The sequence below is a fragment of the Canis lupus genome, chromosome 22 (genome assembly GCF_011100685.1).
Source record: "Canis lupus familiaris isolate Mischka breed German Shepherd chromosome 22, alternate assembly UU_Cfam_GSD_1.0, whole genome shotgun sequence".
NCBI lineage: Eukaryota > Metazoa > Chordata > Mammalia > Carnivora > Canidae > Canis > Canis lupus.
The window spans coordinates 3285990-3393146 of NC_049243.1; the positions used below are offsets into that span (position 1 = coordinate 3285990).

At 42.5% G+C, this 107157-nt stretch overlaps 2 protein-coding genes, 4 long non-coding RNA genes and 1 other non-coding gene across 11 annotated transcripts; 3 read left to right on the plus strand and 4 right to left on the minus strand.

Annotated features, from left to right (window-relative positions):
• Positions 1–2192: 2192 nt before the first annotated feature.
• Positions 2193–14638, plus strand: LOC111091763. The gene is made up of 3 exons (XR_005375972.1): positions 2193–2356; positions 9583–9713; positions 13838–14638. It is a non-coding gene; the product is annotated as an uncharacterized LOC111091763 (long non-coding RNA).
• Positions 5396–5497, minus strand: LOC119865277. The gene has a single exon (XR_005376656.1). It is a non-coding gene; the product is annotated as a U6 spliceosomal RNA (small nuclear RNA).
• Positions 14639–26415: 11777 nt separating the features above from the next.
• On the minus strand, positions 26416–30407 carry LOC111091745. The gene is made up of 3 exons (XR_005375973.1): positions 30297–30407; positions 29684–29878; positions 26416–28620 (listed from the first exon to the last, which is right to left on the minus strand). It is a non-coding gene; the product is annotated as an uncharacterized LOC111091745 (long non-coding RNA).
• A 5159-nt stretch (positions 30408–35566) lies between these two features.
• On the plus strand, positions 35567–91765 carry MED4 (mediator complex subunit 4). 5 transcript variants are annotated; one of them, XM_038569520.1, is made up of 10 exons: positions 35567–35719; positions 35948–36060; positions 44991–45111; positions 45563–45632; positions 79919–79985; positions 83889–84059; positions 86170–86227; positions 87873–87959; positions 89209–89340; positions 90874–91765. In XM_038569520.1, exons 5-10 carry the CDS (start codon positions 79932–79934, stop codon positions 91044–91046), a joined length of 675 nt encoding a protein of 224 aa, XP_038425448.1. In that variant the 5' UTR covers positions 35567–35719; positions 35948–36060; positions 44991–45111; positions 45563–45632; positions 79919–79931; the 3' UTR covers positions 91047–91765. The 5 variants fall into 5 exon arrangements, with proteins under 5 accessions (XP_038425448.1, XP_038425449.1, XP_038425447.1 ...); XM_038569521.1 differs by lacking the exon at positions 35948–36060 and having other exon boundaries at positions 35578–35719; XM_038569519.1 differs by lacking the exons at positions 35567–35719; positions 35948–36060 and adding an exon at positions 43374–43446.
• LOC119865174 lies at positions 89532–96942 on the minus strand. Its single transcript, XR_005376201.1, has 2 exons — positions 93537–96942; positions 89532–93101 (listed from the first exon to the last, which is right to left on the minus strand). It is a non-coding gene; the product is annotated as an uncharacterized LOC119865174 (long non-coding RNA).
• On the plus strand, positions 92013–100851 carry LOC119865175. The gene is made up of 3 exons (XR_005376202.1): positions 92013–92360; positions 92486–92595; positions 98871–100851. It is a non-coding gene; the product is annotated as an uncharacterized LOC119865175 (long non-coding RNA).
• NUDT15 (nudix hydrolase 15) lies at positions 97432–105352 on the minus strand. The gene is made up of 3 exons (XM_038569523.1): positions 105000–105352; positions 102036–102232; positions 97432–97823 (listed from the first exon to the last, which is right to left on the minus strand). The coding sequence occupies exons 1-3, from the start codon at positions 105155–105157 to the stop codon at positions 97681–97683; spliced, it is 498 nt and encodes a 165-aa protein (XP_038425451.1). The 5' UTR covers positions 105158–105352; the 3' UTR covers positions 97432–97680.
• Between the last annotated feature and the right edge of the window lie 1805 nt (positions 105353–107157).

A 107157-nucleotide genomic window follows, 5' to 3' on the forward strand; every position in this document is an offset into this window, starting at 1 on the left:
CATCCCATCAAGTGCCCTTCTCAGTGCCTGTCACCCAGTTAACCCCAACCCCCCACACACCCCTTCCACAACCCTTTATTTGCTCCTCAGAGTTAGGAGTCTCTCATGGTTTGTCTCCTTAATTGTTCCCACTCAGTTCCCCTCCTTTCCCTTATAATCCCTTTCATTATTTCTTATATTCCCCCTATGAGTGATTCTGCAATTTTAACCAAATCCTGTAAACTTTCAGAGTCTCATTTTCCCCTCTGTAAAATGGGAATAATGAAATCAGTTGGGCTTTAGAATACAGTTGTCACAGACGGAGTGCTCTGCCGCTGGTTTAGGCTAGCTGTCTTAGTGGAGTCACCATGGGTGAAGAAATGATTATTGAGTTGCTCTGGTTCAGAAACCCAACCTTATTAACCCACCCAGAGTTGATGGGTTGTAAGACTCTGAATCCTGAGATTATAGCTCACAAGAGACTGGTGGTTCTTTTGGCTCCTTTTCTGCATTTGCTCCCTGCGTCACTTCTCTAATCCCAAACACTGTTTTTACACACCGGTGACAGTCAAATGTTCGGGGCCCAGTCTGGATCTCTACTAAGCTTCATGGCTGTGAATCTAAAGGGCCCCTTGACATTTCCCCTGGGAGAGCTCACATGCTTCTCAAATGTCACGTGTTCAAGATGAACTCTTGTCCACTCCATAAAGTCGACATTCCCACCCAGGGCCACATCTAGTCTATGCCTCGTCCCTCCTTGCTCATTGGTGAATGGATGGCACCTCCTCAACCCAATTGCTCTTCCCCTACACACAGTCTATCAACAAGGTCTAGTAACCCTATTCCTGGGCATATGGCAACGCTGTCCCCTTCTGCCTACTGCCACCATTCTTGTCCACATCACCATTATCCCTTGACTGGATTATTGCAAAATTCTCCAACCTGGTCTCTCCATTTCTACTTCAATCCTCCCTCTCACCCATTCTTTCTATAGCAAATGGAAGGATCTTTTAGGAGCACAAACGTCATCATATCTCGTCCTAACTTTATATTTTGCATTCCAAATAATTCCAAATCATCTCTGAGTGGCCTCTGTGGCCCTTTGTGGTCTGGTCTGCCTCCCTCTCCAGGTCATTCCTTGTGGTCCTTCTCTTCCCTGACCCCATCCGATCTGTATTGGCCCTTCCGATCCTCAAACACGACAAACTCTTCGCTGTCTTCTGACAGTTTTCTCTTTGGTTCCATCAGCTGGTTGACTCCCGGCTCCACGTAAAGTATCAGAAGAGCCTCTCTTACTCCTTTAGCCTGATACACACTTAGTGCAAGGTGCAGTTGTGGTTTTATTCGTGTGGTTACTTGTTTGCCCCTCTCTCCTCTGGACCGTAACACCAGGGCAGGAGCTACTTACCACTGTATGGTGCCAGCCGGATGGTAGGGGCTCCCTAAGTGTTTGCTGAATGGATACTCACTTGTTCGCTTTATAGGGATTGCTTTCCAAGTGGTTCCCTTTCCCAGTGTCTGCAAAGCTGGTCAAAAGAAAAGTACTTGTGTGATAAACATGGACAATGTGAACCAAAATATTTGCATGGTGTCAGGAGAAACTTTGGTCCGTGAACTTGACCAGTCTGGTCTCATACGGGCATCCCTCTTGATGAGATTGTGCTGGATAAACATCCTTCCCAGCTCTTCGGCTTCTCTGCCCTACTAATACGTTTTCGTGATCACAAGCAATTGCATTGTTTCAGGCAGTCAGATCACAATACCATTGATTAGGTAATAGAATTACTCTACTACTAATAATAGGAATCACAACCATAAACGTTCATATCATACTTTATGATTTTCTAAGTGCTCTTAATGGGCATTATGTCTTTAATCTTGGAGTCTGGGCCTGGAGACACATCTGCTACCTCGGTTGATTTGGATGGATCCCAAGCTCTGTCTGGAGGAAAGACTACTTCAGCTGAGTGCTGATGTGAGGCTTTTTTTATATTGACTTTGGGTGGTTCCATCTCCAGATGGTGACCTTTTGGTCACCACATCCTCAAATTCTAGAGGCTTTTACTGGATATAGTCCCCACTTTACCAATTATCATTCCTCCTGAGGTTGTTAAGGCAGATAAATGGGGTAATACTAATAATAACAAATGCTCAAGTGCTCAGTGTGCAGGGCAGTGTCCTAAGTGCTTTACACACACTCCAGTTCACTCAGTCCTGGTAGCTGCCCCAACTCACAGGACGGCCCTGGACTCATCTGCCCACTGGTGCAGGGAGGACTAAGACCCAGGAAGATGAGGTGACTAGTCCTCTTGCCAATAACTGGGGGAGCTGGGACCTGAAGCCAGCAGACGGACTCAGGACTACATGCTCACGGCAGGTAGATCTGTGAGGGCTTGTTCACTCTTCCCTGACCGAGTTCTCCAGGCACCATCATCCAGCCTCAGGAGCGCTTGCCGGGCCTCAAGGCAGCTCAAGGCAGCCACCTCGGTGGTAGGGAAGGCAGGCTCACACAGGCCTGGCCAGGGTGGGTGGGCGTGGGCCCCCTGGTCCAGGGTGGGCTGGGGTGAGCCATGTGGGTCGGGGTGGGCTGTGGTGGGTCAGGGTGAGCCACAGTGGGTCGGGGTGGGCCACGGTGGGCCAGGGATGGGGGACAGGGTGGGCCGGGGTGTGCCACCGGGGGTCGGGGTGGGTGGCGATTGGCCACACCCGGGTGGCCCAGGATGGGGGGAGCTGGGGTGGGCAGTGGTGGGGCCGGGGTGGGTCACAGTGGGTTGTGGGGCCGGGGTGGGTCCCGGTGGGCCGCGGTGGCTGGGGTGGGCCAGGATGTGCCAGGGTGTGCTGCAGTGGGCTGCGGTGGCCCGGGCTGGGCCACGTGGGTTGAGGTGGGCCGGGCTGGGTCGCAGTGGGTCGCAGTGGCTCAGGGTGGGCTGGGGTGGGCCAGCAGTGAGCCGGGCTGGGCCATGGTGGGTTGGGGTGGGTCCCGGTGGGCCATGGTAGCTCAGGGTGGGCTGCGGTGGGTCGGGGTGGGCCGCGGTGGGTCGGGGTAGGTCCCAGTGGGCCGCGGTGGGCGGGGTGGGCCGGGGTGGGCCAGGGTGCCCTGTGCTGCGGGAATGAAGGCCCGCTGTGCCGGCCCACGCAGAGCAGGGGACCGCGGCTCCTCCTGCAGTGCGGTCAGGGAGGGCTTCCGAGAGGAGGCGACGGGCCGCTGAAGCCTGGGGGGCAGGCCCAGGCGGCCCAGACCCAGGGCAGGAGCGGGGTGTCCCGCAGGGCAGAACCTGCCGCGACTCCCGACGAGCCCGGGGCAGTCCGTGTGGCGCTCCCGGAGCGGGGAGCGGGGAGCGGGGAGCGGGGAGCGGGCCCGGGGACGCTGGAGAGGCAGGGCCCAGGCCCTGGCAAGGCTCCGGGGCTTCGCCCCAAGGGCCTCGGGCCACCTGGGAAGGGGGGGCACTGCGGAGGGCAGGGAGGGGCAGGCAGAGGTCTGGGGGCTGCAGTGCTGGGGGGCGGGGGAGGGCCGGGCAGGGGGGCAGCGGGGCTGCACCGGGTCCAGGAGGGAAAAGGAGCAGGACCGTGGGCGACGCAATGCGCAGGCCGGGGTGGGGGTGCGGGGAGGGCAGGGGGCCAAGGTCTCCATTTGCGCAAGGTCTTCATGATGGAAACCGGAGTGGAGCACGGAAACTGGAGCAGGTGTGCGGCCCCGGGGGCTCCGTGGAGGAGCAGCTGCCTTGGGCCCAGGCCTGACGCCGGGCCCCGGGATCGAGTCCCGCATCGGGCTCCCCGCAGGTGCTTCTCCCTCCGCCTGGGTCTCGGCCTCTGTCTGGGTCTCTCAGAAATAAATAAATAAAATCTAAAAAAGGGGGGGAGGGAAGAAAAGATAAGAAAAGAAAAAAAGAAAGGAAAGAAAGGAAAGGAAGGAAGAAAGGAAGAAAGAAAGAAAGAAAGAAAGATAGATTTGGGTGCGGAAATTGTCGGAGTGATGGATCGAATTTCAGGGGTGTTGACACAGAAGGGGATGTGCTGTCCACGAGGCACCTGGCTTGCACGGGTCACGGAGGAGGAATTGGGCTACAGAGTTTCTCTGACTCTGAGATGGTCGTTTTTCATATTTACTACTTCCAAAATTAGAATGTGGCTTAAAAAAAACCTGTTTGTTTGTTTTTTTAAATAGTGTTTTAACAGTGAACTATAATCGATGGTGTCTTAAAATAGACAATAGTCTGTAAAATAAGATTATTTCATAAAAACGTAACTAATATGTATTTAATGGCATTTTGAGAAATCAGAGAAGGGAAGCCTTTAAAAACACCCTTTATCTTTAAAAAAGAGAGAGAGAGAGAGAGATCATCTTTAGTGAAAGTACAATTCAGCAGCAGCACCAAATTTTGACACCATTGCCAAACTGGTAAAGTTTGAGTAATGAGGCTTTAACCACAAATCTTAGGGGCTTGAGGTGTCTGTTCTAAGTCCAGACCATTTCTTGCTCCTGTTTCTACCTGAGACAGAATTGTGCCTAGTGTTAACTTGATGAGCCACCTGTCTCCACGTTACAAAGGTTTGCTTGTCAGCCTTCCACAGAACAATGTGCTTTTGAAATTCAGTCCGTCATCCGTTTTCCCTGAGCATAAAATGCTGAACCTTTTCCTGTAACTATGGCAGCAGAATGTCCCTACTCACCCCACCTACCGCCCCACTCACCCACATAGGTGGGGCAAGAGCTAAAGAAAGAGTAATGTTAGTTTAGGAGAAGAAAAAGACTTAGCAACATCCCTTTCTCAAATCCTACATCATTTAGTCTCTGAGTTGTTTTTTGGCCAAAATACTATCTTGCATTGTTAATTTAATATTCATAACTGTGTATAAAACCTTCCCAGGATCCCTGGGTGGCGCAGTGGTTTGGTGCCTGCCTTTGGCCCAGGGCACGATCCTGGAGACCCGGGATCGAATCCCACGTCAGGCTCCTGGTGCATGGAGCCTGCTTCTCCCTCTGCCTATGTCTCTGTCTCTCTCTCTCTGTGTGTGTGAGAGAAGGGGCCCAGGCCCCTTCATAAATAAATAAAATAAAATAAAAATTTTATAAATTTTTATCATAAATAAATAAAAATTAAAAAAAAAAAAACCTTCCCGATTAGATTTTTGCTTAGCAGGGGAGCAAACAACTATAGCTACTCCCTACAATCCTTGGTTCCAGAATCTTTACCTGCCTTTCTGCTTCGCTTTCACCAGATCATTCTGGAGCCTTCGATTAAGGCCTAGGTCTCACCCAGACCACCACTTAGCACGGCCAAAGCTCAAGGGAACTTTTCATTGCAGCAAAATATACATAGCATAAAATTTATCATCTTAAGCATTTTAAGTATGCAATTCAGTGGTATTAAATAGATTCCTCACACTACGCAACTATCACCCCCACCCATCTCTCAAGGAAACTTTTACAAATTTTGCAAGTCATCCTTGTGCAGAGGCCATGCTAATCTTCTCTGTTTTGTTCCAATCTTAGCACGTGTGCTGCTGAAGCAAGCACTCACCAGAAAACTTTTAAAAACAAAACTTTACTTTCAACTTGTCTATGAGGCCGGCATTACCCTAATACCAAAACCAGATAAAAATACTACAAGAAGAAAATTACAGATCAATAGCTCTCATGAACATAGGTGCAGAAATCATCAACAAAATATTTAGCAAATTGAATCCAATAATGTCTAAAAGAATTATAGACCACGACCGTGTTGGATTTATTCCAGAAGTTCAAGGCTGGTTCTACATTTGAAAATCAACCCATGTAATCCACTATATCATAAAGAAAAATAATCATATGATCATATCGATCGATGCAGAAAAAGCATTCGACAAAATCTTACACTTCTCTATTACAAGAACTCTGCACAAACTAGGAATAGAGAACTTTCGCAACATGATAAAAAAAAGAAATCATCTATAAAATCCCACATCAAACATACTACTTTATTGTGAGAAACTGTATGCCTTTTTTTTAAGGTCAGGAAAAAGTCGAGATATCCTCTCTCACCGCTCCTAATTAACAACATACTAAAACCCCTAGGTCGTGCAGTAGGACAATAGAAGGAAACAAAATGTAAACAGACCAAGAAAAAGAACCAAAACAGATCTTTACTCAGAAACAAAGGTCGGCACCTCAAGTCCCTTTTAGAATTTGTAGACTTTCTTTATTGCATATCTGTCTTCTGTTTTGAAGATTTCTACACTTATTTGTATTATTGCCTTCCTTCTATTTTCTTGAGTTTCAGTTGCTGTTCCTTTTCTAGCTTCATAAGATGGAAGCTAAACTCATGTGGACTTTCAATTTTTGTTCTTCTCAAATATATACACGTAAAGCTATGAATTTCCCTTTCAGCCCTGCTTTATCTATATCCCAAATGTTTTGGTATGTCACATTTTCATTATTATTCAGTTTAAATTAATTGATTAATTAATTTATTTAAAAGATTTACCCATTTATTCATGAGAGACCCAGAGAAAGAGGCAGAGACACAGACCGAGGGAGAAGCAGGCTCCCTGTGGGGATGAGTCCAGGACCCAGGGATCATGCACTGAGCCAAAGGCAGGTGCTCAACCTCTGAGCCACCTAGGGGCCCTTAAAATAGTTTATAATTTCACTGCAATTTTTTTTCTTAGACCTACAAGCTATTTAGAAATGTGCTGCTTAATTTTCAAACACATGGGGGGTGTCTAGTTATCTTCCTGTTACTGATTTCTAGTTTGATTCCACTGGGGTCAGAGAACACATTTTTTTATGAGTTCACTCTTTAGGAATTGTTTGAGACTTGCTTTATGGCCTACCAGGTGGTCCATGTTGATAAGGGTTCATATGCTCTCACAAACAGCATGTATGTGGCAATTGTTAAGTATGAAGTTCTGTAATATGTCAATTATGTCAATTTGATTATTTGTGTTGCTCAAGTTTTCTATATTTTTGCTGATTCTTTGTTTCTTTTATCAGCTATTTAAAGAGGTGCTAAAATCTCCTGTAATGATTATTGGTTTATCTATGTCTTCTTTTGGTTCTGTCAACTTTGCTTAACATATATTGAAACTATGCTACATTTTCCACAAATTAGTTATACATTATAAATTATTAGGTGCACACAAATTTGGGGCTGTTTTATCTTATGTAGACTGACGTTTTTATCATTATGAAATTTCCCTTTTTAATCTCTAGAAATAGTTCTTCCCCCAAAGTCTTTGTTGACTGATATTAATATAGCTCTACCAGCTTTCTCTTGGTTAGTGTTTATATGGCATATTATTTTCATTCTTTTTTCTTTAAATCTTTTTATTTTTATATTTAAATTGAGTCTCTAGTAAATAGCACATGGATTTTGCTTTTTTATCCAAAAGCAATTTTGGTCTTTTAATTGGAGTAATGATCTATTAAGATTTAATGTAATTCTTGAAATGTTTATATTTACTATCTTGTTATATGTTTCTATTTCTGTTCTTTACTGCTTTATTTCTCCTTTTTTGGTAGAAGAATCAAGTTTGTTTTTTTTTTTAAATTTTATTTTTTCCTCCTATTTTAGCTTACTGGTTATTAGCTTTTAGAGGTTCTGGGTTATTTCATCTTTTTTTCTAAAAGGAGGGCAGATGGTACAGGCCAATCACCTTAATCCTGTCAAGGGTTGTTCTAAGCTTTCTTAGGGTTGGTCCTTTTGGGTTTACCTTCATTACCAAGCTATGGTCTTCCTGGAGTCTCAGTCAGAGATTTGGGTATTGCTATCCCAAGTTGGTGAACCTTGTACTCCACCCTCAATCTGTTCAATTCCATGCTGCTGCAGAATCTTTGTACAAAGCGTTCCGTTAGCTTTCCTATAGTCATGGCTATGCTGGCTTAGTTTGGGAGTTAGCAAACACCTCAATAGGAGATTGCTCCTAGCCTCCCGGGTTCACTTGTCGGCAATTCCCCCCTATGTGAGGTTTTACCACCTAAGTCCCAGCCACTTTGGCAACTTTGAACTCCAATCTGTCTCCGCAGCCCAATCGAAGAATAGAGTAGCTACCACTTACCCTATTCCTTGCCCTGTGAATTGGGCTGGGGTGAATACAGAGCTCACCTACTCTTAGGGATTGTCTGCATTGGTTGCTCATCAGTGCCTTCAAATGCTTGTGATATGTATTCCTTTTTTTTTTTTTTTTTTTTTTGAAGATTTTATTTGTCAGAGAGAGAGAGCACAAGTGGGGGGAGCGGCAGGTAGAGGGAGAAGCAAGCTCCCTGCTGAGTCTGATGTGGGACTGGATCCCAGGATCCTGGGATCATGACTTGAGCTGAAGGGAGCCACCGACTGAGGCATCCCAGCTTGTGTTATATATTCTGTGCAGCTGATAATAGCTGTTTTCAACAGGGTAGTTGGTTCAGTACAAGCTACTCTATTATGGCTGGAATCAAAAGTGTTCCCCTATTACAATTGGATACACTCTATGTTATAAATAAAAAATCTAAAACAACTCAAGAGTTTTAAGATCTAAAAATCTAAGAGAACTATACCACCATCCTCAAGTATTTCCAACTTGGCATTCTGTTTAGATCCAATGCCCTTCCTTTCTCATCTTCAGCTTGGTTCTTTGGCCAGAGCTTTGCATTTGGACTGAGAAAATGAAGGTTTGGTTCCTAGACTTCTATATAACAATTATGTGATCCTGGACAAATCTCTTCTTTTTACCACTTCAGTTTTGTCATTGGTCAAGGAGGATAGCCATTACTGCCTGCCTACCTTAAGTCTTTTCAGGAACAAGCAGGACAAATACTTGCCCTGTCTTCCTGACAGAGATGGTATGAGATCAGCTTAATGTTGAAAGCAAGGTTCACAGGCTGCCATCCCCATACACACGTGGGAGCTTTCACAATTTTCAGCTCGTGGACAATTTCTTCTCGTGCTCTACTTTTCTTTTTCTCATCTTAATTAGAGCTGTGAATTAGACACAAATGTGATTGCTGTTTCTTCTGCCATCTGGGTCAGACTGTCCTGCCTAACCCCTACAATAAAAAAGAATGCAGGTGTTTGAGTGGGATGTTGGTTTTGGGAGAGCTGGCTGGCCAGGTGACTCTGACCAGAGACTACTTCCTAGAGACAGGCCGTGGAGGAACCCAAACTATCAGAAGGGTTTTGCTCAGTGTGGAAACAGCACATAAAACGCCATGAAACACTGAATGGCATTAAGCTTGGACAGCCAGATGGGGATGTTGTTAGAAGTGCAATTACCTTTTAGCTGGAATTTTGGGGCCTAATGAGACAAGGCTTCAGTGGCACAGCTCCATTTTGTCTCTGACTCTACTTTTTCTAGTTTTTATCCCTGACTAATCCTTTCTGGTGGGTATAGCCTCTTTTAGGTATTTTACTAAAGTCAGCCTGGTTGGTGTCTTGTTGTCCTTTCAGGGTCACCCCACATCTCTGCTCAGATGCCTTATGTGCTCTGTTTACAGGTTGGCTCTTAGAGCGTTGCTGCTTTTTGTTCCAAAATTTGGGGAAAGGACCTTATTATAACCTCTGTGTCTAGACCTATTATAACTCCAATAGGCTCTTTATATATTTGATCTTTACACCAGTCTGGAAGGTTATCACTTTCCTTTTACAGATTTGGAAACTAAGGATCATAGAAGCTAAGACATCTGTCCAAGGTCACAAAGTGGAACGTTACACAGAATTTTCAAATTCAGGTCCGACCTCGAATTCAGAGTTCTGTCTGCCTTTTGGGGCTGCTGCAACGTAAGTACTATGTGGGTGAATCATTCCAAATTCTTGTGTCACCTATAGAAGAAAAGAGACCTAAAAAAAAAATGTGATTGAGTCAAACAAAGAACCCTCTGGTCTAGCATATCTTTATGTCTTTCTACCTTAATCCATGTTTCTCCTTCTAGAATTCTGTTCATATCTACCGAGCACTTACGATGTGCTAAGAACACATAATAATACAAAGACACAAAGCCTACATTCAAGTAAGAGTTTGAATAGATATAACCTTTAGAGAAGGTAATTTAACAACATTTTTCATCTTTCAAATGTGCAGAACTTCTGACCTACTTTAGGAATTACTTATGTGCTCCTAAAGCCTACAGTGTAACTAAGAATAATGACAAATGTATAAATAAATGCAAAATATACAGTATCAAATTGATATAAGTATGTAAAGGGAAAAAAAGGACTGCTATCACTCTGGTTTCTACTAGAACCAGTAGTGTGTGTGTGTGTGTGTGTGTGTGCATGTGTGTATTTATTATTTATTTATTTATTTTTTATTTATTTATGATTATGAGAGAGATATTTATTACAAGGAGTTGGCTTATGCAGCTGTGGAGCTGGTTAGGCAAGTCTGAAATCTGTAGGGCAGGTCAGCAGGAAGGGAAGGCTGGAAATTTTTGATCAGGGGCTGATGCTGCAATTCCACAGCCCGAGTTTCTTTTCCCTCAGAGAAACTTTGGTTTTGCTTCTAGGGCCTTTCAACTGATTGGATGGGGCCCACTTAGATTATCAAAAAAGTATTCCCCTCCACTTAAAATCAATTTAAGTAGGTTTTAATCACATATACAAAATACCTTCACCTACATTAGTGTTTGACTGAATGACAGAGGACTATAGCCTAACTCTAGCATAAAGTGAACCAGCACAAGAGGGTAAAATATCAATAGAAATATTAAATATAGATGATCAACAAGCTATAGTCATATGCAAAAGCATTTAAAAAGACGGTTAAAGTATGTTACTAAAGCATATATTCAATGAAAAGAAACAAAAAATCTAAGTCAAAGTGTCTTGAACAATAAATTTATTAGTTTACAACATAGGAAAACCAGAAATAGGGTGGAGTGCTTTGGCTCTGGCCATCTTTTTGGCCCTCCATCCTTTGCTGACTCGGTTCTCAGGCTGCTTGATAGGGTGGCTGCAGCAGTCCCAGGCCTCGTCTGCATGAGGAAGAGAGAAATCATATCTTCCTATTACTCTTTGAAGAGTGGGAAACTTTTGAAATGCCTCCAGCAAAACTCCTCTCAAGTCTCATTGGCCTTAATTGGGTCATGGGTCCGTATTAGGGCTAGTCTAGTGATTAGTGAATACCATGCACTAATAGACTTAGCTTGAGTCGGTCAGTAGTAAGGAGAAGGGAAGGTTATAATTGCCCTAGACCAGGGCCTCCCAACCTTTTTGACAAGTAATGATGCATGTATGGCTGGCAGACTGGAATGGCTCAAAGCGAGCGCCTTGGGTCTCCAGACCTCCCCAGGGTCCACCTGGTTGTCTCAAGAGATAAATATCTCTATACACCAATGGGAAACAACTTGCATGTTGGGTTAGACCAGTTAGGAATCACCCCCTAGGGAAAGGATCCATCCCCAAACTGTGAGACTTCTACGCAGTGGGGGAAGTGTGGACTGGTTAAGTAAGGACACAATGGGTCATAAGGAGAAGAGACAGGAAGGGTCTAGGAATCAAGTGATGGGAATATTTATGTCACAGAAACTGACAAATGCTACAAATCATTGTTTTCCTCTAGAAATCAGTTTTTAAACCTTTACCAGCACCTGAAGGGCCCCAAGACAGATACACTGGAGGAGGAACAGGCTTGGCTTTTATCTCCCTATTGGGAATCCTGCTCTTTTTTTTTTTTAATTGAGGTGAAATTCATAGAACATAAAATTCACCATCCTACTCATCCCTTTTGAAGTTTATTCAAGCTCATGGTTGTCGCCTCTTTATTCATTATCATATTTAATTTTTGAGAAGGTAACACGTTTACATTCAGAAGGTACAAAGAAATATCCGATGAAAAGCGTCCCTCTGTTTCTGTTCTCCAGTCATCCAGTTTTCTTTCCTTAGAGAAAACCCAGGGTAATGGATCTTTTGGTATTCTTTCTGAAAATTCTTAAATACATCAATCCTTAGACTATTTTTAAACACACACACACACACACACACAGCTCTAACCTTGTTTTTCTTCATCTAACAAAACGTATCAGGGATGGTTCTATTCCAGTACATATAGAACCTCCTTATTTTCACATTCACATACAAGCAGCTACTCTGAATGACTTTGAACATACCCCTTTTTGCATTCATGTGGATGTATCGTAGGACCAGTTATGAGTAAGGTTGCCCATCTTTTTATATGGTCATGGGCCATTTCTGTATCTTTTTTGTTTTTGTTTTTTTTTTTTTTGTAAACTATCTCCTTCGATCTTTTTCCATTTATTCTATTAGATTTTGGGGTACTTTTATTTTTTATTTTTTTAATTTTTTATATTTTTATTTATTTATGATAGTCACACACACAGAAAGAGAGAGGCAGAGACACAGGCAGAGGGAGAAGCAGGCTCCATGCACCGGGAGCCCGACGTGGGACTCGATCCCGGGTCTCCAGGATTGTGCCCTGGGCCAAAGGCAGGCGTCAAACTGCTGCGCCAACCAGGGTTCCCTTTGAGGTACTTTTAAAATTAAAATTTAGTAGTTCTTGTATCTGAAGGAAATTGTCCTCAAATACCTTTTTTTGTTTTTTTCTTCCTGTTTTGTCATTTATCTTTTGGCTTTGTTTCTGGTGGTTTTTTTTCCCATGAGGGTCTTTTTGTTTGTTTTTAAAATTTTTTAATATAATTGAATCAACCAGTTTTGTGTAGTTGAATTTTTTATGGCCTCTTGGTTTTATGTGATACTTCCTCACTCCAAAAATCATCAAAAAACTATTAAAAATGCAACCCAATTTTCTCTAGTACTTTTACATTTTCATTTTTTATATTTAAATCTCTGCTTCATATGGATTTTGTTCTACTTTCAATGTTTTTTTCTATGTGGCCATACAGTTTCTTCAATACCATGTGTTGAGCAATCCACCTTTTCCTCTGCTGTTTTGAAATGTCACCTTTAGATATTCATTTATAGAAGAGAGAATTGGAAGGGTTGGTACCTGCCATGTAGACAAAAGAGAGCCAGCCTTTGCTGTCTTTGGGAAGTGACAGTACAGGCATACAGCCACCTGCTTGACCCGATAGATTTCTGTTTGCTTTAATTTCCTATTTAGAATTTTGTGTAGTTGCACCTGAGTGGCTCAGTGGTTGAGCATCTACCTTCGGTCCAGGGTGTGATCCCGGGGTCTTAGATCGAGTCCTGCATCAGGCTCCTTGTGTGGAGCCTGCTTCTCCCTCTGCCTGTGTCTCTGCCTCTCTCTCTGTGTCTCTCATGAATAAATAAATAAATAAATAAATAAATAAATATCTTAAAAAAAAACATCTTTGTGTGTGGAGGGGATGGGGCAGGTAACACACAAGTTCTTAGGACAATTGGGAAACAGATATATATATATTTATATTTATATATATATTTATATTCTTGTCTTCTGAGGAGGAGGGGGTCATACAAATGAGAGCAGAAACTGCAGAACTAAGCCATTTTTTGCTTTCAACTACTTGGTTACTTCCTCCCTTTATCAAGAAGTTCTGTGTCTACTTCTTGGGTAACATCGATTTTGCTATTATTATAACTGCAGAGAACAAAAACAGGAATGGTGAATAACATATTAAATAATCTCTTTCAGAGAAAGTAAATTTCCTACACATAAAGAAAACATTTTGACCATGGTTTTGGAGGCTGGAAGGGTTCCTCCTAGCCAAAGCTAATCTTGGCTGGGGATCTATAGACGGTGACACTGTCAACGGTCATTGTTTATGAGGTCAGGAAAAGAAAAAAAAAGGAGGAACTGCAGATAGCTGACGGAGTGGCCAGAGATTGTGACTCGGTCACATGCTGGTCTCCAGAAGTGGTCTCAGACCAGCGTACAAGGCCCTGTTGGTCTGTGGGGGTGAACGGCCCGGGCAGTTTGCTTATTCTTTGTTGCATCTTCTCCACAGAATGGGGTCCTGAGCTGCTGAGCAGAACTTGGAGGGGACAGGCGGCCTATTGGCATCCCCACATTGGGGGGAAGAAGGCTTGGCCAGCCAGGGCTTGAAAATACAAGTAACTCGAACACCCAAAGCACTCCTCTGTACCTGGAGAACCTGGGGTGGCCTTCCCCCTTCTGTCCACATACTCTGCTGATGTGGCACCTGAGTCAGTTCTTAATCCCTTGTGGGGTCCTTGGTGTTAAAATTTCAGTTTGATTTCACTTACTCCTGTTTGGGTGGGATAAGGGAGGCCAGCCAATAGGAGAGGCTCACTGTGTTGTCCCAAACCCACAGAGTGACTCTGGGCTCCGTTTTACATCGTCTCCCACAGGGGAAATCTCAGGGCGAGTAAAAATAGAGAGCAACCTATGGCATCTTTGGTTGCTGTGTCCCCATGGTAGGTTATTGATCAGGACTGATTTTAGCCTAATAGAAACTTATCGTTGGAGGAGGTAGAGAAATCTTGTCCTTGGTCTTGTTTTCTCCAAACCCCAACTCACCTCTTACTGCCTTCTCACACTTAATCATTACTTGTCAAAAGGTCTTGTGGTCCTTAGCACTTGACGCACAATTCCATCACTCTTAGGGTCATGAGACGGGGGTCAAGACCTTTTCTCCTGTCATAGCTACTAGTCCATCAAGTAAAAATGGCAAACATGCTGGCTTTAAGTAAAATATTAAATCTAGTTATGTAAGGAAAAGATAGGGGCACCTGGGTGGCTCAGTCAGTTAAGTGTCTGCCTTCAGCTCAGGTCATGATGGGGGGGTGGTTGGCAGGCAGGGGGTATTCTGGAATTGAGTCCTGTGTCGGGCCCCCTGCTCAGTGGGGAGTCTGCTCCTCCCTCTCCCTCTGCTCCTCCTCCTCCTCCCTGCTCATGCTCTCTCTCTCTCTCTCTCACTTACTGTCTCTCAAATAAATTTTAAAAATCTTTTAAAAAAGAGACAAACCATTAAGCATAGTATAAACACAAATAGCATTCTTAAATGCTGGCTTCTTGAAGAGGAGAAGAAGGGGAATGTATTAGCAGAGGAAGGGGGGAGAAAAGAAAGACGGGATATAAGAGGAGGCCACGGATTCAGTGGACAAAAGCAACAGTGTTGGCTCTTGTATATGCTCTCCTTTGAAGTGTCAAAATATTAAAACAACTATTTCCAGTTTTCCATTGCTTTCATTCTTAACTGTTGGTTTCGACTGTGGGAACCAAATCAACCTCCTCAATGAAATCATTTTCTAACCACAAAGGCAAGAAGAACTAAAGTTAACTACCGAAAAGTCGTGTCAGAAGCCAGGTGTTAAGGGCTGATGCCCCAAATTCATACACTATAGCCCTGATCCCCAGTGCGATGGTGTTGGGAGGTAGGGCCTTTGGGAGATAAATGCGTTAGATGCGGTAATGAGGCCGGAAGCTTTATGATGGGATAAGTATCTTTATAGGAAGAGGAACACAGGCAGCTTACTCTCTCCCTGTGTACACCTCAAAAAAGAAAAAAAGGCCCTATGAAGTCACAGTGAGAAAGTGGTCATCTACAAGGTAGGAAGGGTTCTTAGCAGAAACCGAGCCTGTTGGCATCTGCATCTTGGACTTTCACCCTTCAGAACTGCGAGAAATAAATGTCTATTGGTTAAGTCACCCAGTCTATGGTATTTTGTCATAGCCACCTGAGGTGACTAAGATACCAGAGAATTGGACAACCACCTATTGGCTAAAGGTCATGGTCATAGTAGGGTTGGGGGGATGGACTATGTGTGTTTGCTCGGATTCTTCATGTGAAAGTCCTCTCAAGGATTCTGACTGTATCCGCATTTTGACATAGGCCTCTTAAATGCCAGGTTGCCTGTAATACGCAAAGGAATGAGTCACTAATGATGGAAGGTCAGGTTCCATACCACGTAAGAAATCTGTTTCTCTGCGGGGAAGGAAGAAATTTTCCATTTCTTTTTTGTCTGTTTGTTTCGACTCTGCCACAGGCCAGAGATTCTCTTCCTATGAGAGATCCTTTGTGGACATATTTGCATCAAAATATCTCTCCCTCCATTTCTCACCTCCTTTCTGACCTTGTACACATGGTTAAGTGCTGCTTATCAAGCAGCTGTTGCTGGGAAAAGGGAGAGGTTGTGTTGGGGGGGCCCTCCCTCTCCTCAGCTATCATGAGCTTCTCTGGCTCTGCTTCTGCAGGATGACAGGGAGTGTCCCACCCACTGTGACTAACACTTCTGTTGAAGCACTTAATTGCTGTCCTTCTGACAAGTCTTCAGAGCATAAGCACAAGTACACTACACCCCACTGCAACAGATAGCTGATAAGCTGCTGCTGGGGCTTGGGTGAACAATTCACTTTCTACTTCTTTTTTAGAACCTTCCACAGCAGAATGCCTTTAAAGAGCTGGCTATTGCAACCTCTCATAGTCAATGGAGCCAATGACAATCTCATCCCCAAGAACATTGTTGGTTTGGGGGCAATGCTTTGCATTTAATGAAGACAATAACTTTCCACAACTTCTAGAAAACACAGTTTGGCTCTATGGTGGTGGCAAGTGCTTATTTTCCTTCATATCAGCCCAAAGAAGTTTTCAAAGTTCAGAGATTTTCCTCACTAACAGCTGGTTAATAACTACAGATGGAAATTTCTTTGGCAGCAGGCTGAGGAGCCCGGAGAGGGTAACCAGCGCTCAGAGGACTCTTGCCACCTTGCCACCAAGCAAGAGGAACTGGTTTTCTGCAACTGGTTTTATGACACCAGTGGGGAAACTGATTACCCTCCAGTGGAAGTGCTGCAGCTGGTTTGTTCCATATCATCATTTGCCTCCTTCTCAGTCCCTGCCTTGTGTCAACTATAGTTCCACCTTCCTCAGTTTCAATTTCAGAAATGCAATTTCCCTGAAATGGCTTTTCTCTGACAACCTGGGCTGGTGGCTGCCTCTGGCCACACCTTACCTCCAAGGCAAACAAGCACCTTTAATTTGGGCTCCCAAGTGGAAATAACAGATAGTCATCAAGAACAGAGGGCTCTTGCCTGGGCTTGCTCAGAAAATCCCCTTTGCAGAGGGGGTGCAGCTGTCTCCCCAGCTCCCTAGTTACGTGTCCCTCATCAAATTGTCAGGACATTGAATTCTGTCAAATATTAACCCTTGTCCTTGGTTGCTTTAGTGAAGAGAGATGAGGGTGGAAGGTAAAAGAGAAAGGGCATGTAGAAATCAGAGTGAGAGACACTAAGGGAGGACCGGAAGGAGGAAGGGAAAGAATGAGAGTGGGGGACCCAGCAGGTCCTCTGGGCACAGGGAGCCGCCAGCCTCACTACCTACTTTGCCCATTCGCATTGGGGGTCAGGGCTCTCACCACAGTTCATTGCTCCAGTTGGAGCTTTTGTTCTTATTGTTATGAAAAAATATGTAATTACCAAGTGGGGAATAAAACAGTGAGGCTAAAAGCTGCATGTGCAGTAAGATTCCCCCTTTGAAGTATTTGTTGGCATAAAGGTTTGGAAGGCCATAGATAGAAATTTTAAGTGTTATCTTGGAAAGGTAGGATTATAGATGAGGCTTTCTGTTCTTTTTGCTAATCTCTACTTTCTACAATGGGTGACTATTGTTTACAATAGAAAAGTTAAAGTCATACTAAAAAGGGAAGGAAGAGGCAGACATAGAGGAAGAAACAGTGGAGTCGAGGGAAGAAGATAAAGTTTTGTGAGGCATGTGATAATGCGGGCATTTAATCAAGCTATGCATTTCCCGGTTTTAATTGCCTGTTCTTTACACTCAGGGTACGCATTTGACTACTATTTACAGTTTTTTAAGAGCTCTAATTTTTAAATCTGTAGAGCTGTATTTCTTAAGCAGAGGCGCACATGGGAATCAGCAGGGAAATTCTTTCAACATGTCCTTGCCCGGGTCCCACACTCAGAAGTTCTAATTCAGAATACCCATACGGCCTGGGTAGGAGGTTTTTGAAAAACATTCCCAGGTGTTCTGATCCTCATCCTTGTTGAGATCCACAGTGTGCAAGACAATTCACTGAAAGGAAATATTACAACTTCTAATTTCATTGATTTTCTATGGCATCCTTTAAAGATTTCTACTTGTATGTGTATTAATGCTATATATAATAATATTGATATCATAAGACATGCATAATTTGCAAATAAATGTACATATTTGAGGGTGGGTTAAAGACATTTTTCTTATAAGGATGCACAATAAAAAAAAAAATGGAGACAACTGCTTCAGAGAAGTAAATATAAGTGGGATAACTCAAGTGTCCAACCAAATTAGAAATTTTTCTCCAGCCCGAGATAGAGAAATGTCTCACTGCAGATGCTGACTCATTTTGACCTACTTTGTTTCCTTCTTAGAGATGCATTACTATTTACTGGTCCTGGGTCATCATTTGTGGCGTATGATCTTCCCCAGGTAGGCTGCAGCTGTGTCCTTGGTAAATGCACATGCATATACATGCCCCAAGTACAGACGTCAGCATTTGGACGCTCTCAAATCCTTCAAAAAGCTGATCATTATTTCGTGGTTCCTACTTGCTAAACTCTTACAGCTGCTTTGAAAAAAAGCAACTAGATTGTCTTAGCATAAAAAGAAAAGCCATTAATAATAATTAACAAATAAATATTGATTTAAAGATAAAACTATAGGAAAAAGAGTGGGAAGTAAATCTTCTGGATAAAGATAGGGAATTGAATATGCACATGTCTCCTTCTGCTTTTTTGTGTAACCTCAGTAAAATGATGGTAAATTAATTTTTCAAAGGGAAGAAATAATAGCAATTTAAAACATTTTTAACTCCTCATAGTAACAAAAATTTTGAAATTGAAAAGTAAGAAATGTGGCCAATGACACAGCAGACAGGAAAACTGAATCCTAAGTTAGCAGTGGGGAAACTCAAGAAACTAACCAGAATGTCCTAAAGACTCAGGAATTGGCAGCACTAATTGGCAGTGATGTGGGGGTCATATAAAACCACAAGGAGTGGTTCAAACTCCCTTTAGAAAACAATGAGTCTCCCAGATCCACACCCCTCTCTGCAGAATCAGGCCTGTACTCCTTTCCCCACTGCAGAGAGACTGGATCAGGGGTCTGTAGACTGGAGGAAATCAGGCAGAGATGAGGACAAGTGCTTTAGGGAAAGCAGAGGGATGAAGTGGATAGACAGAGACATGGCTCCTTCCCTGCTCTGCTCCCTTGGTGCTGGAAGTTGGAATGATGTCTCTGGGGATAAGCCCTCAAGAGTTCTCTCTGGGCATTTTGGTCCCCAAGAGGCAAAAAAAGGCACTGATTTTGGGGTCCTCCAAGCAAACAGCCCAGCCTCTGATCAATAACCCCTAAGATTCAGAACTTCCACTTAGCTGTTCAACCCCCATTCTTAAGTAGTAGCAAACAGTCAAGATTTCCCAGACATTTAGGAGAGCTTCTTACATGAAATACAGAGACCAAAATGAATAGAAGAAAGCAACCTAGAGGAAAGAGAGACCATGCAAGTTGAAGAAAACATCTAATACCTTTTGACTAATATCCTCAGAGCTAAGATATGTAACCATCAAATAAGTATATGACATTAGAAAAAGGAACATGTGGGGAAAAAATAAGACCTGTTGGAAATTAGAAATAGGATGATAAAAATTAAAATTCAATAAAAAGGTTAGTAACTTAGGAAGAGTAAATCTCTGAAATTAGAGCAAAAAAGAAAGAAATGAAAGATAAGAACAAAGAGGAATCCATAACTGAAGATCTAATACATGAAAATACAATTTCTGAAAAGAGAGAACAGAGAAACCAGAGAAGAGGCAATCATTAAGGACATAATTCAAAAATATTTCCCACCACAGAGGAGCATGTGTTTCTGGAACAAAAGGGCTACCAAATGCCTACACAAAGATTGAAAATAGACCCATACCAAGACACACCAGTGTGAAATCTCAGTACAAGGAGGACAATGAAAAGATACCACAAGCTTCCAAAAAGGAGGAGAAAATAGCTCCTATGTAGACAATGATGAATCAGAATGGTTTCAGGCTTCTTTATAGCAACCCTAGAGGCCAGATGGCAACAGCCTTCAAAATTCTCCAAGAAAATGATTTCCAGTTTAGAATTCTATACCCAGCCCAAACTATCTATCAAGTGTCAGGGTAGATTAAAAATGTTTCAGGCATGTAAATTCTCAAGAATTTATCTTCCACGCCCCTACCTCAGGAAGTCCCCAGCACATGTGTCAAAACATGAAGCAAATAAGAAAAGAGGACACCAGAGCTAACCCAGGAGGAAAGCACCCTGGGGTGACTGTAAAGGGAGATCCCAGGATGAGAGCTCTGCCTCAGATCCAGGTTGCAGTGCATTAGAGGGATTTGGGAGAGAAATTGTTAGAGTACCTAATATCCTAAAGATTCTGGATGTCTTGAGAGCAGACATTGGCAGGTAGCAAATATAAAGGTGTAGAAAATGAAACAAACAAAAAATAAGAGATTTATTGGCCCCAAGGACAACAACAAGGTGTCCGGGAAAGGAAGTCAGCATGATTTACAGCAGTTCAGCTGTGAATAGTGTTTTACAGTCACCCTAACACAAACACTGACCGATGAAAGCATCATGGAACTGAGAGAATGGAGAAGGGGGACAGATGAACGTATATGGTGGGAGCAGCAGGAGGAAAGACATCAAATCCTTATCTTCTATCCTGGAGACAAATCAGAAAATGGCTAACATTGAAAGGGCAAAACACATTTCAAGCTTGTTAATTTGGAGACCTGGAGATAAATATCAAAAGAAAAAGGTTTAAGTGTGGGAAATGGTAAAGAGGGATGGGGACTGCTGTTTCTCATGACAAGCCTTGTAGAACTAACACTATAGATTATGGGTATGTACAACTGACTCTTGGGGATGAAGAACAAAACAAAACAAAACAAAACCTATTAATATTTTCTTCAAGAAAACCAGAGTCCATCTCCTCTCCTTTCTGGATTCTAATTCCCACAGCTCTGCTTGCTAGAGACCTTCCCTGTTCCCTGTGAGCTTCTCCAAAAATATTCTACAGCTGTACACTTATGCTTGCCTCATACCCTGTAGTCCTGATCCAATCTTGTGATCCACCATGATCTTGATAAGAGACATTCAGTTTTTGAGGCTCCCAATATATTAGAAAAGGGGAAGTTGCAAAAATGGGATTTAAAACTGTGGGTGAGCTTTACATGTTTACATTAATAAAGAAATTCCTTTATCGGATACCAAAGTGCTGCCAGAATTCTAAATTTCAGGGCCAATGAGAATGTGAGGCCCAGGCCAAGCTGCCTCCTGCCCCGCACCTCCCCTCACCCCAGCATTGCTCCCCACCCCGCCCCTAATTTCGGGCTCAGCCTTATCCAGGGATCCATTTCTAATTTTACCATCTTCCCTTGCCCCGCCTGTCATTGTGCTATTTCCTTCCCTTCCACAGAATGTATATTATTCTGTATTTGTCTTCACTGAGCTTCATTGAGTTCTGAGCAATTCCTCTGGCACTTCCTCACCCTGCTGTCACCTGTCCTTTGAATCAATATGCTCTCCATCCTAACAACCCTCATTAATTAATTAAAATGCCCTCCTCTGCCTGTTTTCCATTTTGGTACCACATTCACATTTAATGAGCATGCTCACCATTCCATTATTCAGGTCACTGATGAAATGTTACATCACCAGCCCCGATCTCTGTGGACACCACATTTGTTATGTCCTCCCAGGTTAATAATAATCCACTGTACTCATTCTCTAGGCATGCAGCCACTCGTAATTATGTGGTTTAGAATTTAAATTTTAGACCAGTGGTTTGAAAACCTGGCTGCATGCTAGAGACACCGAAGGAGATTTTAAAAATATGGATCCTGGATCCTACAAAAACCCTGTCACACTGTGTTAAAAACTTGGCCCAACAAGTGAGCCTGGTCACCTTAGATACAGAATCTTCTTTGCCTCTTTGAAGAGAAGTTACATATTAGAGATGGTTTGCAGGACCTTGTAATAATAAAAGCGGTGGCAGGCCATCAGATTTTAAGTTCTAGTTTTCCTTTTCTTGACTCTGAAGGGAAAAAAATATTGTTAAATTTGGTCATGGCTGCTGCCTTAATTTCCTATTTCTGTTGCAAACAACTGTAGTGGCTTAAAATAATACAAACTGATTATCATACAATTCTGGAAGCCAGAAGTCTGACGTGAGTCTCACTGGGCTAAAATCAAGGTGTCAGCAGGGCCGTGTTCCATTCTGGCTCTACTCCTTACTTTTTCCAGCTTCTAGAGGCCACCCACATTCCTTGGCTCGTGGCCCCATTTTTCTAGCAATGTGAAGTCCTACTCATGCTGTTAGCTCTCTGGCTCTCTTTCTCTCTTACCTCCCTCTTTCTGCTTTTAAGGAAATTTATGATTCTGTTGGCCCTGCCCAGATAATCCAAGGTAATCTCTGTATCTCAAGGTCAGCTGATTAGAAATCATTTGTTTTTGGAGAGCCTGAGTAGCTCAGTCAGTGGGGGGTCCCAACTCTTGATCTCAGTTTAGATCTCAATCTCATGATTGTGAGGTCAAGCCCCTCGTTGGGCTCCATACTGGGTGTGGAGCCCTGTTTTTGCCAAGTAGCCTAACATGATCACAATTTGGGGGAGTAGGACATGGACGTTATTATGGGTGGGGATATTATTCTACTTACCACAGGAGCGTATTTAGTTTTCTCCTAATAATTTTTAGATAAGATATAAGTGGATATAAAGCTCCTCAGCTAGAATTCTATATGAAGCTCATAGCCCCCTGGACACAATGGCACATCCTGCCTCCTCCCTAAAGGCCGATTCCCAGAGCCCAGGGACCAGCTGTGACCAGGGCCTTCCATATCAGACTGCAGAGCAATTGCCCACCCTTTGGCTCTGGAGACCACCTCATTAGGCCAGTAGCCCCCAGGAGGGGATCACTGTGTTCAGTATAAGCTGGAGATCTCTTTCCCACAGACACTGGGGGAGGGTGGGCCTGGAGCAGAAGCAATACAGTCATCCCTAGGGTAACCTCAATCCGTTCTCAATCTCTATGGCTGCACAAAGGATTCTAAGCCATCAATTTCCATTGGGAAGTCCCTGGCACCTTCCTATGTTCCCCATTGAGTCAGAAGCTCAAGAGGTGGGGCCCAGGAATCCGTTCTTTAAGACTTCTGGTTTAATTCTGTGTACAGTCAGGTTTACTGGTTTTGACCATACTTTTTAGTTTAATGAATATATTGTAAGGATTAAAACTGAAACCTTGCTAAAATTAAAACGTATTAGCATTAGCATCTATTACTTTTTTAGAAATGTCAGATTCTTATATATTAACATATATACATGTACTTATGTATAACATATATAATATGTTAATATATGCTAATATATAATAACATTAATAACATATAAGTGTTATTCTTATATATTACTCTCTGATAGAAAAAAAATCAGATTAAATGGATGTTCTACTTAAGAAAATCCAATGGGTTGAAACCAGATTTACAAATAATAATAATTAGGGGTAATATTTTATATTGCAAAGTAATTCATTGTATTATTTCCTTTCAACAACAAATCCCACTAGGTCTCTTAAAATATCAGACAATGCACAAAAATTCAGTTTTTATATTGCTTTCCAGGAGAATTTCTAGTGCATCAAGCCCATGCACCTGAACCCTGATGAAGCTGGGCTTTCAGTTTGAGGAATCTCAGTGGAAGGATAAACAAAGAAGTTGACTGACTGGTCTATAGACTCTGTTGTCCAGGTCTTCCTCTCGGAGGTGGGTTAGCACCAGTTGTGCTATTGGCCGCACCCTTGTCTGTGGTCCTGCCTACCTGGCCCCACCTTGAGGCTCAGCCCTGCACTCATCCCTGGGAGGAATCCTGAGGTCACAGGAGTTTTAGCTCAGCACTGAGAACAAGCATCAGATAACCCTGATCTTAGTCCTCACTTTTGATAATTGGGATCTTGGCTTTCCTCACCAAGTATTGGCCTATAGCTCGAGCTTCTGCTTGAGGTGTCTGCTTTCTTTGGAGGCTTTTTTTTTTGTTTTTTGAGTGGTGGAGGTGCCAAGGGAGAGGGAGAAAGAGAATCTTAAGCAGGTTCCACGCCCAGTGCAGAGCTTGGCTCTGGGCTTGATCTCATGATCCTAAGATATGATCTGAGCTGAAATCAAAAGTCAGATGCTTAATTGACTGAGTCACCCAGGTGCCCTCTTCCTCAAAGCTTTTTTCTGCTTCTCTGAATGGCAGGCTTTCGGACTTTTAAGCTGAAACCTTAGCCATGTGCAGAACCGGAGCTGGTACCTGAAGAGATAGGTTCAGATCCACCAACCAGTGGCTTGACAATGATTTGTTCTCCTGAGCTAGGATTCTCTGATGGCCTGGCCACCTCACCCCCTTTGCTATGGACTCTCTCAAATACCCATGACATTGTAGCACATAGCTGTGTACCTGGGCTTTCTTCTTTTGGGCTCTGACTCCTGGGTCTGTTTGTAGCCTTAAACTGGGCCCTGGCCTGCTTTTATGAAGTCTTAATTCTGTTCTAATATATGCATTTCTTCTGATTAAGGGTTACATCCCATTCTCTATATCTCCAGCTGCTCGTTGAATCCTGCTCCAAACCAAACAGATCCTCTGGATCCACTTTAATGGAACAAGATCTCCCCCAAGATGAAAGTCCCTTAGATCTCAACACCTGCCCAGAATAGCCTCAGCAACTCTGAGCATAGTTGTTTGTTCTGTTGTCCATCCTTTGTAAGACCTGCCATGAGATAGGTCAGCCTTCCATCTGGCCCTCTGGTATCATGTAGTTATTTGAGTCTCAATTCTGAGATCCTGAAGTTTGATTCACTTATTTGATCCTTAAAGATTTTATAGATTTCTTCCCATCTAAATGAGCTAATCTACTCCATATGGTAGTTGTGGAATAAGGCATGTAGAGTGCCTTGTGCTTGGCCTATGGTAGGGCGATCTCACTATTTCTTCTTTCTTACTTGTCCCCTAGTGATTACTGCTCTGTGTGGCTAAAAGCTTCACATATTTCATGGCCAAACAGGTCCAGAAACTCTTATCTGGATGACCTATCTCATCTCTACTTCCTTAGAAGTCAAGAAAAGCCTGAGTCACTTGCAATTTTTGAATCTCTTTGTATATAAATAAATCTTAAAAGAATGAAAAACCAAGACACAGACCAAAGAAAATATTTGCAAAACACACATCTGATCAAGGACTTAAGTCGAAGATAAAGTAAAAAAATAAAAACAAAAACTTAAACCCTCTTAAAACAAGGAAACAAACAACCCAATTTAAAGGTGGGCTAAAGATCCAAACAGATACCTCACCAAAGAAGATATATAGTTGGCAAACACTCATATGAAAAGATCCTTAGCATAATTATGTCATTAGGAAATTACAAATTAAAATGAGATGTCCTACTACATGCCTATGAGAATGGCTAAAATCCAGAACATTGGCAACACCAAATGCTGGTAAGGGCTTGGAGCAAAAGCAACTCCTTCATTGCTGATGAAATGCAAAATGGTACAGCTACTTCAGAAAACGATTTGGTGGTTTCTTCAAAACTGCACATACGCTTACCATATGATCCAGAATTTTCACTCCTTGACTTTACCCAAAGGAGTTGGAAATGTATGTTTACACAAAAACTTGGACATGGTTGTTGTTAGCAGGGTTGTTCATAATTGCTAAAACTTGGAAGCCACCAAGCGACCCATCGCTAGATGAAGGGATACATAAATTGTGGTACCTCTGGACAATGAAACATTATTCTGTGTTAGAAAAAAATGAAACATGAACCAGAAAAAGACATAGAGGAGCCTTAAGTGTGTGTTGCCAAGTGAGAGAATTCAGTCTGAAAAGGGTACATACTGTGTGATTCCACCTCCATGACCTTCTGGAAAAGATCAGTGGTTACCAAGGGCCCAAGGCTTGAGGAATGAGAAAGGGACAGGAAAACACGGGATTTTTAAAGCAACAAAGCTAGTCTGTAGGATACTGTGATGGTGCACATACGACCTTGCAGATTTCCTAAAACCTGAGATCTGTACAATGCGAAGAGTGAACCACAATGTACATTGTGGACTTCAGTTAAAAATCACGTGTCAACATTGATTCAATAACTGTGGCAAATGTACTACCAATATACTCTAACACAAAATATTAATAATAGGAAAAACTGCATGTGCGGGTGGGGGAGGGGAGGATATGGGCGCTCTCTACTATCTGCTCCGCTTTTCCATAAATCTAGAACTGTTCCAGGGAGGCCTGGGTGGCTCAATGGGTTAAACATCTGCTTTTGGTTGAGGTCATGATCTCAGGGTCCTGGGATTGAGCCCCACATCGTCCATCGGGCTCCCTGCTCAGTGGGGAGTCTACATCTCCCTCTCCATTTGCCTCTTCTCTCGTTCATGCTCTCTTTCACTCACTCTCTCTCTCAAATAAAGAAACAAAATCTTTAAAAAAAAATCCAAACTGTTCTAAGAAGTAAAGTCTATTCATTACAAAAATAAAGAAATACTAAAACAGGGTTCATTTTAAATGTGGTTTATTTTAAATATCTCCATTTAAAAACCCAGTGCTTTTTAAACAAACACTAATATAATGCGATATAATTGTGCTGCTCATAAGGTAATTGTGGGATTATAAATATCTTTTTTTTAATTCCAGTATAATTAGGGATTATAAATATCGTAATGCATAATGCATGACAGATGAATGGTCTGGTAATGGGGGCATGTTCCAAGCTGCATGATGAGAGCTCTCTTCCTTCAGTCCTCGGAGTGCATCTCTGTTAATGTACATGAAACTTCACTTGGCAATAACCAGCATGGGGCTCCCTTACTGGGAAGCCTCTGAGAGATGGAGCAGCGGGATGGGCCCTACTGGGACTTAGCTTGGTCTTCCTGAACCCACCTCTGACCCTACCAGTTCCACTTTTGAACTGGAGCTGGCCAGCTGCTTGCAGGTTGGCATGTCTAGTGCTAACTGCATATCTACCTAGACTTCCAAGGCTCTCCTGCTTGTGATGTCCCATGCCTACCTCCTGAGCCTGGCCCCATATAGAACAATATAGAACCGTATAGAACAGTGACTGTACCATTGCGTGTTGCCTACCAGAATGCTTGTGGTTAGTAGATCTCAACAAAGAGGGGACTCGAGATTTAAAAAGAAGGAGGAATATTTCATCACGCGTAAGGCCCTCCTGCAGGGTCACTTCTGGGTCTAACTGCCTTGGCTGCACTTCCTCTATCCCTGGGGGCAAGCTTAGTCCCAGACAGATAGAAATGAACAGACTTGTTGATTTTACTTTTCTTTCATGTTTTTCAGGTTTTTTCTAATTATGACAGGAGTGAGTACTCCTAGAAAATTTGCAAGTCACAGAAATGCATAAAGAAGCACAGAAAGAAAAAAAAAATCAGCCCAAATTACCCAGAGGCAACCATTTATATATGTGTTTAATTTTATGTGTGTGTGTGTTTAGCTCCACAGTCCTTCCTGAACCTCACACAATCAGATTTCGCTCCTCCATTTTCCTGGAACTGTTCTCCCGTGGGTCGATGTCTGTCAACCTCCCTGGTGTGGTCTGGATTCCATCTCGTCTTCCTTCTCCAGGACTTGACTTCCACAATTCTTCACCTTCGCCCACATTATCCATTCTTCCCTTTAGTGGATCGCTCCTATCAGTCTGCAGACCTGCCTTACATCGCACATCTTACACTTTTCCTTGAACCCATTGCCTCCTCCCCAACCCTCTTTATAGCAAAACATCTTAAAAGAGACATCTAGATTTGCCTCCTCTACCTTCTCCCCTCCCGTACTCTTCAATTTGCTTCAGTAGGGCTGTCCTCGCTCTACTGAAAGGACTCTCACCAAGATCATCGGTGGCTCCTAGTTTGCTACATCTAATGGTCGATTCTCTGTCCTTATCTTCACTTCTCAGTAGTGTTTGATATAGCTCAGTCTCCTTCCTTCCAGAAATAATTTAGACTCTTGGCCTTTATTGACATCACACTCTCCTGGTTTTCCACTTATTTCACTCTTCCTTGTAGCTCTTTTTTTGGTCCCGCCTTCTATGTCTGACTTGGAAATGTTGACTGATTTCAGGCCTTCTCTCTACAACCTCTACTTGGTAATCTCACCAATCCCACTGTTTTAAATACCATTTCTATGATATGGACTCTCAAATCAATGTCTCTAGTTTTGGCCCTTAGGATTAGTTTCACATGAGGTTGCATGTTATCAGGAAAAGCCCAAATAATAGTGCTTAAACAAAATAAAAGTTTGTAATTTTTTTCAATGCTTATGAAAATTCATTATACAAGAATACTTATTCAATATATAAGGAAATATATTTGATGTATAAGCTTGAAGGAAAGCAAACTAGGACTTGCATGGTGGCTTAATCACCATCAGAGACCCAGGGAACTTCCCTTTATCTGTTTTATTATCCCAGATCTTGGCTTCCATCCTCAGGGCATGTCATTATTTCAAGTTGGCTACTGGACATCCAGCCATTTCATACACATTCCAGACTGCGATAGGAGAAAAGTGGAAGACAAAAGTGTTCACTTTCCAGTGGACTCAATTCCCTTTAAGGAGGCTTTCTCGTTTCTTCACAAAATGTCCACTTACATCTTGTTATCCAAAACAGAGTCATATGGCCAGGCCTGGCTGCCAGGAAGGCTGGGAAATAGTCTTTATTTCAGATAGCAGTAGAGCCAGCTAAATACCAGGGTTCTGTTACAGAGGAAGAAGAGGAGAGTGAGTCTAGAACATCTCCATTTGGATGCCTATTGGGCTTTTCATACCAAACTTGGACAAACCTCTTGATTCTCTTCACCCTCAAACCTGCTCCTCCCAACCTTTTCCATTTCAGACTAAAAACCTAAAGTGGTTAAAAAACAAAACAAGGGCAGCCCCGGTGGCTCAGCAGTTTAGTCTGCCTTCGGCCCAGGGCATGATACTGGAGACCCGGGATCAAGTCCCACATGGGGCTCCCTGTGTTGAGCCTGCTTCTCCCTGTACCTGTGCCTTTCTCTCTCTCTCTTTCTCTGTGTGTGTGTGTGTGTGTGTGTCTCTCTCATGAATAAATGAATAAAATCTTTTTTTTTTTAAATCTTTTGTTAGGAAAACTCAAACATCCTGAAAAGTAGAGCAAATAGTCTAATAAATACCAATAGGTCCAGCATCTACCATGCTTATTTCACCTATTTTTTTGAACTGAAGTATTTTTAAAGTATAGTCATTGTGACATTGAACTCAAATTCTTCAGTTTGCGACTCTAAAACCTAAAGGCATTTTTGTGCATATCTGTGATACTATCACCACTCTTATCAAAATGAACAAACCTTGATTCCTCTCTTCTGCATCTTTTGCAGCAGGTCGATCCCCAAGTGATGTCAGCTCTCAGCCACTCCTTACTCTCTGCAATGCCACCTCATTCCATCACCCATCACCCCTAGACTTCTGCTCTAGATTCTTCCTTCTCTTTTTTTTGCACACAGTACCAAGATGGCCTTTTAAAAACTCAAACTGCATTGTAATCTTCCCTTGATTAAAACCCTCCAGGGATTTTACCCTTGTGATTAGAATAAAACCCAGGCTTCCTTGAGACCTACTTGATCTGACCCCTGCCTGCCCTTCTAAGTGCTCCTCCTCCTCCCCCCTCACTCCTGCCTTGTCTTGTATCTTCAAATACCGGAGCAATTCCTGCCTGGCTCCAGTATTTGGTGTACCTTTTGCCTGGAAGATTTTCCCCAGGTCTTTGGATGGCTGGTTCCTTTTCATCCTCAAGTCTTACCTCAAATGTCACCTCCTCACAGAAGCTCCTCTGCTCATCCTCTCTGGAACAATGCCCCCGTTCCATCTTCAATCAAGGCATAGGCTGTTCTCCTCTTCTAGTTCATGTGGCCTTTATTCCTCTTTTAAATTTTATTATTTGTTTACCTATTGATGGCCTGTCTTCCACTTGTGAATGTAAGCTCCATGAAAGTATCTAGAACAATGCAAGATGCAAAATATATGAACAACAAATGATGTTGGAGAATAAATCCATAAACTGATTCCTGGATTCAAAGATGTTGCTTTGAATTTCAGCTCCACGACTTACCAGATGTAGTGGGAAAGTTGCTTAGTTTGGCATTGGAATACCAATGTCACAGAACAATCATAAAAGTTAAGGGGGATAATTATGTAAAGCACTTAGTATATACAGCATTTGATGCATAGTAAGCCCTCAAATATGATAGCTGCTATTATTATTACTGCTATTAATCATTACCTATGTGTGCCGCATATGATCCCTGTGAACATTGCCTCCTTAAGACTCTCCTTTTTTGCCCTTTTGATGCCATATACTACTGTTTTGCTACCCCTGGAATGCCTCCGGGTACCTTCTGTGACACAACCCCCACCTGATGACTGCATAATAATTCTTTCCATGCCAGGTGCCATGTGTTGCTTGCTCACAACTGCCTGGACACGAGACGAGCACCCGATTGATCTCAAGGCAGCATCTGTTGGTTGGCCTTGGTGCTACTCTGGCTCAAGAGCTCCAACCAAGTGTTCTCTATGGAGGGTGATAACCAACTAAATAAATGAGCTCATTTCTTATGAGGAATGTGGACAGAGAGTGAGAGGGAGCATGAGAGAGAGATATTGTATCAAGGGCAGGAGAAGCAGGGGCAGAGAGAACTTGACTACAAGGACGCCTGAGCTGGGCAGATGAACACGTAACCTAGTCACAACAACTTCACTGTATCCTGATGACCTTTCAGGCCCCATGAGTCTTGCTGCTATTTGAGAATGTCTTCTGGGGGTGCCTGGGTGGCTTAGCTGGTGAGCATCTGACTCTCGGTTTTGGCTCAGGTCAGGGTTTCATGGGTTGTGAGACTGAGCCCTGCATAGGGCTCTGTGCTTAGCAGGCAGGGAGTCTGCTGCAGATTTCCTGCCTCCCCACCCCTGCCTTCCCTGCCACTCACTCACGCATGCATTTGTATTCTCTCTCTCTCTCTTTCTAAAATAATTCTTAAAAAAAAAAAAAAAAAAAAAAAAAAAAGCAAAGAATGTCTTCTGGCTTTCTGTGCAACTTCACAATACCTCTATATCCGAGGTCACTTATCTGTTCCTCACATGACGAAGATCCTAACCAACACCCTCCCTGAGCCGTTTCACTGGGTTGATTTAACAACCATTTATTAGCATTTGCCATTGCTCACTGCTCATCCATTCTCATAACTTGAGGACTCCTCTTTCTGTTGGTAATTCACCAATTGCATCTCCAATCTGACTGCTATTATTATTACCTATTTGTGCTGCAGAGGTTCCAACTCAAACTTCTGGGGCCCCACAGGCACTTAAAAGAACTACCTTCCAAACAAACTTAAAATTTGTCCCCTTTCTCTCTTCTCATGCCCTCGGTGGCGCAAATATGTCCTTCCTCTTCTGTTCCCTGTCTTGGCTGATGACACTGCGCCTACTCCCAGTCACTTGGGCTAAAGATCTTGGAATGATCTTTGCAAAATCTGTTTTTATTACCTTCCACAGCTAATCAGCATCTGCTGATGCATCTGTCCCCTTTCTTCTTTTACGATGCCCTTCAAGACTGTAGCTGATGTGGCCCTTCCCCATTACCTCTCTTCCTTCACGACTCTCCCTTTTGGTCACCTGCTCCCAGGCCACTGACCTCCTTGCTTGTCCCTGAACAGGACAGAGACAATCCTGCTCCAGGGCTTTTACATCTGCTGTTCCCTTTGCCCGGAACCCTTTTCCTGAGCTCTACTCTATGTGTTCTTCATATTTCTGCTCAGATCCTTGTGTCACCTTTCCTAATCTCTTTGTTTATGCTCTAAAAACCCGCCAACTGACTCTCTTTAATCCCTTTCACTGTTTTATTTTCTCCATAGCTCTTGAACATGCTACATAATTTACTTCTTCTTTTCATTTGTTGTATTCCCCTCTCCTACTTTGTAACCCTACCTGGTTGAATATGTGCACCCTGGGAGCAGGAATTAATATCCGCAAGGCTCACTACAGTGCCTGGCAAATAGTAAACCCTCAATAACTTAGTGCTTAATCCATTAATTCATTACTCAATCTCTCCCTGCCACCATTGTTTGTTTGTTTTCTTTTTGAACAAACATTTTTCAAGATCCGTTATTATTAAAATGGGTCACGATTCTAACCTTTTGGCCCATTCGGCCACTATACATGCTTGCTCAGCAGCTGAAGGGCATACTTTAGTAGCATGTGTGAAAAGTGAATAAAATTCAAATGAAACAAATATTCAAATAGTTTTCATAGGCTGCGTTCTTGTAGTCTTGCTACAATGCCAATGCTACATCCTGGGCATATGTTTCTGACCCACATGGAAAAATTATAAATCTGGCCAGTTGGAACTGCCATCTGGAATAGCACTAGATTTTTCTAATAAGCTCGGTGTCTTGGCCATTCTCAGCCATTAAGGGCTTAGAACTGTCAGAGTGGTGGTGTTCCCAGCTACCCCAACTGTGCTTTGTCCTTGCTACAAAACGCAGTATCCTGTACCTTCTGGAAAAACAGAGACCCATCTGGTTCCCCCAGGAATATAGTGGAGACTGAATCCTGCAAGAATCTATGATGTTTTTCTTTTAGTTTTCTACTTGCACTGAAGTCTTGGTCCTTCCCTCTTTTTCAATAAGTAAGTATTTTTAGAATATTTAGAATAGACTGATTAATTTTGTCTAAAAGCCGTGTTATATTCTGCTTCTATTTTTTAAAGTTGTTTCTCATTATAAAAACAACATATGCACATTTCATTAAAAAATGTAAATATGGGGAAAATCATCCAAAGGTTTTTGGTATAATCACTATTCATAGTTTGCCATGTTTCTTTCTATGAATATTCTTCTAATGAATATATACTTCTTGCTTTTTTTCCAATTAAGATTACATATAACAATATGCCAATGTTAATACAAAACTCTTTATATGCATAATTCTGAATAAATAAGTAACTTAATTTAGGTAACTTCCTTTTTTTTTTCTTTTAAAAATCATTCTCCTACATTTGGACACATATTTCCAATTTCTTACATTAAACTGAAGTTGAGATTAACTTCTTTGTACATATGGCTTTCCTGACTTTGGGATGATTATCTTGGACTGAGGTTCCAGAGAGCAGTTACTCATTCATGGAGCCTGAATGATTATAAAGTGCTTGATATACAACCTAACTTCTTTTCAGAGCTGTTTTCCTTAAGCTCCTTTGGATGCAAAGAGTCACTCAGGTCACTTCAGTCACTGAGAAGTTTATAGGAATGACAATTGGAGAAATATTCAGGACAGGAATGCAGGCCATAAAGCCAAGCCTCATGTAATGTCACAGAATGAAAAAGAATTAGCTGAGCCGTGCAGGCTGTAACTGAAGGTCATTCAGGATGCAGGGAGCTCTGAGGACTGGTTGTCACCTTGTCACCCTCCAACAGTCACAGCTCAGGATGCTCTGCCCTAGAGATCCACCATTAACAACTGGTCTGTTTTATCTTCTGTTCCTATCACCAACTCCTCAACTCTTATTTTTTTAGATTTTATTTATTTATTCATGAGAGACACCAAGAGAGAGGCAGAGACATAGGCAGAGGGAGAAGAAGGTCCCCCCCCCAAAAAAAAATAAATAATAAATAAATAAAATAAAAAAAGAAAGAAAGAGAGAAGAAGGCTCCCTGTAGGAAGCCCAATGTGAGACTTGATCCCAGATCCCAGGATCATGCCCTGAGCCAAAGGCAGACGCTCAACCGCTGAGCCACCCAGGTGTCCCTCCTCAACTCTTCCTTATTTTCAGCTCATTTTCACCACAGAAGTAATCTGATTGGCTCAGCCAATAGTCATTATGCTTATTTAGACTGAATTTTTACTTCAGGCCCTGTAATTGGTCACTTGGACAGATTATCTTTGGCTATTCTTGGCCAAGAACCCATTTCTGTCTCAATTTTTTATGGGGCTCAGGGAAACAGAACATGACTTTCTTACATTAATCTTGTGGTAATTTGCTTGTCATTATTTTTTTTTTAAATAATTCTCCTTATTTATTTATTTATTTATTAATGATAGTCACAGAGAGAGAGAGAGAGAGGCAGAGACACAGGCAGAGGGAGAAGCAGGCTCTATGCACCAGGAGCCCGATGTGGGATTCGATCCCGGGTCTCCAGGATCGCGCCCTGGGCCAAAGGCAGGCACCAAACCACTGCGCCACCCAGGGATCCCTGCTTGTCATTATTAAAAATATTTTGCCACCAGTGACTGAGGCACTGATGAGTCAGTCCCAGCCAAAGCACCATGATGGAGTATCCCTGTCAGTTACCATCTCTAGATAAGGAACCAGCAGGCTTGGTACCAGTTTACATGTCCATCAGAAAGGTAAGAAATCATAGCAGCACTACTCACAATTGCCAAAAAGTGGAAACAACCCGTGTCCATCAATAAATGAATGCATAAATCAAAATGTGGCATATCCATATAGTGGAGTAGTATTCATCCATAAAAAAGAAATGAAATATTGATACAAGCTACAATGTGTATAAGCCTTGAAAACGTCATTCTAAGCGAAAGAAGCTAGACACAAAGGACCACATGTTGTACGATTCCATTCACTTGAAATACCTAGAATAGGTAAATCCATAGAGACAGAAAGGAGATTGTTGGTTTGTCAGGGGCCGGGGGAATGAGGAGCAGCTGCTTAATGAGTAATGGGATTTCTTTTTGGAAGGTTGAAAATGGATTTGGAACTAGATAGAGGTGGTGCTTGTGCAACACTGTAAATGTACTAAACACCACTGAATTGTTCACTTTACGATGGTTAATTTGATGGTATATGAATTTCACCACCACCACCACTCCCCCCCCCAAAAAAAAAAAAAAAACCCAGCAATCCTTCTCTGGGTATATATATGCAAAAGAATTGAAACCACGATCTCAAAGAGATACTTGCACGCTCATGTCCATAGCAACATTATTCACAATACCAAGAAATAGAAGCAACCCAAATATCCACTGATGGAGGAGTGGAGAAATGAAAGGTAGCATATACATGTAATGGAAAATTATACAGCCTTAAAAAGGAAGGAGATCCTGTTGTATGCTCCAACACGCATGCAACCCGAGGACGTTATACTAAATGAAATAAGTCAGTCACAAAAAGACAAATCCTGTAGGATTCCACTTATATGAGGTATCTAAAGCAGTCAATTTCATAGAAGCAGAAAGTAGAATGGTTGTTACCAGGGGCTAGAGAATGAGGGAAATGAAGAGTGATTGTTTAATGGGTACATAGTTTCAGTGTTGCACGATGAAAAACTTTGAGATCTATTGCACAACAGTGCGAATATACTTAACACTACTGAACTATACATTTCAAAATGGTTAAGATTGTAAATTTTACATTGTGTTTTTACCACTTTTTTTTAAAGGTAGAAGGGTGCTGAATATCTGTAATGAGAAGTAGACACTGGCTTTCCTTTTTAATTTCTACCAATTTTATAGGTTAAATCAGTATGTAGTTCTGAGGTCCCTATCTTCTTTTATTATCAGTAATGTTCATTCATTTGTTCAACAAATGTGTAAATGTTGTCCCAGCCATCAGACAGCATGCTTGGTGCTGCGGTAATGAGGTCACAAAGGACAGTTGCTGCCCTGGTAGAGTCATTGGTAGGGGCAGTCCCTACCGACTCGCACTTCTGACACAGTGAATTAGAATTAAACCTGTGTTAAGCACCAGGAAGCTGCCGCATGGGTGTTTCTCAGATTTGTATCAGGATCCTGGCCTAGTCTGGGAGTTCTCCTTGAGAAAATGAGCTTTCAGGTAAGATCTGAAGGGTGAGCAAACATTGACTAACTCACGGGAATGGATGGGTGGGATACGGTGGGGGGAAGGGTACATCACTGTTTAAAGCCCTTGAAATGAGAAGGATCCTTAAGGGATCTTGATCTTCACCTTTTTTAAGCAATGGAAGGTCAGGAAAGGGTCTTAATGGTGTGTGGAGTTGAGATATAATTAGATTAGTCTTTTAAAAATGATATCTCTGTGCAGAGAATGCAATGAAGAAGAGCTACAGAGAGTGCAAGGAGGCCACTTAAGGGGTGCTGCACTAGTCTTAACCTTAATTAGGGTGATGAGAGGATGATGGTGAAGACACTTAGCAGGTAAGATTGACACTATTTTGCAATATATTAGATATGGAGTTGCAGGAGAGGGTGAAACTAATGATGGCTTCCTACTTTAATCTTTTTATGTTTTTTTTTCTCCTTTTCTGACTGAAATATTCCTGTCCATTGTTCATACTTAATTTTGAGAGCTTCCTTTTGCTTTATATGAATGGGATATTAAGGACAATAAAACCCATTTTTTGCCTTTGTTTCTTTTCAAGTAAGCTAATTTAAAATTTTTCTTATAATTAAATATTTTCATTGGTATTATGCAATTTTTTGAATGTTTATAGTAACTTCAGTCAGGTTGTTGTCACAATTCCTTTGGTTGTAGGCTGACTATGTATAAATAATGCTAAAATGAATAGGTATGAATTTAAAGCTGAAGGCTAATGAGCAACTAAATTAGTATTTCAAAGAGGTGTCAAAAGATGACCCTTGCCCATTCCCCACCCCCATAAGTGTGGCCAAAGTGAAAGTCAGTATCTTAAAGTTTATCTTCAGAAAGTTATTAACATCTCTCATATAGAGGTAAACGGTGAGCAAATCTCACTCCCTCTTCTGTGTCCATTCCACTCAATGCTCCCTCCTTGCAATCACTTTTATTAATTTTCAGAACCTACTTCCTCAAAGGTAAATATATGATTCCATTCTTCCTGCTTATTTTTAAAATAAAAAGTAGCATACTACACACATCGTCCTGACCCATGGTTTATTCATTGAACAGTACGTCACATAGCCCTTTTCATATCAGAATATAGAGTGTGTCTTCATTTTTCAGAGTTGTATTACATTTTGTGCCTGTACGCCATAATCTGTTCAAACTATTGAGTTCAACCCTTTTTTTATTACAAACAATTTGGCTCTGAATAATCATACACACATCATTTCACACATGTGAAGAACAACTGTAAGATAAATTCCCACACTTAAGATTTTCTGGGGTTTGGGTAAACTACAAAGATGGATTCAGGTTGTATGGAGCCTGAAGATAATTTTGTGGGCCTTCACTAAGAAAAAGGATACAAAATTATCTAATTCAAAGTAGGTACAAAATGAATATTTTTTGAATATGAAAGCAAATAAATATTTATATAGAATATGAAAGAAAATCACAATAGATTTTTAAATTTTAAAAAGCTGAAAAATGCCATGAATATCACAGAATCTTGAAAAATAACATAAAATCTGTACTAAAGAACTGCCTGGCATATCCCTATAATGCCTTTCTCACTCCCACCCCCCCTTTTTTGGCTGCATACACAAATTACCTCTTCTATGGCCACAGTTTTGTGATATCATTTCAGAGCAGAAAGCAGAAAGATAACTCAGTCTTCTCTTTAGCATGGTTGGCTGAAAATTTTTTTTAAAAATTTTTGACAGTTGGGATTCATAAGGCATTCAATTTCACACAAACATGCTTGCGATGTGTGGTGCTGCTACAAATTTGTGTCCTACAACTCAGGAATGCTGATCAATTCTATTTCATGTGATTCCCATTTTTAAAAAGATTATAAATATCTGGTGCATTTATAATCTCTACATAATCAAGTATATCCTGGCAGGCAAAAATATCCATTTTGACCAGATATCTGTAAAAAGTAAGCATCCTGCTTATAATTTTACATACCTAATGATTAAAATAATTTCCCACAGATCGGTTTCTGGCTCCATTTATATCAAGCTTCGTTTCTTTTCCACTACCTACATGATTCTAATACCAGGCACCAGAAGACATATTCATATTTCTGTAGCAGCTGGTAGTCAGCCTAGCAGGTGGTTGGCAAAGGGAGTAGTAGAAGTATCTGTGGAAACCGGTCCAATCCCAGGATGCCTAGCAGTAACCTGGCTCTCAGGGAAGTGACTGCACAGCACATAAATATTTCCTACTAAATCTAAGCTGAATGTCCCTCCAAGTCGGCTTCCTTTACCTGATTTGAGGAGCTCCTGATGCCATTCCAATGCTATCCTTCACAAAGGAAAGCAGATGGAGAGGAAGTCTGAGTGGAAAGAGAACAATGGCTTTAACCAATTGTGATTAAAATACCTTATTTTGCAAAGTTCTCAAAAACACCATAACACTTTAAAAAATTGTTGGGACTCTTCCCAGGGCCTCAAAGGGGGCCTGTGCAAGTGAGGAGTCCTGACGTTTATACTTCATTCGTTCCATAGCAAATCTCCCAAATTGCCCTTCGTGGAGGTTATACCAAATTACTGTTCTACCCATAATGCAAAGGCTTCCTTTCCCAAGGTCTTGAATGTGGAGCGTGTTATCAAATTTGGAGATTTTTGCCAATCTGATGGGGAGGGCAAAAACAACTTAAAACAGTTGCATTTTCACAAATTAGGAGTTAAATTGAGCGTTTTTTTCTTAGGCTTAAGAGCTATATGTGTTGCTTTTTCTGTGAACTCTTAGTTCATTTTCCCCCCTCTTGTTTCTGTTGGATCATTGGTCGTTTTCTTATCAATTGCTGGGAACTTCTTATACATTAGTAGATGCATTTTGATCTTGATATGAATTACAAGTCTTTTTTATCTGTTTGTTCTTATTTATTATTATCTCTTAGCCTCCTTATTATTATTCTTTGAGGTATAATTGACCTCTAACATTATATTAGTTTCAAGTATACAACATAATGATTTGATATTTGTAAACATTTGCAAAGTGATCACTACAACTAGTCTAGTTAATACCTGTTGCCCTACATTGTGACAAAAATTGTTTTTCCCTTGTGATGAGGACTTTCGAGATCTACTCTCTTAGCAACTTTCAAATATACAATACAGTATTACTAACTAGAGTCACGATGCTGTACATGACATCCCTGAGGCTTCTTTATTTTATAACTGCAAGTTTATAAACTTTGAGACCTTTCATCCATTTTTTTTCCTTATTTTGTATGTTTTTGTTGCTCTTGTTGCCACACTGAAATTTTTAATTATTATAGTGTTAACTCTATCATGATTTCATTTTTTTCTATTTGAATCTTTGATCTACATGGTATAGAAAGTGTTTTTTTTTAAAAGTTGATGGTTTATATGAAGAATCTAGCATCTGTAGAAGATGGAGACATTCTTTTTTTTTTTTTTTTTTTGAAGATGGAGACATTCATCAAGGAAAGAGTACTGTTCCCAAGTCTCACTTAAAAAAAAAAAAAAAAACTATACTTCTAATCAAAGCTTAAATAATAATATGCTTCCTTCAACAAGTTAATATTTATTGAACACCCATTTCGTGCTAAATCTTTACATTTCTCTCGTTGAAAAATGCAACTCCGGGCATGAGAAAGAGTTCCAAATAAAGAAAGTGAGGACTCATTACTCTCAGAAATAGGAATAAGAAATAAGTACAGTGCTCTGTGGCCAGAAATAAACATTGTTCATGCTTCCCAGACATCTCAACATTTATAGTATTATAGACGGTTCTGTCCTTTCTTCATGGTTGGTGCCACTTGCTTCCTGTGTCCCTCTGTGGGGACGAGCAAGCTTCCTTTGTAGTGCAGGTAGTTATTTTCCAAGAAAAGATCAAATGCTCCTCTCAGCTGGAAACACCCACTCTCCGTGTTGTTTCAAAGGGTTTCTCACTCCTGCATTCCAGACATGTCCAAACTAAACCCTGGTCAGAAAAAGACCTGGCCCTGAGTTTCAAGGCAACTTGTCTTTTACTCTGGAATTAGATCAGAAAAATGTGCGTATCCTTCACTTACGATGATAATGGATTAATTACATAATAACTTTACACGAGTACTTATTCAATATTCATCATTAACAAAAGTAGTCTTTATTCTTCTCTTGTGTTCAAAGGTGAATCACAACCTGGATTCATTTAACATTCAGTTCTGCGGTTCTCCCCTCACTGCTTAACAGAGTTCTTTGAGCAAATTTAGGGAATCAGAACCTACTTATTTTTGAAGGAAAGGGCCATTCTACGGCAAAATCAGGAACTAAAAGACGCGCATTAGAACTGAGAGGTGCCTCTGAAATCTCTTGGTTCAATCCCTTCGTTTTAAAGACAGGGAAGTAAAGACCCAGAAAACGCTGAGTTTAATGACATGTTTCTTGTATTTATCCCAAGTCAGCACGCCCATAAACAATGCCTTCTTTATTTTTATTTGATTAATTCATGTGGTTAGTATGTGAGTTCGATTCCTTTTAAAATGCATGAAGTAAATGTTGGAGAGGATGTGGAGAAAGGGGAACCCTCTTGCACTGTTGCTGGAAATGTGACCTGGTACAGCCACTCTGGAAAACTGTGTGGAGGTTCCTCAAAGAGTTAAAAATAAATCTGCCCTACGACCCAGCAATTGCACTGCTGGGGATTTACCCCAAAGATACAGATGTAATGAAATACCAGGACACCTGCACCCCAATGTTTAAAGCAGCAATGTCCACAATAGCCCAACTGTGGAAGGAGCCTCGGTGTCCATCGAAAGATGAATGGATAAAGAAGATGTGGTTTATGTGTACAGTGGAATATTCCTCAGCCATAAGAAATGACAAATACCCACCATTTGCTTCTATGTGGATGGACCTGGAGGGTATGAGGCTGAGTGAAATAAGTCAATCGGAGAAGGACAAACATTATATGGTCTCATTCATTTGGGGAATATAAAAAATAGTGAAAGGGAATAAAGGGGAAAGGAGAAAAAATGAGTGGGAAATATCAGAAAGGGAGACAGCACATGAGAGACTACTAACTCTGGGAAACGAACTAGGGGTGGTGGAAGGGGAGGTGGGCGGGGGGTGGGGGTGACTGGGTGACGGGCACTGAGGGGGGCACTTGATGGGATGAGCACTGGGTGTTATTCTATATGTTGACAAATTGAACACCAATAAAAAAATAAATTAAAATAAAAAAATAAAATGCATGAAGTATAAAAAGTTGGGAGAAAAAAATAAATCATCCCAAATCTCTCTACTGAGGGACAGTGACTGTTGACAGGCAGCATGACTGTCACTAAGGGAACAGGCTTTGGACCCAGACAGAACTTCATCATTTAACCTTTCTGGGTTTCCGTGTCTTTATGGCTACACGGGAGATGACAACAGTCACCTCTCGATGAAGATGAGAGTGTCTTGCATGGGTAAAGCACTGAGGCCAGCAAGCGAGACGATCGTATTCAATTCCTATTAGCAACTACTACCAGTACAGTTGAGAGAACGCTCCATACATTTTTGTACCATGCTTTTCCTCACTTACTCTATCACCTGCATTTTCCAGGTCATCAAAGAACCTTTATGAATATAGATCTTTCACGTCATGACCCCCCTTTGTGGAGAAAAAAAAAAAGAAAAGGAGTTATTTTCCATTCCAAAGCCAAGGTTGCATATACCTTCTCCTCGAAAGAAGTAACGCTGAATCAGCAACTGCCAACAAAGGGGAAAGGAAACAAGGGTTAATTAAGAGGAACTATTTTGGAATAAACAGCTGGATTCACAAGGGTGTGCATGAGAATGCTTTGATGCGTGCATTTAGAGAGTGAAGGATATGGAATAATTGATGGCTCTATTGGCAGATCAAAGTGTCTCAAGGGCATCACAGGCTGCGGAGTTAAACCGTTTGCACTTTTCCTGCATTTAGTGTGTGTATTTTGTGAGCATAATAATAATTTGTACGCACACAGAAGCTTTCATCTGGGGAGGAGCTCAAAGCACTTTGAAGATGTTAATAAGAAAAAGACCTGCTAATTAAGATTGCTTAAAAATAAAAACTCTCCCTTCAGCATGTTTACGTGGTTGCCGGGAGGATTCTGACTTAAAGAGATTTGTTATCACAAGTGAGTTAGTCCACGTTTTCTTTTTAAAACACATTGTTGGATTTAGTGTACTGATAAAAGGTCTTTTTCTGGACAGTCACGCCACACGTAACGAGAATAATTCAGCAGATTATGACGTGCCTGATTTGGAGAACATACTTTCACCCAGAAAATTTTGAGGTAGGGCAAAAAAGCAGTACCGTGTGGCTTATTTGGAGTGAGTTTCCAGTTTCAGACTAAACCCAGCAAAATAAGCTTAGAAGGAGGACAAAGCACTCCCAGGCCTTTCTGAAAATTATATTTGCTGAAGGAAATTCAGACAGCAAAAATCGTATGTCAGTGCATGGTGAAAAGGATGACTTTGTTAAGAATTCTACAAGCTTCTACCTCAACTTCCCTGCATCGAATACACTGAAGCAAATCTCCACACAGATGAAGTCCACTCATGAAACCTCTCCTAATCCAGCTATTAGAACTGGATGCTTCCCTTCCCTGCTCCCTGGGCAGGGAATGTTATTGGTTTAAAATATTATTTGCATAATGACTTAGTATTTGAGTCTTTTTTTTTTTCATACGTCAGGTATTTATAGTTTTCCCCACTAGAGAGTAAACTCCAAGTAGGCAACAATATATTTTATTTGTCTTGCTATCTGATAGAGGGCTTAGCACAATGTATGATCCTTAACACAACATACCCATTCATAATAATTTCTTTTAATTAAGAATTTATTAGAGCAGTTTTGTAATAGAAAAAGAAATTGGGGGAAAAAAAGAAATTGAGGGGCAGCCCAGGTGGCTCAACGGTTTAGCACCGCCTTCAGCCCAGGGCCTGATCCTGGAGACCTGGGATCAAGTCCCACGGCAGGCTCCCTGCCTTGAGCCTGCTTCTCCCTCTGCCTGTGTCTCTGCCTCTCTCTCTCTGTGTCTCTCATGAATAAATATATGAAATCTTAAAAAAAAAGAAGAAGAAAGAAAGAAAGAAAGAAAGAAAGAAAGAAAGAAAGAAAGAAAGAAAGAAAGAAAGAAGAAAGAAATTGGAACCAGCATAAATGTCCATCAATAGCTCAAGGATGAAATAAAATCATGGGACATCTGTACAATGGGACACTGTGTTGCTATTGAAAAGAATGAGATAGATGGAAAAACTCAGTGATCTGTGGAGTGAACAACTCAAGAAGAAGAATATATATGTTAGTGCCTCCTTTTTTGCAAAAATAAGATGGAATCAGATGGGCGGTTGAGAGATGCGTGGGATGGATAGATGGAGAGATAGATAAACTGATCAATCTTTTTTTATTATTATTCGTAGAAACTGGAGGCCCTGAGAACTATGAGCAAATCACCAACAGTGAATACTCCTGGCAAGTGGGACTGGGGGGAGTGGGCCGGCTGTGAGAGGGAAGTCCCTCACTTGTTACTAGGTCCTCTGTATTGTCTGAAGTTTTCACGATGAACAAGTATTAGGAAAATGGAAATTATCTATCGACCTGAAGTGTGGATTTGTTGGATTTGCCTTCGGCGGGGCGGATGACCTAATATCCCATATTTCTGTACTTGCAGCCGGTCTCCCGGACAGAGCCTCTGGCACTGAGCGGGCTGCAGGGGACAAAGCCTTCCTTTTTCCAGAGTAAGCATTTAGCCGGATTCAATCTGACTCCCTTGGGCATCTTGCTGGGGCACCTTTCCAGGGCCCAGCTTTCTAAATTCAGCAGACTAATGGGCTGGGACAGATTCCCTGGCTGACTTTGGAAGTTGTCAGAATCTCTGGTAACTTTCCTAGGCTTTTGGTTCTCTAACGAGAGGCCAGTGGACCTTTTTCAGTTGTAAATCAGCTTCCATCAAAATTCAAGCAGGAGACCAGGCTGGCCCTGAAATCCCTCCTGCTCAGTCCCCCAGCCGCTGAGCTCCCCTGAAACTCCTGCCTCGAAAGATGATCAGAAATACCCACTGGGCTCATTTCCTAAGTGGCCATCCTCTTGTTTTGACCCAGCAAGAGGGGTGTGATCTGTTTTCCACATACAGTTTGTGTGGGTTGGCTTGCTGCCAAGCGTGAGTCTCTCAACATAGAGAAAACTGAACTCTCTCTAAAGCGGGAGGACAAGAGGGAATTTATGGGAATATTACAGATTAATCCACTTTGCTGTGATCTGGCCTGGCCCATTTTTTTAGTGGGGGCTGGTGGAGGGTTAGTCTCTGGTTACATAAACAGGCCAACCATCCGGAAGAGGAAACAATACCCTCTGGAGGTAAGATTACATCCTGCACCACGTACCCTAAATTTCAGCTCTAGGCCAAGCTGCCTTCCCTACTCGTGTGCCACAGGACGCGGGAACATTTTTAGTCACAGAAATCTAGACTTTCTTTCTTTTTTTTTTTTTAAGTTTTATTATTATTATTATTTTTTTTACTAATCTCTACACCCTACGTGAGGTTCGAACTCACAACCCTGAGATCAAGAGTTGCATGAGCTACAGACCGAGCCAGCCAGGCGCCCCCAGAAATCTATACTTAAATAAGTCAACTCCACCTTTATCTTGAGTGTTAGTGTAGAGATACAAAGAGTAGAATTCCCATTTCCCAATTTTGTTCTTATTGTTCCGAGTTGCTGCATTAAACATGACGCAGATGAAAATGATGATGTTTGCTTTTCATTCTACTATGGAAGAAAATTCCCAGCATTCTGCAAACCACAGAGCTGACGTTGATTTTTGAATATACACCATTGTTTACGGTGCAGTTATTGTTATGCTCATTGGAGGTCCCTTTTGGCTTTCCCAACGTGTCTATTGTGCGATAAGGAGCTTTGTGGCTCCGCATATATTACTACTCTCTGCTCCGTGTGACAACATTCAGATGTGCTCATAATCATAGGTTCCGGGTTTTCTTGTTAATGTATCCACTCGAATTGTCACAGTTGGGTTGATTGCAAGGGAACATTATCACACCAGCTGCTCTGGCTCTGCAATTAGCAGGCCTGGTATGGAATGTTCTGTGTAAGCTGGAGTTCCTGTGGACTCTGGACATTTGCCTTCCTGAGTCTCTCTGCCTTTGACTTTCCCTTTGGGAATCATGCCATAAAGGTCACAGTTTCCTGTTCCAAATATTCCTTTTAGTTTCTGTTTTGTGAGAACTTTGTGTAAAGCTTTTTCCCTTGACCATTTGTCCTCCCAGGCCTCAGACTGCTTCTGAAGTGGAGAGCATTGAATAAACCCAGGATTCCTTCCTGGGAACTGGGTACTTGTCTTCGAAGAGTAGAGCATCTTTGCAGAAGCCCATGGAACTAGGATTTGAGGTGAGAGAAGAGAAAGGGGACTCAGCCCATTGTTTAAAACTTTGCTTCTTGTCAAAATGCTCCTTGGCCAGCTGGTAGGTGACTGACTGTGCTGGTTTGTCTGGGATTGAGGGGTTGTCCGGGACGTGGGACTTCCAGTGGTAGAACTGGACCAGTTGGTCATACCAGTGTGGGTTTAGGACTGTATGGATCCTTTCTTTGTTCCTGTCACTCTCTCTAGGTACTTGTTCTTCCTTTGACAGCACATCGGCTGAGTGTTGTTTCTTATGCACCCTAATAAAACCCATGCTGTCTGAAAATGACTACATGTTAAGGATTTAGGATATTTCAAATATCTTAACCTTGGAAAACCTTTCATTGGAGTTTTAAAATTACATAAAAATCACATGGACATGAACTTGAGACGGGCATGCTTACACCTGTCTAAATAACAACTTATCATCACTTCTAGGCACAGAGTGAAGGTTGGCTGCTAGGTGCCAAGCCTGATGCTGGCAATGGGGAGCTGAATGGATAAACAGGTAAATGCCACAGAATTACCAGCGCTAGGCGAGTGGTGTGGGAGGCTGAAAAACAAAGTGATCACTGTGGGCTGGGATACTGGGAGCGGCTTAAAACAGGAAGTGGGATGTGGAGACAGCTGCAGAAGCATCCAGAAGAAAAGGTAGACTCTAGATGAGGGGAAGGCTTTTCTAGGCAGCGGAAACGGCTGCCTAGAGATTCAGAAATCCCTACGTGGGGCCTGCATAGGCGAGCCGCCCTGAAGCTGGGTTTTCAAACGGGTGATGGGTTTGAAGACGGTGTGTGGGACAATTCTTGTATTTCTGTACCGCTGCGTTGGCAATTACTCTAGACCCAGTGAGCCCGTCTTTACCAAACAGAGGGAGCCCTTTCTCCTCCTGTCCCTCTGCCAGCTTTTGTAGGTTAGGCCCGGCATCTCTAAAGAATGACCCAACTGTCTCAGTAAATATTTGGGGTGCAAAGAACTGGAGCATTGTCAAAATTCTGTGTGCCTACTCCACCCTCCTCCTATCGAGTCCAGGACAGAGTAGGGCGGCTTGCGGACCGTGGCCAAGGAAGCTATCCTTCACCTCCTTGTAAACAAGCTTTGGCTTGGAGACTTGGAGCATCGGCCCCTGCGCCCCAGTTGTCAGCAAAAGCAGTGAACCTTTGTATGTGCAATGGCTACTGGCCCCCCTTACTCTGCCCTGCTCTTTAGTGGGTTTTCAATGACCTTATCATCGATTGGACATAGCAAACCACCATGGCACCATTTTACCGAAATGACCTTTTCCTTACACAAATCCCATTGTGGTTTTTTTGTTTGTTTGTTTTTTATGTTTTTTTTTGTTTTGTTTTGTTTTGTTTTGTTTTGTTGGAAGGAAACTCTTTCAATATGGGCAAAGACAACGGGAAGATGAGTCTGTGAACCAGATAACAACCATCGTCATAAATGGGACCACGGAAGACAGAGGCAAAACCAGAAACGTGCCTTCAGTGAGATGTGGGAGAAGGGGCGGGCGGAAGGTTCTCGTGCCTCTTCCACAAGCTTTCCATCTAAAACTTCCTTCTCGTGGAAAGATGAGCTTTAGCTTGTAAATTCTCCTGGGAAGTTGATACCTGTCTTTACTCTCACACTAACGAATCCACATCAGTATTTTCCCTTTTGTGAGGCATGAGGAGAGCCTTGAGTGCCTCAAGAGTAAGTGTCTGCAGATATGAGAAAATGCTGCCAAAATAGAAAGCATAGCATCTTAAAATCAAATTTATTGCACCTAAATTTTTTTGGAAATTTGTTATAGATTTTATCTGAGATGGCTTGAATCACAACAGCAATCTGTAGAACTGTCTTTTATTTTCCTTCTTTTGGATTTGTAGTTTCTCAATACCGTATGGTCTTGACCGTCCACCACCTTCCTTTCGTTGTTCGGTGTCCTTCCTTTGCTCTCAGACTCTTTTGAAAACTATTTTAAGCTGCCCCATTTCTGCTCCTGAATGTCCCCCCCTTGATTCCCGCTGGTCGTGTTTATTTATTAGCTCACAATGATTGCTTCCTTTCTCAGGTCTGGAGGGGCATGACTGTGCTCAGGTATGACTCTGCCCCTTAAAAAACATGAACACAAGGCATGAATATCATTGAGTTGATGACTGTATCTATTAAAAATATCGTGAATCACTGTTCCGCTATCATTTATTTGAAAACATAGGTTGACAACTAATACGTCTATGCTGTAAAAAATGGGAGGGAAATTCCATTAGACAGTATTAATCAGGCACATTTTTTCTTTTTAAAAAACCCTACCTTTATATTTCTTTTTGTGCCTGTTGGTCCTAATCATAGCTATACCCGAGACTCCTTCTTTCCCCATTCTTCTAGTCTCTGGTATCTCCTTACCCACATCTCTTTGTAAATCGTTATTATTATTTATTATTTCTTTAGTTTGCAACTGGTTCTGCCCTTGGTGGTGTCAGTTAGATTACTCTCCTTTGAATTAAGTGCTAAGGTATGGTGTTTGCAATTAGGTTAAATGTTTCCTTGGAGTGGGTCCAGTTCTTTTTATCTTTTTTGATAAGCAGTGGCTTTCAAGGTCCAGGCTGGAAGATTGTTATTTTGAATTAGGAATCCTTATCTCTACATAATTTGAATGATCCCAGACTACAGGGGCATTGTCCAGGTCCACCAGACGGCTCTCTGTTAGCGCCGTTCAGCGTGAAAGTCTAGAGAAGAACTAAGGCTGCCAGGGTGGACCGGCCGGCTTGCCCGAGAACAGCCAAAGAAGCTACTCGGAGAATATTCTATCATTTATGCCAACTTAAATACCACTGCCAAGTCATACTGTTCTCTAAAAATTCAGTTAGTCCTGGTTTATGGCTCAAAGCACTTTGCATGTATCAGCCCATTAGGCCTCTGCATTCCTCTGAGTCAGAGAGCTGGCAAGTGGAAATAACCCAGTTTCCGAATGTGGACTCAGAGGCACAGATGCTGCAATAACCGCACCAGGATCACTAATTCAGGCCGCTGAACAGTGTACACGTGGGACCGAGAGGGTGTCACCGTGTTCCATAGGACTAAGCCTAGTAACCTCTGCTGGTCTTCCTGTAAGTGGCGGATCTACAACCTCTGGACACCTTGTCCCTGACCCTTGGGAGGGCATAAGCTGACCTCAGGGAACATCAGTCACATAGGAGAGTTCTGTTTTCTGGGCCATCTTCTCTCTGAGTCAGTTTTCTTTCAGCCATGGCCAAGTGTCTGGACACTAGGACTAGAAATGCTGGAATTCAAACCTCGGCCCTACCAGTATGACCCTAGGCAACTTCCCTAACCTCTCCGTGACTCAGTGTCCTCATCTGTAAATCGATGATTAGTCATAGTGTGTCCCTCAGACAGGGTGATGTGGGGACTGAACACGTTAATTCACGCAAAGCGCTTAGAACAAGAACCTGACACATAAGGATGCCATAACCATGAGTTGCTTCTCTTGTTCTTCCTCTTCTTTGGGAAGCCTTTTCAAGCTTGGGCCTCCTTCCCAAGGAGAAGTTCTCGTAGTTCCTCTTCCTATCAAAATAGCAAAGGACCCAGTAGCAGCTATTAACATTTTAGTGAGAAAGAGATTTATGTTACCTCTGCCAGCTGGTCTGCTTCTCAAGCATCATCTCCAATTGTGGAATGAAAAACTTGATTCCCTGCTTAAGGAAGTTGGGGCACCGTACACGTTTTGAGGGCGTAGGGGGAGGTGGGAGATGAGAACAAGAAAACTCTCAATTGGCCTTAAAAATATCTGAAGGAACCTCCGAAGTATTTACAAGGATCATCTTTTGCTTAAGAACAAGCCCACCTACTTGACAAGAGCCCCTTCCTTCTTTTTTAGTTTTTTATTTTATTTTATTATTTTTTTTTAGCCCCTTCCTTCTTTGAAAAGCCCTCTCCATCCATCCCTATCCTGCTCCTTCCCATCTCAACGTGAACAATGATTCCTTTACTCACCCTTAGGAATTTTTTTTGTTTTAAGATTTTATTTATTCATGAGAGATACACAGAGAGAGGCAGAGACACAGGCAGAGGGAGAAGCAGGCTCCATGCAGGGAGTCTGATGTGGGACTCGATCCCGGGTCTCCAGGGTCAGGCCCTGAGCCTAAGGCAGGTGCTCAATCGCTGAGCCCCCCAGGCATCTCTCACCCTTAGGATTTTATCCTTCTTTCCTCTCCTTCTAGAGCAAGCCCTTTCACTGCCAGGAATGTGGGGCCTGTTTTCATGTGTCTTCTGCTCCATCAGCCAATTCTGGCCTTGGTTCTCTTTGCCCCAACCCTGCTTTGCCTTGATGACACTGCTGTGTAGACCAAAAGTGAGAAGATTTAAACCATGAAAGTATAATTTGCATGTGCCACTTATGCCTGGTTGTCTATCAGCATAATAATATAGAATTTATGTTATTAAATACATAAAACATTGCCTTTATTAGTCTGTATTCGGAAATAACGAAAGTGTTCTCATATGCTTGGCGTTCTTAATTAGTCGCTGTCTGTAGCCTTATCATTTGATCACAGCCTTGTCCACGGTGTTTTTCCTGCCAGGCATGTGTAATTAAATACATGAAACTCAACTCCTAACCCTTTGCGACGTGGGGGAGACAAAGGTAAGGAACGGAGAGGGGAAAGGACCCGCAGGGGAGGGTAGATGTGAGACAAAGAACTCCCAGAGGCCAGAGATTACTTTCCCCTTGGGCCTTTCCCTCAACGTCACCACCAAGGCCGTAAAAATTAATGATTCTCAGATTTAAGCTTGAGTTAACTTTGAATGACAATCGATCTTTCAAAGCCCCCCCCCCCCACCTTTAAACAGAAACAGAAATTACAGTTCGTGTAGTTGTTTTAAATGACCTAAATAACTTAACAAAAACCCTGGCCAGTTCTTCTAACTGCCCTGGGCAAATCGGAGGTGGTTGCTAATTTCTTAGTCAATGTTTTCTAACTTGCCCATTATCTTTTTGTGCCCTTTGTTTAAAACATTATTATTTGTATTAGTATATGAAATTCACAGGCACTTAAATTTTTATTCACCATCTCACCGAAGTCCTATTATACGTGTTTTAGTGGCCTCTGTGTGTATTCACACACTGTAACCCCAAATAACAGATTTTTAGTTCCTCTAAACTGATCTGTTAAATGTTTTCCCTGGCATTGTCAACCATAAACTCTTTAAATAAAAATCAAGATCACACCTGTTGGCACAGGCACCAAATGTTGAAAGGAATGTCTTTAGAGGGCCCAACTTTAAAAGTTGCCTCTGGTTATGCTAACACGAGTGGGCCGTATACCTGACCTCACTGTAATCGGTTTAGGATATATATATATTGTGTGTGGGTGTGTGTTTAAGATTCTATTTTTTAAGATATCTCTACACCCAATGTGGGCCTCGAGACCACAACCCCAAGATCAAGAGTCACATGCTCCACCAACTGAGCCACCCAGGTGCCCCTAGGATATATAGCTTTTAATTTTGGTCCAATATGGTTTCCAAACTATGTTCCATAAATACTTGAGATCCACAGCAGACTTTCAAAAAGATTTTATTTATTTATTTTGAGAGAGGGAGACTGAGGGGCGGGGAGACAGAGGGAGAAGGAGAAGCAGACTCCCCACTGAGCAGGGAGCCCAATGCAGCTCAATGCCAGGACCCTTGGGGCTCATGACCTGAGCCAAAGGTAGACACCTCACCGACTGAGCCACCCAGTCGCCCTTCAACAAGGGATTTTTGAGTGTCTTAGAAAAAAAGAGCATACACGGAATATGCTTTTGATTCATGTCCGGGTTCATTCTCTCTCGTCACCATTCCATAACCAACTACTGTTCTACGGGCAATTACGTAGGAATTTTGCCTGTGTTTGGACACATAAGATATGATTCACATTCACAAACCAGGTCATGCTTTGACGTACGTTAATATTTGCCAAGTCCTTATTATGTGCCAGCATTGACTCGGATTATTTACACTAGTCTTCCTTTTTTTTTTTTTTTAATTTTTTAATTTATTTATGATAGTCACAGAGAGAGAGAGAGAGGCAGAGACACAGGCAGAGGGAGAAGCAGGCTCCATGCACCGGGAGCCTGACGTGGGATTCGATCCCGGGTCTCCAGGATCGCGCCCTGGGCCAAAGGCAGGCGCCAAACCGCTGCGCCACCCAGGGATCCCTACACTAGTCTTCCTAACCCACTCTGAGATGCAGGTGTGCTTATTAACCTGATGAAGTAGTAGACCTAGGAGATGAGGAAATCCACTCAAAGTCTCAGAGTAAAAGAAATCAAGAGAAGATTGAAGCCCTAGTATTTGGCTCCCAAGTCCATGCCCTTAAACACCCAGGTCAACTATCTCTCTAACAGCAGCAATTGCTGCAGAACAGTCTTCCAGGAATCAAGTTTTCCCTTCGTACAGTATGTTTGGCCCCCACTTCCAACATACCCACCTTGATGAATGCGTTGTCTGATGACCATGCTTGGGCTACCACCTCTTCCCAAAGGTCAGCAAAGCTCGGGGAGGCCAACTGCAGACCCCTGCATCCCCCCAGCTCCTTCAGTTCCTAGGCGTGCTGTCTACAACTGGCTGCTTCTATGTCTGCAAGGGCCTTCAATAGGGGGCCATTCCTTCAGTTTTTGGAAGGGGTCAATAGATCCTGAGCTCTTATTATTCCATCTTGTCAGTCTTAGCTGAGTTGCCCTGGGGCAGGGGAGATGGATTTTGCTGTGGGTGCCCTGTGGTGCTGACTGACCACATCCCTCAACCCCAAATATGGTTCACCACTGCCACTCTGAAGTCTGCAAGCAAGACCACACTGACTCCATTCCTCAAGCTCCTCTGCCCCTCACTTCCCCACGGTCTATCTGTCATGAGGACTGCTCAGTCGTCCCAGAAACCCACACCCCAGTCTCCTTCAGGTAGATGGTGCCCTTGCCTCTCAGGATTGCTCCTCCATGGACACAAATGAGATAGACAGGCTTTCTGCCCTTCTCAGAAAGTCCTGACACCCTTACTCGTTCTTGGGCCTCACAAGGTATCCTATCTATCCAATAGCAGCTTGGTCTACTGGAGGGACAGAGCAGACTTTTGGGGCAATGAGTTAGGAGAAACTATGGGGAAAATTAACCCAAGTTGTCTTCTTCCCAATAACTCTAGGATTAGATCCCTCATCAGTGATTCTTACCAGTCTAAGTCAATCAGCCTATCTTGTCCTCCTTTTGCTTCAACAGCATTTCCTGTCTTTTAGGTCACTTTTCTTTGGGACCAGACACCTCTCCCTCCCTCCCTCCCACCCTCCTTCCCTCCTTTCCTCCATTCTTTGATCCACTCACTGTAAAGCATTTACTGAGCCTCTCCTCTAAGGGTCTTTTCAAGCACTTGGGATTACAATGATTAATAATACATAGTGTCTGCCCTTAAGGGGCTTTTAATCTACTGAGAAAGGTTCAAAGATAAATAGGCGGTTACAGTTATCACATATCGAAATGAGTAATGTAGCCTTGCTGAGCACTGAAGGGGGTACATGTAAATGGCCTTAATCTTCCCCCTTTTCTCTTTGGGAATCAGGCATATTCCATCTCACTGTGACTTCTGACCAACCTCATTAGGCTTTTCAAGGTCTGGACTAAAGTTCAATTTATAAAAGGGAAGTGGAAAATGCTGGACTCTTTGATAATGAAACCAGCTCACTTCAGAAGCAAAAGTAACACTGAGAGAAAACATGTTTTCCAGCCTGTGTCAGCTTTTCTTCCTTTCTTTTTTCAAATGACTTATTTGGAGCACTGGAAAGAGCTAATATCTGAGTTATCAAGGCCCTTCCCCTGTCAATTCAGAATATTTATCCTGAGTTGCAAATTCACTTTTCAGGCTTCAGTGGTGGGTGCATTGCAGTGTTTACAGAGAAGGATGTCTCCGAAGTACAATTATTTTGTCATGCACCTTAACTCTGAATATGTTGATGAAGCAAACTACCTTGTAGTTCTTTCTAAATGTTCTAGACCCAGTAGGGCATTCATATTTCCAATGGATCTTCACTTGGAGCACCCCTGCTGCTTCATTGTACCCTCCACAGGTTTCCCAGAATACCCTTGACTCAGACATGCTTCACTCTCCCAAAAGCAGCATTTTGTCTTTCGTCCTACTGCTTCGAAAATGTACTAAGTTAAAAGTCTTTTGGGATGCCTGGGTGGTTCAGTGGTTGAGCATCTGCCTCAGCTCAGCATATGACCCCAGGGTCCTGGGATCGAGTCCCACATCGGGCTCCCTGCAGGGAGCCTGCCTCTCCCTCTGCCTGTGTCTCTGCCTTTCTGTGTGTGTCTCTCATGAATAAATACTTTTATTTTATTTTATTTTATTTTATTTTATTTTATTTTATTTTATTTTATTTTATTTTATTTTCTAATTGAATTTATTTTTTTGTTTTTTTAAATTTTATTTTAATTTATTTTTTATTGGTGTTCAATTTGCCAACATATAGAATAACACCCAGTGCTCATCCTCACCCCATCAAGTGCCCCCCTCAGTGCCCGTCACCCAGTCAACCCCACCCCCTGCCCACCTCCCTTTCTACCACCCCTTGTTCGTTTCCCAGAGTTAGGAGTCTCTCATGTGCTGTCTCCTTTTCTGACATTTCCCACTCATTTTTTTCTCCTTTCCCCTTTTAAATAAATTTAAAAAACAAAAAGAAATAAAAGTCTTTTCATTCTTGGACCCCCAATTGAGTCCGCTTGCTCGCTCTGTGAAACACCCTGATGTTTATAACAGACACCCTGAGTGTCTTGGCTCATTGTTGGCCTGACCCAGTAATGGTTCAAATACCCCCCCAATACTCTTGGATAGAAGAATGAATACAATTAGCACCTGAGAGATTCTAGACATTATGCTATTTTCACTTATGTCATTTCATTTAATTCTCAAAATAATATTAGAAGGCAGGTTGAACAGTGCCTGATGCACAGTGGACGCTCATAGAACGCTTGTTGAATGAATGAAGAAATGACAGCTCCTATCTTACAGTCTAGAAGCCCACAGATGAAAGAGGTCATGTCATTTCAAGACCCCTTGGGGGCCAAGCAGGTCGGTGCGCCTCTTCCTTGTCCATGCTCGCTGTAGCGCGTGCCTTTGGACCAGTAACTCATGAAATATCCTCTCTGAGGAGGCTTATGTTGCGTCACCATCTGACGCCCTAAGGATTTTCTAAATCATGGTAATCAACACTTCCTAAGCCCCCTCAAGTAATCGAAATCTTTTAATCCTCAAATGTGAAAGCTTTAGCTTTGTGTCTGTGTTAGATAAAAGTCTCTCCCGAACCTCATTGGTCTTGGATATCAATTATCCAAAGAAGTGTAGAGAAATTCTCGGGAAAATTCAAGGGCCAAAATTAATTTTAATGGCTTTGATTCACGTCAGGGCTATGAAGGAACTCTAGCTTCCTGACACAATCTTTGCCACATCGCCCTTTGTCTGCCTTATTGAACTCCAACAACTTTTTGGGCTTCATGTTCTTTCTCTCCCGCCCCCCGGCTCCCTAGCATGTCCCTCTGCTTCCTGAGCCTTCCACCGCTTCCTGTCAGCTTATTCTTATTTGTGGGCCATCCTTTATGATCCATCCTGCACCTGCAAGACTTCTATGTCTCCCCATGACCTGTGTGTGTGTGTGTGTGTGTGTGTGTGTGTCTCCATGACTTATTAAAAAGCAAGGCCTTCTCCCATTTCACTTACAGTCCTGCCTCCTTTTCTAAGAGCGGACATTTGCTTTAGTGGACATTTGTGGCACTGGGTGGATAGTCTTTACTTAGTCTTGTCTTCCCAACTGGATTGGACATTTTCCCCCCATCTAAAGATACTCCTAAACATGCCTTAAGTGTTCCTGGGTGTAAGAGGTAGGTGGTGTTAAGTCCTATTAGATACTATTGATAAGCCACTCTCATCCTCTACTAGGCATCAAATAAAAGAGGAACCCGGATACTTCCCCATCTTTCATGGCCTTAGTTCTGAATTTCTTCTACAAAATAGGATAATCTTTCTGGTAGTATCAACCCACAGTTTTCTTTGTCTCCTTAAACTGGATTATCTGCTGTGTTCCTCAAATCCAACAGCCCAAAGATGAGCTCCCCGTTTCTCTAGACCTGTTCCTTTTTTTTTTTTTAAAGATTTTATTTATTTATTCATGAGTGACACACACAGAGAGGCAGAGACAGGCAGAGGGAGAAGCAGGTTCCATGTAGGGAGCCGGATGTGGGACTCGATCCCAGGACCCCAGGATCATGCCCTGGGCCAAAGGCAGATGCTCAACCGTTGAGCCACCCAGGCCTCCCTAGACCTGTTCCTTCTTGTGTCTTTGTCATCTAAATTAATGACACTACCTCTACTATGTCACCACCTAATTTAATAATTTAATTCTTCTCCATCTCCCCACCCCCATTTCTCTTTCTCCTAAATGCAATCAGTCAGGCACTCCTTGTTATTTATCTACTGAGTATATTTTAAACTGTCTACGCTTTCCATTTCCCACTACTTGTATTTTGATTCAGACCCACATTATTTCTTGCTGGGACTGTTGCAATATTTCTTTATCTCTTTTCCCTCCTCCCGTCTCTCCTAACTGCCCTCCAACCCATTTGCTAAATGGTTGTGTCACTCTCTTGCTTAAAATTCTTTCACTGACTTCTTATAAAACCAAACCCAATTTTATTATGATTTCTAGCTTAATTGAATCTAATCAGAAAAAGATCGATAAAGATCTCTATGGAAGATACCTTGCTAAGATTTTCTTTGTAGTTAAATACATGAGCAATATTAGTAGATGCTTCATCTACTCTAGTTCACAGAAACGTCTATATTCCCTATTTGTAGTGTCCATATCCTGTTTCTACTAAATTGAGTTTGATTATATTTTTCAATAGAATGTGATCTTGTGTTTATTTGATATTTGGAGTTCAAAAATTGATTTACCGGGCAGCCCAGGTGGCTCAGCGGTTTAGCACTGTCTTCAGCCCAGGGTGTGATCCTGGAGACCCAGGATCGAGTCCCACGTCGGGCTCCCTGCGGAGCCTGCTTCTCCCTCTGCCTGTGTCTCTGCCTCTCTCTCTCTCTCTCTCTCTCTCTCTCTCTCTCTCTCTGTCTCTCATGAATAAATAAATTAAAAATCTTAAAAAAAAAACAAAAAAAACCTATTTACCAATGGCTATGTTATAATGATGTTTTGTCAGTTTCCTTATACTTCTGGTTTGTTGATTTGCTTTTGTTTCTTAGTTGGAATATATATTTCAAGCATTCATTTCTGCAACTGGGGAAACTTCTTTGTTGAAAAAATTTTTACCGTTATTTATTTTTTTAAACAGTCTTGGAAATAAAAATGTCTTCTATGATATGACTTCCCTTTAACTCTCCAGGCTTTTCTTCTGCTATTCCCTACTTTTCTCTTTACGTACCACTCCAATAGCCTGCTTCTTGTGCTTCAGCTCCTTCCAAATATACTTACAATTATGCTCTTCCTGACATTCCTACATAACTATGACTTGATTTTCATATTGAGCTCAACTGTTACATCTTGAACTTCTTTGTAAACGCTTAGCATCTGTACTTACCTGTCTTCTCACTTCCTACCTTATGTTATCTGTGTACATGTCTATGTTTTTCACTAGCATTAAGTCCTTTAAGAACATGGGCCAGATTTTTTTTTTTCTCCCACACAAGGCCTAAAACATGGTAGGTTGCTTAGTTTTCTTGTACTGTACCCAACTAAACTGAACTCCCAATGGTCATTGCGCTTGGAGCCTTGTCCCATTCTAACTCATCCTTCTCAAGTCCAACATGATTGATCATCTTGGGTTTCCATCATAGCCTTCACTTGGATGTTTGACCTGACTTCTCCAGTATAAACTGGAGTGCTTCTTAACCAAGATGTAGCTTCTTTTCCAGGTTCTTTTGTCTCATCTTCCTTGAGTAACCACCTGAGAGTTTGTGATCTCTTGCCTCAGAAGTGGTTTCTTGTAATTCAGTATCACCCCTTAGAGACTGAGTGGCAGAGAGACGAGTCCTTCAGACATCGTGGTCATTCAATACTTTTTGTTATGAATCTTTGCTCTTCAAGCCACTTTTTGATTGTCGTTGGACTTAGTATATTTAAAAGTAGTTGATCCACACACATGAGCATCTATCTATGATCACTCAGAAGTTATATTTTTCATTATAACTTCATTCATCTGTATTCCATGTTAATTAAAACTTCTTGAATAATTAGGTGTTTAAAAATTTTTTTTTCTTAATTTATGAGAGAGAGACAGAGTGTAATAGGGGGAGGAGCAGAGGGAGAGGGATAAGCAGACTCTGCACAGAGTGTGGAGCCTGATTCAGGGCCAGATCCCAGGACTCCAAGATCATTACTTGAGCTGAAACCAAGAGTCTGATGCTCTGCTGACTGAGTCATCCAGGCACCCCCTGAAGAATTAGTTTATATAACCATTAATGTTTTATTCAGATTCCTTAAGTTGCAAGAACTGAAACTCAGTCAAATTAGCTTGTGTGTGGATCAGGGGGACAATCATTTAGGTGCAACAGTAAGGGAGACAGAGATCGTGAGGATTCATGAACGGAGCTTATTATAAAGCTGAACCTTTTGGGAACTGAATCAGGAAAGCTGTCAGGAACTGGGGTGGCCCTCTCTCCCTCTCTCATGGGCCACGTGTACTCTTCTTTCCTATTACCCCTTTCTTTCCCTATACTTTGCATATCTTTCCTTTTCCTCACAGCATCTACATATTTTTACTGCTTTATAATTTGCTTACACAATCTATCACAGCCTCTTCAGTTTTTCTCTGTGGTGATTTCTCTCTCTCCCTTTCTCTCCCTTTCTCTGTCTGTCTGTCTCTCTCCTCCTCTCCCTAATTTTTCAGAAAGAGAGTTAGTGCCAGGTTCTTCCTAAGCTATGGATAAATGTATCTGTAATTTGTTAACTTTGCTCTATCTCCATGGCTACTATTTTGGTCAAATGACTATCATTCTCATGTGAATTAGTACAATGATTTTCCTACCACCATCTTCCTCCACTCCCAATTCATCTTCCATACCCTTTGGATATTTCCCATTGCCATGTTAAAGCATCCTTAACATCCTTATAACATCCTTATAAGACACCTCATGTTCTAGCCTCATGACCTGGTGCCTAGGTACCTTACCAGCCTCATTTCTTCTCAATACTGTACTCTGGCTCCTATCACACTGAAATTACGTAAGTTGCCTAAAACATGCTGTGTTTCCTCTTATGTCGGGTTATATGCTCTTCCTTCCATCTGGAAACTCTTCCTCTTCTACAACTGGCCTTCTCTGAGTCTTCAGCTCTCAGCTTAAACATCACTTTTCCAGGACGTCTTCCTTGGTCAGGTTACTTGACTATGGTGCTATATGCTCCCATAGCACTGTATTTTCCCCACCATCACAGAACAATTAATGTTTGTGTATTTAATTGTCAGTCTTTCTAGGTAGAGTGTAAGACTTATGAGAGCAAGGAAAACGTCTGTTTTGCTTACCATTGTATTCCTGGTATATAACAGTCACTTAATAAATATTCAGTAAAGGAGTGTAGGCCCTTTCCTAGGTAACTGATACTATTAGTTATTGGGAGCAGGGTCAATTAGGAACATATGGATCTACCTTTATTCTAACTAATATATCTTTTTTTTATTTTTAATTTTTTAAATTTTTATTTATTTATGATAGTCAGAGAGAGAGAGAGAGAGAGAGTGAGGCAGAGACACAGGCAGAGGGAGAAGCAGGCTCCATGCACCGGGAGCCCGATATGGGATTTGATCCCGGGTCTCCGGGATCGCGCCCTGGGCCAAAGGCAGGCGCCAAACCGCTGCGCCACCCAGGGATCCCTAACTAATATATCTTTAGCACGTATGTGAGGACAGAGGTTTCCCTTAGTAGGGGCTGTGGTCCTGTTAGGCAACACAACTGAAACATTTAACACACGTTACCCAAAATCTGATTTGTCTTTGTGACCAGGAAGATTGAACGACTACTAGGTTGTGGGAATCCTGTGAAGCTCAACCCAAAGCAATTTAGTGACTGCCCTCTGCACTCCCATTGTAACAAAATGAAAATCCCAGCTCCTTGCCATGACCTGTAAGCATTCACATGATGAGGCCTCTCTGTGGCACTCTCAGCTCACCCCATTCACTGTTTCTCTCACTATGCTCCAGCCTCCTCAAGCCCTCAAATAACCCCAGGTGTTTTCTATCTCAGGGTCTTTGCACTTGCTGTTCATTCTGCTTGGAACTCTCTTCTCTAGATCATTGCACAGTGAGGTCTCCCTTTACATCCTTTGGTTCTTATCGAAAACAAAACTCTCTTCTGAGAGGCCTTCCCTATAAAACGGCCTATGTAATATGGCCCCCATTCCTTCATAATATTTTTTTTCCTTCATAATATTTATCACAAACTAAAATTATCTGGTATGTTCGCTTGTTAATTCTCTGCCAGCCCCCTTGAGAAGGTAAGCTCTAGAAGGGCAGAGAACTTATTTGATTCATCCTCTGCTTACAATTCTTACAATACTGTAAGAATCTAGAACAGTATTTATGACAGCAGTTGCTCAATAAATCACTGAATGGATGAATGGATGAATAAATGAATAGGAAGGCTTGGGCTGAGAGTTGACGTAGGGTTTTTGTCATCTGAGCCCTCTTCAGCCTTCCACTGCTATACTGTTTCCTGAAAGAAACCCAAGAAGGAGACAGTCTCGCCAAATGTATGCCAACTATCCCTGACAGAAGCCTAGGTACCAACTGCTCTTCCCTGCAGACTCCTCCAGGATCCCTCATCTTTCCCTGACCCATTCCTGACCTTGACCTTTTGTCCTGACAGCCCAGGGCAGTGTCAAACCTCAGCGGTCTCTTTTCTCCTGTTGGCTGGGGCCGTTTGGAGGAATACCCAGGTTCCTATGGTGCATGTGCAGCAGAAGCTGCATGAATATCAAATAATACTTAGAATCAGAAAGAGGGTTAGTTAGAGCTTTATAGTCCCTGGACTTCTTCCCATCTCACTGTCCTTGATGCACACACATGGGCCAGATTCCTCATTAGTACCATGGATGTAAAGTCGACTAATATCTCAGGATGCAAATAACCCAAAAAGGTACGATTTTGCAAAAAGATTTAAATATGCCTGTGTCAGAATGGTCCACTTGTCACATGCTTATGCACCACCATTCCACCGCTTCGTCTCTAAATCCGGCATTAAACCCACTCCAGGGGTGGTGTCTCCAGGCCCAGCGAAGAGCCACCGATGCAGCCAAAACCAAATGATCTGAATTCCCTTTGAAATTGTAAGGCCTTTGCTGAGGAATGACGTGGTGGTCCCGCCAGAACCCGAGAAATACCTTTGGGGCGCTTTGCACAGCACACGGGCCAGGCAGGAGCATTGTGTACAGGTCGATCTTGGAAACGGATTGCCTGGTCATCCAGCAAGTGAAGCACTCTGCGTTTGTCTGGTTGAGAAGAGATAAAAAGCATGGATTAGACAGACTGAAATGTGGCCAACATTTGGCAGGGGCTTTCCAATGAAATGAAAAGGTCCTAACAAAGAGTGGAGCTTGCATTTTCAGATCTCCTAGGAGAGAGAATTTGGTGGCTGTAATTAGAAATTTTATATCAGGTGTTAGATTCACAAAATGGGCAGGCCGCTCTCTGGAAGCCTGACTGCTGAGGACAGAGAATCACTGTGCTCCCGGCTGGCTCGGGGCGGCCCGAAGGGAGGAACCAGCGGCTTGGTCTGAGGACCAGACCTGGCTAAAGCCCAGCACGTCGAAGAGCAACAAGTTATCCAAGAAGAGGCAAGGGCCAGGCACCAGAGAATCTGAAAAGACAAAGAAGCTACTGTTCTGCCCTGATGAGCGCCAAGAAACCTCCTTTAACCTCATTGCTTGTATTTGAACATTTAGCAGTAAACTCATCCTTATGCCTTTAATAGTAAAAATCTTCTGGCCCAGGGTCGAAATCAGATAACGGGAGGATAAATGTATTTGAAAGTCAGTGGAAAAATGGGAAGGAATGATGATGTAGTTCTATTAAGAAGGCTAAATGGGCTGGGAATTTGGTGGTTTTGAGGTGGATTCAATTCTTCATTTCCTGGCACTTGGATATTTATCTCTGCCTTTGCAGGGGATACAGTGACTCATTTGCACACGGGGTCATACAGTACTTTCTGGATTATGATAAACATTCAGAGAGACAAGGTTAAGGTGATCCAAGGCCAGTTTTGCCAATTGAACTATAATATTTAGTTCATTAGGTGTTTTCCTAAATTAAATCAAATCAGTAGACATTTATCAAACATCTGCCTATCGTATGAGGGCCCAACGCACAAAAATGAACAAGATTTGAAACGCAAGGAAATGAAAAGCAAACCGGCAGCATGGAGATTGTAGCTAATCTTTTCTGAATTGTCTCCATGGTTAGAGACAGGAAGGGAACTAACTTTGTAACAGCCAGAAAGGAAATTTTTCTGGGAAATCTCCCTTCATCTAGCCAAAACAAATATTTAGATCTGGGAGAAAACAAAAGTTGAAATGAATGTAAAACTGATCTTCACGTTAAGATGCTAGGAAGGTCAACCAACATCAATAAAAATACTGAATCTTTACAATGGAGTGAGAACTAGTTCTATGAAATTAAAATGACATGGCCAACATTCATGGAGACAAATTTAAACATATATTATTCTATGCAAAAAATGTTCTGTTGTCCTCACACTTTTTTTTCGTTGTTGTTGTTTAGGGATATTAGATATAGAAGAATGTTTAAAAATATATTGTATTTGGCAAAATCTATTATGGACTCCTTGTGTAACAACTGAAGCCATGTGGGTAATGGTATAATTAAGTGGATTTGTATTTGGTTAACTGACCATACCCCAGCAGCATTGGTTTGTTGAATAATGGCTGCTGCATCCCAGAAGATTCTTTTTTCTTTTTTTTTTTTTTTAAAGATGTATTTATTTATTTGGGAGAAAGAGAGAGAGTGTGCATGCAAGGGAGGGAATCTCAAGCAGACTCCCCACTGAGTCCAGAGCCCAACATGCAGGGCTCCATCTCACAACCTTGAGATCATGACCAGAGCCAAATCCAAGAGTCAGACACTCAACTGACTGAACCACCCAGGCACCCCATCCCAGAAGATTCTTGAAGGCATTAGGCTATTGGGGCTAACTGAAATATCACAGATCTTGGCTTTGGATTGGAATTATATTGACTCTATTCAACAAACACTAGCTGAGAAAAGCAGGAAAGGACATTTAGAGTGTATGTAATCCATTCATTCCTCCAGCTACCTTAAATCAGGTTATACCATCAGAAGACTCTATTCCAGGACATTAAGTGAGCCTCTCACAAAATTGTCTTTGTTGGCCCCAGAGGGCTCTTGGGAGGCAAGGCTTTCAGAAAAAAAGGGGTCTGAAAACTACCTGATATGTTGGAACTTTTGTAAAAATAAATGGAGAATCTTTATAAGAGGTTACAGGAAGAAAAAGAAATGGAGAGGCACCTGGGTGGCTCAGGGGTTGAGGGTCTGCCTTTAGCTCAGGGTGTGATCCTGGAGTCCCGGATCAAGTCCCACATTGGGCTCCCAGTGGGGAGCCCTCTGCCTGTGTCTCTGTCTCTCTCTGTGTGTCTCTCATGAATAAATAAACAAAATCTTTAAAAAAAGAAAAAGAAATAGAAATTACTGGAAAAACTAAAAGCTGTGTAGGAAGGGATTATGTGATTAATATCTTTCTTGGTTCTGCTCTGAATGACAATTATATAAATTATAATATCGTTAGCATTGTTGAGCACTTAAACATACTTTAGTGGCAGTTTACCTGAAAATCATCAGAATTTTTTTTTTTTTTTTTTAGAGAGAGCTTGTGCACATGAGCAGGGGGAGGGGCAGAAGGAGAAGGAGAATCTTAAGCAGGCTCTACATTCAGCATGGAGCCCAACTTGGGGCTTGAACTTGAGACCCTGAGAGCATGACCCGAGCCAAAATCAAGAGTCAGACACTTAACCAACTGAGCCACTCAGGGGTCCCCAGAATTTTTAAAATAAACTTTCATTTTAGAATAGTATTAGACTAACAGAAAATACTATAGAGATAGTAGAGAGATTCCTATATGTTCCACACTAGTTTCACCTATTATTAATATCTTTTATTAGTATGGCACATTTGTCACAATTAATGAACAAATTCCGATACATTATTATTATTATTAAAGCCCATGCTTTATTCCAATTTTCTTAGTTTTTACCTTGTGTTCTTTTTCTGTTCCAGAATCCATACAGGATACCATCTTACATTTAGTTGTCATACCTCCTAGGGCTCCTCCTGGTTATGCCAGTTTCTCAGACTTTCCTTGTTTTCGATGACCTTGACATTTTGGAGAAGTCAGCTGCTTTGTAGATGGTCCCTCAGCTGGGTTTGTTGAGTGAGATTATGAGTCTGGAGGAAGATCACAGCAGCAAAATGCCATTCTCATCACATTATATCAGGGGCATTGACTTCTTACTGCTGATATTAAATTTGATCACCTGGTTGAGATAGTATTTGTCAGATTTCTCCACCGTAAGACTTCTTCCTCCACCCTTTCTGTACTGGATTCTTTGGAAGGAAGTTACCATGAGCAACATACACTTAGGGAGCAGGGAATTTATGCACCAACTCCCTGAGGGTAGAGTACCTACATAAATTACTTAGAATTCTACCTGAGAGATTTGTCTGTTCTCCCCAATCTATTTATTTATCCAAAAATTTATTTACATCAGCATGGACTCATGGATACTTATTTTATATTTTAGGTTATAATTCAGTACTATGTTATGTATTTTGTTACTCAGATTGTTCCACCTTTCATCATTGGGAACTCTTTCAGTTGATCCTTTGACATACCACACTCCATAGGTCTTCCCTTCCCTTCCCTTCCCTTCCCTTCCCTTCCCTTCCCTTCCCTTCCCTTCCCTTCCCTTTCCTCTCCTCTTCTTTCCAACACTTCCCTACATTCTGGCACTAAAAAAGATGCCCAGGTTCATCTTGTATGTTTCTTGTCCCAGTGCTAGAATCAGGCATTTCCCCAAGGCAATGAATAATGATATTATAAACCAAGAACCAAGATCTAGACCCTAAGTGTGCTTGTTGCTACCAGGGGAAAAGGATCATTGCTCCCAGGCCCTGTCCAGATGATGGATCAAGGAAATACATGTGCATGTACTAATCAGAGTTTATTCACACACACACACACACACACACACACACACACACACACACCCCATATAAATATTGCTCTTTGTAACCATCTGTATCTGTTAAGTAAAAGTGAGTTCATACTGATGTGTCCAGCTCTAATCCACTACCACAGGGATTATTCTCACCTTGCTTGTTTATGACATGTTACCCCATAGTGAGAAACCAGGCTCCCATATCTTCATCTACTTACTTACCTGTTCAATTCCTTTTCTTTTTTTTTTTTTTTTTAAGATTTTATTTATTTATTCCTGAGAGACACAGAGAGAGGCAGAGACACAGGCAGAGGGAGAAGCAGGCTCCATGCAGGGAGCCCGATGTGGGACTCAGTCCCGGGTCTCCAGGATCAAGCCCTGGGCTGAAGGCAGCACTGAACCACTGAGCCACCCTGGCTGCTCTTACCTGTTCAATTCCAATATACATGTATAGTGGTTTCAGAATTGTTGACCTATACTCCCTTGGGGGAAAAAATACTGGAATAACTAGACTACAGTGTTTATACATCATTTATTTTGCCTTTCATCTTACAGATGAAAGTTACTTAGATCAGCACCCATTATACTCACACCCTTTCAGTGTGGTTGTTTCATACATTGTAATACAGTTAGTTAGATGATTTTGTCACATTCTGCATCTCCTCCTAGGGTCTTTTGACCTCCTAAATAATTTTTTGAATTTGTAGACAATAAGGTTCACTCCTTGTTCTGTGAAGTTCTACGAGTTTTTATGAATGCATGGTGTCACGTATCCACCATTGCAACACCATATAAAAAAGTTTCATCATCCTAAAAATCCTCTGTGCTTCAGCTTTCCAATCCTCCCCACTTCCTGAGCCCTTGGCAACCAGTGATGTTTTTACCATCTCAATAGTCAGCTGCTTTTGGAATGTAATAAAGTGGAATCATATAGAATGTAGCCTTTTCTGACCGGTTTCTTTCACTTAGCAATATGCATTTAAGATTCATGTCATTGAAAAAAAAAAAAAAGATTCATGTCATTGCATGGCTTGATAGCTCATTCTTTTTTATTGATGAATAGGAATATATTATGTGGATATACTAATGTTTGTTTATTCTGTTACTTATCCAACATACTGAAAGATGTATTGGTTGCTTCCACTTAAAAATTGTTTTAATAAATTGCAAACTTAAAACAAATAAGCAAAAATTACATGACTTCTGAAAAACTTACTGTAACACTAGTATGCACTGAAAGAAGTAGAGCGGTTATCACGTTAGTTGCTGTACAACATTGTGTAGTGGTGAAGAACATGGGCTTTGAATTTTGGACTGTATCTCCCAAGATGTGAGCGGAGCTGCATTACCTAAATGTGCTGGGCCTCAGTTTCCTTGTTTGTAAACACGGAGAGTGATTATACCTATAGAGTATTAAACAGTACTTGCCTTGATAAGCGTTAGCTATTATTATAACCTATATTGTTTCCACACTGCATGTAACAAATATTTTAACTGTATTATTTTATGCCTTCCTCTTATGCCTTCCAACAAGCTTTCAAAGGAGTATGATTTGTAGATGGAAAACCTGAAATGCAGAGGCCATAAATCAATGGAATCAGGACTTGAACTGAGGTCCACAGTATTGCAAAGGCTCTGATCTTTTAACTTTACTATAGTGATTCTCCAGAGCATAAGAGGAGCCCCCTTTTATTCAGCTGTAGACCAACCGTACCAGGAACATCATCTTCACTTTGAGTTGCTGCATTTTAAGAAGGGCCACCTGGGTGGCTCAGAGGTTGAGCATCTGCCTTCAGCTCAGGGCATGATCCCGGGGTCCTGGGATTGAGTCCCACATCGGGCTCCCCACACAGGGAGCCTGCTTCTCCCTCTGCCTGTGTCCTGCCTATGTCTCTGCTACTCTCTGTCTCTCAAGAACGAATAAATAAAATCTTAAAAGAAAAAAAGAAGGGCCATCTAGAATATGTGAAAGAGTAATTAGAATGATGAAACATCTAGAAACTCTTTAAATGAGGTGCTACTGAAGGAACTAGGGATGATTGGTATGGAAAACAAAAAGTCGGGGAAAAAATATAGTAAAATGGTAAAAATATGTGTCTCTTAATGGTGGGTTAACAGGTAATTTTATTTTTTCTTTGTGTTTCCCAGATTTTTAAAGAAGAACATGTTTTCCTTTTGGTTTGCCTTTAATTTTTATACTTTTATAATAAAAGAAAAAACACTAACAAATCATAGTTAAAAGGAAAAATTGAGTGATGGATGTTAACTAAACTTAACCTGGTAATCATTTCATAATATATACATATATCAAATCATTATGCTCTATATGTAAGTTATACAATATGATGTCATTTGTATCTCAATAAAACTAGAACAAAATAATAGTTACATATAAATATCCAGCACAATATTTACCCTTATTTTTTAAAGATTTTATTTATTTATTTATTTATTTATTTATTTATTTATTTATTTATTTATATACTTATTTATTTATTTGAGAGACAGAGAGAGAGAGAGAGAGAGGCAGACATAAAGGCAGAGGGAGAAGCAGGCTCCATGCTGGGAGCCCGACGTGGGACCCGATCCCAGGACCCCAGGATCATGCCCCGGGCCAAAGGCAGGCGCTGAACCACTGAGCCACCCAGGGATCCCCAAGGCCCTTTTTTAAAAAATGAGTTACTCAGGTTTTATTTGGATATCTAAAACTGAAAATTTTGAAATGTGTATTTGGAAACATAATCATTTTTCTTGTTAATTCTATAAATACAGTGCACATTGAGAAGAAAGAAAGAGAAAGAAAGAAGAAAGAAAGAAAGAAAGAAAGAAAGAAAGAAAGAAAGAAAGAAAGAAAGAAAGAAAGAAAGAAACTTTAATGTGAATCTGTGAAAGACAGATTAGATGTATTATTTATGACCTCAGAAGACAGGTTAGGCCCAATGTGTGAAAAATATCCTGATGTACATTTGGGCTCAAAATAAATGAAAATGGCTGATGGGTGAGGAGGCCGGCCTTCCTGTGCCAGAAAATGTTTAATCACAGGCTGGGGTCAAACTAGAGTAGATGACCTCTTAGGACCTCTGAGATGTCTTTCAGCACTTTTTTTTTTTAAGATTTTATTTATTCATGAGAAACACAGAGAGAGAGAGAGGGAGAGAGAGACAGAGACACAGGCAGGGGGAGAAGCAGGCTCCATGCAGGGAGCCCGACGTGGGACTCGATCCCAGGTCTCCGGGATCAGCTCCGGGGTGAAGGCAGCACTAAACCACTGAGCCACCCAGGCTGCCCTCTTTCGGCTTTTCTTTCATAACCTGGGCTTCTACTAATGATCACAACAGGTTTTTAACTGTTTTAGCTCACAATGCACAAATCGATGCTGCTAATATAAATGCATTTAGTTTATCGATCTTCAGGCGCCCAAAACACACTTAGCAATTTGCTTTATGTATGAGAAGAAACAAAGCCCTGTTTCCTTAGAATCTAATTGAGAACATCTCATTCAAACCAGTTTGTACTGGTTGCCTAGGGCTACTGTAATAAATTGGCGCAAACCGGAGGCGCCTGGGTGGCACAGTCGGTTGAGCAACCAACTCTTGGTTTCAGCTCAGGTTGTGATCTCAGGGTTTTGAGATCAAGTCCTGCATCATGTTCTACACTCAGCACAGAATCTGCTTGTTCCTCTCCCTCTGCTCCTCCCCCACCCCCACTCTAGCTCTCTCTCTCAAAATAAATAAATAAATTAATTAATTAATTTAAAAAAAAAGAGGTTGGTGAGATACTTTAACCATTCTCTTTCTGACATTGACTCCTTCCTTATCTCTGCCAGTCTTCCTGCTCCATCTGCTTTCTTTTTTTTTTCTTTTTTTAAGATTTTATTTATTTATTCATGAGAGACACAGAGAAAGAGGCAGAGACACAGGCAGAGGGAGAAGCAGGCTCCACGCAGGGAGCCCGACGTGGGACTCATCCCGGGCCCCCAGGATCAGACCCTGAGCTGAGGGCAGATGCTCCACCGCTGAGCTCCCCAAGTGTCCCTGCCCCATCTGCTTTCTTAGGAGTCTCTACTTTCACTTCCTCCAGGAAGACTTCTGACCACTGCTGTCTTGTTCACCTTTGCAGGCCCAGCATTTAGTGTGGTCCCTGGCATGTAAACAGAGCTGAATAAATATTTGTTGAAAAAAATAAATGAATCTATGAAAGGAGGCCATTAGTGTTACCCACCTTTCTTTTGGGTTACTGAGAAGTGGTTAGTTTTCAACGATGCCTGGGGAATCTCAGGAAGATGAGACTTTATTTATAGAAGGTCTGTTCATACCAGGAAACCTTTCCATTGAAACCACACCACAAATATTTAAAGAGAATGAGATGTTGAACCTAAACTGTTTTTTAATTCTCAAGGCACAGGAATGTAGGGAGTTAAAGACAAATGCCATGATTTTAATTTAATTAATGATGTTAATTTAATTAACATTGAGCAATGTTGGATGGTGGAAATTTTTGCTGTGCCATGTTTTGGAATGAGGAGGATGGAGCTCTTCAGATGGAGGCTCCATCATGTAACTAGGACAGGGGTGGGGGGGTGAAGGACATAAGAGGCTTTATTCAGACTGTTAGCTTCTCTTGCTGTACAGAAGCCCCAGCTGGATTTACCAGAGATAACCTGGCTTATTAAAAGCAGTTTAGGGGCACGTGGGTGGGTCAGTTGGTTAAGCATGTGACTTTTGATTTTCAGGCCCTAATCTCAGGGTGGTGAGACTCAGCCCCACGTTGGGCTCCATGTTCAGCACTAAGTCTGCTTGAGGTTCTCTGTCTCTCCTTCTGCCCATCCCACCACCTCTAAAAAACCCAAAATTTAGTTTAAATGGCACATTTTGAGGCTTTGCAATTCATTTAAAAATTGAAGTGTTGTCTTAAGACCTAGCTAGTTGCTGGGAAACCACCTCTTCCCCCAATAGGTTTTTGAGAGGTAATTCATGTTTTCAAAAACCGTAAATGGTGTTTTTGAGATGGAGGCTTGATCTTGAATTGAGTGTTATTTTTACCTGGGATTAGGGTCTCTGAGGCTCATGCTCTGAAGTAGAATTTCAAGGTTTTTCGCTTCTTCAAGAGAGTTAGTGGATGTATGGGGCTTGTTTTCCTCTACTGACAGCCTGACTGCTGGGAGAGAATCACCTAAACCTGACTCCCTACCCCAATCTTAGTGGGTTTGACGTTGAACAACAGTCCTCAAAAACTTACTTGGGAGAGTGGCTGGGGAAAGGAGCCTCAGGACTAGTGTTTGTTGGGTTACAAAGTAACCATGACCACCATCGATGGAATATTCCATTTCTGGTTGAGGATTTTATAAATATTTGGAGTTGCTTTTGAGAAACCCCAAGGAGAAACACGGACAGAAAAGACTGAAATTATGGTTTTACCATTTAGAGGCAAAACGACAGAAAGCTATAGTTTGTTTCCAGCGCCTCTGGTGGTTTTAGCACCTCGGTCAACAACAAACGTGGAAACACTCACCGGGGCCCAGCCTGCGGCAGGCAGCACATCAGCACCGGCCGCCTTAGTGGGCAAAGGACAAGACCAGGGACAAAGTGGAAGGCCAAGCTCGCACTCAGGGGAAGCAGTACTTAGCAAAACACGCATCAACTCACGTACAGCAAGTTAGAAGATGACGGATGCTGTGGAAAAGGGCAAAGCAGGGAAAAGAGAATGGAAGGTGGGGGTCGACTGCAGTGAGGAAAAGGGAGTCAGGGAGGCCTGGGGGGCTCAGCGGGGAGCCTCTGTCCTGGGCCCAGGCTGTGACCCTGAGGTCACGGGATCAGTCCCACGTCGGGCTCCCTACATGGGGCCTGCTTCTCCCTCTGCCTGGGTCTCTGCCTCTTTCTGTGTGTCAAGAAAGAGAAAGAAAAAAAAGAAAAGAAAAAAGAAAAGAAAAGAAAGAAAAGAAAAGAAAAAAAAGAAAAGAAAAGAAGAAAAGAAAAAAGAAAAGAAAAAAAAGAAGAAAGAAAAGGAAGGAAGGAAGGAAGGAAGGAAGGAAGGAAGGAAGGAAGGAAGGAAGGAAGGAAGGGAGAGAGCCAGGTAGGCCTGCCTGGGGAAGGGAGGCTCCTGCAGGGAGTGAGAGGGGGACTACTGGGGGCCCCCGGGGGCAGGTGGGGACAGCAGGAGGGTGCCTGAGGCGCGGGAGGCCCGCCGCAGAGGGGACAGAGGCCAGCAAGAAGGGAAGGCCAGGGGGATGCCCGGGTGGCTCAGCGGTGGAGCATCTGCCTTCGGCCCAGGGTGTGACCTCGAGGTCTCAGGATCGAGTCCCGCGTCGGGCTCCCTGCATGGAGCCTGCTTCTCCCTCTGCCTGTGTCTCTGCCTCCCTCTCTCTCTCTCTTTCATGAATAAATAAATTAAAAAATAATAAAAATAATTTTTTAAAAAGGAGGGAAAGCCAGAGGAACGGTGCCGAGGGCCTCCCCGCAGCAGCTCCGGGTGGGAGGGGAGCCCTTGCAGAGGTGGGAGGCGGCGGGGCGGCCCCCAGGACAGGCACGGGGTGGGGGTGCACCTGCCATCGGCCAAGGCCCGGGCGTGGCCTGCGGGCCCAGGGGGTCTCTCGGCTCCTGGACGGTGCGCGGGCGGGGGCCAAGCAGCAGGGCGTCTGCACCGGGAGCACGAAGGCACCAGCTGGGGGCGGGCGGCTAGACCCGCAGGTGGGCTGTGCCTCGGAGCCCCGCCCAGGTGGAGGCGTAACACCCCCCCCCCCACCGCGCTAAGGGCAGCGAGGCGCCCCCCTTGCCCTGGGGCTCGCAGGCCACCTACACCCCAGGTCAACCCCGGGCACCCGCTTCTCGGGCGCCGGGTGGGCCCTCCTCTCCTGAGCCTGCTCCTGGAGCACCCTGCAGCACCCTCCAGCACCCTGTAGCACCCTCCAGCACCCTGCAACACCCTGCAGCACCCTGGAGCACCCTCCAGCACTCTGGAGCACCCTGTAGCACCCTCCAGCACTCTCTAGCACCCTGCAGCACCCTCCAGCACCCTGTAGCACCCTCCAGCACCCTGCAACACCCTGCAGCACCCTGGAGCACCCTCCAGCACCCTGGAGCACCCTGCAGCACCCTCCAGCACTCTCTAGCACCCTCCAGCACTCTCTAGCACCCTGCAGCACCCTCCAGCACCCTGCAGCACCCTCCAGCACTCTCTAGCACCCTCCAGCACCCTGCAGCCCCCCGACGGAAGGCCGGGCTCTGGGCCAGTGGGCCGGCGCCTCCGCGGCCCGCTCACCCCCTGGAGCAACTCTGCCTTCCCCCAGCCCCTGGGTCGGCTCCCCAGTGGCTTCCCCCAGCGGCTCGGCTGCTCAGGCCCGCAGGTCACTAGCAGTTGTCTGGAGGTCACAGAAGCAGCCAGGAGGCTGGTCGACAAGCCTGCGTCCAGGGGTCAGGTCTGCAGGGGAGGCCATTCATGGTGGCATTCAAGGCCCCTGGCTTGGGTGACCCGACCAGGAGGGAGTGGTGGACAGGAGGACCAAGATTGGGCGCAGGCCCCTGTGTAGGCGCAGGGTGGCCAGGAGAAGGCGGCCGGAGACACTGGGAGAGGGCAGGAGGAAGGAGCAAAACGGAGAGAGCCCGGCCGGCTGGAAATCTGGAAATTGCAGCAGAGGACTGCCCTCCAGGACACGGGAGGACTGAGGCCCCGGCGCCCTCACCTGCAGCCACGCGCTGGTTTCCAGGGATTGTTACACCCGTGGGCTGCTGGGGAAGCCAGGGTGAAAACTAATTGCAAAAAAAAAAAGGATCCCTGGGTGGCTCAGCAGTTTAGCACCTGCCTTGGGCCCAGGCTGTGACCCTGGGGTCACGAGATCGACAATGTCGGGCTCCCTGCATGGAGCCTGCTTCTCCCTCTGCCTGTGTCTCTGCCTCTGTGTGTGTGTGTCTCAGGAATAAATAAATAAAATTAAAAAAAAAAAAAGAAATAAAACTAATTGCAACAGGTCTAAGGAGAGAGCGGGATTGAGAGCAAAATACCCAGCTAAGTCTGCAGGTGTTTTGCCGCCCGGGAGCAGAGAAGCGAGGCAGTCGCTGGTGAGGCAAGTGGGGCGAGAATGGTTGAAAAGCAGGGAAGTAGCAGCAGGCCCGATGACAGCGGGGAGGGGGTGGCCTGAGGCTGCCAGGCCTCGGATAGCTGGGGCTGCGGGGAGAGAACCTTCTGTGGCCCCCAGCAGGGGAGGAGCAGGGGAAGGGCACCCAGGGCCTGAGACAGAGGGATTCCTCCTCCTTCTCAGTGAGTTAGAAAGCAAGGTCCCAGGTTGAAAGTGGGGATGGGGGAGGGGGGTTTTGGGGGAAGGTGTTGGAGGTTTGGAGAAAGAGGAAATGGTAGGAAGGTGCGGGCGAGGACAGTGGGGAGGGCGGGAACAAGGGGGCACAGCCCTGTGTGCAGCTGCAGTAGCCCCCTGTGTGGTCTGGCCCAGGGAGTGGGCCAAATCAAGGTAAGGGCAGGGAGGTCAAGGGTGTATATGCAAGGCAGTGCTTAGAAATCTCCAGATGCCCGCCTGCAACCTCTCTGTTAGTCTGCTAAAACTCTTACAACAAGATACCACAGACCGGCTTAAATGACGCACACTTACTTTCTCAGGGTTCTAGAGGCAGGAAGTCCCCAAGATCAAGGTTTGGTTTGGTTTCTTCTGAGGTTTGTCTCATTGGATTGCAGAAGGTCCCCTTCCGGCGGCTGTCATTATTCTTTTCTTTTCTTTTTAATATTTTATTTATTTGAGAGAGAGAGAGAGAGCACACAAGCTGGGGAGAGAGGCAGAGAGAGAGGGAGAAGCAGACTCTCTGAGAGCAGGGGGCCAGACATGGGGCTCCATCCCAGGACCCCCCACCGGGATCAGGACCTGAGCTGAAGGCAGACGCTTAACCAACTGAGCCACCCAGGCATCCCTGCCTTCTGTATTTCTGTAAAAACACCAATCAGATTAGATTAGAGCCACCCTAACAGCCTCATTTTAACTTACTCACTTTGAAGGCCCAAATATAGTTACATTCTGAGGTTCTGAGGAACTGGGCTGTAAGGGCCTCATGACTGCAATTTTGAGGGCACACGACTGAGCCCATAACACCCTCCATCTACGCAATGAATCCCAGAGAATCATCTCAACACAAAGTTTTATTGTACTTTAACTTTCCACCCCTAGAATACAAAACTTATATAGATCCTTCCTTTGAGGCCCTTCTGGTGGAAGGAGTTGTTTTCCTAAGGGGCAGGGTTGGCATCCTCCGTATGCTCCAATGCTTGCAAACTTTTTCAATCCACAGTAAAAATATATAATTTATATTTGACCCGGTGCACACACACATAAATATGTAACTGGAAAGTCTGCACAGAGCAGTGCAATGTGTTTCGATGTCCAAGACAAATTTCCGTCCTTTTCCATTTTATATTTCAAAACCTCTATGGAAATATCTGTTAGGCATCTCAAATAAATCACATTGACACAGTTATATGTAAATAATAGCGTAGCAAGGAAAGAATTGACTATTGATTTAACAAAAAATTGGGTTCTGTGCATTGAGAGGACAGAAGAAGGGGAATGGGGCATGGAAGAGAGATGAAATCCTTATTCAGCGCAACAGGAAAGAGATTTCTAAAAGAGTTGGAAAAAAGATATAGAATGTATGCGAATTACTTTAAAATAGGGAAACAGGGCAGGCCGGGTGGCTCAGGGGTTTGGTGCCACCTATAGCCCGGGTTGTGATCCAGGAGACCGGGAATCGAGTCCCACGTCAGGTCCCTGCTTGGAGCCTGCTTCTCCCTCTCTGTGTCTCTCATGAATAAATAAATAAAATCTTTTATAAATAAATAAATAAATAAATAAATAAATAAATAATAAGGAAAGCATAGGAGAAACCGTGAAGAATGTCGAGCGTAACTGCCAGTAGGGAGCTGGATATCCTTCATAGTTTCTTCTACGCTTTTGAGCAGTATTTCACTTTTTGATCTTTACATATGTTGCTCGGTAAAAATAAAAAAATAATTTTAAAATGCACATAATACATGTAGCCACCTATTTTGCTTACTCTTAGGGACAGGCCAGTGGAGTTTCTTGCTGTATGCTTCCATTCCACCTCTTACCAAAAGTTTGTAAACTTCTTTTTACTCCAAATCCCAAACTTTGCATTAGAAAGTGCTTGTATTTTAGACCAGAGGTTCCCAACCCCTTTTCGATGCATGAAGATATCTCTTTCTTTAAAAACAGAGACAGTAGTTCTGCAAAAGAAGACTGTCCACTTCGTGAACTATTAAATAAAGTTCATAAAAAATAAAAATAAAAAAATTAAGAGAGAAGACAGGATAAATAACCAGTGGCTAAGAGCACAGACCTTGGAGCCAGACTCTGTTCAGATCCCAGCTTTGGCGCTTATCAGCTGTATGATTTGGGGCAAGTCTCTGAATTCCTCTGCCTCCTCAGCTTCGTTATCTGTAACATAGAGATAATAACAATACTCACCTCCAGAAGGTGTTGTGAAAATTCATGGAGTTCATTTTTTTTAAGTGCTTAGACCAGTGTCTGGCATGTTAAATACGTAAAATTTCACAAGAAGGAAGTACTTACCCTTTTGAATCGATAGATTGGGAAACTACTAAATTCGGAGTTACCTTGAGTTATTTATTAACTATTAAAAATATATATGATATTCCTATCAGTTATAAAATAATTCGTATTTTCTTTATCACACCAGAATCTGCAGTTTGCCATAGAGTATGCCTGTAGGAAATGTTATTTCTTGTCAGTCTATGGACAACGTTCAATACGCATATGACTTTGTGATGAATCTGAAGAGGTCTGGCATTCACAAGACACATATACTGTCCATCTACTAACCCTCCATGCCTGCAAAGTAGGACCTATAATTGGTCATTTTTAAGTGATTAGGGTTTTAACTGATTGTATGTGGAAGCTACACTAATAGGATCTCCCCACTCCCTGCACCAGAATCATGCCCAAGATGAACCTATGAGAAGAAAACCAACACAGACTACAGTTGAGCCCCTCAGAAACTTAAGAAATCACTGACCAGAGCTGCTGGCAGGTATGCTTGGAATACAAGGGTCATTAGGAAGCTTAAATCTAATGTATTCCATTGTCTGAGAATGGACCATATTTAGAGAAGGGTTTAGCCAAGAGCAGAAGTAGGGAATGGTTGGAAAACAAAAGGTGTCCTCAGGTCTCTTGCATGGTCTGGGGACACAGATATTCCAATCTCTTTACTACAAACATCCGTATGCTATGTGGATACAAATCCTGATGGTTAAAAAAAAAAAAAAAAAAAATCCTGATGGTTGCATTTTTTTTTTAAAAATCTATATTCATTTGTTATAATCCAGGTTTACCAAGCCACATTCTGATGATAATTGGTCTTCCTGTATAAGTTTGTCCACAAGGAAAATTGTGCTTGGCACTAATATTTTTTATTGTAAATGAATAAATCAGCATTCTGGATTGTATAGCAGTTGCTATGAATGGTTTTGTTTTGTTTTCGCATGAGTCCCTGAGGAAATCCTCAAGTCTGGGTACCCAGCAGGAAGCAGGCTAAGCACCTCCAAGAGAACAGGCCAGAGGTCAGGATGACAGAATGAAGGAGACACTCCAAGCTGTTGTCTGTAGGTGACATCTCTCCATCTCATCTTTGAAAATCACAGCTTGGCCCCATACAGAACCCGCATCCCCAGTACTGTTGCAACTTTGGGTTTTCCTGATAGGGAGAGTTTCCAACTACATTGCTCTCTCCAGGAAAAGTGAGTTGAGGCGGAGTTTGGGCTTTCATTTGGAATCTGTGTTGTATTGATTATTTAAACCATTTTCATACACTACCTCTTACCTGCTATATTTACTCATTCACTTCCAACAGGCATCTTGATCAGTGAGCAAAACACTTTGTTGGGAGATAGATGGTTATAAAGATGGATTGTGAAGCCGTAGAAGCAACCCCAATGTGTGCGGATGAATGAATGGATAAGCACAATGCGATGGCTATACGTTAGGGAATATTGTCCGGCCTTAAAAAGGAGGGAAATTCTGACACGTGCTAACACAGGGATGGGAGTGGAGACATTACACTAAGTCAAATGACACAGTCCCCAAAAGACGAATATTGTATGATTTCATTTATATGAGGTCCCTAGAGTAGTCAAAATTTGGAGACAGAGGGTAGAACGGTGGCTGTCAGGGGCTGGGGCAGGAAGGAAGGGGGACTTGTTGTTCAGTGGACACAGTCCCAGTTCTGCAAGATGGAAAGAGGTAATGGATGATGGTGAAAGTAGCATAACCACATGACTATGCTTAAGGCCCCTGACCCTACACTTAGCCATGGTTAACACGGTCCGTTTTAGGTTATGTGTGTTTTACAACCATAAAGAAAAAGAGGCAGATGATGGCTCTTGTCCTATGGTGCTTACAACCCCTAGGAGAGGCCAAACAGGAGGGTGGGGCTAGCACTGTAGGGATGCACACTAAAGACGGTTAATACTGAGACCAGCCCATCTCACAAAGAAACTGATAGAAGGGGGCATCTGGGGAGCTCAGCGGTGGAGCACCTGCCTCCGGCCCAGGTCGTGACCCCGGGTCACGGGTTCGAGTCCCACATCGGGCTCCCTGCAGGCAGCCTGCTTCTCCCTCTGTAAATAAAATCCTAAAAAAAGAAAAAAGAAACTGATACAAGATGTAAGTTGTTATGCAAATTTCCCGACAGGCTTAAAACCCCTCCCATTGGTGCTTGAGCCCTGAGCGCCCCGAGCCTGCTCCCAGGGCTGCACAGCGCCGCCGCCCGCAGTGCACCGCCAGGCACGTAGGGGGCGCTGCGGCCCCGCCTCTGCTCCGCGCCCCCCCCGCCCCGCCTCGGTGGCCCTCACTTCCGCTTCCGGAGCCCGCCTCCGCGCGCCGGGGTCTGCGCAGTCTCCGGCTTCCGGCCCGCGAGCAGCATGGCGGCGGCCTCGGGTGGGGAGAAGGAGAAGGAGCGGCCGGGGGGCGGCGCGGGCGCGGCGGGCGGGAACAGCACGCGGGAGCGGCTGCTGTCTGCGCTGGAGGACCTGGAGGTCTTGTCGAGGTAGGGGCGTCGGGCGGGCGGCCTGGCTGGAGTCGGGGAGGCGGCGCTCCGGAGACCGCGGCGGGGTCGTGGCCTCGAGGTCGCAGCCCCACGAGACCCGGACGCGGCCTCTTCCCCCCGCACAGCCCCCGGGGGACGCTTGATAGCGGCGGTGACCCCGGGACCCTGACACTGGGAGATGGGGGGAGGGGGGACCTGGGGGGGCGCTCGGTGACCTGCAGGGACACCCGGGACCTGACACTGGGAGATGGGGGAGGGGGGACGTGGGGGGGCGCTCGGTACCTGCAGGGACACTCCGGGACCTGACACTCGGTGATGGGGGAGGGGGGACCTGGGGGAGCGCTCAGTGACCTGCAGGGACACCCCGGGACCCCGGCACTGGGAGATGGGGGGAGGGGGGACCTGGGAGGGCGCTCGGTACCTGCAGGGACACCCGGGACCTGACACTCGGAGATGGGGGGACTGGGGATCTGGGGGGGCGCTCGGTACCTGCAGGGACACTCCGGGACCTGACACTCGGTGATGGGGGAGGGGGGACCTGGGGGGCGCTCGGTGACCTGCAGGGACACCCCGGACCCCGGCACTCAGAGATAGCTGTCACCTATTTCCATGACTGTGTCCCAGCGGCTAGGACCTAGTCAAAGCAGATGCCATCCTTTGTCTACAGAAGCCACTTAACTTGATTTCCATTCTACTCCTCTTAAAATCCATTTTCCAGGTAGCTTAGCAATTGCTTAAAAACATAAATCAGGTCATGTCATTTCCATTTAAAATGATGCATCAGTGGGGCGCCTGGGTTGCTCAGTCAGTGGGGCGTCCACCTTGGGCTCAGGTGGGTGCAGGGTCCTGGATTGAGCCCTGAATCCGCTCCTTCCTCTGCCTCCCCCTCCTTCATTTTTTTTTTCTCTCTCAAAATAAAAAAATCTTTTTAAAAAAGTTAAAATGATCCAGTCGCTTTCCATTGTACCTGGAATGAAATGCTGATTCTTTACCATGACCTGTGAGGCCCTCACACAGCCTGGCCCGCCTGCCCTCCAGACCCGTCCTCATTGTGTATCCTGCTCCTCGGTACTGACTGCTGTGTCCTGGCCACCCTTCCTCAAACCCATCTTTGGGCCCCTGAACCCGGCTTTTCTCACTTATAGAAGCCCTCCCTGACTCCACCAGTGTGAGTGGCCAGACAACTCACTGACACACTCTAACACTGCTTCAGTTTCTTCCCAGCCCTTCTTCTAACTCTGGTTTGATTTACCTGCTTTCTTGGTTTTTCTCTTCTGTATTATAATTTAAATTCCTTTGTTCACTTTCATAAGCTAGGCATCCAGAAAGTGCCTGGCACACAGTGGAAACTTAAATGTTTAATCAGTGGGTGAATGAAGACTTTCCATTGCCATATCCACTTTATTCATTAATTAGCTAGCTAGTGCATGCATAATGGTATGAGAACCTCAAAGTGGGGAAGGTTGGGTCCAGTTGGCACCATCCAGAAAAATAGTTTGAGGCTGGCAGTAAGGAAGATGGAAATATGAAGGTGAAAATAGTCTGGCGGCCAGTGAGAAGGTACAGGCTTTACTGGGGCTGACTGGTGGTGTCCTGTTGCTAATTGTGCATCTGTACCTCTTGCATAATTTCTGGAGTCCCATCTGTCAGCAAGTTTGAAACTAGTGTATCAGGATATTACCTGATACATATTTTATACTCCTCTTTATACTAGTTTTCATAAAGGAAAATTGGCATGTCTAGTAAATAAGCATTCCAGAAAGATAGGACTTTATTATACATTAGAATCCCTTAGTTGATACCTGTTTGGTTAATTAAAAATTTCAGTTCACATAGAAAATCATTTAAAAAATGATTCATCTACTCCTTAATTTAGGGGGTTTTCTTGCATAAACCACCCATAATGCCTTGTCCACCAATTTCTAGTGTGTTTCGTTAAAGTGAAATGAGGGGTGCCTGACTGGCTCAGGCAGTAGAGTATGCGACTTGATCTATGGGTTGTGAATTTGAGCCCCACCTTGGGCATAGAGATTACTTTAAAAAAAAAAAAAGTAAATAAACTTAAATGCTTATCAAGCAGTCTTAGGGTAGACTTGCTGAATTTTCATGACTTTGCAGTTCTTTGCAGGCAGCTGTTGAGTCTTTCCCAAGTATTCAGTTTAGGTTTTTATGGAAATTACTCTTTTCTGTTGACAGTCATATTTCGTTGGTATTTATGAAATGGATATTTAATATATTTAACTATACTAGTAAAGTAAAACTTGCATAACTGGATCTGGTAACAGACATAACTGAGTCTTGGTGAGAGAGTACCGCTTAGCTGATGAGAGCCCAAGCGCACGGTCACTGGGCAGGGGCTCTGAATACTCAGCATGCTGTGGGTGCCATGAATCTAGCAAGTCAGTTAGGTAGAGATCAGTTAATAAAGCTTCTGTTGTATTTTGCAAAGATGTTTTTGTTTTTCTTTTTTAGAGAACTTATAGAAATGCTGGCAATTTCAAGAAACCAAAAGTTGTTGCCGCCTGATGAGGAAAACCAGGTAAGTGGTTTCTTTTTATATTACAAACAAGAAATCCCCATTATTTGTGCAATTTCCCTATTTACATTTACTTTGTGTGAGAACAGGAAGATTGGATTCTGTTAAATTATAGATTACAATTTTTAAATTGATACTTCGAATCACTTACATAGGGTAACACTGCTTGAGAAGAAAAAAGTCTAAAGGTTTAGCAGTATTGTTTTTTCTTCTAGTTACACATTTATTCGTTTTTGTCTTTTGAATTAACCAACTAATAAACTTGTTAAATGGAGGTTAAAACAATATTTGAAATAAAAAAAGTTAATGCTGTCATAAACTACCTTTTATTATATAGACCTGGTTCCCCTAATGCAACTTGAGAAGTAATAGAAATTAAAGAGCATACAACTGTTAACAGAAGTTATTTTGTGGAGGTTAAATTTACATGTTTTTATTTTCTTTATTCCTTTCTGTGCTTTGTAATTTTCTACGGTGAGCAGATTTTTTTTTCTGATCCAAAACCTTTTTTAAATTAATTAATTTGTATTATTTATTTACTCATGAGAGACACAGGCAGAGGGAGAAGTAGGTCCTCTGTGGGGAGCCCGATGTGGGACTCGATCCCAGGACCCCGGGATCACAGCCTGAGCTGAAGGCAGACACTCAGCCACTAAGCCACCCAGGAATGATCCAAAAACTTTTTAAAGTTAAGAGGGCAAATGTCATTTTATGTGTTTTCTACTGTAATTTAAAAAAAAAAAAAAAAAGTTTTTTTAAAAGAAAACAGCTGGGAAAGATTAACCTTTTTAGTAACAGGAGACATCTCATAGATCTCTTCTCCCTCCTCTCTGCCCTATTATTATCTTAGTTTTATTTTATGATATGTTTTGAGGGCAGAGAAATTCAATTGACTGATAATAGAGAAGTATCATAAAACTTGTTTTCTTCAACGATTAATCCCTTCAGGTGGAGACGGGGAATTAGATACGCTACAAGTAGTAAAAGCTGGGACTTTGGGGGAGATTAAAGTTGTTTTTAGTATGTTGTTTGTTTTTAGGAAAAGCTTATAGAGAAAAATGCTAATAGAGGAATGCCAGTCTCAGATACTTTATTGATAAATACATGTAAAATTAAGTAAGTACTTACTACAAAATGAAATACAGGTTTTGACTTTACTTCCCAGGCACACAGATTATTCAATAGGTCATAACCAAGACCTGCCTGGTCAGCACTAACTTTTCTTATACTTTTTAAGGACTAGCAGTTCTGTCCCTAAAAAATAACAGTACCTTGTCACATAAAGTTGTTGTGAGGATTTACGATACTGCATGTTAAGTACAAATAAGGAGAGCTCAGTAATGGATAATTGTCATCGTCACTACCCAGGGAAAGAATTAAACTTTATACTTAGTGTTGTGAATTCCTGTATAATTTTCAACGAAAGTACTAAATATTAGTTTGGATGTGCCCATATGAAAATTTATTTTTGGAAATTGCTCTTTTTTAAACCATCTTCATCATAAAACAATAGTATGCATGACATCACAGGTCTAATATGAGTTATGTATTTTCTTGAACATAATAGCAAAAATGTGCAACTGTAAAAGTTTTTTTAAGTATCAGACATTTATCATAATAGTATTTCTGCAGTCAGCTTAACTCTGAGACAGCCATAATGAAGCATTTACTTAATTATATTGTCAAGTTTCCTTATATAGTTTAATATTTTACTCATTTATTTGCTATATTTATTTATTTATTATATTATTATTATTATTTATTTTATAGTTGATTATATACAATTTTGTGACTTTAAAAAATGTACATTTTGTCATGTCTTTGCATCGTGTTTAGCACTTCAGGCTTTTAAATTTTTTTCTACTCTTATTGAGATAACAGTAGAAATATAACATCGCATTAGTTTAAGATATGCGACAATGATTTGATACATGTATGTATTGTGAAATGATTATCACAGTAAGTTTAGTTAATTTACGTTACCTCACATACTTAAAATTTTTTTTTCTTAAGAACTTTTAAGAAGATGTCAGGGAAACTGTGGCACCTTTTCATGTACCTGTTGGTGATTTGGGTGCCTTTGGAAAAATTTCTATTCTGTTTCTCTGTACATTTTTAAGAACTTTCTTAAAGTTGCTAAAATTTACTGTCTTAGCAACTTTCAAATATACAATGCAGTATTGTTAACTGTACTCACCATTTCTGTACATTACATTTCCGGAACTTATCTTATAGCTGGAAGTTTGTACCTTTTGATCATCTTCACCCATTTTGCCCTGGCAACCACCAATCTGATTTGTTATTCTTTGAATTTGGCTCTTGTAGATTCCACATGTAAGTGAGATCATGCAGTATTTGCCTTTCTCTGTCTGACTTATTTGACCTAATATAATGGCCTGAGGGTTCATCCATGTTGTCACAAATGACAAGATTTCATTCTTTTTTATGGCTGAATAATATTTCTGTGTGTGTGTGTGTGTGTGTATATACATTCCACATTTTCTACTAGTTCGAAGGGATACAGGTACCCAATGTTTTTAGCAGTATTATCAGCAATAGCCAAATTATGGGAAAAGCCCAAATGTTCATCAGCTAATGAATGGGTAAGAAGAGGTGGTGTATAGAGGTGCTTACACACACACACACACACACACACACTAGAATATTACTCATAAAAAAATAATGAAATCCTGCCATTTGCAGCAATGTGGATGGAGCTACAAAGTATTAGGCTAAGTGAAATAAGTCAGAAAAAGACAAATACCATATAATTTCATTCATGTGGAATTTAAGAAACAAAACAAGTGATCATAGGGGAAAAAAGAGGGAAATCAAGAAACAGACTCTTAACTATAGAGAACAAATTGATGGTTACCAGAGGGGAGGTGTTTAGGAGAATGGGTGAATATAGGTGATGGGGACTAAGGAGTGTACTTGTGATCAGCGAGTATGATGTATGTATTGTACACTTGAAACTAATATTACACTGTATTGCTACTAACTGGAATTTAAATAAGAACTAAAAAAAAAAAAAATACCACATTTTCTTTATCCATCCATATATTGATAGATTGTTAGTTTGCTTTCAGTCCTGGCTATTGTAAATAATGCAGCAGTGAACACACGGGTGTAAATATGTTTTTGAGATGATAATTTCATTTTCTTCAGATAGGTACCCAGAAGTGAAATTGCTAGATCATATGGTAGTTCTATTTTAAATTTTTTTAAGTAACTTCCATACTGTTTTCCATGGTGGTTGCACTAGTTAACATTCCTACCATCAGTGCACGAGGGTTCCCTTTTCTCCACATCCTCACCAACACTTACCTCTTGTTTTTTTGATTACAGCCTTTGTAACTGGTATGAGGTGATACCCAATTGTGGTTTTGATTTGCATTTCCCTGATAAGTTAGTGATGTTGAGCACCGTTGCATGTACCTCGTTTATATGTCTTTGGAAAAATGTTCAGTTTCTTTGCCCATTTTTAATCAGACTATTTGTTTTGTACAAATTTTTTTTTGTACGAATTTTTTAAAGTTCCTGGTGTCATCTAAAATAATCTCAAATACTAAAATTGGGGGGAACCTCCATTACATTATATTTTTAAGGATAAACTTTAAAATTTTTATTTTTACCGGGAAATGAATAAACCTCATTTTGGCATGTTGGAAGTTTGAAGACTTGTTTTGTATGAAAGAATAGCATATAATCAGAAAAAAAAGTTTTGATACTAATTTGTTTTCTAAAATAATCATAGGCTATTTTTATTCTTAACATTGATTAGAGTAATACATTGAAGGTGCTAAAATTTTATAGCCTGGCCAATTCACATGTAGAGTCTTTGTTTCATTGGAATGTCATTTTTCAGTATTCTGCTGTCTGCTTTAATCAACTGTTACCTGATAGGTCCTGGAGTTGTTAATTCATAGAGATGGGGAATTTCAAGAACTGATGAAGTTGGCACTTAATCAGGGAAAAATCCATCATGAAATGCAAGTTTTAGAAAAGGAAGTGGAGAAGAGGGACAGTGATATTCAGCAACTACAGAAACAGCTAAAGGAAGCAGAGCAAATACTGGTAAGTTGATAGAAGGAAGATAAAAAAGGATATTGTTTAATCTGTTTCTGAAAAAGAAAGCCATTTTAAAGTTTATTTAGATTTCCACAGGACTGGATTAATAGAACTGGGAACTTGTACTTTTATCCTGTCCTGTTAGAAGTTTTCAGTTATTAGTAGCCTAAATCTTTACTTCAGCTTTAAAAATATTTTGAAATCGGTAGAAATATGTACCAATTTTAAAAATTGATTAAAATTTATATTAACTGGGACAACCTGGGTGGCTCAGTGGTTGAGCTTCTGCCTTCGGCTCAGGTTGTGGTCCCGAGGTCCTGGGATTGAGTCCCACATCCGGCTCCCCGCGGGGAGCCTGCTTCTCCTTCTGCCTGTGTCTCTGCCTCTCTGTCTCTGTATCTCTCAGGAAAAAATCAATGAACTCTTAAAAAAAAAAGTTTATAATAACTTATTTAGTCTTCCATTCTAAACTAGGTGGAATTTGGGCATATGTCAACTACTCTAGTTTTTTTTTCTTTTTTTTTTTCTTGCTCTTGGCTACTATTTCAAAAAAAACAATTTCTTTGCTGTTATTTGCCCAGTTGTTTTACTAAATAACTGACTAATGAAATTGTTATATGGTGGTATCACAGCAGTAGCTGAGTCTGAGTCTCAAATGGAGCAGATATTGCTGGAATCCTTATCCCTAATGAATCTTCCAAATGTGTCACAATGGGCTTTAGTAAAAAGAAACCTCAGTGGTTCAGGATACTTTAACCACTCCTGCTGAAGAAATGACCCCAAGTAACTGCTTTTTAAAAAAATATATAATAAAATTATTTTCCATTAGGAAAGTAATACTTGCCAAAAGATATTCAGAAAATAGAGAAAGTAGAAAGAAGAGGAAAACATTGTCTTTAGTCCCTCTGTTCAGATTACCATTATTCTTAGTTTTGTGCATTTCATTTCAGTGCCAGATGTATTTTTTTTTTTTAATTTTCCTGTAGGCTTATAGTTGATTTTTAAATTGAAGTCTGATTGACACATGGTGTTACAGAGGTTTCAGGTATACAAACTTTTTTTTTTTTCCCAGAAGTTTTCATTTTTTATGTCATAATTAATAGGATACTAACCGGCTTTCTATTACTGTTTATTAAAACTTAAGTGTTTTTCATATATCCTTTGTTTAGTTTTCCAACTTTCTGTTATAAAGAATGCTTTGAGTATCATTGCAAAAAAGTTCTTTTTCTCTTCTGCATTTCAGATTGTATTCTTTAGATTTGATTTCCAAAAATGTAATTATTAAATTAAAGACAGTTAATGCAAGGACCATAAAAAGATGGAATTTTATGACTTAGGTATAGCAACTATCATTTATTGGGCACTTGTGCATCAGGCCTTGTGCTTATTTGCAATTTACATGTATTATCTCAGTCTTCTTAACAGTTACTCTAGGTTAGTATTTTACAGATGAAGAAACCCAAGATTTTAAATTTTTTAAATTAACGACTTTGCCCAGGAAGAGTGAAAAGTAGAGAGATGGAACTTAAACCTAGTTCTCTCTGACTCCATATTCTTAACTACTGTTCTAGTTGAGGATGCATATACTAGCTTAACTTCATTTTACCCTTTAATGGAGCAGGATTGAGGGGGGAACTTGGGGATGTTTTCATTATAGCAATCATTAAGCATGGAGGTAATGGTATTGTATAAGTGAGTAAGACTGTCAATCCAAGAATGTATCTTGAAATTAGAAAAAAAAAATATTTTGGTATTTTCTCTTTGAACAAGAAGAGATAAACGCAAGAATAGGATGTTTTATGAGTCATATGTGATCTGGTTATCTTATGCATATCTGTGATAGAAGGCATAAAGAAATGTTAGTAAACAATCTAATTTATACTTTATTTCTAACAACTAATGAATGAAGACTGATTCATGAATACATATTTCTTTTATTAACCAACTGATATAAATGATTCCCAAGTGGTGTTTCAGAATATTGCAAATAAATTATGGGGATTTCCAAATTTTGCATATTGTTCCTGTGGGATTAATCATTTTGTGAATGAAGGTAAACATTCTGCTTGATAAAGTTAAGAATAAACCATATTTCTTTTTTTAATGTTCAAATTAGGCAACAGCTGTTTACCAAGCAAAAGAAAAACTCAAATCAATAGAAAAGGCAAGAAAAGGTTAGTACTATTGGGAACATGAATGACTTTCTGTGTAAAATCCAAGTTTTGGTTTCAAGAAATGGATGAGAGTATTACTGGTAATCATTTGTTGCTATTGAAATGATTCCAATAAATTTTTATTGTAAAGTGTCTGCTAGGCTCTAGTACTATATGCTATGTATTGTTAGGGAGATATACCTTTTTCAGGTTCTGAGAAGCAATAATATAAGGGAAGTTATGGCTTTGTATCTGAATGTGCAGTAGACAGGTTTATAAAGTTGTTGGGAAAAAGGAAGAGAACTGCAAGCTGGAAGCAAGTGGCATGTGAGTTGGATCTTTTTTTTTTTTTTTTTTTTTTTTTTTTTTATGATAGTCACAGAGAGAGAATGAGAGGCGCAGAGACACAGGCAGAGGGAGAAGCAGGCTCCATGCACCGGGAGCCTGATGTGGGATTCGATCCCGGGTCTCCAGGATCACGCCCTGGGCCAAAGGCAGGCGCCAAACCGCTGCGCCACCCAGGGATCCCTGAGTTGGATCTTAAAAGACAGGATAGAGAGTGAAAGAAAATGTGCAGTGGGCGACTGAAGTGAAACGAGAGTGTCCTGAAGTCAGAAGTAGATGTGGCTTTGGGATGTGTGCACATTTAATGGTGCAACCCCAGCATGCCTCCTTTTTTTTTTTTTTTTTTTTTTAAGATTTTATTTATTTATTCATGAGAAACACACAGAGAGAGAGGCAGAGACACAGGCAGAGGGAGAAGCAGGCTCCAGGCAGGGAGCCTGACTTGGGACTCGATCCTGGGACTCCCCGATCTGCTGAGCCACCCAGGGATCCCCCTGGTTTATAGATTATTTACCTATAATCACCTCAGAGTTATCTAACTTTCCTCCTCTTTTCCTATTTCAGATAACCACTGTTAATGTTTAGTGTGTGTCCATTTTTTAGGTGTTTAATGCAAATACATATATATACATATATTCTAAAACAAAAACCAGGTCATGCTGTATGTATTATTTAGCAGCTTACTTTTTTTTTTTTTTTTTTTAAGATTTTTTTTGAGTGGGGGGAGAGAGCACAAGGAATGGGGAGGGGTAGAAGGAGAAGCAGACCCACTGAGCAGGGAGCCCAGTGTGAGACACCATCACAGGGCCCTGGGATCACGACCTGAACCAAAGGCAAATGTTTAACCAACTGAGCCACCCAGGCATCGAGCAGCTTAGTTTTTAAATCTAATGAGTATATTGTGGACATGTTTCTACTTGGGTCTACTTCTTTCCTTAGGGTCACGTTAAGTCACAATTGAGTGGTGTAGTATGAGCTGCTGCTTTAATAGCTAAGCTGTTAATGCAAGACAAAACACCCTTTCCTGTGTCTTATTTGTGTTCACTGTTGCTTTCAGAACAGTAGGAATGTTTAATGGTAGTTAGAAATCAAGGTCAGTGGGCATTATCATGCTAATGTCCCAAATATGATGCTTTATCAGCTGTATTTTCTAGATGTCTTGTTCTTTAGTTGGGAAATCTTATATGATTTAACAATATACATATTAGTTTTTATTAGGGAAGGTAGGTAACTCGGATTATCCTATTTTCAGGTAATTTAAAATTTAGTAAGTGACTTGTAAGTTACTAGACTAACATGTTACTCTCTCTTCTTGACTCAGGTGCCATCTCCTCTGAAGAAATAATTAAATATGCACATAGAATAAGTGCAAGTAATGCTGTGTGTGCTCCACTGACCTGGGTTCCAGGTAAAAACACTTCTCTTTTTATTAGGTATATATGGTTTTGAAAATTCTTAGGTAACTATACTTAAAAATAGGAAAAAAGATTTAAATATAGGATATATTTATCCTTAGAAACATCCTCCGTATATTTTCATATCTTTAATATCTTACAAGTAATAATTTGGGTTATGGGTTTATCAGTTTGGTTTTCTGCAAAGCTTTTGCTATAGAGACTGTGTTTTTGTCCTTTTTAAAGAAAAATCATAAATTGATGTTTAAAAGTACGAGATGATATGTAATGATTCTAAGCTGTAGATTTATATGTCTGTAATACCCAGGCTGGCCAGAAGCCCACTTCTTAGAACCATTGGGATTTCGTCAAGGGTTCTGGCCTTGGAAACGAGACAGTCCCAGATCTTCAGTGATACAGTGAAGCACTGAGTGCTCACAAACAAACACATGGGACTGGAAAGAGCTGGAATAATTAGAAACAACAAAAAGGGGTAACAAACTACAACATACATTGACAGCACATAAAACATTTATAAGACAGGGACCTGCGGTAGAGCAGTAATCTTCTGGGAGGAGTGGGAGAGTATCTCAGCATCAGAATCTCATGATGGTGGCATTTCACCATACTAAAAACACTAAGATTAACTGCAGTTTTGGAGGTGAGTGATCTGGAGTAAGAAATATTACTAAAAAGTTGGTCCAAATCTGCCAAGTTTTCATTATCCCAAAACTATCATGATTAGAAATGAAAGCTCCTGATAAACCTCCACTGGAAAGTTCTAGGAATTAATCTCTAAATGACAAGATCAAAGAGGTTGATTAGAAAAAGTTTTAATTTAGGTAGTCCTTCAAATAAGCAGTCCTTTCTGTCTTGTAAAAAAAAAAACAAAAAAAACAAAACACCATATATTTATTCTCCTTCAGAGTATGTATCATTTGTTCTTACTAGGAAATGTGGGTAACTTAGAAGACTCAAGATCATTATTATTTTCTTAATTTGTCATCTAGAATTGCTAAAATGACACTTTTTTTTTTTTGTATGGAGAATAGTATATTTCTGTGCAGATTCAGAGAAGAAATGCATGTATTTTTAAATTTAATATATTATGCTCTTAATCACAATTGATAAGATGACCTTCCTGTATGAAAATTGAAAATATATTTCTGAGTTTTTCAAAGAGAACCAAGGAAAATCAATACTTCAGAGAAGGTATTGCTGCTTATTTTGCATAAGATTCAATTAAAAGCAGTCTTTTTTTAGGGGACCCACGGAGACCATACCCAACTGATTTAGAGATGAGAAGTGGATTATTGGGTCAAATGAACAATCCTTCCACGAATGGTGTAAATGGTCATTTACCAGGGGATGCACTTGCAGCAGGCAGATTGCCAGGTAATACTAATCAGAATGGGGTTTTCAAACACACCAAAGTTTTTAAGACATGACTGTCTGGCTGTTGAACAAGTTTGAGAGTCTAGACCCAACTCGTTTTAATAGCTAGGTTTTTTGCCAGTTATCCTGCTCTGTAGATCAAAAACTGTTCTAGTTGGAGTTTATGAAATTAGAACAAATTGATTTCTCTGTCATTTATTGATAGTTTATTTGCCTTGGCATTAGGCCTTTAATTATTAAAATCTAAACAGCTTTTTAAATAAAATTGTGAAATATACTGTACCAACAGAATAAGAAATATAAATGTTCATTTTAAAGAATACAAAGTGAAATCACTCTTGAAAAACTCCCAAGTTAACAAAACGAGTAACAACTTTTTACTTTTGAATAACTAAATAGCACTTCTGTGAGACTTGGGCTGTTTTGAATTTCAGCCTTCCTCAAGTTTTACATGTAGTTTTGCGTTATTACATTTATTTTGTTTCCCACCTTTTATCTTCTGTAGGTGACTTGTTTTGATTTGGTAGAACATTTAAAAAGTTTTTTAAAACTGCTTAAAGGACAAACTGAGAGCTCACTGTGCATTAGTTTCCTTTGATATCTTTGCCTTTTTCTCATTTGGGTTATTCCATATCCTGCCAGTCACAGGCCAGTCAGGAGGCAGAAACCACATAGTAATATGAACAAGGAAAATTTAAAGAAAATTTGGTACTGACTACTAAAGGGTAAAGAGAGCTGTTTTTAAAAAATAGAGCACTAACAGATGCGGGAAGCATCTGTGGCCCACTGGATGGCAGAGAGGCTGGAGGGGGTGTTCCCAGGCTGCAGCCGGCAGGCAGGGATCCATCCACCAGCCTTCAGGTTCCTGGGAGCCCGGCTGGGAAGCCGCCTTGAGGGTGAGGGTGAGACTTCAATGCCCCTGAAACTTGCAAGGGAGTGAACACCGCTTGAGGTGCTTGATGTCCCTGCGCAGCCGGCACCACAGGCCTGAGAAGGAAAACTACATACAGATCCCTAGGCCTGGTCCCCTTGCACAGTCCCTCCAGTGCCCTCTGCTGACGAAGATTAACATGGTGGCTGCTGGCAAAGGAGAAACGTTTTCAGTGCATTCAAAGCTTAGGCAGTTTAAACTTGTAATACTTAGTATAGCACATGTTAGCTATTTAAAATGTGTAGAGAGAATACTATATACGACCTAATACATATCTGTGTATAGTTTACATTGACACGTATAAGACACATTTGATGGGTCATCGTGAACGTCTTACAAAAGAAAAATTAGGTCAGCTGATTATATAAAGTTACCTAGATGGAAGCATGATTTTTAAAAAAATAAAACACAGGTTCTGGTTATTAAACACCATGCTTTTTCTTGATAACTTTGATCTTCATTAATTTTGCCAAATGTATGTTTTGATTCCTGGCCTTAAAAAAATACTGGCTTCAGATTCTGTGCATGAAGGGAAGTGTAGTTAAGTAGTAAATTAATTACTGGTAGAAGTGTTGTTACATATACTTCTTTCTTTTCTCCAGATGTCCTTGCTCCGCAGTACCCATGGCAGTCAAATGACATGTCAATGAATATGTTACCACCAAATCACAGTAATGACTTCTTGTTGGAACCTCCGGGGCATAATAAAGAAAATGAAGATGATGTAGAAGTTATGTCAACAGACTCCTCGAGCAGTAGCAGTGACTCTGATTAAAAACATAAAAGACACAATTCATACAGAATTGAATACCATGGGGAGCACTTGGGTGGCTCGGCTGAGTGTCAGACTCTTGATTTTGGCTCAGGTCGTGATCTCAGGGTTGTGAGGTTGAGCCCCGTATCTGGCTCTGTGCTGGGCATGGAGTCTGCTGAAGATTCTCTGAAGATTCCCCCTGCCTCTCTCCCTCTCTAAAAACCAAACAAAACAGAATTGAATGCTGTGGAATTCTGTTTTCTAAAACTATTGTAAACCTGTAAAAAATAGCTGGGTAATACTGGCTATAGCGGAATGGTGCGTCCCATCAAGAATCACTGGACTTTTCTTTTAAAAGCCAAAAATCATGGTTTCAGTTCTAAACCACTAAATGAATATTTAAAGAATAATCAAAATTTATTGTTGGGAAAAAAATTACTCAGTGCTGTTCTATGCCATTATATTCCAGTTATGTTGGACTTGTACATAGTAGGTCTGGAAATACACGTTGAGGGAAGTGACCGCTGTACATACACTAATCAGCCCCTGGAATTAGTTAGAAAAGCATTTTAAATAAGGGCAGTGGATCACTGAATGTCTATCATATCTCAGAATAACAAAACCCTCATTTTAAAGTGAAGGCTGGTAGCTTCGGTCACAGTAACGGGGGAAATTGTCTCAATTTGTACTATCTGTAATTATTGTAAGTTTTGTAAATAAACTCTCTTGTTTGTACTCTGTATGCTTTTTTCTTTTAATTGAAATATGTCGTCAGTGAAAGTAAATTATTTCTGTAAATCCAGTTGCATTTTATATGCACTAAAGTAGAATTCGGGAGTGTGAATGAACATGATGTACTGCATACAGCTGAACTAGTAGTCACAACTGGTAGGTCTCACAAAGGCCCATACTGACCTTAGAAGAAATATAATGAAGTTGGTTCTTGTGGGTTTTTTTTGTTTTTTTCCATTAGTCTTCCCACTTGTTTTTTGTTGTTGTTTTTTTTTTTTTTTAATAATTTTAAAAAGCTTACATAATGTCTGATCTTAAGAGTGACATTGAAAGGTTTTAGAATGGGAAGCATGCCTCTTGCCTTCACCTTCCGTTTCACTGCAGTTCCCAGAGGGAATCACTTAACCACTTTTAACTTCTAATGGTTAACCTCCATGTTTAAATAATATGCTTATACAGTTACAATTTATTTTAGTGTACTTTTAAATTTTTTTTCAGGTTGCAAAAGTAACAACATCCATAGTGGAGCATTTAGCAAATAGAGTAAATTACATAGGAGAAAATGAAACGTATTCTACCAAGAGATCCTGTCAACATTTTTGGGTAGGTTTTTTGATCTGTTTTAAAGATCCACATGTATACACTTTTTAAAATGAGAATGTGTATTTCCTGAGATGCTATAATAGTTTTTAGTAATCTACATCCTTGCAACTCTTTTTCCTTTTTAGTATTTAAATGAAGACCTGTAGAAAAACATTTGTCTTCCAACTTCAGCAATTACCCTGGAAGTGAAATTACATTTTTAGATTGGAATCTTGAATAATACAAGGAACAAAGTGTGAGTGTCCTGGTTTGGGATTCTAACAAAATACAAATTATCTCAGTTCAATGTCTTTACTTTTAATGTGGATTCATCGGCATGCCACAGTCACGGGTATGTGGCATGGTAAAATATTGGTTGCCTAATTAAAAAATATACGTGCATATATACTATAGCCAAGGGAAAGGAGGTGGAAAGGAGTGAGCTGAAACGAGGCAAAATCAGTGCTTTTCTGAGTGTAGGGTATATGGAAGTTCACTGTACTATTTTCTGCTTCTGGTATGTTTGAAAATTTTTCATGTTAACATTTTGTTTTCTGCATCAAGTGTTAATTCTATTCCAATTTTATTCTGTTTTAAAATGCCAAGGAAAGGGAAAAGCTTGGACTCTTCAGTAAGATGGCTTTGATGCTGAAGCTCCACTTCAGGGATGGCAGACCCACAATAGCAAACGTTGGTTGTTTCGGTTCCAGTTCCTTAAGCCCTGATACTTAGGCCACCTGTTGGGTCAGTCTGTTAGGTGAGCTGTAACAAAAGAACAGACTCAGGTCTTGAGCAGGAATTTTCAGAGTTCTGGATTTTAGAAGTCCCAAGATGAGGGTGTTGGGAGGTTTGGCAAGTCTCGTGGCTTGCCTTCTTGCCGTGTCCTCACATGACGTTTTCTCTGAACACATACCTCCCCCTCCCCAGTCCTAGTGTCTCTGTGGATCCAAATTTTCTAAAGACTGTAGGCAGACCAGATTAGGGTTCACCCTAATGGCCTCAGTTTAGTCATCCCTTTAAAGATCTCTCCAAATGCAGTCACATTCTGAGGTATTGGGGTTTAGGCCTTCCACACTGGAATTTTGGGTTCTGATACCAGTCCCAACGTGTGTGGTGGGAGGGGGTGGTTCCCTGCACCCCCAACAACAAGCAATCTGGACAACAGCAAGAGGCCCTACAATTCAGTTCTGATACTACCTGGCTATAGGATCTGGTTCCTCCCTCCACTTGGCCAAGCTGGTGATGCCAGTCGCATGCCCAGGTTGTCGTTACCTGTATTTCTGACTGACTGGCTATAAATCCGAACTTCCCCGCACTCCTTCCTGAGGTTTGATTAATGTGCTAGAATGGCCCACAGGACTCAGGAAAGCTATTTACGCACTAGATTACTGATCTGTTATAAAAGGATACAAGTCAGCAACATCCAGATGCTCAAGATGAACTGGGCAAGAATAGGGAACAAGCTGAGCTTCCATGCCCTCCCCAGGCATGCCACCCTCCCCAGATGGCCAACCCAGAATTCTCTGATCTCTGCCCTTCAGGGTTTTTATGATTACATTGTTGTCCTTTGGTGATTACTTCAGCCCGTAGGCCCCTCCCCTCTGCAGAGGAGGTGTGCAAGGCCCGATCCTCTAATCACCCTACTCACTTAGGTGGCTCCATTGGCAACCAGCCTTCATTCTGGGCCCTTTCCCAAAGCTGCATTAACGAAAGACACTTTTTTATCACTCTCCATACTGCGGAAATTACAAGGGTTTTGGAAGCTGTAAGCCAGGAACTGTGGACAAAAGCCAAATAGATCTATGAGAAATTCGGATGACCAAAGTCACAATATTGTATGGGGACACAGATCGGCCCATTACATCACCCAGGAGACTGGATAAGCTTTATGAAGTAAATGTTTAATGGTCTGGTAACGTATTTGCTTTTTTAATCTTATATTCAATTTGGCATATGTGAGGTCCTTTCTAAGGTCCCTTGCATAATCAATACATACACTTAAGACCATTTTACTGAATTTGGTTAGTATTTTCAATGAACTATTTTGTTGTATCATCATTTTAACACAAATTTTTTTTCAGCAGTTTGTATGAGACCAAACCTTTGGCCAGCATGTATCTCCCTAATTATAACATTTACCTGGTAAAATGATTTTCTTTGTAACAATTGACTTCAAGGCCATTTAAGTGAATTCTGTTGCCACAAAATGGGTACTTTTATTTCTTAAATAACTATATTGTCTTCTAAATCTTTTGCTGAAACCTCCCTTTTAAATGTCTTAGCTACTTTACTTTCTAAGGAACTTGCTGGTTGCCTGCTGACTGGAGATCTGGGTGAGGCCTTCCACCCAGTTTGAGCATCAGACCCTAAAGCCTTTCGGGGACCCATCTAAGACTATTAGCATTAGTGATCATGCAGAACAGATTTCCACTAGGTTCACCTCCCAGTGACAGGTGCTGGCTGCCGTATCGAAGGCCTCCTAGGCCGACGTGGGGTCAGTGAGAAGCAATATTTGCCATTCACAGTGTCGATCTCGAGCCCCCGTAGCTAAGTCCCCCTCCCCTTTATCCCGTCCTTTGCTTTCCCTTTCCTTCCTTATGTGTTTGAGCATCTTCCAAGTGCTGAGGGTACAGTGAGGAATAAGACAGAGGCTGCAGGGCAGGGGAGGGCCAGATAATACGCACACGACCCAAACACCAAGACAAATCCAAATAGTGGCAAGCACAATAAAACACAGGGACAGTTCAAAACTTCAACATTTATTGCAACAATGACTTCTAAGAAGGTAAAAACAAAACAAAACAAAACAAAACAACTTCCCAAGAGTTGTGGCATGGAGCAGAAGGTCTTCAAAAATCAATAAATACACATATGAGTATTAATTTAAAGACATTAGTATCAAAGACATCATGACTAAAAATGTCATAATCGAACACTTGGGTCTCCTGAGGTACAATCCAAAGTTTGCATCAATTTTTTATTATCTTTTTTAAAGACTTATTTATCAGAGAGAGAGAGAGGGAGAGAGAGAACGAGCAGGGGGGAGGGGCAGAGCGAGAGGGAGAGAATCTCAAGCAGATTCCGTGCTGCGCACAAGCAGCCTGACATGGGGCCCAGTCCCACGACCCTGAGACCATGACCTGAACAGAAACTGAGTCAGATGCTCGACCAACTGTGCCACCCGGGGCACCTCAAAAGTTTGCATAAATTTTTAAACAACCCCCCACCCCCACCCCCAAAAAAGTCATGCTTTTGGATTGCTGCTTTTCCTGTACTGGAAAGTTCACTCCTTGATCCTGACGCAAGTACCTGAGACTCATGTACATGGGACCCTTGTTAAAGTGAGCGTCTCCGACGTGGGAGCAGAAAGCTTTCCCCTTCTTCTAGGTTCTTTGGCTGGTCTAATAGCTAAATCGACATGGAGTCACAGGAAGAGAAATCTAATTTTGTATATACGGGAGCCCATACGAATATGAAAATCAACGAAGTGCCCGGCGCAGGCATCTTTTATACCTTTTAGATGAAGGAACGATGCATTCGTGAAGAACTGACAAAACCAAAGGGGTCTGAGCTTGGGGTGGTTAATCAGTGAAGAAGTAACGATATCTCAGTCTTCTTGTTGCTAAATCCCCTATCTCTGGGGATAACCGTGTCTCTCTTCCTCCTGGTGCATATGGAGGGTGCCTTTCACGTGGGAGATTTATTTCCCGCTTTCAGGAACACAGAGGATGCCTTCTTGCACTGGCTATTTCTTCAGTAACCTTAATTAAAATTAATCAATATGCCAAAATGGCCCATTTAAGGGTGGCGTATTCCCCTTTACCTAATAGCGCTCATTTCTCTGTCACTGAAAACCCGGTTGCCACAGGTTTGGTATGAAAACATCCTCAGGAATCACTGCTTAGTGCTCTAAGAATGGGCTTTTCCAGAATCCCCTCTGCTCAATTTTTTTCTAACCTGCATACCAGAACATTCCGTGCTCTCGTCTCTACTGTGCAACAATAGGGTTTCACTTTGATTAAGTGTCAACAGTAATGTTGATATTTGGTCTGATTTATTACAATGGGATTCCATTCAAAGTGTCCAAGGTTTAAAATTAGTATCCTACAGCTGCCTTTCCCATATTAAGGATGTTAGGTTTGTGCAAAGCACAACGGCCACATTGGTTACACGGCCAAGTGCCTGGAACGCAGTGTTTCTCCAAGTGTGGCTACATTCAAGCGTTTCAGAGTCACGGAGAGGCTGTGGGAAGGCGGCCTGGAGAAGTTGCCCGCTGCCTGCTGCCTGGAGACCTGGGTGGGGCCTTCCACTCAAGTTTGAGCATCCGGCCCTACAGCCTTTTGGGACCCGTTTCAGGCACTGCATCACGGTTCAAGGGTCTTAGTACCTCTTCCCTCCAGGAAGCTTGTGGTTGCACTCACAGACCAACACAGACAAAATGACAACAAATAAACCCAAACAGAAAAACAAAGAGGACTAAGGAACATAGATTCCTTATGAAGGTTCATGGGACAGACGATTAAAAAAGAAAAGGGAGGGACACTCGGGGTGGGGGGCGCTCAGCAGCTGAGCATCTGCCTTCGGCCCAGGGCGTGATCCCGGGGTTCCGGGATCGAGTCCTGCATCGGGCTCCCTGCAGGGAACCTGCTTCTCCCTCTGCCTCGGTCTCTGCCTCTTTGTGTCTCTCATAAATAAAAAAAATAAAATAAAATAAAAATTTTTAAAAGATTTTATTTATTTATTCATGAGAGACACAGAGTGAGAGAGGGAGGCAGAGACACAGGCAGAGGGAGGAGCAGGCTCCATGCAGGGAGCCTGACGTGGGACTCGATCCCGGGTCTCCAGGATCACGTCCTACGGCAGGTGCGTTTTAAACCATGGAGCTATCCAGGGATCCCCTGAAATTTTTGTTTTAAATAAAACAGGAAAATCAACATACGTGACAAATGCTGCAGCAGGCATGCATGTCAGCATCTGAACGAGGATCTCTATTTGAAGGGACACAGGGAGGCTGTTCTATTGCCGTCCCCTCTATGCAGCGGGTAACGGCAAACTGCACAGTAAATATCACAGAAGAGTACAGGATGCAGAATTGCCACAATATCACCATTTATCACACTTTCTGAGTCTCAGTCTCACATGACCTAACTGACCTAATGCCAGAAAATGTTTCACAAGTCCTGGCTGAGAGGGTGGTGGGTATATGAAGAGACAGCAAATAAATTGACAATCATATGGAAACTTTTAGATAGAATGCAGTTGTTCTGAAATGTGGGTTATTTTTCATTCTCTAACAGGACCTCATTTTGTCTTTTCAAAATAAATCACGTTATCTTCTTGCCTAGAGATGATGATGGCCTTTGTACCCCACCAGATGATCCAAGTCCTCTTTAAATGGATTGTAGCCTTGTTCCTTTAAACATCGCAGTACCCAGAAAAGCTGGTCCAGGGTAGGAAATTCTTCCCAGGGAACCCACTCCCAACCTAGAAAAGAAGATACCAAATCAATTTATTTAGCTGGAAGGAACAGAGAATATTTATGTTGGCAAGTTAATCTACACTTAGAAAAAAAAATTAAATTTAAAAATGACTTGCTAATAACAGCATGCTACTAATCACAGTGGGGCTATGCATTAGCTCCGCTGTGCCAACATAATTTGCGTTTAGGATGATCTTAACAGAACGGTGATCGTTTAAAACATGCTGCTATGTCATCGTGAAGCCGAGCTTATAAAGGCCCCATATGGTAAAACCCAGACTAAGGACCACTCAATTTTTGCTTGAATATTTGGCTAAACAAAACGCACAGAACTTTATATACTATAGGTTACAACACTACATTAAAATAGACCAGTTACCTCACCTATAGAACAGGTAATCACGAAATTCCTCAGCTATCCTCCACCTTTTTTTTTAGTATGTATGTATGTATGTATGTATGTATGTATTCATTCATTCATTCATTCATTCATGAGAGACACAGAGAGGGGTAGAGACACAGGCAGAGGGAGAAGCAGGCTCCCTGCGGGGAGCCCGATGCAGGACTCGATCCCAGGACCTCAGGGTCACGATCTGAGCCAAAGGCAGACTGTCAACCACTGAGCCCCCCAGGCAATGGAAACTGTGCAGAGAATAAAAAGTATTCTTCTTGGTGTACTTTAGATAGACAGTATGGATGGGACTGAATTACAAAAAAATCCATTGGAAGAGGAAAGATTTACAGATGCCTGCGTGGCTCAGTGGAGGAGCATCTGCCTTTGGCTCCTGGGGTCCTGAGATCGAGTCCTGCATCGGGCTCCCTACATGGAGCCTGCTTCTCCCTCTGCCTGTGTCTCATGAATAAATAAAATCTTTAAAAAAAAGAAAAAAAGAGGAGAAGCTGTTACAAAGCAGGGCAGGGTAGGCTGGGTATGAGGGAACCCCATCCCTCTCATCCCCTCCTTCCTTCAACATATTCTGAGCAACGTACTCTATGAACAGGAGCGGGGCAAAGGTGAATGAGCCTACGTATCTGCTTTTGTGTATTCACAGTTCAGGAGAGGATGACTTGAAGCTGAACCCTTGAACTGAACCCGAGGTGCCTTCTGAACGTCAGGGGAGAACGCAGGCCTGCAGCGTGGGGCAGGACGGGAAGTCCCTGTGCACCAGGGCTCGGCCATGCACACCCCTGCCAATCCCCGCAGAGGCCAGGTGAGCGGGGCCCTGGGAGACACAGGCTGCTGGCCGGGGACTGGCCAGAGCTGGGGGGACAGTCGGTCCCTTGGGTGCTTTCTCCTCAGCCCTTCTCTACAAATGAACACTTCCTATGTCTGCTTCTTGAGGACGTGAGGTATGCAAAACCAAACCATTTCATCATTTTGTCTCAGGTTTGTTTTTTTGCCTGTATTAGAGATAAAAATTAGGAAATGGTCATTCCTCCTCAAGTTTAGGGTTTTTAAGATAACAGTCGGGGACACCTGGGTGGCTCAGCGGTTGAGCGTCTGCCTTTGGCCCAGGCCGTGATCCTGGAGTCCCGAGATCGAGTCCCACATCGGGCTCCCTGCATGCAGCCTACTTCTCCCTCTGCCTGTGTCTCTGCCTCCCTCTCTCTGTCTCTCATTGATGGATAAATAAAATCTTAAAAAAAAAAAAGATAACAATAATTGGTGCATATTACCTGAATAAAAGAAACCTCAGACTGATTTTTAAAAAATTGTTATATGAATTATATTTTGCTTTGTAAAGGGAAAAAAGTAAAGTGAGTCCCAAGAAAGGTATTAAAGTGGAAACCTGCATATTTACACCTCAATTTAATATTAAAAAGACAAGTAATCAACTGCTCCTCCCTGCAGCTTCAGGATGTCAAGACTCTTTTTTGTTTCCACTGTTACGGTCCTCAATTCACCCAGGACAGTTAGGGGTGGGAGAGAGTGCCGAACTCGTAGTGGGCTCCCCCAGCGAACCTGGTGCGTTTCTCACCTACCTCTCCTGCTTTCCCGTTTTGGAGCATGAATGATTTCAGCTGTACTCTAGGCCAATTGAGTCCCTTTGGATACTTTTTGGGTGTTTGTGTATGTGTTACTGTGATATAAGAAATACGTATCTGGCCTTCCTCCCTGTTCCCTGGCACAGAGCTCCTGAGACCTTTGTAATTTTCCGAGTGACAGAGGTGAGAGCAGCATCACTTGTCATCCAAAAGGAGCCCCCTTCAGGGGCTGACCTGAGTTTATGCTAATAAGCTGATGGGTCCTTGGGGCTCCCTACATAGCTTCAGCCTGGGGGCTGGTGACCAGAAGGACTTTGCACCACCCACATCCCACCGGAAGGGAAGGGAGAAGAGCTGGAGATTGAGTTAATCGCCAGCAGACAATGATTTAATAAATCACAGCAATAATAGTATGTAATGATCCCATTCCATAGGCACCTCCGTGAAAACCCTACAAGAGCCTCCCGGTTGGTGACTGCATCAAGGTGCCAGGAGGGCGTCCTGCTCGTCCAGAGTGTGGAAGCTCTGCGTCCCTCTCCCCACCAACCTGGCCCAGTGCCCCTCTTCCATTTGGCTCTCCTTGAGTTGTTTCCTTTATAATAACCTGGTAACATCAGCAAGTGCTTTCCTCAGTTGGGCAGGCCCGTTCTAGCAAATAAGGAACCTAAAGAGGAGGTTGTGGGCAGTCAGGAGTACAGGAGGCTGGGACTTGCGACTGGTGTTTGGAGTGGGGGCAGTCCTGTGGGGCGGAGCTCCTTAAGTTTTGGGATCCGACACGGACTCCAGACAGTGTAATCCTAAGACCCTAACGGATGTCTGGAGAACTGTGTGGTGTGAGGAGAAAAGCTGCACATCTGGCGTGAGAGTGCAGTGAGTAAAAACAGCTCAGACTCTGCAGCTCACTGTAGAGGGATTCGAGGAGCTGCTTTATGAAAAATCGTCTCGGAGTCAACAGGCCTTTGGGTGGAACATGCCTTTCTGTTCATGCAAGCAGTTCGGTCTGCAAAACACTTCAGCGGTGATTCATTCATTCCAGAGACATCACTGCCTCCAGGCCTAGGCATCTCCGCCCGCCCTCCCCCCCCCCCAGCCCTCCCTGACCACCCTACCTGATGCGGTACCCAAGTGTCCCTGTTTTTCTTCTTATTCCTCACCGTTGGATTTTAAAACACCTGTTAATTCCTTGCCTTCCCCAACCCACCCCTAAAACGTAAAGTCTGAGAGGGCAGGGGCTTTGCTCTACCCACCAGGATTCCTTTAGTGCCTAGAACAGTGTCTGGCACACGGTACTTGGTGAGTAACATTAGAGAATAAATGAAATGTTCCTAGGGGGAGGTCCAGTACATAAGACACACCTGGGTAAGGTTTCCGATGGCAAATAGTATGTTTGAGAAGTTTGAGATTTTATTCTTTCTCGTGGAGCTTTACGAAATTTCAAGTGAGGTGAGACATGCAAAGCCCCCAGAACAATGCTTAGCATTCGGCAAATGTCAATTGTTGTTAAAGCTTTCGGAGCACTGGACTCAACACAGAGGATTAGCGGTTTTGTCAGGTTCATCACTTGCTTTTCGGGAAATTAATTAATTAATTAATTATATTTGGGAAATCAATTAATTAATTTATAGATTTTACTTATTTATTCATGAGAGACACAGAGACACAGGTAGAGGGAAAAGCAGGCTCCATGCAGGGAGCCTGATGTGGGACTCGATCCTGAGTCCCTGGGATCACGCCCTGGGACGAAGGCAGGTGCTAAATCACTGAGCACCCGGGCATCCCTATTCGGGAAATTTATACCTTTCTTGCACAGGTGAGAACACTGAGGGTGGCCCCTTAAATGTTTCGCTGAGAATCAGTTTGAAACAAAATTAAACACTAACAATAAAACTAAGATTTCCTGAGCACTTGTGGTGTCCACTTGGTTCTTTATACGTGTTAACTCATTCCATCCCTATAACCACCCACCTGAGGTGGTTACTTGTATCACAGAGGAGAAAAGAGGCCCAGAGACCTTATATAACTTGCCCGAGGTGACACATCTCTAGTGGGGAAAACCAGGATGTGAGTCAGGAGGTATGTCTGCGGAGCCAGTTCTCTTTCCTGCTGTGTCCTTATGTCCCCGAGGGGGGGGTGGGGAGGAGGGTATATTTATATTTCCATATGAAGAGACTCTAATTCTCTTTCTGTGATATGCTGCTCTAAGAAGGTGCATGATTATAGAATTATCTTACTTTCATTTTTTTCAGGCTCTGTGTTCTTTGGCTCTGGGTCGTGAGTCAGATCCACCTCTCCTTTCATTAGTATGGTCACATAATGGTAATTTTCTTTCTTGAAGAAGGAATTCACAACTGAGGCAAAGCGAACATTTTTCAGGTGAAGAGCTGCTTCTTCCCAAGTCTCCCTTTGAGCACATTCTTCCCACGTTTCCCTGGAACACAGAAGCACGCCACTGTATTCAATTCCGTTTACCTACTTTACTATTTTTTTTTGCTATGAAATTCTTGGCTAGGAATTTCTAGTGTAAAGCAAAAAGAACCGGCTCATGCTTTAAAACAATCAACAACCCAGCTTTTGATACTCTTCTTATCTGGGGTATAAGGTATCTGAAGTTATCGGAAGACCAGAAGGACTTCCTATGGAGTAAAAAAAAAAAAAATTATTAAACATTCAGCCAATTCAGCACCAGGTCACGTGCCTGGAGGCCGTATGTCACCAGGAGACAGTTTAGCATACCAGGTAAAGAGCACAGGCTTTGGAACCAGCTAGACCTAGCTTTGATTTCAAAGTCCATTACTTTCTACCTTGGACAAATAAAAAGAGATAAGCCACCCCCTCACTGGGTTGTACGTGTATCAAGGAGTGAATGATGTCTTTTCCTATAGCTCAGATTTTTTTTTTAAAGATTTATTTATTTATTTATTTATTTATTTATTTATTTATTTATTTATTTATTTATATGAGCAAGGAGAAAGGGCAATCGCAAAGGCATTTCCACTGCAAATTTCCTCTGGGCCCACTGCAAATTTCCTCTGGGCCCAGCAGATACTACAGGAGACCACCAGGGGCGGGGGGGTCTGCCTGTGTCTCTGCCTCTCTCTCTGTGTGACTATCATAAATTAAAAAAAAAAAAAAAAAAAAAAAAGACAATGGAAGAGGACGCCTAGGTGGCTCAGCGGTTGAGCATCTGCCTTCGGCTCGGCACGTGACCCCGGGGGTCCTGGGATCGAGTCCCACCTCGGGCTCCCTGCATGGAGCCTGCTTCTCCCTCTGCCTGTGTCACTGCCTCTCTCTTTCTGTCTCTCATGTATAAATAAATAAAAATCTTAAAAAAAAAAAAAAGTGAAAGCACACATGTGAAGAGCTTAGCATAATATCCAGCACTTAGTAAAAAGCTCACTAAAGTTCAATTCTGGCTCTTATCATTGCATATCTGAGTGAAGATTCCAACACTTCATTGTGTAATTATTACTTTTAGCCATTGCTCCAGTACTTATATATTTTAACTAGTGCTTAGTTTGTGACCTAACACTTACTATCAACAAGGTACAATATAGTGTGTCCGTCTGGGCAATGTGATGCTCAACCTAAAAATTGTATGACTTATTAACTGACGGCTTATATCAATTATCTAAAAATGATAAACATTTTTTTCTTAAGATTTATTTATTCATGAGAGACACAGAGGGAGAGGCAGAGACACAGGCAGAGGGAGAAGCAGGCTTCAGGCAGGGAGCCCGAGGTGGGACTCAATCCCGGGACCCCAGGGTCACAACCTGAGCCTGAGGCAGGTGCTCAACTGCTAAGCCTCCCAAGCCTGCCTAAAAATGATAGGCTTATTGATGCTTTTTAAAATCCTGAAGACCAGAGATTCCTGGGTGGCTCAACGGTTTTGCGCCTGCCTTCAGCCCAGGGCGTGACCCTGGAGGCCCGCGATCAAGTCCTGCATCAGGTCCCCTGCATGGAGCCTGCTTCTCCCTCTGCCTGTGTCTCTGCCTCTCTTTGTGTCTCTCGTGAATACATAAAGAACATCTTTAAATAAAATCCTGAAGACCTTTTAAAAAACTCCATGTGCTGAAGGATCGCAAGAACTCCATGTTTCATAAAAGACAAAGTCTGATTAAACGGAGCTGGGACAAATAAATAAATAATAAAAACAAAAAACGGAGCTGGGACAAGGCTCCACGCCTAACGAGCACTTTGGAACAGATGGATTAGGAGAATATAGTCAGAAGGTACCAAGTTCTCCATATGACCCAGATTCTTCACCAGGGCACGGAAAGAAAGGGAAAGTGTGTGTGTGTGTGTGTGTGTGGGGGGGTGTTACTGTTGGATTTGGAGATTTAAGAAATTCATCAACCGTAAAATACATGTAATTTTTTTTAAAGATTTTATTTATTTCTTCAAGAGACACACACAGAGAGAGGCAGGGACCCAGGCAGAGGGAGAAGCGGGCTCCCTGCGGGAGCGGATGCAGGACTCGATCCCTGGACCTTGCGGTCATGCCCTGGGCCGAAGGCAGGCGCTCCCCGGGCGCCCAATATATGTGATTTGTGCTCTTCTTCGCTCCCGATCGGTACAATAGAAAGGCATTTTCAAGACAATTTGGGGAAACAGTACAGACCGAGCAGCACAGCTTGTTCAAGAGTTATCTCGCTGGGGTGAGGAAACGGCACGTTGTCAAGGTGGGAACGCACGTGTCCGTTTTCTAGAAACCTGCCCCCGGCACGTGCCCGCCCTCGAGGGCTGCGATAATACATATCGGAGTCGCCCAGCAGACGGGTCCGCACGGCAGGGGCGGCGGGCGTCTGTCGGGTGACGGGGCCCCACGGACAGCCGGGCGACCTCGAGGCCGCTGCAAAGCCCCGAGCTGGCTCCGACCAAGGCTTGGCCGCTGCTTCCCCGCGCTCGGCCCCCAGCTCGCGGGCACCGGATGCAGCTGGCACAGGTGCAGAGGCCCAGCCGGCCACCCCGCCCGCTCGAGGTTAGAGACCCACCGCCCCGCCCCCCGCAGCTGAGCACCCCACGGCGCAGGCGCGGCTCTCGGCAGGCACCGGGCCAGGGGGCGGGGCGCAGCAGCCCGAGGGGCGGCGGGCGACCCCGAGGCGACGCAGCGTCAGCACGCACGCACGCACGCACGGCGCGCGCCCGTCCCCCGCACCTGGGGCTCTCCCGGGGTATATCCTGTGGCCGCTCACCCGAACTCCAAGTGGCCCCCCGGAAGTTGAAAACTGCCGGCTCCGAAGGACCCTTTCCTCTTGCCCAGGAGGACACAGCGCGGGTGCCTGCTGCTCGTCACCACCACGCCGACCCCGACCCCAGGCCGCCGCCCCGCAGCCTCCGGGAGGGCGACCATCGCGCGGGCGGGCTGCTGGCCGGAAGTGACGTCGGCCCCGCCCCCCGGGCCGCCACCAATCGCTCCCCGCGTCTGCGCCGGCGCAGAACTCAAAGCCCGAGTTCTGGGGCTTCCCTTGGAGTGCGGCGTCTCTGCTTCACGTGGGCCGGGGGCGGGGCTGGGGAGCCAGTGGCGCACCCAGGCCGGCCGGTCGGGGCTCTAGGGAGGCCTCTTAACCGCCGCGCTTGCCGCGTTGCCGTATCTGATGTGGGAAAGGAGGGCAACAACATTGTGAATTTCCTTACTGTGTGTAGACCATCGGTGACTCGTGGAAAGGGGCACAGTGACCTTCCTCTGGGAGCCCAGCCGCCTCCGGGTTAATACTTTCCTTTCCAGGCAACCTGAGCCTGATCCCTGTAGGACCCTGTAAGCCTTCTTTAATTTGTAAAAATTCCTTTGGAAATTTCCCCTTATCTCTATCCTCCAAGATAGATGTTGGGAATCATCCCCCAAGCCTGTGGCCCACTGATACACATCCGAAGGGTCTCGTGCCTGAGTTTTTATTAAACAGGAATAAATGACCTTATTTTCCCCTAATGGTAGGCCCCTCAGGATCCAGAAACCTTGTTTCCAAAATATCTTGGAGGCTTGTACTGTCCCTAACCTCCTCCCAACTTGAAAGGATATAATAATCTTCACTCTGGGAAACAAACAGGGTTGCCGAAGGGGAGGTGGGTAGGGGGATGGGATAACTGGGTGATGGGAGGAGCCCTGGGTGTTAGAGCAACTGACTAATTATTGAAATCTACATCAGAAAGTAATAATGTACTATATGTTGGCAAATTGAATTTAAAGAAATGAAACAAAAAGAAAGCATGTGATCAGTCACCTGTCACAACCCCAGTGCAGTTCTTTCTGCCCGCGGGTCCTGTCCCCATGCTTTAATAAAACCACCTTTTTTTGCAGCAAAGATGTCTCAGGAAATCTTTGTTAACCACTTGTTCCAAACCCCAACAATTTCTATATTAATATCTACTCTCAGATTCATCCAAACCCTGCATTTATCAGCCACCTGCTTTTATAATCCTCTGTGCCTTGCACATCCTATTTCTTTTTTTGTTTGTTTGGATGAATTTCTCCACCACAGGAAATTCATTGTAGCTACAGCTCAAATCAGTGTGGTACCAGGGCAAGGACAAATGATATAGAAACAACCTGGTATAAATAATTCAGAGTATTAACACAACATGGAAAAAAGTTAAACACAATCAATACATTGTGCTGGAAGGAGTTACTAGGTATCTGGGAGGAAGGAGAACCTGTTTGAGTTGTTCACACTATGCACCACCAAAAAAAAAAAAAAAAAAAGTCCCAGCTCAATCAGAGTTGTAATGAAAACAAACTAAAAACAAACAAATGACTAGTCTCTGGATGGGGAAGATTTACTTTTTTCCATTACTATAAATTAAATTTGACTTCTATCAAAGTAATGTGCATATAATCTAAAAACATTGAAAAACGAGGACGAATGGGGATGACTGTATGCACCAGTCTTGCTTTCATTCACTTTTAGCTCTTTGAACTGTTATTTCTGATATTTGCCTACATATTTCAAAGTAATATGTTTATTCTTCATGTTCTTTTTTTTATTCTTCGTGTTCTGATAAATGACTAAACATTTGTGCATCTCTCCTTCCACCGACAAATACGTCCTTTAATAGGTTATGCACCCCAAAGATGTTCTATGATATTTTCTCAAATAAAAATTGGCAACAGGGATCCCTGGGTGGCGCAGCGGTTTGGTGCCTGCCTTTGGCCCAGGGCGTGATCCTGGAGACCCGGGATCAAATCCCACGTCGGGCTCCCGGTGCATGGAGCCTGCTTCTCCCTCTGCCTGTGTCTCTGCCTCTCTCTCTCTCTCTCTCTCTCTCTCTCTGTGTGACTATCATAAATAAATAAAAAAAAATTTTAAAAAATGGCAACATATAAGAAAGGATAATACATCATGACTGAATGGAGTT

Excerpts from the sequence above, each read along its gene's own strand:
- MED4 (XM_038569517.1), top strand. The coding sequence starts at position 77,322 with ATGGCGGCGGCCTCGGGTGGGGAGAAGGAGAAGGAGCGGCCGGGGGGC. Across the intron at positions 86,228-87,872 it reads AATAGAAAAGGCAAGAAAAG|GTGCCATCTCCTCTGAAGAA; the intron begins GTTAGTACTATT and ends TTCTTGACTCAG. Across the intron at positions 87,960-89,208 it reads TCCACTGACCTGGGTTCCAG|GGGACCCACGGAGACCATAC; the intron begins GTAAAAACACTT and ends GTCTTTTTTTAG.
- NUDT15 (XM_038569523.1), bottom strand. The coding sequence starts at position 105,157 with ATGGTCGCCCTCCCGGAGGCTGCGGGGCGGCGGCCTGGGGTCGGGGTC. Across the intron at positions 102,233-104,999 it reads GGGGGCCACTTGGAGTTCGG|GGAAACGTGGGAAGAATGTG; the intron begins GTGAGCGGCCAC and ends TCTGTGTTCCAG. Across the intron at positions 97,824-102,035 it reads AGAGCCTGAAAAAAATGAAA|GTTGGGAGTGGGTTCCCTGG; the intron begins GTAAGATAATTC and ends CTTCTTTTCTAG.